Source organism: Mytilus galloprovincialis, chromosome 12 (assembly GCF_965363235.1).
Source record: "Mytilus galloprovincialis chromosome 12, xbMytGall1.hap1.1, whole genome shotgun sequence".
Taxonomy (NCBI): domain Eukaryota; kingdom Metazoa; phylum Mollusca; class Bivalvia; order Mytilida; family Mytilidae; genus Mytilus; species Mytilus galloprovincialis.
The window spans coordinates 27,756,416-27,900,594 of NC_134849.1; the positions used below are offsets into that span (position 1 = coordinate 27,756,416).

Below are 144,179 nucleotides of genomic sequence, written 5' to 3' on the forward strand. Positions count from 1 at the left end.
CGTTCGTGACGGAAACTACAAATAAAAAATGGAGGTTAACAGGGTCTAGAGATAGAAACGACAATGGTAAGTTTAAGAATAAAAGACCGTTTTTGTTTTTGTTTTGGTCAAAACTCGCATCACCCAAATGAATCTAAAATATCATCGATTTAAACGCATGCACAAAAATTGCAAAGGAAAAACGAGTTTGCTTTAACTGTTTCGGTAATCACAAGGTTTCGGAATGTAAGTCACAATATAGTTGCCGAAATTGCAGTTAGAAACATCACAGTAGCATCTGCCATAATAATTTAAAAGATGGAAATTCCACTTCTAGTAAAAATAAATAAGTCGTAACAAAACCTCTCAATGAAGATGAACTAAGTATTACAGAAACAAAGAGCGCCGCTATGCATTCTGCCGTTACAGCACATACATAAATTTTTTATTAAAAACTGCCGTAACGCCCCTATGGTACCATGATGAAAGTGTTATGATTAACATTCTACTTGATTAAGGCGCTCAAAACTCGTTTCTATCTCAAGAACTAGTAGAAAAACTCCATATCAAGCCAACTGGTATAGTAGGCATGCAAATTTCAGCATTTGGCGGGAAAGAAGCTGAGGTACGCAACCTGGAGAAAGCAACATTATCGGTTGAGACCGAAAGAAAAGAAAGAATTCCAAATTGAAGTAATTATTGTACCAAAAACTGCCGCACCGATACATATGAAGAAACGGGTAAACATCAACAGCGTGTCCTATTTACGAGGATTACAACTTGCCCAACAGTTACTTGCTTCTCGTTGGAGCAGAGTACTACTGGTCTTTAGTACAAGATGAAGTTATTCGAGGTGACGAACCAACAGCTGTTAAATCCAAAATAGGCTATTTGCTATTAGGACCACTAAACACAGGTAGTAACACTGCACAATGGAACTCTACGATGATGAATGTTTTAGTGGCGCAAAAACCTGAGGAGTGCGATTTACAGAAATTTTGGAAAATTGAGTCGAGCAGATAAGAGACGTATTCTGATGAAAATACTAAAAATGTACAAAACCTAATGTTTGAGTACCAAAACGAAAATGAATATGTCGCAAAACTACTATAGAAACCAGATCACCCAGAGTTACCCACTAATGAATATGTTGCAAAAAGAAGAACCCAGAATGTAATAGCTAGGTTAGCTAAAGATCCAGGTGTGTTAAATCTATACGATAAGATAATCAAAGAACAGGAGATGAAACTTCATAGAAAATGTACCCTCCACAGAAACAGATCGCACACATGGACGAATCCACTACATATTATAAAAGATAGATCCAAACACGACCCCTATAAGCACTCAGCTATCTAATATCACTGGACCAAAGATACACAGAATTGACAATAAAGTAACAAGTGATCCGCAGCGAATATCACAGATCATAAACATGTACTGGTATTCTGATCTAAATAAACTTTTAACTGTAACTGGATGTGTCCTGAAATTAGTTAAGAACTGTCAGAAAAAAAACCCGTCCATATCGACAAAGGAGTTCACAAGTTGACAGGAAGCTCAAGACAATTCTAACAAAAGAGGAAATTTCATTAGCTATGGATTTATGGATCAAGATATACAACAAGACAAGTACGTGAAAGAGTTAGAACATATTTCGTGAAGTCCAAAAGTTTAATCACTACTGCTAGTACAACAGTTAAGTTTATATCTGGATGAAAAGGAAATCATACGATGTAAAGGCAGGATACAAAATTCATCTCTAGAAGAAAACGCGAAGTTTCCTATATTATTACCAAAGAAACACAAACTTCAGATTTTGTTATTATGGACACACATCTAGGAAATCTGCATATAGGAGTCAGCCAGGCAATAACACATATAAGGCAATCATACTGGATACCAGCAATTTGACAATATGTGACCAGTGTCTAATACCGCAGTCGCACTAGGCCACGATCGCACTACGATCTGTGAAACAAATGCAAATTTGGATGATCGTAGTACGATCGTGTAGATTGCAGTAAGGTCGTATCACGGTCGTGGTGAGGTCTTCAAGATCGTGAAGAGCTTGGCCAACTTTGAACATGTTCAAAACAATCGTGGTGCGGTCGTGGCGAAATCAGGTCGTAGTAGAAGGGTAGTGAGAGCGCACTAACATCGTAGTAAGATCGCAAAGGTCGCTGTACTATCGTAGCGAGAGCGTAGCGATATCGTGATTTTATTCGGAGAGACTGCGCTACGATCTCACAGCGACTTTATCACGACCTCGATACGACCATCACGTTATCACCGCGACCCAACTACGCTTCCACAACGACTATACCACGCTGTTTACGACCATAGTACAATTCTAGCACGCTCTTGTCGTCCTCATCACGCTCTTCTTACGACCTGACTACGTTCACACTACGACCATTATTCTCATTGTAATTTTCACATAAAGTATATAAAAAAGCTCCCTAGATTTTGTTTGTCTGAATGTAATTAGCCATTTGCTCTAACGGCTCAACCATGCTTCTAGTTTTTACATAGATTAGACCGTTAGTTTTCCCGTTCAAATGTTTTTCCACTAGTAATATTTTGGGCCCTTTATAGCGTTCTGTTCGGTGTGAGCCAAGGCTCCGTGTTGAAGGCCGTACCTTGGCCTATAATGGTTTACTTTTATAAATTGTTACTTGGATGGAGAGTTGTCTCATTGGCACTCATACCACATCGTCCTATATCTATTGACACATCTGTGTCATCTCTATTATCGTTCACTAAACTATCGTCATTTGAGCTTTCTGGACCACCAATAGGTTGGATTGGTCGGTCCGACCTCCCTGCTTGATCAGGATTCGTTACTTTGCTCCCTCTGCCTCTACATCAACCCCTACCACCACGCCCACATGTTCTGGTAGATTTTGGAGGCATGACTGTATTTTTTCCGAGAAATCTACGTATTAATCAGAAATAAAAGATATGGAACTGTATTGATATGGAACACGATGTTGACGTTATTGCTGAGAACGTAATAAGATCGCAGTATGAACATAGTATAATCGTGGTAAGAACGTGCTATAATCGCAGTAAGATCGTGTTGCAATCGTACAAATCGTGGTATGGTCGTAGTGAGAACGTGAAGAGCGTAGAAAGATCTTGATAAGCGTAGTGAGGTCGCATTATAAACGCGGTGAGAACGTGGTCTAATCGTGGTGGGATTGTTGTAGAAGCGTAATGAGGTCGTAGTAGCATCGCGAAAGCAACGAAAATTTACATTTTCACGCCGCTCGTACCGCGACCTCACCACGATCTAAATTTATATTAGATCGCGGTGAGCGTGGTGCGATCGTGGTCTAGTGGGACTTGGGCTTAACGCAAATGCGTACAATGTCAAACAAGAATGTGTCCAAAGTACACGGATGCCCCACTCAATCATTTTCCATGTTCCATGGACCGTGAAATAGGGTAAAAATCTAATTTGGCATTAAAATTAGAAGGATTATACTATAGGGAACATGTGTAGTAAGTTTCCAGTTGATTTGACTTCAATTTCATCAAAAACTATCTTGACCAAAAACTTTAACCTGAAACTTCCCTTTTCATTTTCTATGTTAAGTGGACCGTGAAATTGGGGTCAAAAGTCTAATTTGGCTTTAAAATTAGAAAAATCATATCATAAGCAACAAGTGTACCAAGTTATAAGTTGATTGGACTTCAGCTTCATCAAAAACTACCTTGACCAAAAACTTTAACCTGAAACTCCCTCTTTCATTTTCTATGTCCAATGGACCGTGAAATTGGGGTCAAAAGTATAATTTGGCTTTAAAATTAGAAAAATCATATCATAAGCAACAAGTGTACCAAGTTATAAGTTGATTGGACTTCAGCTTCATCAAAAACTACCTTGACCAAAAACTTTAACCTGAAACTCCCTCTTTCATTTTCTATGTCCAATGGACCGTGAAATTGGGGTCAAAAGTATAATTTGGCTTTAAAATTAGAAAAATCATATCATAAGCAACAAGTGTACCAAGTTATAAGTTGATTGGACTTCAGCTTCATCAAAAACTACCTTGACCAAAAACTTTAACCTGAAACTCCCTCTTTCATTTTCTATGTCCAATGGACCGTGAAATTGGGGTCAAAAGTATAATTTGGCTTTAAAATTAGAAAAATCATATCATAAGCAACAAGTGTACCAAGTTATAAGTTGATTGGACTTCAGCTTCATCAAAAACTACCTTGACCAAAAACTTTAACCTGAAACTCCCTCTTTCATTTTCTATGTCTAATGGACCGTGAAATTGGGGTCAAAAGTATAATTTGGCTTTAAAATTAGAAAGATCATATCATAAGCAACAAGTGTACCAAGTTATAAGTTGATTGGACTTCAGCTTCATCAAAAACTACCTTGACCAAAAACTTTAACCTGAAGCAGGACGAACGAACGAACGAACGAACGGACGGACGAACGAACGAACGGAGCCACAGACCAGAAAACATAAAGGGACTTTTATTGGACCATTTCGCAAAACGTTGATCTAATGAATATCTTTCCGGATAACGTGAATATCATCGACCCTCCGGAAAACATACGTGACAAGTTAACATCGGTGATGTAGTTCAACTAGAAAGTGAATAACCACGGCCTTTATGGAGATAAGGAACAGCAGAAGACGTCACCAAAGGAGGACATAGCCTCATTCGGGCATCAAAAGTACGGACTTCTAGAGGACTAGTTATCACACTACCAATTGTGAAGTTATATCCGTTAGAACTATTGTAACTTGTAAAAGATTTTGTGATGGATAGTTAACGTAAAGTGAAATTATACCAACAAAAAACTTTCAATATGATCTATTTATAGAACTTTAATATTTTTGCTTATTTATCATTTTAATGTTTTTTCATTTGTTATGCATTTTGAGGCCCCTAGAATGTCGTGAATATAGACCAAAAGACTTTAGAACGTTATGTTATGTAATTGTTTTCCGTACTTTCGCGCACACTAATTGTAATGAAACGTAACATTATTGTTACGTATCTCTTCATCTTACAATCATTAAGTATCTCAACTAGCAAGATGTTATTTTCTTCCACAACTATTACAAAGTAAATAACTCTCAAGATACTTACGTTGCTTTTTGGAATTTTTCGTAGGTTCTGACTTTCTTACGAACATATTCTTGATTTTATCCCACAAGCAATCAATCAATTCTTCCGCCTTGCTTCGTTTGTTCATGGTATGTACTGCACTGATACTCTCACCAAGAATGGCCATAAACATCGTCATTAATGTAAATACTATCACCAGGATGAAAGTAAAGAAATAAAATTGTGCTATAATTGGATCCTTCTCATTTATTTCTGTGAATTTGCTTTTTCCCATCATGCTAATGAATAATGTTCCCATAGATTCAAATATATCACAATATGATTCAATATATTTTCCGAACAGCAAATATCCTAGAGCGGCATAACACAGAAATACGTAAAGAATAAAAATACCAAACCAGAATAAATCCTTTGCACAATTATTAAAAACTAAGAGAATATTACCAACTCGTTTGTCATAACCTAGAATACCGACCAATCTTAATGTTGAAAATGATAACAAAGTAGCATGCAGCAAATTAAACAACAAGTCCCATATTGCAATATGCTGAAAATTTATAAATTGTTTCGGATCTTCTTTGAATTTTTCCATGGTTTGTGATGCAAGAACATGACGCCCAGCATACATTGAAATACACACAAAACTCAGGGATATGCAAGAACAGTCAAGAATGTTCCAGACACTTTTAAAAAATGTTTTTCTCTTCTTCATAATACCTGACACGACCTTGACTGTTAAAGCGACTAAAAATAATAAAAATAATATTTCGCAAATTAATGTGTAGATACCATTCGTACCATGATGAAAATAAATTCGAAATGGATAAATAGAATACGAGGTAACTATACCTCCTGTCTCAGGGAATTCTGCTAAAAACATGCTGTACGCGAATAGGTTGAGATCCGGTGCATATAAGTTGAACTCTAAATAAATAGCGCGTGTATTTCTATCAATCCATAAATAGTCTGTTAATTCGTTTAAGGTTCTGTTTGAAAAATCAAAGTTTACAGCTAGTTCGGTAATATATCCGCCACCTCCGTATGTGCTATAGCGTCCAGGTATGGGAATACCCCATATATCAACGGCACTCGTGAATTTCCACCCAGCATACGAAAATGAACGTGCCTCTCTTTCTTTGTCACATATACCACTAACCCAACCAAAACAAAAATCTCTGTTTTCTTCCATCGGTAAGTAGTATTTTGGTCTTGTTCGAATTTTACCAAAAAATGGAAGCACTTCAGAAGCTGCAAATAAAAAAATTTAGCAATCTGTAAAAAAATGTTTGGAAAAAGTGTTTGTTTCAAGCCAAAATTTTTAAATACTAAATTAATGAATATAACCCAATCTCAAGTCCTAATGTTATTTTAATTTCATATGAACGTAACGAGATAAGATAAAATGATTGTCCTTACAATCTGTGACCCGAAGTTGTCTCAGTCGAGGTGGTCCAACTCTAAAACTTGTCAAATCATGGAAATTTTGTTTTAGTCTCCAATGCAAACGTTCTCCTGTATAATCAGTTTCAGGATACAACTGTGGAAACGCTGTATATCGCAGCCATTTCATATAATCCTTGACGTGTGTTATCTAAAAAAAAAATATTAGTTAATGTGTTTCTTTATTAATGCACTTTTCAAAGGATCTCCGTAATTATAATTTTAATTACACAAAATAGCAGAATCATATTTGCATCGTGCATGGCTACCACAATGAAAATGTAACTGTTTATACTAACATTCACCAATACTAATTACAAACGTTGTATAGAAACTATACATTGAGGCAGGACATAATTATAGAAAAGAACAACCCGTATTGTTAGTTCACACTTCAGTCAATATCGTCCCACTTTAAATCTGTCTCAAACTTCTTATTAAAGAGGGACGAAAGATACCAATAGGACAGTAAAACTCATAAATCGCAAATAAACTGACAACGCCATGGCTAAAATGAAAACGACAAACAGACAAACAATAGTACACATGACACAACATAGAAAACAAAAGAATAAACAACACGAACCCCACCAAAAACTAGGGGTGATCTCAGGTGCTCCGGAAGGGTAAGCAGATCCTGCTCCACATGTGGCACCCGTCGTGTTGCTTATGTGATAATAAATCCTGTAAATAGTCTAATTCGGTAGGTCACATTCATGAAAGGGAAAGGGATTGTAGTTACGACGTAATGAAATATCAGATATCATTTGTGAAACGGTTATTCCATAACGGTCAACCAACTCGTGATGGCGTCCGTAAAATTTACGAAGGGATGATTTCAACTTCACCATTTGGAACTCTTGGTTTAATAGCTTCCTTGTGAGCAGCATCCCTCTATCAAGAAAATCATCATAGGAAATGCAAGCACGGGAATATCGTATCAATTGGGAGATATATACCCCGTATGCAGGTGCTGCTGGTATGTTGCTACTTAGAAATGAAAAGTTCACAATTGGAAAGCTGAAATCATCTCTTTTGTCGTAAAGTTTTGTATGTCTTATAAACTGAATAACAATATTAAAGGTTGATATCATTATTCTCAATATAATTATATTTATTAAGAAATTACGTCATAGGTAACTTGGAGTTTATCAATGTTCAAATCTCGCAAATTCATCTGGAATATACAATTCTAGATAAAAACAATCAGAACTTGAGGAAATCGAAAAATCTACAAATATAGAGAAATCGAACCTTCAGTTTGATTCTCATAAAAAGAAGTAGGCCGAATTAGACTTTTTACCTTTATTTGTGACATTTTTACCGATTGTGTCTGTTTGTTTTGTTCACGCATCATTATCATTATTATTAAATTTGACGCGACTGTCGTACAAGTGAGAAGTTTAGCGCTGTAAAACCAAAACCAGGTGCAATCCACCATTTTCTACATTTGAAAATGTCTGTACAAAGTCAGGAATATGACAGTTGTTGTCCATTCGTTTGATGTGTTTTATCCTTTGATTTTGCCATTTGATTAGGGACTTTCTGTTTTGAATTTCCTCGGAATCCAGTATTTTTGTGAATTTATTTTTTGGTAAAGTGACAGATCAGACAAAATTCTTGATTATAAAGATCTCATTACAGGGCTCTTTTGAGTTGAAACACAGACACCACAGTTCAAGATGGTGACCATAAAACAAAATTCCAGTCTTTTTTCCTCCTGGAGTTGTTTCCGTCAGGATCAAAACATTGTTAACGAAAGGCAGTATAATGTAAACAGGCATGCGCGTTACGTGTCAATTGAGATATGTAAACGTCAAACGATAGGAAAGAGGGTAAGTCCCTTTAGAGAATGGGAAGTGGACGGGAAATGGTCACGTATGTCATAGATCCTTGTAGTATGATGTTAAAGAACGTTATGCATTTATGCTTGTTTTTTTTCTTGAAAGCATATGTTTTCTTCCAGAGCATGCCAATGTTTTTTGTCTATTTTAGTTTCCTTAGAAAAATGTATGATCTGGCTCCTGTTTTTTAATCAGAAATAATAGCGTAATGGCATTTATATTTAATAGAGATATCACATAACTTATTTCTGTTAATTACTCTAAAAAACGATAGAAATCAAGACCCTAAGTGTAGTGTTCTTACAACACTACACAGTAAATCAAATAAATTAAGAAATATCGGATTTAGTCAGATATAACACATAAAGAGACACATACATTCTTTAATTTTGAAAATGTCTAATTTGGAGTTTTTTTTTAATTTATTTATATCTAATTCAATTAATATTAATGATTTTATCAGATAGATATGGGATGAAATATAAAATGATATCTTTATTCTATATAACTATACACGGACTATAATATTTCAAGAGTTCTGCCCTAGGAGGTTCCCAATATATTTGCGGACGATAACTTTAGCAAGGGTGCATCAAATCACTTGACACTTGGAAATATACCAAGGATACCCATTATACACGTATATCTGATTTGAATGTGTCATATTTCATATTTATCCTACTAGGGTTATTGTACAAGGTATTGTGATTTGTTTTAATATTTTACCTTATTCAATAAACGTTCTAGGAGTTTTCATGTGATTTGTCTGTGAAGCATAAACTTACCTTGCCAAACTGTTGCAGTGTTTTATTTTGAGGATTCAGAAGCTTGGTGGCAATGTTTTGATGAAAATTGTAAGATCTGTCATCTTTATAACTGTAGCTTATGCTAAATATAATCCATAAAAAGAAACACGTAATGAGGACTTGTTGGATACTTTCCATCATTTGAATGCATTTCTGCCTTTCGTTTCGAGCTTTTTCGATTGACGAATGGTTAAGTGGTAACACAGGCAGTCGTTTATCTGCAAACATTGTAAATATTAAGATAAACATGTTTTTTTCCTTTCACTAGTAAACAGGTTTTAAGTATAAATAGTCATTTTAATGCTTGATAAGAGTTTAATAATTTGTTTTTTTAAGATATTTTGTCGTTTGAAATTCATTACCGTTCAGACGTGCAGTTAATACTGTACTGTTCATTGGCTGTTTATACAATTCAGAATGTTGTTATTTTGTACCTGTAATTAACAACTACTGAATGTTCTGAACATAGACTGTTTATATCATAATTGATTACAAATTTCTGAACAGTACTGAATTTACCGAAGAGAATAAGTTTGAAAGTTGACTGAAACCACTGAACTTGAATTATTAATCCATTGTTCAGTTTTTTAAAGGATGTTCAGACCAAAATGGTCGTTTCAGTTCAAGACTGGTTTATTAGTGTTTGTTATATTTTATATCTTTAAATATGGATACAAACATGTGTGTATAGTTATCAAGAAATACATTTTGTGAAATATGATAAGTATCAAATAGCTGAGACAACGTTACACTATTTAATTCAAATTTCTAAGAAATATGATGTGTTTACCGAGGCTTTAAATAGAGAAAGTGGGCATTTGTTAAAATTATTAGATCATCATGCATATCCTTAAAAACCTACTCAATAAAAGACGTAATCAAAGGTTTCATAACGAGTGAGAATTGAATATCGCTTGATATCAACTCGAGTTATTTAATTCAAATATAATAAACAAACGACCCTTCGGCCAGTTTATTATTACTATTTAAATTAAATAACTAGAGTTGATATCAAGCGATGTTCAATTCTCACAAGCTGTTTAAACTATTTCTCTTATTGTCGACACGTTTGCAGCTTAGCCGCATTTGGCACAACTTTTTGGAATTTCTGCTCCTCAATGCTCTTCGACATTGTTCTTGTTTGGCTTTATAACGTTTTTAATCTTAGCGTCACTGATGAGTCTTATGAAGACGAAACGCGCGTCTGGCGTATTAAATTATAATCCTCGTACCTTTGATAACTGTTTACACCACTGGGTCGATGCCACTGCTGGTGGACGTTTCGTATCACCAGCCCAGTAGTCAGTGTTGACATGAATATCAATTATATGGTCATTTTGTTACAAAACTTTTTTGAATTTTTCGAAAAACTAAGGATTTTCTTATCCCAGGAATAGAATACCTTAGCTGTATTTGGCAAAACGCTTTGGAATTATGGGTCCTCAATGCTGTTCAACATTATACTTGTTTGGCTTTATAATTTTTTTGATCTGAGGGTCAATGATGAGTTTTATGTAGGAGAAACGCGCCTCTGGCGTATTAAATTATAATCCTGGTACCTTTGAAAAACTGGTTTGATTGTGTTGAATTGCAAATCCCGCGAATCATTTGATCTAGTCTTTTGTACATACCAGTATGACGTCAAAAGCCCTGAACTTGAACATCAGACATTTAAAAAATAATTAAGCCTCAGAATGTAATATAATTTGAAAAAATATAATTTTCAGGTGAAAAGTGTGAGTGTTTTGTGTTTTTGAGAGACTACATCAACGATCCGCTGAATTTTTAGCTTACATGATGGAAGTGTTGACCATAAGAGAACAGGATTTAACAATTTGGATATTATTAGTGTACATAGTGTAATAGTGATCTAAACGATATATATCGGGTCAGTAAATTCCATATGGAGTTATAGCGTAGCTCGAATCCCCATATGGAATTAACTGACCCCATATATATCGTATTAAGTCACAAGCACACTGTGTAACGAATTTATCTTACCGACTATCTTACCATGCGGTATATAGACTAGTGGACTATCAAAGTGATCAAGTCTGCAATATTAAGAACCTACCGATAAATGCCAACAATAAACATTTGTAAGCTTTTAATGTGTTTTGTGGATTTTTTTCAATCGTTCATCATCAATTTCTACGATTATTGAAACCTTTCAGATTTTTTCTCAATAAAAGGACGTAACATCAGTAATTTCCGTGTATCAAAATAAACCACGCCTACTAACTCAAAATAAAATATACACGGTCTCCATGGATTGCATTTAACCAATCACATTCAAGAAATGTATAGGCGGTAAGACAAAACTTGATATCAACTCTCGCTATGTCATTAAATTAGTAATAATTAACTCGCTGAAGTTTCAATAAATACTTTACTGAAATTAAATGACTCAAGTTTATATCAACCAATATCAAATTCTCATTCGTTATGAAACCTATCAGTATCGTAGCCATGCATGCATCAAAAGTGAACTATGCAAAGCCGGAAAATGCATCATTCAGTTGTCTTTCAATTGAGATCCATGGTCAATATCGAGAATGACTATTTAAGCCAAACAGACCGGCTGCATCTGTAAATGTCTTAAAATTTTAAGTTAATTTAGGGCTTCCGTTTCCTATCACAAATGTATCTTTTATTTGTCTGATTATCTACTGGTAAAAGTGATGTTTATGTTTTCACGAGAAACCTTGCTTTATTTTTGACATTCGGCAAACACCTTGGGTTAATTAGTTAACATAAACCGAAAGTTTTTGAATTAAGTGTTGTCCTAGTGTTACATATAATACACTTATCAATCCGTTATTGTTCCTAATAACTGGATAAGACTCATCAATATTTAAACAAGAAAATGTTATGTCAGCTAGTCATTATAGAGAAAACAAAAGGAACATTTCGAGAAATTATGGCTTATTCTAAATCGACCCAAATCTAAAACGTTTTGAATAGACTATTTAACGAGCTTCATTCAAAATCCACAGTTTTAGAATCCCATTAACATATCAGTCTCAGGCAGTGGTAATGACAGACAAGTTTGCGTTTTAACTATTTATATGACGAGCAAATACATAAATATATCTCACATGCACCAATCACTTACTTTTTTGGTATCCAAAAGTGTGCCTGTAGTTCTTGAGAATGAATGACCTTGCCAGTCCTGTAGGTTTGAACTTGTTGGTTTGCTTTATTAACATTGCAAATACTGCAGACATAACTATGATCTATTTAATAAAACACAAATTATCAACTATTATCAGTAATTCTCAATAAGGTGCATTTAGACAGTAATGAATACGGGTCATAAAACATAAACGGGACAAATTTTCTGCATCAGAAACCGGACAAAGAATCAGGTTGACATGAGGGAGATTTATTCTTTAAGTTAAAATGCCTTTTAAAACAACAAATTTAAAATGAACAATATACGTACTTTAAATTCAGTACAATCTTACAATTGCTACTGGGCTTCTGCTACTCTTGGGAAATAGGAGTGTACCATTAGATATATTGAAACATTGTGTGTAACAATTATGGTAAAATCAACGTTACCAATTTTAACGAACGCATGGGCATGTTTTTTTAATGATCCCGATATATTTGACAATATTCGAAAAATATTTGAAAACACAATTTCCCCTTTCATTGACCACTAATGTGGTAATTTAAAATATACAAAATTTTGAAGAGAACAAAACACAAATTGGACTGAACTGGATTAGAAAATCTGTCTACTTTTAACTGATGATCAGTAAATTAGTTACAACAATGAAAATATATATTTTAAATTTGTTAAACTATATGTTATTTACCTTAAATGGATCCAGTAGAAAGATCGAGCTAAAGAAAGACAGGAAAAACTGTCCCAGCCATTTCTCAGACTTTTTTTCTCCCCATTCGACGCTATAAAGAGACAAGAAGACGGAACATGCTCCTATTCCTGATAGTGCCAAAATCCATGCTATATATTGAAACCAATATGGAAAAATAAAACTTTCAGTGTTGTAAAGTCCCTTTGAAACGAGAGCTTTCTCTAAATTACGACTATCTGCCATTAATCTATCCAACCAAAAATCCAATACCGGTATTCTATATTTTCGTGAAGTATCTTTAGTATCAGTGTCGTTTTTCCTGTGTTTACTTTTACTGAACATCAAAATTACTAATACGGTGGTAGGTGTTGAAATTAGAGCAGATATTAATGCAATGTAAATTGCTGTCAATGAGAATGAAAAGGGACCAACAAGAATATTTGATCCAGCATTTGAATATTCGTCTTCGTCACGAAAATATATTGCATTTCCTATCATTGTTAAAAAAACAAACAACAGGAAGCATGTAAGTCTCTGACACCTTGTATAATGGCTGCTTGTTGGCCGGAAGAATATTGAAATCCACATATGGTTATCAGCTAAGTTTTCTTTTATATTAAGGTAAAACATATTTAAGAAAGTGGTGACATTTTCTTTTCCACAAACTGGAAGGACAGCATCTACACTGCTTTCAACTGTATCTAAGCATAGCCATTTACCACATAGGAAAATAAACCTGAAATGTACATATCAAAGTTCAATTGAATTCATACAATTTATTTAATAAATTGGAATAAACAAGAATGTGTCCACAGTACACGAAAACCCAACTCGGGCGTTCATTTTCTATGTTCAGTAGACCGTGAAATGTGGGATCAACTCTAATTTGGCAGTAAAATTGGACAGATCATATCACAGGGAACATATGAATTAAGTTTCAAGTTAATTGGACTTCAACTTCATCAAACAGCTACCTCGACCAAAAACTTTAACCTTAAGCGGGACGAACGGACAAACGGACACACAGACCAGAAAACATAATGCTTATAAAAGGGGCATAATCGTATTCAAAAGGTAAAAATACATTCTAATCTATATAATGCATATCAAATGATTTATACTTGTTGAATTAGTAGGATTTGAAATAGATTTTCGCAGGTTTGTTAGACGACAAGCATTGATAGTTATTTAAGATCACGTCATGTAGACACAACTAATTTGTCCAATGTTTTCCGTGATTTGCCCTTCACAGCTATAAAATTCCCACTCTGAAAAATAAAAGAAACGGTTTAATACTGATCGTCACAACTCCAATAAATGCAGTTTATTAATATAATATTATATACCTTGATTTGAATATTACCTTTCTTTCGTTTGTATGTCTTCGACATCAACGCGGTTTAAATACCATGACGAAGACTCGCCTTCACCAGAATTGTCATGCCATATGTACACATAGCTCAAGTCTCCTAACGGATATGGTGTTGACATTAGAAAATGTACAACACTTGCAGTTGGTATTTCCTGAAACCAAAAATTAAATATTTTAATATAAACGACATATTTGTCTTTCTTTAAATTGCCACAGCGAAACCGTAAAATCATTTCAAAATGCTTATTGAGGCCATACAGGGATAACTTATTCTGTTTTGTTGTATTCTAAAATTTCATATAACTATGACATGGAAAAACAGAAAGGGATTCTTCAATTGTTAAACAGTTTGATTGCAATTTATACACAATTCATGCCCTTCACCAGGCGACATTTTTTCCAAGAACTTGGAAAGCTGATAAACGTTAATTATGTTTCTGTAAATGTTAATGTTGGCATGTTGAAAGCATCTACCCCATCGAACTTGAAATAAATAATACAACAGACACAGTTAAGTCTGCTTCATATCGAGCTTAAGAATAAAACGTTATGACAAAAGAAATGAATCCAGCTTCCCAAATTGGGAATTTTCCACTTCCATGTAGCAATATTCCAGCAGCGATATGGAAAATGTTTGGCACATAGGTCTCTGCTTACAAGTAATGTATTAAACCAAACAGTTGCAAGAGTTTCAAGTGGTAATTTTTTCCAGCTCTTCAAAAAATGTACGGACGCCATCACGAGTTGGTTGAAATCTGATAAGCTGTAAATAAACTGTATATATGTGAAGTTAAAATTGAGAAAGGAAATGGGGAATGTGTCAAAGCGACAACAACCCGACCATAGAGCAGACAACAGCCGAAGGCCACTAAAAGCTCTTCAATGTAGCGAGAAACTCCCGCACCCGTAGGCGTTCTTCAGCTGGAAAGTTGCATATAAACTGTTTATATACAGCTTTACAGCTGTACAGTTTGTGTACAGCTTTACAGATGTACATTTGATATACAGCTTTGCAGATGTACAGTTTATACACAGCTTTACAGATGTACATTTGATATGCATCTTTAGACCTGTACATCAAGATTACTTGTACTCAAGTAGCTGTGTATCTTTTAAATGATGACGGTTTGTACTTGTTTGGCTTTATAAATCTTTTCATAAGAGCGTCACTGGTGAGTCTAATGTAGACGAAATGCGCGTCTGGCGTACTTAATTATAATCCTGGTACCTTTAATAACTAATTAATTAAAGGAATAGAAGTTCCCCTATGTTCAGATCTCACAAATAGGATACGAATTTATATAACAATGAAAGAAGTCAGCTGAAGCTCGCCTCCAGGTGCTGGATTTTCTCGCTTTGTTGAGGACCCATTGGTGGCCTTTGGATGTTTTAGCTCTTTGGTCGTATTGTTATCTCTTCGGCACATTCCGTTTTCATTCTCAATTTTAAAATTTGTGTGATTCGCATCAATTCATGAAAGAGCGAGATTAGGTGCGTAAATTTGGTAATGAGATTGGATCATAATCGAATCAAAACCATGAATCATTTGGTCACTGGGTTTCTAAAATGTCGTATATGACTTTTTTGGCTAAAAATACTTCTTGACATCAATGGTCTCGGCGGGAGGAAATCTTTGGTATACCAAAATAGCATACAGTTAGACCAATCAAAATGTGTGAAATAAGACATATTACAAAATTGCCAATGTCATTTGTTTGTAAAGTTTGCTTCCAAAATGTTGTATGAAAACTTGAAAATCGTTGTAGAATGGCTTTGGGAAAAAATAATTGTACATTTCTTTATTTCTGTGAAAATAGTTTAAGTTCTTGGATAATGAAGAAATGTCAAAGTTTTTATTTTACTGCTATTTACAAAAATGTTCAAGTTCACATACAACATTTTGGAAGCATGCATTTTACCAAAATTTTCAAAGCCTGTTTGTGAGATATTTTTTTATTGAAAAATTTGTAATTTACAACATTTTAGAAGCCCAGCGACGATATATGAAAACAATGTGAAGTGTGAAAATTTCACTATTTTGAACAAAGAAAACAGGCTTACCGATCTTAAACCATCAGATAATTCCCGTATCCCTGTATCTTCATCTTGTCCATGCACTGCAAAGCCTATCCTGGACTTGGTACCTGCCCCTCTTTTCATTCCTGTATAAACAGTTACAAGGTAATAATATGTGTCGTCCACAAAGTTGTCAACTAAAGATGTAACTCCAAACTGAAAAAAAAAAAAAAATTTGGCTGAATTTATGGTTTATACATTTAAGTAACATTCCAAATAGTTTTGTTAGCATTAATTGGATTGCACCATGTGTATCACCACTGATTACTAAAGACTTAAAATTAATATTAAGTTCATACTAGATAACCGACGTAATCAAAATAGTTCTAGAATATGTCATGCACAATGATTCGTCATTGTGTTTTCACACAATTATAAAACAGAAAAAAGAAATCGTTTTCTTGTTCTTTAATGCATTTGATATTGACTCTTTTAGGTTGCACTTTGTAAATACAGCTGTTTCTCAAACCACGCCTCTATTGGGGCGATCTTGAATATTCATAGAAATTTAATTTTGTTTAAATACTGGGTCCCTGTTATGCTCTCTGTGTTCCATCTCATAGAGACATCACTTGGTAATGTTACCAGTAAATATACATGTGCATATTGTTTACATTGAAATATGGGGTAACCATTAATTCGAGTTAGGTGTAGTTAAGAAAATAAGGGGTTAGTTTAAACTCTGAAAAGTTATGGGCATATAAACGTTGAAAATATGCCACACAGCCCTATATTTTGACATTTGAAAAAAATTGTAGTGCATATGAACTTTCAATTCTAGGATATAGATTTTTTTCAAAACTTCAGAGTTAAAGTGGTACAGTTTTAGCCGTAAAAGGAGTTCCTATGGGAAATTGCATTGTCAATATTCCCAGAAATGCAACATTTAATATAACTACTGTTTTTCAAAATATAAATCAGTGAAAAGAACTTTACCCTAGAAATATCTCTCTTATCTTGATGTCTCGCCCAAATTAGTAACAGTACGTAAATCACTAATATCGTTATAATAGTCCCGATCACAGGACCTTGATTTGTTATATCAAAACGTAAGAAAACTGTGGAGAAGTCGATTGTATTTGGCGCCACATAAAAAGTGTTACCAAATGTTAAACCAAAAGCTGGACGACAGGTACATTCTATGATATCTTGCCTTGGAAACCAATCCATCTGAAAATAACCAACACAAAATTTATATCAATATCATATATTCAAATTGCATTGTTCCAATTGATCCGTTACAATTTTAAGGTAGTTCCTTGCTATTGCGCTAAAAAGACTACACACACATTTACAGTGAAAGCTTACGTAAATGATTTAAATAAAATTATTTTTCATAGATTTTTTATCTTGTTACTTTTTCTGAGAGTGTTTTTAGAATGCCAATTTAGAACGCAAATGAAAATGAAAGTTACGAACTGTCGCCTGGTTAGCTTTCCTTGTTATTTGCCTGTTTCAGGTCAAAAATTTAAAAACGATTAGTACAACCAAATGCATACAACAACAAACAAACTCGCAGTAACTTATCTTAGTCCGTGTTATACCTCAGATGGAGCTCAGTCTTTTTCATATGTTGAACAACATCTAGCCTTTATTCATAATTGCCAGTTGAGTATTTTACTTAACGAGAAATATAAGATCTCAGCGTTCCATTTGTGAACTTTCCATTGCTATATAGCATAATTCAGCACCTGGATATGGAGTATATATATCCCAGGTATTTCAAAGACACTGGTCCATATAATGATGTACGAACGCCAGAATGTTCCAATTATGGTAACCACAATCGCGTCCTCTGATTATATTTTTTCTCGATTATGACGCTCTCGGATGCGACTTAACTTTGTACTTGTTTGACTTTATAACTTTTTTGATCTGGATTTTCTTATCTTATCTAGACGAAACGCGTGTCTGGCGTACTAAATTATGATCCTGGTACCTTTGATAACTTTTAACATCACTGGGTTGATGCCACTGCTGGTGGACGTTTCGTACCCGATGGTATCACCAGCCGGTAGTCAACACTTTGGTGTTAATATCAATTATATGGTCATTTTTATAAATTTCCTGTTTACAAAACTGAAATTTTCGAAAACGTAAGGATTTTCTTATCCCAGGAATAAATTACTGGAATTGTGGTCCCCAATGCTCTTCGACTTTGTACTTCTTTGGGTTTAAACCGTTTTTGATCTAGGCGTCACTGACAAGTCTTATGCAGACGAAACGCGCGTCTGGCGTATGAAATTGTAATCCTGGTACCTTCGATTACTTTTCATCACCGACTTTTTTTTTGGTTATGGTTATACGACGTATGTTTTAGTTTATCAGTTTCATTTTACCTTTCGGAGCACGTACGATCACCCCGGTTTTTCGTAGGGTTTGTCTTTGTCTTTGGTTTCTCGTGTAGTGTTTTGTACACTGTTTGTATTTTCGTCGTTTTTTTTTGGACCATTTTCTGTTTTACTTTAACGTATGGTGTTCGATTGTTCACTTTGCATCTTCTACTTCTTTTTTCCATTAATAGAGGTGCTTACATCGAAGTTATTGAACAAAAGGTTACTAATCGGCAAGTTAAAGTCATCCCTTTACAAATATTGCAATGGTTTTCACCATAATGTCGTTCTCTTTTCCTTGACATCAATAAATACGTCTTATCATCAAATTAGACCTGTTTTGAGCAGCACGACAGGTTCTCACCTTAATATAAGTTTGTGGCGTGGTGTATTCTGTTTTTTGTCTGTTCGTTGTTTTCATTTTAGTCATGATATTGTCGACCTAAGGACCTAATTGTTCCCAAGTATATTGTGTCTATTATTGTATTCCATTGATATTAGGTCATATCTTTAATGCGTATAAGTTAGGTAAAAAAAAACACACAAAAATCAAAACGCATCCATATGTGTTAAATACAGTTTGACGTCGTATTGTAACATTAAACTGATTTGTTTCAATTATTTCATTAAATAGACACCACTTAAGTATAGAATTTTGTAAAAAAAAAAAATACACCACAAATATCCTACAACAAGGGAACGAAACAAGTAAAAACAAACTTAAGTCTAATATTTAACTGGAAAATAGAAATGATATTATTGTCGTTAGATTAATAAATACACATTCATTTGTAAACTTAGACCTTGTAAACAGACTAATTATTATGATGTACCAACATAGAACAAACCTGAGATGGACCTTAGAAGTTATATACAGTAGAGGCATAATGATGCTTGCAAATACTACATGTACAACAATATTCATGAATTTATAAAATTTCAATAAATGTGCACACACTTACTTCATTAGTATGACATGTTTTGTGTATATTTGCTTTTTGTATTCTCAAATTTTTAATGTTTTTTTATTCAAAATTCAAATCTGGACTATTCTTATTCGTTTATATTAATAAACATTTAATACTGTTTTTAAATATTTATAATTAGTTAATTTTTATTATATTTGTTTTACAGTCAAGCATGACTTATGAATATAAACTTTTCCATGGGAAGCCCTGAACAGCATTGCAAATCCTTACAATGTGTCTTTACCTTTCTTGTCGCGAGTAAATGCTAATTTCATAAATATCAGTCACAAAATCTGCCTTTTTATTCTGGAAAAAAAGACAAAAACTCAAATTTTAGTTATTTCAGTATATTTCTACATTCAAATCCTGTGGCAACAGTAAAAAAATTTGGAGATATAAGATTGATTACCTCACAGTTGATTGAATCCCACGATTGTCTTTTTGGATCCCACTCTTTACAATTTGATGTTACTATGCGCAAATTATACGGCATCAATGCTGGTGCTGATATGTTGTATGACCCATTGGCATATCTTCCGGTGATTGGTTCCCATACATAACCAAGGGATCCAAAAACTGTCAACCGAAGAAAAAAAAATCTTACTTCTCTTTTGTTATTTATCAAATCGACGTTATTACATATGACGTCATGTACTTTTACTTTCAATGTAATATTAATTAAGTAGACAATGATAACAGAACATTCAGTTAAGTAAATCAAATTACACATATCTTAGACATGTTAGACGGTGATAAGAGTAGATTGTTAACCTTAAAAAAACATTGTGTACTCGGGGCAGTTTGCTGTATAAACCTTTAAGCTATATGTGTGAGTTATTTAATATCATTTAAAGTCAATTTAATACATGTGTAGCATCACGATTAAATTTTTTCACTTATTTTAGTCTTTTACCGTTAGAGCATCTAACACAATTTCTATAGAGATTACGATTTGTGTTTGTCCTAGTCAGAGATTACTCTTACGTCCAACGGCTATTTTGCCAGACAAGCTGGGCCGTGGGACGTCAGAGCTCGTCCTACATCAAAAAGTGGATATTTGCCCATCCAAAATAGATGCGCTGCTTCGTCGCTTATGGTGCCAACTAACGGCCTTGGAATTATATAAATCGGGTATCAATTTGTTAATTTTTCATTTATCTTTTTATCTATGTAAGCTTCACCTACCTGCCACCCTTTATTTTCTCATATTTAAACAGTTTTCACAGTGACCCATCGATTTCTGCATTTTGACTTTCATTTTCAAAGATTATCACGTGACCACGAGAAAACAGTGCTACTCTATGCAAATGACCATAATTTAACACCTCGTTCATTTACGATGCAAGTAATATTAAATGTCCGAGAGCTTCTGATTGTTATCGTGGTTGGCACTAAACGCTTAATACCGATGTCCTGTAAAAAAGGTGAAAAATCGAGGTTGGCTACTAAATGTTAAACATCGATCCCCTATAAAGGAGGTAAAAAAGTATGAATATTTGCATATTTGAGTCTCCAGGTCGCAAAATACCTCGTAACTTGACTTCCTTCTGAAAATAAAGGTAAAAATGTCTGAATCGATTGGTCACTGTGAAAACTGTCTAATTATGAGAAAAAAAAAGGGTGGCAGGTAGGTGAAGCTTACATAGATAAAGAGATAAATGAAAAATTAACAATTGATACCCGATTTATATAATTCCAAGGCTGTTAGTTGGCACCAGAAGCGACGAAGCAGCGCATCTATTTTGGACGGGCAAATATCCACTTTTTGATATAGAACGAGCTCTGACGTCCCACGGCCCCAGCTTGTCTGGCAAAACAGCCGTTGGACGTCGGAGTAATCTTGGTCTATGTCTGTTCCTAATGTCTTACCCACTTTACTGTTTGCATGCAGGCCAACATGCATCTCTCCCGTTGAAGAAATCAATTGAGGAGGGAGGCATATCATTCTGTCATTGTCAGGTGATGTTCTTCCTTTGGCGTCATAATTTAAGTGAGTTGGCTGGGAATCGAACTTGACATAGACGTCATATGACGTAACATAATCTGGAACGCCCTGTACTGGAAGAACTGACACACACACGTAGTCTCCATTGTCACGATAGAAAAATGAGTGGTAAAAGAAATTAGAAGCATCCCCTTCCGTGAACACAGGTAAGTTCTGAGAAAATTGCAAAGCTCGAGTTGTTTGGTTTTTTATAACATTGCAATTGGTGGGAATGAAATTTTTATTATTTCTATTTTTTAAAAACAATTTATGGACGTCTGACGTTATTAATGCTGTGTCTGTACTACCGGCTATATACACATTTTGTGGGAATTCTGCAATCTACAATACAAAATAAAATACATTAATATTTGATACGTTAAATGCAAACAAGTGAAACTGTGAGCTACTGCTCACTGATGATACCCCCGCCGCAAGAAGATAATCTTGCAAGTGTAAAAACATGTAAGTGTTCGTTAACAGGAAGTTTTTAATTGATGAATCTGAAAACGCATCACACGGTATAACTGACTTATATAAACCCTGAAACCAAATTTCAGAAATCCTTGTATTGTAGTTTCTGAAAAAATGTGACGAAAATTTTCAACTGAATAATTATGTGTAAAATAAAACAAGTGTTCAGTAAACAGGAAATTGTTGATTGATGAATCTACAAACGCATCACACGATATAGCTGACTTATATAAACCCTGAAACTAAATTTCAGAAATCCTTGTATTCTAGTTCCTGAGAAAAATGTGACGAAAATTTTCAACTTGGCCATTATGTGTAAAATGATACAAGTGTTTAGTTAAGAGGAACTTGTTGAGTGATGAATCTGAAAACGCATCACACTGTATAACTGACTTATATAAACCATGAAACTAAATTTCAGAAATCCTTGTCAAGTAGTTCCTGAGAAAAATGTGACGAAAATATTCATTGGATGGACGGACGTACTGACGGTTGTATGGATGGATGGACAGACAGAGGTAAAATAGTATAACCCCCTTTTTTTTAAAACGGGGGTATAATTAATAAAATGCATAATTGTTTAATAGTATTAAAGCACTATAGTCAGATGGTTGGCATTTTACAAATAAATCAAAGCGTGTGCAACAAATATGATGAAAACAAATCGGATTTTTTTAAGATAAGGCATTCTTACTCCAAGTGAATTTATTTCTGTCCAATCGCATTGTGTCATAGGAACTGCTTGCAGTATAGCATTGGGTACGTCATTTAAGGCTTGAATATCCCTTTTATATCTTTTGCCTCTCTCATGAAGAGATACTTTGAATATGTAAAGATTAACATGTTTAGTTTTAAAGGTTTTCTTACAACCTTTACATGTCATATTCAGTCCTTGGTCATTCATCACTTGCAACGCTGTTTCTATTGATGAATCTGTTAATGATGCCTAAAAATATAGGCAAGAATAGTTTTTTTTGTAATATATATTTTTGTTATTTTCATATCATTCCCAAGTCTCATCTACAAGTAAAGACGTACAAACAATAATTTTGTAATGACTCATAAGTATATGGTGAACCATAATGGTTACAAATTTTAAAATACTTAGTCAATAATACAGTACAGAATACATCTTCATTGAGTTCTATTTCGTAATAATATTATCAATATTTGACCATTTTTCTTTTATTTTTTTTGCTTTATTGGCAGAGCACAAACTCATAGAGACCATGTCAATCCTATAGTAATATCTAAGCCACTCGATTGCTTCAGCAACAGATGGGACTGTGAATCTTATTCTACATATTAAGTAAACGTATCGCTTCAATATGAGAATACATGTATTAAGAATATCTTTAAATACATGATATTTTACACCCAAGATTATGCTTGATAAGTTTGGGTGAAAACTTATTTTACATCCCTCTTCCAACTTTTGAAAACAAAAAAATAAGCCAGAATGTTGGAACATATCTACATTCAAAAAAGAGATGTATATATGTTTCTTTAGTTTCTGTACAAAAAGTACACAATGCTGTTTCACTATATTTACATTTCATAAGTAAAGTATTTGTTCCTAGAATTATATGTAGTAATCTGTATTGAAATGCCCGTAATGTGGGATCTTCAGTTATCATTTAAGAAAGACTAAAAAAGAAACTCCATTCTTCACTCACGATATCAATTTCCAATTCTATTTTCCATTTCTCTTGTATACGAGATGGGGTTTCCTTTATTTTATCTTGAAACATTTTATAACCATGGTTTGATACTTTATCCACGGTTTAAATGGCGGTTACAATTTTGTGACCGACAGTATTTAGTTTGAAAAATACTTGTGAATGAATAACATTTTTCCATTCCTTTGGAAGTGCAAAGATAAGTCCATAGAACTCTAGGAAAGTTGTGTTTATACTATAATTTCTAATAAATTCCTCATAATTGTAAAATTCTCCATTTTCCTTAATGAGATCATTTATGAAAAATATATTATTCTTGATCCAACTATTATAAAAAGCTGTTCTTCCAACAATCATAATATTTTCATTTAAAAACAATGGTTGAGACAAGATGTCACTTGGGGCTGTGGTCAGAGGTTCGCACAGTGAGGCCAATGACGAAATTACATTTTGCCAGAAAGGGTTAAATTCTTTTTTTGAGTCCTGATTTTGTAAAATGCCAAAATATTTTCGCCGCCATTCATTTTAAGATTATCTGCCAATAACACCTTCCATGATGAATAATTTGTGGGGTTTAAAACTTTTTCATTCCAGGATAGCTTAATTGATTTTATAAAGGATTCAATATGTGGCATTTTTACACCACTATCCTCGTAATTTGAGATAAGTATATTTCTTTTAATTTTGTCCCCTTTACCATCCAAAACAAATTGTATAGCATAGCTTGTATCTGTTTTAATATATCTGGGGATGGATCTGGTAAAACAGTAAAACAGTGAATTAGAATTGGTAGGGCAAGAGTTTTCACAACTTCAATTTTTCCATATATAGTAATATTTCTAAATGACCAATCACTTAAGAGATTTTTAACTTTTTTATTTTTTTCTAAATTATCAACACATATATCATCTTTTGACAAACAATATTGAATGCCTAGATGTTTGAAATTTCCTGAATGATTCCATATTATTTTTTTATTTGTGTTTAGCTCCTCACCACATCCCCTTTTTGCCCCAATCCATATAACTTGGGTTTTTTTCAAAATTAGCCTTCAAATCAGAGCATGAGTAAAATACGTCTATCTTATTCAGAGCACTATTAAGAGATTCTTCACTATCTTCTAGGATCAAAATCGAACCATCAGCGTACTGGCTGAGTAAAAATTTAGAATTTTTAATCTTTATACCATTAATATTGTTGTCATATTTTATTGATGCACTATTCTTTCTTTTTAAAAGATGAATAAGATAATTTTTTACCTCGTATCATAAGTTTTAATGTTTCCCAAAACAGTTGATCCGAAATGGAAAATTCTAATTCCTCCCTATTTTCAGAATTAATTATTTTATATTGTTCAATACAATCAGCAATACAAGTTTTAATATTAGCAATAAAGTCTTTGTCGTATAATAGAGCATTGTTAAATTTCCACGTCCCTTTGACTTTTTCATTAGTATTAAATTGTAAGGACAGAGATACAGGTGAGTGATCAGACCTATATGCAACACCAATATCGCACGAGGAGATAAGAGATTGAAAATCAGATGAGACAAGGAAGAAGTCCAGTCGTGCCTGCTTCTTGCTAGGTCCTCTCCAGGAAAACCTCTTTTTCTCTGGGTGTAATTGCCTATAAACATCAACACGATCTATTTCTGCCATCATTTCATAGACCTTTTTTGTGCTTTTGGATTATTTTTATGCAAATAGTTAAGTGTATTCATATCATAATTTTGTGGTAAATTCCAATCACCCCCAACTATTCCTGAAGTGTTACCAAAATTTTCAATATCTCGTTGGAAAATTTCATAAAATAATGGTTTGTCCTCATTGGGTCCATAACCTACTGCTATTGTCATTCTATGATTGACAATTTGTATATCTAGAATTGCATAGTTACCATCTTGATCCACTTTCTTCCCAAAAATTTCAAAAGAAAAAGTGCTTCTAAACAAGATAGCCCACACCCCTACTGCTCGTGGTATGCGACCCAAATATTATTTTATATCCCTATTCTGCCCGCCAATAATTTTCAAGTCCTTTTTTACAATGCGTATCTACCAAGAAAACCATATCATAATTTTCTCTACATTTACTAAATATATCCCTTCTTTTTTTTCGAACCTTTTAACCAATAAAAACCAAAGTTCTCCCGTTTCATGGTTATACAGTTTGAATTAAGTAAGTTATTTAACTAGAATACAGTGGGTTTTCTTCTTCACCTGCCATTTGTGTAAACAAAATATAGTTTATATAACAAAAAATGAAATAAATTTTTTTTCAATTTCTTCATGCTTTTTAAAGAAATTTGTTTCCCTATGTATGGTGTAAGTAATTGTAAATCTATTTCCCAGTTCAAGTTTTGTAATGATTAATTTTGAGGGTCGCAATTTAACTTTGTTATTGTTGACCAGGGTGCCCTCCTTTTTTAATGCAGATAATTCTGCTTTTTATTTGATTAATATGACTCGTCTCTCAGGTTGGTCGTAACCTTAAAGATGAGACAATTTTGAAAGACTCTTTAGTGACATGTTACGTATATGTGGATCTCTCAAAACAGAAATAGGAATTCGAAACAATATTACTATCATAACAGGTCAAATTGACATGTGCGGTTTATGATGGACCGTGGCCACGTTCAAAGCTTATAAAAGCTATTGACACCTACAAGACGAAATTCAACAACGGTGCATATTTGGAACAACTTTTACCTAAATATTAGAAAGGCACATAATATGTGTTTCTCTAGTTTAGAATGGGTACAAACGTATTATTGTTATCTGTGTTTTTGTCTGAATAGCTTGAGTCAAAACATCCGATTTAGTTTGCGCATGTCTACCTGAGCTACCTAACATGCAAATTAGCCATGTGCGGATGAACTGGGAAACATAATAAAAAACAAGAGTGCACACGCTGAAATGTCTCGCCTTCTATACTAATCATTGATATTATGTTGATAGTCCTAAGTATAAAGCTAAGCTTTAATACAACTGTCACATAAACTTAACATTAACCAAGATAACTAAACAAAGACCAATGAACCTTGAAAATGAGGTCAAGGTCAGATGAACCATGCCAGGCAGACATGTACAGCTAACAATGCTTTTATACAACATATATAGTTGACCTATTACTTATAGTTTAAGAAAAATAGATCAAAACACAAAAACTTAACACTGTGCAATGAACCATGAAAATGAGGTCACGGTCAAATAAAACCTGCGCGACTAACATGAAGATCATAAAATATTTCCATACACCAAATATAGATGACCTATGGCATATAGTATTAGATAAAAAGACGAAAACTCAAAAGCTTAACTTTGACCACTGAACCATGAAAATGAGGTCAGGGTCACATGACATCTGCCCGCTAGATAGGTACACCTTACAATCATTCCATACAACAAATATAGTAGACCTATTGCATATACTATGAGAAAAACAGACCAAAACACAAAAATTTAACTATAACCACTGAACCATGAAAATGAGGTCAAGGTCAGATGACACCTGCTAGTTGGACATGTACACCTTACAGTCCTTCCATACACCGAATATACTAGCCCTATTGCTTGTAGTATCTGAGATATGGACTTGACCACCAAAACTTAACCTTGTTCACTGATCCATGAAATGAGGTCGAGGTCAAGTGAAAACTGTCTGACAGACATGAGGACCTAGCAAGGTTCGCACATATCAAATATAGTTATCCTATTACTTATAATAAGAGAGAATTCAACATTACAAAAAATCTGAACTTTTTTTTTAAGTGGTCACTGAACCATGAAAATGAGGTCAAGGACATTGGACATGTGAGTGACGGAAACTTCGTAACATGAGGCATCTATATACAAAGAATGAAGCATCCAGGTCTTCCACCTTCTAAAATATAAAGCTTTTAAGAAGTTAGCTAACACCGCCGCCGCCGCCGCCGGATCACTATCCCTATGTCGAGCTTTCTGCAACAAAAGTTGCAGGCTCGACAAAAACGCAAAAAAAACCAACCCAATTTAGAGAGAGTTTCAAATACACAATACCAAAAAAAAAAGCAAAAACAAGGTTATTACATACAACAACAATAAACAAAATGTTAATATGAGTGTTCTAATGAGTTTTGTTTGATTTTTTTTTTATTTCATTTAAAGTTAAATTTTTTCACGAGAAGGTCTGATATAAAGTCTATGATGATTTCTTCTTTTCAGCATGACAAAGGGGTACTCTTTAATGTAAACTAGATGGACAGTGCACGTCTTTCATTTAAAAGATTAAAACGAAGTTTTGACACAGACGGCGGCACATCGGGCACGACACTAAACCCACTTCCACGTTTTAATTTCATTCCAGCGGCCAGAACTTCATCTCGATCTATCAAGCTATTGAAGCGCACAATAATATTTTTCTTCTCTTTGTCTGCCTCTTTTCGGGTAGCCTATGCACGGCCTGGAACTTCCGGTAACATGGCGATTGCATGAAGAGGTGTTTTGCTACTCTCCGACGATTTTATTGAAAAAAAAAACAGTTAATAAGTGTATGTGAGTTATGAGTAGGTCTTAAAACAAAAACAATAGATGATCAAGAAACAACTCTCACTATTTTAATGACAGATATCTAATAAAAAAACGTGTAATTGCCAGAAACATTATTTTAGAAAGCCTGATTATTCGAGGGGACCAAAATTCATTACTCGTGTAAACATAGTTCAGTGGTCGAAGTCGGAACCGAGAATCGATACTTGAATTTCATTTTGATGGTAGTATACTGATACATCTGATAACAATGGACCCCAGGGAACAAGCAAGGTATGAGACATTAAAAAAATGTATGAATCAAAGTCTGTGTCCGCATGCTTTGCATGTTTGCACCTTACATTAGAGGGGGATGTTGAAATTCTGAAAACAGAGGTCAAGGTACTAAGGGACAATGTAGAAAACCTTGAATCTCATGCTAAACTCAAGGATGATAGTATTAAAGACATACAAAACATACTCCTCCCTGATATTGAGGAAAAATATCAACAGAAGAAAAGGAACGGTTAAAGCTTGAGTATTGGGGCCGACAATGGAACCTGGTGATACGTGGTGTGAGCGGATCCCCCTTGGCCGAGATGCCTAAAGCGACCGATGTATATGTCCAGTTTTTCTTTGAAAAAACCTTAGATATGCCCAAGGAGAGCATCGATGCTGTTCAAGGCAAGAATATTTATATTTAATGCGTTTCCCTCGGTTTTGGTTAGGGACCCGGATTTGTTTTTTTCTAGTGATTTATGAGTTTTGACATCGGTTTTTGGTCTTGCTTCTATTTTAATTCGAGCGCTTCTATGGAATATTATGTAGACTATGTATTACCAGGTTCAACCCACCATTTTTTTCCTTAAAATGCCCTGTACCAAGTCAGGAAAATGGCCACTGTTATATTATAGTTCGTTTCTGCGTGTGTTACATTTTAATGTTGTCTTTCTGTTGTGTCGTAGTTCTCTTATATTTGATACGTTTCCCACAGTTTTAGTTGGTAACCCTGATTTGTTTTTTCTCTATCGATTTATTAATTTTGAACAGCGGTATACTACTGTTGCCTTTATTTACAAGTGGTAAGTGAACATGAAAGGGTTAAAAATTGGATAATTTAAAGTTGAGTATGTTTCAGTCTCATAGGAATTTTGTAGTTAGAATTAACCCCAAACTAAAGTAGCCAGTAAACAAATTCAAAATATGTCTGATTTGCCTATTCTTGGACATCAAAAGTAAATACGACCGTTTTAATGTCAATTTCGTCTACCTCACAAAATCTTGTTAGGAACTACCACGTTAAAACCGTATAAACACTTAAAATAATTTTTTTTTTTTTCAAAATTTTAAAATCATTCTGCATCATAACTTTATATAATAGTAGAGGGTCAATAGATTAAGATTTTATACCAGTTTAATGCATGTTTAGTAGAAGACGCTTACTCTGTCAAGGCACCCGTGAACGCTTATTTTCGAGTTTATGTAATTCCTTTAGATTTTGTTTTTTAGCGTGATTTGAATCTTCTTAATCGAATTACAAGATTTGAATATTTGAATACTGCTGTCGCCTTATTTTGATCGCAAACTTAATAATTCGAAAAAGAATTCCTCATTTTGCAACCTTCGTGACAATACCACAATTTTGAAGACTAAGATTTTAGTTCAAGGTAAAATAAAACAACTTCCGAACTCGGAGGAAAATTCTAAACGGTAAGACCCTAAGCAAAAGGCAAAAATTAAAATCATGATCAAAAGCTCAAACTTGTCAAACGGTATTGTCGTACTTGTATTAGTCGCAAACAAGAATGTGTCCCAAGTACAGGGATGCCCCATCCGCACTTTCATTTTTTATGCTAAGTGGACCGTGAAAATGGGGTAAAAACTCTAATTTGGCATTAAAATTAGAAAGATCATATCATAGGGAACATGTGTACTTAGTTTCAAGTTAATTGGACTTCAACATCATAAAAAACTACCTCGACCAAAAACTTTAACCTGAAGTGGGACAGACGGACGAACAAACGGACGCACAGATCATAAAACATAATGCCCATAAATGGGCATAAAAAAATCATTATATAGACAACGATGTGTTTACGATTTTCATTAAGATTGACCTATTCTTCTCAGTTGAAAAGTTGATGTCGATTCAACGGGGCCTCATAATGATTAACTTATGAATTATAAATGTTCTCAGATAACCGGTACCATCTCAACTTGTATCAGTAATTTCATCCCCTTTTTGCTTGACTGTGAAGTCATTGACAGCGACGTATTGACGGCTGATTTTTGAATGTCATTTCGATTTTTCTCTACTTTTAATTTGTTACTAGGAATTTTCTCTTAAAAATAGAAATCTGAAAATGTTAAATACTCCTGTTAAAATTCAATGTTTGTGTGTGATATAGACTTTAAAGTTATATGACTACACATTTACCAAAATAAACATAATGTGTCTTACAAACATGTACTAGAATGGCTAAGTTTAACTATAAAAATACGTGTACGTAATTTGTCTGTCAACATAGTATTTTTTATCCAAATTTGTAGAAATAAACTGCTATTGAATTAAAGTCTTTCAGATTTCTATTCTGCCGACAACTCTTTTTCAGTATACAGTTACCATAACTACGACACTTTTAGTTGGACAGTCGACAACTACACAGTGAACTTTCAATGAAACAACAACCCATTGACAAAGGACAAAAATAATAAACTTAAAAAAAAGATTTTGACGTACAAATTTTTATACACTTAATCATCTAATAAATTGAATTTTTATATTTAATTAGCAAAAACGCGTGACATATTGAAAAAAATACATTGCTTTATCATCTCACATATTTTTTTCAACTTCCATAATTATATGTTGAATGCTTATATAGCTATAGATAAAGATCGATAACATCGGCATAAAGATCCGAAAGTGAATTAGCACCCAAAGTTTATGATTACCAATTACTAGTGTGAATTATTTAAATAACGGCTATACATTTGTAAGGGTTCATAATAAATGTAAAAACAAAACTGCACAGAGGATTAAAATTAATATCTATGTTTTTATTAGCTAATCATATCTTTAAAATCATAATAATGTGAAACTAGATTCTTATGACATTAAATAAATGTCAATGTACATTTTAGAGAGCACGATATTAAACTTTGACAGTTGCGACCGTTAACCTTAATTTGAAAATTCTTAAACTGTAATTATCTATGTTCAGGACATCAACTATTCATAAAAGCGATACTGGCCGTGATAAAAACTAGAGGCTCTAAAGAGCCTGTGTCGCTCACCTTGGTCTATGTGAATATTAAAGGAAGCAGATGGATTCATGACAAAATTGTGTTTTGGTGATGGTGATGTGTTTGTACATCTTACTTTACTGAACATTCTTGCTGCTTAAAATTATCTCTATCTATAATGAACTTGGCCCATTAGTTTCAGTGGAAAATGTTAGTAAAAATTTACAAATTTAAGAACATTGTTAAAAATTGACTATAAAGAACAATAACTCCTAAGAGGGTCAATTGACCATTTCGGTCATGTTGACTTATTTGTAAATCTTACTTTGCTGAACATTATTGTTGTTTACAGTTTATCTCTATCAATAATAATATTCAAGATAATGACCAAAAACAGCAAAATTTCCTTAAAACAAACAATTCAGGGTCAGCAACCCAACAACGGGTTGTCCGATTCATCTAAAAATTTCAGAGCAGATAAATGTTGACCTGATAAACAATTTTACCCCATTTCAAATTTGCTCTAAATGCTTTGGGTTTTGAGTTATAAGCCAAAAACTGCATTTTACCCCATGTTCTATTTTTAGCCATGGCGGCCATCTTGGTTGGATGGCCGGATCACCGGACACATTTTTTTAACTACTTACCCAAAAAATCATTGTGGTCAAGTTTGGATTAATTTGGCCAAGTAGTTTCAGAGGAGAAGATTTTTGTAAAAGATAACTAAGATTTACGAAAAATGGTTAAAAATTGATTATAAAGGGCAATAACTCCTAAAGGGGTCAACTGACCATTTCAGTCATGTTGACTTATTTGTAAATCTTACTTTGCTGAACATTATTGCTGTTTACTGTTTATCTCTATCTATATTAATATTCAAGATAATAACCAAAAACAGCAAAATTTCCTTAAAATTACTAATTCAGGGGCAGCAACCCAACAACGGGTTATCTGATTCATCTGAAAATTTCAGGGTAGATAGATTTTCACCTGTTTAACAATTCTACCCATGTCAGATTTGCTCTAAATGCTTTGGGTTTTGAGTTATAAGCCAAAAACTGCATTTTACCCCATGTTCTATTTTTAGCCATGGCGGCCATCTTGGTTTGACGGCCGGGTCACCGGACACATTTTTCAAACTACTAACCCAAAAGATAATTGTGGCCAAGTTTGGATTAATTTGGTCCTGTAGTTTCAGAGGAGAAGACTTTTTTAAAAGATTACTAAGATTTACGAAAAATGGTTAAAAATTGACTATAAAGGGCAATAACTCCTAAAGGGGTCAACTGACCATTTCAGTCATGTTGACTTAATTGTAAATCTTACTTTGCTGAACATTATTGCTGTTTACTGTTTATCTCTATCTATATTAATATTCAAGATAATAACCAAAAACAGCAAAATTTCCTTAAAATTTCCTTAAAATTACTAATTCAGGGGCAGCAACCCAACAACGGGTTATCCGATTCATCTGAAAATTTCAGGGTAGATAGATTTTCACCTGTTTAACAATTCTACCGATGTCAGATTTGCTCTAAATGCTTTGGTCTTTGAGTTATAAGCCAAAAACTGCATTTTACCCCTATGTTCTATTTTTAGCCATGGCGGCCATCTTGGATGGTTGGCCGGGTCACCGGACACATTTTTTAAACTAGATACCCCAATGATGATTGTGGCCAAGTTTGGTTAAATTTGGCCTAGTAGTTTCAGAGGAGAAGATTTTGTAAAACTTAACGACGACGACGGACGACGGATGCCGGACGACGGACGCCGGACGACGGACGCCAAGTGATGAGAAAAGCTCACTTGGCCTTTTAGGCCAGGTGAGCTAAAAAGTATTGTGTTTTTTGTGTAAATGTATTTGTATTTTTTCCCTTAAAAACGAAAAATATATGGCTTCTCAAGCAGTATATTTAAAAAAATGTATACCAATATTTGTTTTTCCTTAAACTCGGCCTGTGATATTCTCGCCCTCAATAAGTATAGTCCAGTTCGCTCCTCAGGAGTTAATTCACCATCTTCCATTGTACTGTAAGCATCATCTTTGTACATCTTTGCAAAAAAGTCTACTTGTTTTCTTGCGTCAGCAGTTGTTGCAGATATCAATGGCAAACTATTTTCTGGAAAATTTGATGTCAGTGTTGATCCAACAACAGCAGACACCAATGTCATAATAGCTGAAAATATAATTGATTCCAATTCACTTTACTACACCAAATTTGTTTTTGAAACATTCCGAAATTTACCGCATGATACGACATACATCAACCTCAACATAGACAAGACAGCAACCGAAAGTCAAAAATAAAGGAAACAGAGATAACCACAGACACAATGTCTTATAAGGGACGATAGCATGAACCTTCTTATGATTTAATTAGCTGTTTTTCAGAGCCTTTTCTCCTTTTTATATCTATCCATGGAAGTACGTTGTCAAGTCTTTCCTTTTCTCATAATATATTGCAAGATGGAAAAATACCATTTAATTAGAACTAATATAAAAGCATCAAATCTAACACAAGTAACCAGCTCCAAATATAAATTGCTTTTTTTTAATATTCATTGCATATTGTTATATTAGCTAAATATGTTATGTAAGATCAAAAAAGGTTTTGATTAGCGATCAATTGAGATCATAGGAGAAGTTTTCAAATAAAAGTTATTGGGCGAACAAGGTTGTATAACACGCAACATCCCTTTCCACCACAAAGACACACATTTATATGCTAGTCCCTGTTCAATTCATCTAAATTGTTACTCTAAGGCACAATTTTGAAAAACCATAAGCTACAAGACTTACAAAATAAGTCTTATTCTATAAAATATAAGCAAATTTGCACTGTAATAAGATTGATAAGATCGTTTTATCGTTACTAACATTGATTTTGTTATTATTATTTTTTTTAATATAACTGAAAATATATTCTAATAGAGTTATATGTATGAACGATACCAGTTCTTCATCTGGTCGATAACAATATACTGGCATTGCACAATGTCATTTCTCAAACTGTTTATTACGTCTTCTCACTAAATTCATTGGATGTGCACTGATTTAATTTTATCAGTTGTTATTAGTTTCGAACCAGTTTTTATCTCTTAGATATGTACTTTGTGTCCTAACGTTTTTGACATTGTATTTATTTGTCAATCGGAAGAGTTATGCTTTTTTCAACAGATATTAATAGTTTGTTTTATGTTGAAATGCTACACCACGGTCCTAGGTTAGGGGGATTGAACTCTCGCTAAAAGTATAAAAACAAAAAAACAAAATTAGTATGATTGCCAATGAGACACAAGAGACCAAAACGACAAAGAAATTAACAACTATAGGTCACCGTACGGCCTTCAACAATGAGCAAAGCCCATACTGCATACTCAGCTATAAAAAGGGCCCCAAAATGACAAAGTAAAACACTGTAACACTGTCAGATTTTGTATGTGCCTGTCCAAGGTCAGGAACCCAGTGGCGGATCCAGGGGGGGGGGGGTGGTTCCGGGGGTGCGCACCCCCCCTTTATTTTTGCCGATCAATGCATTTGTATCGGGACAAATGTTTTGCACCCCCCCCCCCTTTGCCCTGGGTGCCCTGGGTTAGCACCCCCCCCCCCCCCTTTCGAAAATTCCTGCATCCGCCCCTGGGAACCGGTAATTAAGTTATTGTCGTTGATCATTTATTGTTTTTTTTTACATTAACCAGGCCGTTGGTTTTCTCGTTTGAATTGTTTTACATTTAATTGCAGGACTTATTAATTACTTATTAAACTGTGTAGGATTTGTAAATTGTTAACGGCAATACAGTGAGTTATAGTTGCGGACATCTAAGTCCGTTGGTCTCTGTTGAATATGTGTCGAGTTCAGATCACTGGAAAACATTTAGAGAAATTCGTAATGAAATTATCAGTTTAGTTAGAAAGGCAAAAGAAGATTATAAACTTGTGCAAACTGACATCTCAACTTATTGACAAAAATATTCATCCTGGTATATGGTGGCGCATTGCCAAGTCTGTATCAAATTTTACTAAAAATAGAGATTCCCCTCCCTTTTTGGAACATGATGGCCAAACTTTTATTCATCCATTGGACAAATCAGAGATCCTGAACAATCATTTTGCTAATATAGCTAATATTGATACAGAACAAGAAATTCCTGATAATAATGAGCCTCCTCCATGTCATTTAAATAAATTTGTCATCACTGAGAAAGAAATTTTAGATCAGTTAAAAATCTTGAATGTTAACAAACAACTGGACCTGACGGTATCAGTCCTAGAATTGTAAAGAGGTTGCTAGCTTTATTTCTAAACAATTAACTAAGTTATTTAATATGTCTCTATTAGTTAAACAGGTTCCACTGTTATGGAAAATTGCACATGTTAATCTTATTTTTAAGGGAAAAGGTAGTCCACATTCAGCTCTATAAACTATCGTCCAATATCTGTTATTAGTATTGTTTATAAGATTATGAAAAAAGTTCTATTTAAACATTTGTAGAAATATATGAGGAGTAATAACCTTTTGTCAAAGTTTCAATCTGGATTCCAGACAGGTGACTCTACTGTTAATCAGTTGATGGAAATATATTATAAAGTTATTAGTAATATGGATAGGGGGAGGGATGTAAGGTTTGTATTTTGTGATGTATCTAGAGCTTTAGATAAAGTTTGGCATAAAGGACTTTTATTTTAACTTAAACAATCTGGCATAAATGATCAGCTCTTATCTTGGATAGAAATTTATCTTTCAGATCGTCAACAAAAGGTCGTTTCAGAAGGCTTTTCGTCAACTCTAAGAAGTATACATGCAGGTGTTCCACAGGGATCAGTTTTTGGACCATTTGAGTTTCTGTTTCTACTTTATATAAATTATAGAGTAAATGACATTGCTAATGATATTAACGGTAGACTTTTTGCAGATGACACCTCTTTATTTGTTATAGTAGATGATGATCCCGCTGTAGCAGCTGCTTCTTTTACTGATGACTTGGATGTTTTCTCAAATTGGGCAAAATCATGGGCTGTTCAATTTAACTCTAAGAAAACTAAACATATTGTATTTACTAGAAGGGAAAGGGAGCACCAACCTGTATTTATTGGGATAAATGAGGAAGAGGTTGAGAAAATAAATATTCACTGTAATCTTGGGATAACATTTCATTCATCAGCTTCATTGAACTCACATATTGATATTATTTATAAAAAAGCATGCTCTCGTCTATCTGTGCTTCGTCAAGTTAAACATTTATTAGATAGGAGTTCCTTTATACGTATTTATTATGCTTTTATTAGACCTATATTAGAGTATGGTGATGTTGTAAGGGGCAATTGCTCCCAGAGTCTGAGCTTCTTGAAAATATTCAGATAGAAGCCGCTAGAATTATTACAGGTTTACGACGTAATTCCTCCAGACAAAAACGTTATATTGAATTAGGTTAGAAATTCTGGAGAATAGACGTAATAAACATAAGCTTATACTATTCTATAAAATATTAAATGGGATGACACCTGCATACTTATATGAGTTAGTTCAGCCATATCTTCCCAGACAAACCCGTTATACCTGAGGAATGAAAATAACACTTTTCATCCGCCTCTTAAGCTTGCTAGAACTAGCTCTTATTTTAATAGGTTCATTCCTTCCAATATAAGACTTTGAAATAGTCTTCCATTGAGTTTACAAAAATCCCCAAGTTTGGGTATATTTAGAAGTGGACTTGAAAAGTTTTATCTATAGGATATATTTAAACCTTTAAACTATGGGATAAGAAAACTTAATATAAGTCATTGTCAACTCAGAAATAATGCTAGCAACCTAAAATCTCATTTGTTTAATCAGTTCTTATCCGAGAATCCCATTAACTCCATTGCTGATAATGTTGATATAGATATTGAACTATTACTTTTTGGAAACAGATTATTTTCATATGATATGAATATTGTTATTTTTAAATCTGTTCAGAAATATATCAGTGACACTCAACGTTTTGTTTGAAACTTACTAATTTTGTAACATTTTGTTTCATTTTTTCTTTTTTTCTCCTCCACTTAAACATTAATTCATTTTATCCACTAAGCAAGCTTATATAGTGTCTCTTTCAAGCCATATATATATACAAATTTACAGATCTAACATTGTTGGGTTGATGTTTAGACGAATTGTATATACATTATGTACACAGCCATGTATCACCATCATTGACGGCGATCCGATGGATACATCTGTTGTAGAGTTGTCACTGACTCAGACGTACTTATAAATATAATTATTTTCTGTGACTGTATATTACATTAATTTGTAGGATCTAACAATAACATCTTCATGCCTTATATGTCATGTACTGCAGTACGCCGCTAGATTAAAACTGACGAGGGAAGTTAACACACGGCCAGCGAAAACTCTTTTTTTTAGAGAGCCCAGGTGGTCGTGTGGTCTAGCGGGACGGCTGCAGTGCAGGCGATGTGGTGTCACGATATCACAGTAGCATGGGTTCGAATCCCGGCGAGGGAAGAACCAAAAATTTGCGAAAGCAAATTTACAGATCTAACATTATTGGGTTGATGTTTAGACGAGTTCTAATGACTTATAAAGGATATTTGCATGTTTCAAGGTTCTTGAATAAATGATGAGTAATTGCCTATATACATAAATATACTTTGCATTTAGTAAGTAGCATTTTAAATATAGTTCTCACCAGTTGATGTTGAGTCTAAATGAGGGTCTGAGCTATCGAACAAACCATTAGTTGATAATGCAGTTTCACTTGCATTTTTGAAATTTGTAGCAAGATTTGTTAGTGCATTAGATCCTGAAGTCTGCAAAACAAAGGCAATGAATTAAATTAAATTAAGCTGTTTATGCAAATATTTTTTTTAAATAATTTCGGCAAACTTTTTTGAATATGAATATTCACACTTTCATTTGGAATGAACTAATTATGTCACCCGATCGACAATGTCGGGTGACATATTGCTTTTCCTCTGTTTCTTTTTCTGTATTATTATGTCACCCGATCGACAATGTCGGGTGACATATTGCTTTTCCTCTGTTTCTTTGTTATTATGTCACCCGATCGACAATGTCGGGTGACATATTGCTTTTCCTCTGTTTCTTTTTCCGTATTATTATTATTATTATTTTTCTTCCACCTAATTTTGTCCGCCCGCTTTCTCAGAGCCAAAGGAACCAATCTGAATGATGGTGCACTATAACAAGGAACCCTGACTTTCCTGTTGCTTTTTAATATTGGCACTAAAAAAAATGGCTGCCATCACCATGGAAACTGAAAAATGGTGAAAAAATATAATTTTAGAGTTAGGTGAATTGTTTGAGAATGCTTAACCTTAAAATCTTTAGATTTTAATACAATGTAGGTGCCCACTATATACTGCTTTGGGATGATTTTGGCAATCATTGGAACTGCTATGTTGCCATGGATACTACACCAAAAATTTCGAAAATATGGAAATGCTCCATATTTTATGAAACTTCACAGTAACGATGAGCAACATTGTAAATTGTGGAATTTGGCGTTGGAATTTTGAAAATGTCTGCCGTTACCATGGAAACAATGCAAAACAGGTCAAAATGGTCCAAAAACCTTAAAGTGGCATTAACTTTCTTAATATGGTAGGTCAAATGGATCGAAACTTTGATGGTATGGTCCCTCCCATGTACCAATGTGGTATATGCCATTAGATTTTGGGAATGGTCTCTGTTGCCATAGGAACCAATCAAAATGTCAAAAATTTCAAAAGTTTCAAAATGCTCCAAAATTGATGAAACTTCATATGATTGTAGACTGGCAAGTCTGGATGAGACTTTTGAAGTTGGAATTTCTAAGATGGCTACCGTTGCCATGGAAACTGGAAAATTTGTCAAATATTTTCAAAATGCTCCAAACTTAATGAAACTTAATATTATTGTAAAATGGCATGTATAGATGGGACTTTTGACTTTGAAAATTTCAAAATGGCTGTCGTTGCCATGGAAACAGCAAAAATGTCATGTTTTTAAAAATGATCTAAATGTACTGAATATTTACAGAAAAATGCATAGCCATGCAAATATGTGCATTCACTGTTAAAAGTTTTTGAAATGGCTGCCGCTTAGTGGCAATTGGGGGGAAGGGTGACATCCGCTATTGCTTGCAATGGCAATTCTAGTTATTATTATTCTTCCAACTATTTTGTCCGCCACTTTTCTCGGAGCCAATGGAACCAATCTTAATGATAGTTAAGTATAATAGGGAACACAAAATTGCGGGTTGCAGTAGGGTCTAAGACCATAAAAAATGGCTGCCGTTTCCATGGAAACGGAACAATTGTGAAAAATTCCACTTTTTGTTTTTTTGGAATAATTTGGAGATGCTTAAACTCAGAATCATTATATTTTAATACAATGAAGGTGCCACCCATATACTGGTTTTGGATGATTTTGGCAATCATTGGAACTACTATGTTGCCATGGAAACTATACCAAAAATTTCAAAAATATGAAAATGCTCCAAATTTTTTGAAACTTTACCATAACGATGAGCAACTTTGGTGGATGTGGAATTTGGCGTTGGAATTTCCAAAATGTCTGCCGTTTCCATGGAAACAATGCAAAAAGGTCAAAATGCTCCAAAAACTTCCAGGTTTGGTGAATTACTTTGGTATGCTTGAACTTAAAATCATCAAATTTTTACACAATATAGTTGTCCACTATATACAGGTTTTGATTGATTTTGACAATCATTGGAACTACTCTGTTACCATGGATACAGGATCAAATATCTCAAAAATTTCAAAATGCTCCAAAGTTGATGAAACTTAATATGATAGTTGACTGGCAAGTCTGGATGAGACTTTTCACTTTGGAATTTCCAAAATGGCCACCGTTGCCATGGAAACTGCAAAAAAGTCAAAATTTCTCAAAATGCTTTGAACTTAATGAAACTTGATATTATTGTTAACTGGCAAGTACAGATGAGACTTTTGACTTCAAAATTTTCAAAATGGCTGCCGTTGCCATGGAAACGGCAGAAATGTGATTTTTTTAAAAATGCTCTGAATGTACTGAAAATTTACAGAAAGATGTATTGCCATAAATATATGTGCATTCACTGTTTAACCATTTTGAAATGGCTGCCGGTTAGTGGCAATAGGGGAAGGGTGACATCCGCTATTGCTTGCAATGGCAATTCTAGTTATTATTATTCTTCCAACTATTTTGTCCGCCACTTTTCTCGCAGCCAATGGAACCAATCTTAATGATAGTTAAGTATAATAGGGAACACAAAATTGCGGGTTGCAGTAGGGTCTAAGACCATAAAAAATGGCTGCCGTTTCCATGGAAACGGAACAATTGTGAAAAATTCCACTTTTTGTTTTTTTGGAATAATTTGGAGATGCTTAAACTCAGAATCATCATATTTTGATACAATGAAGGTGCCACCCATATACTGGTTTTGGATGATTTTTGGCAATCATTGGAACTACTATGTTGCCATGGAAACTACACCAAAAATTTCAAAAATATGAAAATGCTCCAAATTTTTTGAAACTTTACCATAACGATGAGCAACTTTGGTAGATGTGGAATTTGGCGTTGGAATTTCTAAAATGTCTGCCGTTACCATGGAAACAATGCATAAGTGTCAAAATGCTCTAAAAACCTCAGGGTTTGGTGAATAATTTTGGTATGCTTGAACTTGAAATCATCAAATTTTTACACAATATAGTTATCCACTATATACAGCTTTTGAATGATTTTGACAATCATTGGATTTACTCTGTTACCATGGATACAGGATCAAATATCTCAAAAATTTCAAAATGCTCCAAAATTGATCAAACTTAATATGATTGTTGACTGGCAAGTCTGGATGAGACTTTTGACTTTGGAATTTCCAAAATGGCCACCGTTGCCATGGAAACTGAAAAATAGTCAAAATTTCTCAAAATGCTTTGAACTTAATGAAACTTGATATTATTGTTAACTGCCAAGTACAGATGAGACTTTTGACTTTGGAATTTTCAAAATGGCTGCCGTTGCCATGGAAACAGCAGAATTGTGAAATGTTTAAGAATGCTCTCAATGTACTGAAAATTTACAGAAAGATGTTTTGCCATGCATATATGTGCATTCACTATTAAACAATTTTGAAATGGCTGCCGCTTAGTGGCAATAGGGGGAAGGGTGACATCCGCTATTGCTTGCAATGGCAATTCTAGTTATTATTATACTTCCACCTATTTTGTCCGGCATGTTTTTTGGAGTGAAATGGAACCAATCTTAATGATAGTTCACTATAAGGTGGAACAAAAAATTTCGGGGTGCAGGTGGGTCTAAGACCATAAAAAATGGCTGCCGTTTCCATGGAAACAGAATAATTGTGAAAAATTCCAGTTTTTGGTTTTGGTGAATAATTTGGAGATTCTTAAACTCAGAATCATCATATTTTGATACAATGTAGGTGCCAGCCATATACTGGTTTTGGATGATTTTGGCAATCATTGGAACTACTATGTTGCCATGGAAACTGCACCAAAAATTTCAAAAATATCAAAATGCTCCAATTTTTTTGAAACTTCATAGTAACGATGAGCAACATTGGTAGATGTGCAATTTGGCGTAGGAATTTCGAAAATGTCTGCTGTTACCATGGAAACAAGTCGAAAATGGTCAAAATGCTTCAAAAACCTTAAAGTGGCATTTACTTTCTTAAAATGGTAGGTCAAATCCATTGAAACTTTGATGGTATGTTCCCTCCCATGTACCAATGTGTTATCTGCCATTAGAAATTTGGAATGGTATCTGTTACCATAGAAACCAGCCAAAATGTTAAAAATTTCAAAAATTTCAAAATGCTCCAAAATTGATGAAACGTAATATATTTGTTGACTGTCAAGTCTGCATGAGACTTTTGAAGTTGGAATTTCAAAAATGGCCACCGTTGCCATGGAAACTGCAGAAATGTCAAATATTTTCAAAATGCTCCAAACTTAATGAAACTTAAGGCGCAGTGTACGTAATTGCACGCCTCTAGCGGAATACGGGATTAAAAACGTTCGTCGTTAGTTACGCAAGTTATCTCCCTTACTCCAAGAAAGGACACACGAAAGAGAAACTACTTTCTGCGGTCTATAATGAATCCAACAAGCACGCCTGTGCTGTCTTAAACCTCATAGAAATTATCTAAATAACTCCAATTAGAAATCATAGCATTCTGTACGTTGTTCTGTGTGCAGCCTGACTTAAAAACACTGTTTTGTTTTTTGTTTTAGACGCGTAGGAGAAGGCATTTCGTGTTTATGATATCAACAGAAAGAAAAAACGCCTCACAACAAAATTATAAACAAATAAACAAATAAACATGTAACAAATTTTCTTCTATTGATATCAAATTAATTAAAATGAAACCTGAATTGACCCAACAATATCGTTTTAAAAAGCCGTAGTCTTGAACGAAAAACACAGTACTCAACGTAAAGTTTTATAATAGGTTACAAAATAATTAATGAAAGACGTGTGAATTTAATTGTTTAATCAAAAAGACGTTGAAATGTTCGTATTTTGTGCAATTGAAAATTTACGACATGACTTTTATTCATATAAGAAATCAGACGATACCAAGAGAATAATTTAATCTCTAGTGCAACACTTACAAGTCGGAAGAACAAAGACGGAAAACAAACAAAAAATAAAAAAATTATGCCCTAAAAATTACTCAGTAACTTAAAATTTCTAACATTTATCTTAAAATAAGTAAAAATTATGTCATTCAATTCCCAGTTTTCAACTTTTTCTACATGTGCAGAAAATAAACAGGTGTCTTCTATTCCGTCCGAAATTTATGGGAAAACTAAATCTAAATTTAGAACCATATTGAAATTGAAAGTACACATGTAAGATAAAATATAACATGTCATTTCTTCTTTCACAAATTCCAATTTCGAAGAGATATATAGCGAATTCTGTTTTCTTTTATTGTGCCTGTGTGCATCATTCAAAATTAGAGAATGTAATTTTGAAGTATCAAGTCTCAATTCAAGATTAAGAATGAATAGAATATAGAATTACGAGGGGGGGGGGAGGGAGGGGGTAGGACCATTATCGGAACTCCGGGATCCGGGAATTCTTTTTCCGAATTTCGGGTAGTCGGGATTTGACTTTTTTTTAATTCGGGACCTCGCCGGATTTCGTGTTTTTAAGCCCGGGATTTCAGGATCTGGACCCCTCCTCCCCTCCTCCCTCTATTATGGTTAAAGAAAATAGGTCAGGGAAGTTTTGTGATACTTGTAACTGCAATTTAATATTCAGTGGAATGAGCGGTGAAATGTGTTCAGACTATTACATTTCGATGTTTTTTAAATTTAACCAAAGTTTACTGCAAGGGGTGTTTAACGACCTCGATGATTATCCATGAGGATCTCGCACTCGGTCAGCTCTAGGTTTTCACCTAGTTCATTATCATACAAGAATTTAGAAGACTGTGGTAACTAGTCTTATAATATGAGATTTTGGAGTTCATATAATTAACATTCAACGTTTTTTATCGAATATTTCAAGGCTTTTTGACTATCAATGTTGACCCCCCCCCCCTTTTCCAATTGATTGGATAAAACGAATGGATTGCCGCCCCTATTTCAAACTGAAGTCCTATAAACTGACTGGTATTCGAATTTGTTAAAAGAAATAATTGGTATCTCTATTGATTCAATACCGTAATGCCAAAAATTTGTTTCCGCGAATTCCGAACAGCTAGAAATAGAAGCCCTTTCCATGTCCGATTTTCTCCCACACGAGAAATGTAGCATTCGTACATCAGCTGAAAAATACGACTGAATTATTCGGGTTACAATTTGTGTAAATCCCGAATGCACATAAAAGTAAAGGTCCAGCCCGACTTTCGGAAATGGACTGTTGTAGATTTCAGATTGATTTCCAGAAATAAAAATCATACAAAAATGTTTCACGCAAATATTCGTCTTCAGACGTGTAAAGTTATACAACGGTTACTAGCGGTCTGGATTATGATAAAAAGCAGCGCATGCGATGCATAAAATATATAATGTCGTGGCTCAGGGATGTGTTGAATTATAGAGATGCTTATGCGACACAAAGATAAGATTAATTTACCCAAATGTACTAAGAATTACCACACAACTTAAATTTACTTAAATATTGATTTGTTATCCTGTGCCAGACAGATGGCAGATATTCTGAGAAGAGACGTTGATGAAATGAAGTTTTATGAGAACAAAGATTTTGAAAACACGTCGCAGTGTTTAGATTTTAACAAAAAATAAGGCACCGAAGTCGAAAAAAGTTCTAGTTTATAATGAAGAAAATGTCAACCGTTTTCTAGCTTGGCGATCTCCGCGCGCACCCGAATATAATAGACAAATACAATACAATAGTACACAAAACGTAACATAAAGAACTTAAGACCGAGCAACACGAACTCCAACAAAACGGTATATATTTCATACAAGTATTATGGACTATATGAAGCGTCGTAACTGTTGCGGCGACGTCAATAACGTTGTCGTTGTTTTTTGTTCTTTTTACACTCAAGATTCAACTTTAACAGGGTATAGCTTGAAAAGTAGCACGGTTGCTAAGGACTTTCTTTGCACCAATCGATTCCTCAGACATTTTAGAATCGTCTCATAAATTTAAAAAAAAATCGATTGTCTAATATAATAGAAAATCTTGGAAATGTAACAATTCCTGCCGAATTTCACGATTTTCCCTATATATCCTTTGTAATTTTGGTGTATGATGCTGTTAACTTCAACAGCTCGTATCTCAAAAACGAAAACGGTTACCCCCTTTTTTTATTTTATTTTCCGATTTATTTTTACAAGCAGAATCTACATGTAAAATTTAAAAAAAATCCATTGTGTAGTTTAATTACGTACACTTCGCCTTAATATAATTGTTAACTGTCATGTATAGATGAGACTTTTGACTTCGGAATTTTCAAAATGGCTGCCGTTGCCATGGAAACAGAAGAAATGTGAAACTTTTGACAATGCTCAAAACGTACTGAAAATTTACAGAAAGATATATCGCAATGCGTTGATCTGCATTCACTGTTAAATTGTTTTCAAATGGATGCCGCTTAGTGGCAATAGGGGAAGGGTGACATCCGCTATTGCTTGCAATGGCAATTCTAGTTTCTTTTCATATTTCTTTTTTTCCTTTAATTTTTGAGAATGCGATATCTGCTTACTTATATATAAATCTACATGTATCTCTTGATTTTAACTCATAATGTTTTTGGCAATTAAATTCATTTCATAAGACTTACCCCGGCAAAGTTATTAACTAATTTATTATCACTGAGTGCAGTGGCGAATGCACTGGTTGCCATTTCTGTCATGTAAAAAGTTGTGTCATCCGACATTAACTTAATTTCCATTTCTTTTGTCAAATTCTCAACAGCCTTGAAAAAAATGATTAAGTTTAAAATACCTAGTAATTCTTATTTGCATAAAGAACGACCCTGATTTGGATAACTGTCAGGTATTGAAAATGCAGTTTGCCTTACAACAATTTGACTCTGAGCTTCTCTTATCAAAGGGAAATGAAGCTCTTTAAAGGGGCACTAGCTGTCAAATTCATGTTCACCGATTTTAATAAAATGTTCATATTTGATTTATAACAAAGTTAGACATTTATCCAACCTATCAATAGTCAAAAATAAACAATTAACAGGACATGGGCTTGAAACAAGTAGCTTCGTTTCTTATGTATTTTAATCTATACGCCATCTAATTAACCATAGAATTGACCTCTAAAGTCAATCGATGACCATATAATCAATGTAAACATAAATATAGATATATAAAGATTAAGCAAACTCGTGCTGTTGGATTTTTCTAGGTATATTTAAATTCAACTTATAGATGAAAAATAAATGATTTTCGTTTTTACCTGTATATGAATGGTTTTTTTTTTTGTTGATCGAATCAGTCAATCAAATGAGTTACCTTTGTTTCACTTTCTTTCAATGTTGACATTCCTTTCCTTTGAATAACTTTACACATACAATTCAAGTGTTATCCATCTCAAGCTCAGGGGTTAAATTGGAGTTCACCTGGATACTGAATAAATGAGGTCAAATTATTCACTTGCAAGTGAATAATAAACAAGAGGCTGTCACAACGACAACAAACCGTATTTATTAATATTTATTTGTTTCCTGGCAATATCACAAGAGCCATTACTGATGAATGGTGAAAGTGAAAATCGTCAATATCAAATTTGACCTCCATTTTGTCATCAGTATCAACATCTTAAAATTAAAAAAAAGCTTAGATTGAATGGTTCATGAGTAAATGCAACAACGTGAATGGAAACGCCATTTCACAATCTTTCAAGAACCATCACTCCCGAACGGTAAAAGTCAAAATCGTCATTATTGAACTTGACCTCTAATTTGCCATCAGTAACAACATATAAAAATTTTAAAAGCTTTGGTTGAATGGTTAATGAGAAAATGCACGGACACGACTGGAAACACCATTTTCAATCTTTCAAGAACCATAACTCCTGAACGGTAAATGTCAACATCGTCATTATTGTACTTGACCTCTATTTTGTCATCAGTAACAAAATATTAAAATTTGGGAAGCTTAGGGTGCAATCAACAGTTTTTTTCTATGACGTCATGTTTTGAGGGACCATGCATATGTGACCCTTACTGGTGGACTGATTAATAAAGATACTTGTATAAAACTAGATATCACTGGAATCAGAATGTTCTCTAGTTTATAATGAAATAAAAATAATGTGTACTTTTAATTTATTATAAAAATTTCATTCAATGAACATGGGGGAAAAAAGGTATAATTTTAACATAAAAAACTTGAAATCATGTCATGTGCACACCCATGAAGACATGATCCATGCACATTTTTCATAATCAAAACTGTATGAATTTTGTAGGTTTTTACCTGGCCTTTCAAAAAAATCTTGTTTCAGGGTATGGTCGCCTGCTTCGAAAAGAGCTACAGTGGCTGCAAATAGGTTTTCAATTTTCACTGCTAAAAAAACAGACTGTTAACAGTGTTGTCTCCCCTCGAAACATGTATATTTAATATAATTTTTTAAATTATTTCAATCATTCAACCTGTTTTAATTGAAAGCTAATTAACTAATTTTTACAATCAAATACAAAAAAACATGATACTTTTTCACCAAGTAAGTAAATAAACAGGGGTTTCCCTCCATGGTTATTTTTAGTCGGGGAATAACCCCTAGTTTTTAGTACGAAACTGTTTATAGCACCCTTAGGTAGAACAGATCATGCGTAAATGCACGGACACGACTGGAAACTCCATTTTTCAATCTTTCAAGAACCATAACTCCTGAACGGTTAAAGTCAAAATCACCATTATTGAACTTGAACTCCATTTTGTCATCAGTAACAACATATTAAAATTTGGGAAGCTTAGGTAGAACAGTTCATGCGTAAATGCACGGACACGACTGGAAACTCCATTTTTCAATCTTTCAAGAACCATAACTCCTGAACGGTAAAAGTTAAAATCGCCATTATTAAACTTGACCTCCATTTTGTCATCAGTAACAACATATTAAAATTTTGGAAGCTCAGGTAGAACAGTTCATGCGTAAATGCACGGACACGACTGGAAACTCCATTTTCAATCTTTCAAGAACCATCTCCTGAACGGTAAAAGTTTAAATCGCCATTATTGAACTTGACCTTCATTTAGTTGTCAGTAACAACATATCAAAATTTTAAAAGCTTTGGTTGAACGGTTCATGAGTTAATGCACGGACAACATTTAATTGCCGCCCGCCCGCCGTACATCCCCTAATCATTATAACTGACATTTTTGTCACAAAAATCCGGTTAAAAATTAATCTTTTTGTAGCTTATTTTGACAAAATTCAACAATACTGGCTGCTAAAAGATAAATATTGTTTCGCTATTTCCATGTCATTAATGATTGAGCAAAAAAATAATGTATTAGATTTTTCATATATCTCGTAGCTAGTGCCCCTTTAAACGTTTACGTAGAATACTTATAGTGATTTATTTAAATTGTATAAATTAGACAATTGTTGAATCAGTATTTAACATAAACAAACTTACTCGCTCAAATCAAGTATACCTACCTGTACAATAACCACCATAACAGGATCTCGATAATATTTTAGCAGATCATTCAGTATGTCGTCATATGGTTTCGTTCCATTCTTTGTGGCTTCCAATAATCCAGAAACCCATTCTAACGGGTTGTCCGTGGTATTAAACGTCTCTGGTTGTATTGGCTAAAAAAAAACTAAATGTTAGGCATTATTTCATTGTATTGTTATCATTATTATTTCTACTGTTGTTGTTGTTTGTTTCTGTTGTCGGATTATTGAGGTTTTCTATTTCTACAATTGCACCGATATAAACATAAGGAAATGTGGTTTGATTGTCAATGCGACAACTATCCACCAAAGTTCAAAAGAAGTGGACAAACTATTAAAATCAGTTGAAAAAGACTTAGCTCATCAGATCGATACAAAGAAAAACATCAACTAAAATCACAGACAGGACGTGGCCGGGTATATGTCCATCCCTCATCGCTAACAACAAAAAAGTACAGATCCGAGAGTACTCGCAGCTTCTGACAGCTAGTTTAAAGTCAATTACAACTAATAATAACTAAAAAAATCATGTATCTTAGACTAAAATATCAATCAGTATGCATCCAACATCCAATAGATTTAGGATAGAGACGTCATTAATAGTCAGAGAAAAACATGACCTTGTGCAATGCCAAAATATAGGTATCGATAGATTGTAGTATCGTGAAAGTACATAACTGTGTTAATAATATTTAGTATCGTTTTAATTTTTATTAAACTAAATCAATATTTATACCAATAACAACAATATTCAAAGATTACATTACAGTGTTGAATAATTAACCTTTATCAATACATTTATTTAAAGGATTGATAAGTTTACCCGTATCGTATCTAAATTTCCGTGCTTGGCTAACAAAATCACCGTAAAATTAAGATACGATATTCCGCTTAAAAAAAGTTTTCTGCTGGTACAGTCAAACTTGCAAATCAATTTTTTGTATCCATTGAAGAATATAATAAAGGATTTAAGACATTTGTAGTAACTAAATCCCTGAATTGAGTTGGGATATATAAACACCGTAAGACGGTTTGGGATATTGCAGACTTCCAATTAGCGTTTCAATATTTTCCAATAAATTTCTACTAATCAAATGTCACACTTTTTAGAAAGCAATATTTTTTTCAAACATGCGTATGTGTGTTACTGATAATGCATATTATGACCTCATGGTTTTGATATATTTTTTATTGCAATAATGAAAAAGTATTAATACCCTAGGACATTTGTATAATCTGCTATTGTGTGATGCTCGAATCACGTGATATCTTTCTGATTCAATGTTACTTCTATATAAATGTGTGCGTATGGAAGCACCAATGTACCTAGTTTAAAAGTTTAATCTGAGATTAGATAATAACATGAAGAATGTTTGCTCCTTGAAAGGTGTTACTCCAGGTAATCGGATAGTTCCTAAGCCAAACGCTGATAGTTTAAGAAATCTTTTGTTTATTTTGTATCAGTGTTATGGAATTGACAACCAAAACAATACTTTAATTCTAAAACATTTTTATTGGATTTTTAAAAATTTTCTACTACAAGTACCTTTAATATTCCATATCTTTTGTTTTTCTATAGCCTTATAACTTAATTATCATGGTACTTTCTTATAAACGCAGTAACATCAGACTACTTTAATTTTTATTTGCTGCTAAAAACAAAGTCTCATATCGTAGCATAACGAAAACTTGATTAAGACAAATGCTTATGCTTCCATTTCGAACAGTTTATAGTCAAATTTAGTGTTAAAGATTTATGGGTAAATTTTAAAATGTGATTCCCCATAGAGTTCCAACAGGAACTAATTACCACAATGCCTTACATAATCTGATGAACGTGTGACTGGTCTGCCAATCATGAATAATGTAAAACGTCAAAACTATACGGCTTTCAGGTTCAATTACGTACATTTCTAAATAATAATAAATCCGATTCAAAGTTTCAAATATTAAGTGTTAATCTCTATGGTCATATATATGATTTTTTTAAGTCTACAATGCAGCCTTCTGTTAGAATTTAGATGAAATTTGCGAAGTGGTTTAAAATGAAAAACAGAAGGGTTACATTATGTCTTTTCCTGTGGAATATTATATATGAGATTTTCTACTGAAAATGATTAATTGCAACAGATTTTATTGATATTAATCTGATAAAAGGTAGTTTTAGTTCTAAAATGTAAAATGTCTGTCAATCATGAATCATGTAAAACGTCAAAACTACTAGGGCAAAAATGCCACACATGTGTCACGCATGTACCTAAAAGCGCATGTGTCACAGGTGTGTTACATGCGTAATACACATGTTTCTTGCCACGCATGTGTGGCATTTTTACCAGTGTATATACGGCTTTAAGGTTCAAGGGTACATTTGATTTTTAAATAATCAATCCGATTTAAAGTTTCCAATAAGTATTAATGTCTTGGTTCAATATTTCGGAACAAATATTGATCTTTTTTAATCTACAATGCAGCCTTCTGTGAGAATTGAGATGCAATTTGCGTAGTGGTTTAAAATGAAAACCACAGAAGGATTACATTATGTCTTTCCCTGTTGAATATTAAATATGAGATATATTACTGAAAATGATTTCATTGATATAAGTTATCAAAGGTACCAGGATTATAATTTACTACGCCAGACGCGCGTTTCGTCTACATAAGACTCACCAGTGACGCTCATATCAAAATATTTATAAAGCCAAACAAGTACAAAGTTAAAGTTATTAATCTGATCAAAGGTAGTTTTAATTCTAAAAAGTAAAATGTCTGCCTAATAAGATTTTGTGGTTAGTTAGTAAATCGAGTAGAGAAAGCATTTTTTGTGTTAAGTTAGTACATCGAGTAGAGAAATCATATTTTCAATGAAGAAAAACAAACCTTTGACGGAAACTAGTTGATCAAAAACGTTCAGATATTTTTTAACAAGATTCTAGAAATAGATATTTGACATGTTTGAGGCAATATTAGTTTACCTTTGTTACAAATCTATACCTATACTGCATAACAAGCTATAAATGCGACGACATGCAAAAGTGTAAAACAGTTTAAACTGATTTATGCACATATCAATACATAAAAACAAATTTGATACATGTTATACAGCAATAAACTACATGAACTGTATACTAGGTTCCTGACTCAGGACACGCACGTATATAATGTGTCAGGCTTAAAACATGTGTCGTTACCTTACATGAGACAGGAATGTCAGAACACAGCATCATAACGATTATAAGGATCAATTGAAAGAGATTTGACTCAACAGATCGATACAAAAAAGGCAGCAGTAGTATATACACACACGACCAGTTTTGAAAAAATTGTCAGATTTTGTACAGATTATGCATGGAAAATCAATTTGCTTTTGAAAAGAAATCTACACTACAGAATTTTAGGTTTAAATGCAAAAGGATAGGTCTAATAACATGCTTTCAGATAATAAAAAGAAAAAATTGAGTCACCAGACTTGTTTTCTTGCTACATATTAACATACATAAATGCACAACACTTTCTATTATAATGAATCACTCTATCCGAGTTATCTCCCCTTGTGTGACAATATTGAAAAAGTATGAATCAAACAAAAATAATGATGTTTTTTTCTGTATAGAAAATACACCCAAAATATGGTAAAACACACAATTTTCTATATTAACATTGAAAAGTCTTACACATAAATTACATACTTCTTTAAAACTTTGCTCATTTCATTAAAGATCTATGAATTCTTAACTTTTTACAGATAATTGAATCAATATAACAATAAACATTTTATTTCCAATATTTCCAATATAATCTATCATTAAGTATAGTATATACTGCATGTATACAATAAAAGTTACTGTCTCTAACAAAATGATTTGATTTTCCAAAAAAACTGTTAAAAATTAAGCTAATGACTCTTAACTTGTTATGGCAAACCCATTGCCTACTTGCAACATGCGCAAAAATTTATTAAATATGTGTCTAAGTACCGGTAAACAATTATTGTCAATTTTTACATGCAACCAAAAGACAATAGACAATTTTAGGGCTTCTTTTTATTAAAACAGGATACATACCAAGTTCAGCCAATACTGTTAAATTGACAAGAGGTATAGTTTAAGTCTTAAAAAGTTAATCTGGCGAAGAGTCTCTGCTAACAGTTTTGAATGACTTCCTGAAATTAATTATTTACTTAGTTATTTATTTAAATGCTTCATAAATACAGTTTTACTTAAGGGTTAAAAGATGACCACTAGTTTGACTAATGTGATTGTTTCTAAGACATTTTTCTCAATAGACTTTTATTTAAAACTTTTCTGCAGCATTTTTAAAGGGATATTACTGATTGATTAGGAGGATCATTGAAATACCCAACCTGAAAAATAGGATAAATAATTAATGTGATTAAAGGGGAAAAAAGCTTACAAATATATATGTCAGATTTTAGAAGGAGAGTTGAAACACAGTGGTTGTCTTTTGCTGATGTGTTACATTTTTAGTTTCATTCATTATTCTTTAATATCCTATTCACATAATACATTACTGTACATGAAGGTATTAACTTTGCTCATTGTTGAAGGCTGTACAGTGACCTACACATGTTAATGTCAGTCTCACTTGTTCTCTTGTGAAGAGTTGTCCTTTTGGCAGTCATACCACATCTTCTTTTTTATAATTAATTCTGATTTGGTACTGCATCATGTTCTAAATATCCAAATTTAAAAAACAAATTTATCCAAAGAATGTGTTAATCTGTATTTGTTAATGATATAAACATTATGCTGTGAAGAGTGTTTAAGGTATGTTCTTTTGACGCTTCTGTTTTCCTGTTCAATTCTTTTGGTTACAGTTCCTTCCTTCAGATGGCAATTCCCTCCTCTACAGTCATGTACAGTGTGAATTAATGACTGCAATTTTACTAGTTTTACACAATCTGTTGTCTCGGTTGTAGTAATATATTGCATTCGTGCATTACTATGATGAGCAGGAATAACCTTCTGGATAAAAACAACCTGGTGACAATTTCCTTTCCACACCAACCTAAGAAATTTTGTAACTTTTCCAATTTTGGCCTGTGAAATAAAATTAAACATTACTTATTAAAAAAACATCAATATCATCTGTCTGAATGATAACAGGCTGGTGATAAAGTGACTACAATCTGCTCTTAACAAATGTGATTATACATATATATCAATAGATTGAAAAAACATGGAATATAGTATTATTTCTGTACCAAAATATTTAGTACAAATCAAGTACTGTAAAATACCAGTACCTGAATATTACAATAATTTTAAAGTAAAGAAATAGTACTAAATATTAAAAGTAAATTTCCAGTACTACATATTTTTAGTACAGAAATAGTACCTATGCAAAAGTAGCTGTGTATGGATTATGGGCTTTGCTCATTGTTGAGGGCAGTACATGGAGCTATAGTTGTTAATTTCTGTGTCTTTTTGTCTCTTGTGAAGAGTTGTTGCATTGGCAATCATACCACAACTGTTTATCTGTGGTTATATATATTTTTTGAGGTAATTATATTACAAAAGTGCTTTTCATAGAATTATAAAATGGTGCAATACAAAATCTAATATGAGTAAATCGAGTCAAAAGAAATAACAAGTGAAACTGCGAGCTACTGCTCACTGATGGTACCCCCGCCGCAAATGGATAATTTTAATAGTGTAAAAATATGCAAGTGTTCGGTAAACAGGAAGTTGTCAAGTGATGAATCTAAAACACATCACACGGTATAGCAGACTTATATAAACCTTGAAAGCAAATTTCAGAAATCCTTGTATTGTAGTTCCTGAGAAAAATGAGACTAAAGATATTCATGGGACAGACAGACTGACAGACTGATAGAAAGACAGAGGTAAAACAGTATACCCCCCTTTTTTGAAAGCGGGGGTATAAAATAATGAAATTGACTTAATTGAAAATATATTGTCATGTATCGTTCTTACCAATGCCAGTTTTTCCAACACCAAAATGTACTTTGTACGCAATCCAGCATATTCCATATTGATAACAGCAATTTGGAGCTGCAAAACAAATTAATAAAACCAAAAATTAAAAAAAATGTATGTAAAAATAAAATAAAAAATTTAATAGTTTTTTAATCAACAGAAACGTTATGCATGTCAATGTGATGTCACCATACTATCATACTGAAATCAAATTTGAGTTTTACAAAATTGGCTTTCCACATCCTTTTTTATTTGACAACAAAAAAAATAAGTCATAAAAATATATATCACCCTGCCGTCATTTATATGGTAATCCCACTGTACATTGCATTATATATAGCCTGTATTATGAAGCACTCTGTATGCTAGCATTGTAAAATCAAGTTGTGCTGCACTATCTATTTTTTTTGTCTGTGTTATACATATACAATATATTACAAACGAAAGTGAACCAACGCTTTACTTACTTACCATTGTAACATTGTGACGTTTAAATTTTAACAACCCATTTTGTACTTCAACATGATTTTATGTATTGTTTTTGGTTATCTGATGACGGTGCCCTAGGCACGAAACATGTCGATCATTAAATTTCTGCAGCAGTCCCTAAAGTATTGTTGTTATAAGACTCTCTATATACAATATATGTACAAGGTCGGAAAATATGTTTGAGCTTTAGAAACAGGACGAAAAGCATGGCTCTGTACATATATTGTTTTTATCCTGAAATTGCTCCCAACACTTGTAACTATAGTTATGAAATCAAAATCATTGTCTCTAGTTCCTCAAAGAAATCGACATACCACAGTTGAAATGTGGACCACAAAAAGGAACCCAAAAGAACTGGTTTGGAAACAGAAATATTCATATTAGCACTCACTCAACCTGTAAGTGGGGTAACAGGAGACTTTATTTGTACAAGTACAAATATAGCAAAAATATAGTGTATACCTGTCATTTGTACAATAGTTGGCTAATTGCAGGATAAAAACTAAAACATAATCACCTATCCTTTATTTCACGCCAGATATACTGTTTAAATGTTTTACATTGTTATTTTCTGACAGAAGCATCTTTTAAATAGCAAAGGTATAGCAAGGACAGCTCAGTTCTTATAGAAAAATAAGACAAGCCTGATTATTTTAGCAATTGTTAATATGTTCTTGTTCAGGTTGTTGTCTCTTTGACACATTCTCCATTTCCATTCTCAATTTTATTGTATTGATTATTTTCATTTGTAATGAAAAGCTGTACTCACATAATGTTTGAAATCTTTGCCCTGTCTACTATCAAAGTACTTGAAGAAACTGGTGTTGATTTGATAGGCGAAGTCAGACTGGTCAATACTTTCTAGATGCTTTTCCAGTAATTTTTTTTGGTTTTCATTTAAGGTATCTAAGCAGTACTGTCAAATATATAAAAAAAAAACTGTAGATTGATTGTTAATGTATACATATTTTTGAGACAGCAGCTGTTCTTAGTTACTCTACTAAGTCGTCAACTTCTAACAAAATTACATGTAAGCGATCATAATTTGGAAATTGAATAAGAATGATATAAAAAAGTTCAAAGAGAACACAGACTGTGCAAAGTTTGTAAAATTTTAGATAAGGAACACTTTTTTTTCATTGCCAACAGTAACATTAACATTAACAGTAATGTATTACATTCCCTTATAAATTCAATTAAAACCCATTATCCTAATTTAAGAATGTATTGTTCTGATGTTTTAGTATCGTTGAAATCTCATTCTGGAATTATTTCTAAATATTTGATACAAGTGGAAAATAGCAATGAATTAAAAAAAGTTTATAATCAAACTTAACTAGTACTCTTGTGAAAAAATTAGGTATTTCCAATGAGTGGTTTTTGAGTAACGGTAATCAATTATTCAAATTTTATTATCAATCAAGTCGGTGTTTTTAGTCAAATTTTTTAGATATGTATTTTTTTAATCTCATTTATAACAAAGAAGTTAAAAAAATATGCAATTTGTACTTAACATGGGAAAAAAATCTCAAATTTACAAAATTGATAACATGGTAAATTCGATGGTCACATAAAAGCATCAAAATATGATAAAGCTTTCTTAACACCTACCCATAGTTTTTTAATTAAGAATTAATCCTTTCTATTAAGAAAACTTCGATCACAATCATCCTCTTCAATTTTACCACCCATAATAGAAAAAAACATTTACCTTAATCATATGCTTAGCTAGTCCTAAATACAGGAAATGTAAAGTTCCCACTGGTGTATCTCTGAAAAAAAAAACCTACATAAGAACACATATATATATCATTTCTAAATATAGTTAATACATCAAGTCAATATATACATGTATGCAGACAAACAGTGAAAAAACACAAAATGTGAAATGGAAAACACATGACCAAATAAACCAATGATAAAAAAGAAAAATTAAACCATAAGTGATATTGTTAGTTACACAGTGTGCCATTATCTTAATACGAGAATTAGTTGAGTCAATAAAATTCATATCGATACAAATTTTATAGACCTATCAGATTTAATGTATGTTTTTTTTTTAAATTACAAATTTATATATATATATTCAATAATAAGGACAACATCAAGCAAGAAAGTTTATATATCTTATATAAAACTGTGAAAAATGGAAAATCTGAGGACTATACATGCAGTAACTTAAAAATATTTTTTGTAGGATCAATAATTTAAGGGAGATAATTCTATCTGAGATAATAAAAAAATGGTACTTGATAATTATAACTAGGACAACATCAGCCAATCAAATTATGAGAAATTACTCTAATTCAGGTTACTTATATAAGACAATTACCATCCATCCCAACAAATTGAATATATGTCATATTGATATTCCTTAAATTATACTAAGCTTATAAAGCATGTGCTGCATACCTGTGTGGATCCATAAATTGCCATAAACAATTTTCATACAATTTCACCCCTGTCTGTCTTTGTAATGATACTTTGTCTCGCACTAATTTGAGCCTTTCCAGTGTCCTCTTTGTGGTTTCTGGTGTTCTCAAATCCCATTTCTTAAAAGGATCTGTGCCATCTGCCTACAGTTAAACAAATAAGTTTCACTAAACAAAGTAAAGTTTGGTATAAAAAAGTAATTTATAATATGATGAACAACCATCCAACTATTATGTGTTGTTTTTTTGAGGTTTCTATAAATAAAGTTATAGTTATATCAATCTGAATTAATACTATAGTATCTATTTGAATTGACTTATTGGGGGTAATTTAATTGAAATATTTCAATATTGTAAATATTTTGTTATACATAATGTCAATATAATACACATATTTGTATTGAATTGTATAGTGAAAAAACCAAGAGAAATGCTTATTTGGGCCATTTTTGGCCCCTAATTCCTTTAAAACTGTTTGGACCAAAACTCCAAATTTCAATCCTAACCTTCCTTTTGAGGTCATTAACCTTGTGTTAAAATATCATAGATTTCTATTTATTTATACTTAATTTATTGTGCAAAAACCAAGAAAAATGCTTCTTTGGGTCCTTTTATGGACCCTTACTATTGGGACCACAACCCCCAAAATCAATCCCTACCTTTCTTTAGTGGTAAGGAACCTTCTGTTAAAAATTTATAGAGATCCATTCACTAAAACTAAAGTAATTGTCCGGAAACTAAATGCATCTTCGAGCACTGACGACGACAACGATGCAGACGACAACATCATACCATTATAAGATGCAAACATTTTTTGCGGTCGTATAAAAATAGTACCTGTACTGTGAATACTTACATTTCATTTTGGGCAATATTTATTTGCAGATGGGCCTAAATGGTTGCAGGCCAAACTCATCATTTGGTAGTCCGTAACAATCAGGGATATGTCAGTTGTCAGTATAACCTTTTGGTTAAGTGAAGCATCAAATGCTTCTATCCCTGATCTGAAAGATAAAAAAATAACATACAGTATATAAAAGTTCCATTAATCACTTCATATGCTGTAAATGTATTTTTTTCATGTGCACTTATTTTTGCAAATTGTGTATTTCAAACAAGTGTACAGCTAATTTATTTTGTGATTTTATTTGTTTTATAGTTATGATTATTACCTCACATGTAAATCTGAACTGTATTGAAGGTAAAATTGAAAATAGCCATTGGAAATACTGAATTAGACTGTGGTTAGTGCCTACATTTAAAAATGTAGAAGATGTAAGTAAGTCTTGTGTGTATGTATTTGTGCTAGTCTTATTTTCAAAAAATCTAATTAAAGTTACAGTTTTGTTTGTTATAAAATGATTACAGTTTAAAGCTTTCATTGTCTACTACTATACACATATATATGTTTTTGTAAATAAATCAATAGTTAAATTAAGCTTATGACAAATCCATATATATTGTAAATCAGAAATTATTGCGTGCATTTAATATTGTGATTTTGTCATTTGAGACTAAAATGCATTTTTTATTTTTGAGATATTGAGAAAAATCCTGTTGAAATTATATAAAAAAATTTCAAATTGCGATTTTTAATTATTGCGATTATAATCCTGTCACATTTTTCGCAATAATAAAATAATTGCAATAATTTCTGTGTTTACAGTACCTGTTAGGTGGAATTGAAAGTTTTAGATTTAAGAGCATTTCAATAACCCTATCCATAACAAGTCCTGTCTTATAGACACAACGCATAGAATTAGATCACACAACATTTCAATTTCTTTAAACAATCATACATACTGTTTACAATTTTCAATGTCCTGGCAAATAGGAGACACAAGCTCAAGAATATTCATTCTATCAGCCACACCTAACAAAAACACATTCTTTCCTCTGTTCTTTTCTTCAACACTCAAGCCAGAAAGCTGACCCTGGATGGCATGCAGGGGTGACCACCTCTTGGACTGATTGGCTGACATGTCATCCATAAACAGGTTTAAAGGTACTGTTATAACAGGTAAACCGGTGTATAAAGATGACTGCTTTAAGATTGTATCTTTTCTCTGAAAAAAATAACAAGATGTACTGTAAGTAATTCCTCACTTAAATGATATCATTGTTTAAAATTGCATTTGAATAAGTTGAACATTACAGTAAATTTAATGCAACATCTTTTGAAACATTCATATATTTGTTTAGGGGCCAGCTGAAGGACGCCTCTGGGTGCGAGAATTTCTCGCTACATTGAAGACCTGTTGGTGACCCTCTGCTGTTGTTTTTAATTTGGTCGGGTTGTTGTCTCTTTGACACATTCCCCATTTCCATTCTCAATTTTATGTTGATTGGATTAAGTCACTACTCTTCATGGCATCTGTTGACAATTGGTGCTATGAAAACATACATGCACAGCCTCGCTTTCTACCTGTTTCTAAGCCTTGTACTTAATAACATTGATATTTCGAGATAATGTATGGTTAATAAGGTCTTTCCTTTTTCTATAAGGAAAGACCTTACTGTATTTCTTCTGAATATTAAGGTCTTTCCTTTTTCTATAAGGAAAGACCTTACTGTATTTCTTCTGATTATTATTATTATTATTATTATTATTATTAGGTCTTTCCACTTTTCTGTGGAAAGACCTATTGTTTTTCTTCTGATTATTTTTTTTTTTTTCTTTTTCTTCCGCCTAATTTTGTTCTTGCGATAAACATTTGTTTCGCAATATGTCGCTTTGATATTTGGTATATGATATTGAACAGTTTATGCGCTTTTGAAATTTACCCTGCGTAACCGAATACTTTTCTTTGTAGGAGTTATCTCCCCAAACACTGTTTTCCTTGTGCTCACAACTCCTCCGCAACCGTAAAAGATAACGACAAATTTATTTTACAAAATTGCTCGTTATATCCTTTGCATGATTTGTCCTATTTTGACCGAAGCAATATGACCGCTCCATATGAGAGTTATTTCCCCTTATGCATCTGATATAAGTGATATGCATTTCTATCTTATAAACCATAAGTGATAGAGACCTAGGATCTTTTGATTTGAGGTCCTTGGTCCAAAAAAATGAAAATTAGGTCAAGGTCAAAGGTCAAGGTCATATTCTAATATTTGAATTTGGCTTATTTTCACTTATATCCAAAGACCGTATAAGATATCAACAAATTATTTTTACTAAATTGTTAGTTGCGACATGTCGTAACACATAAATTTTTATTGCAAGGGCACGTTGAATGTAAAAGGGAGTTTTCTCCCCTCTTGTATTTAAAAATACGTGTTTGGTGATATAAGTCATTAACCAAATATAATTAAGACCTATGGTCTTTTGATTTGAGGTCCTTAGTTCATGACCTTGAAATTGATCTCAAGGTCATAGCTTAATTTGACGTTCTAGATTTTGACCTTTGCTTTTATTTTATATGTATACATGATAAAGCTATGAAACTTTTGGAAAAAGGTATCAAACCATTTAACCTTGAAAGAAACAACCGGAAGTGACCTTTTGTAAACCGGAAGTAGCTATTTTTTGTACTTTATTAATATAAAAGTATATAGAACCAGATATTTTTGGAATCAGTGTCAAGTAAATATTCAAATATAATGGTAAGTAACATTTTTCAAACCGGAAGTAACAAATTATCTCCCTTATTTAAAAAAAAATGTATGGAAACTAAATATTTTTGGAATCAGCGTACTAGAAGCTATCATTTGACGATTGAAATGACATTTTAAACTTAGTTTCACAACTTTCATATCAAAATACATTGTTTTGATGGAAAGACCTTCAATTGTTCTCTGAACAATTGGTTTTTAATTATTATTAAGGTCTTTCCTTTTTCAAAAGGGAAAGACCTTACTGTATTTCTTCTGTTTATCATTATTAAGGTCTTTCCTTTTACAAAAGGGAAAGACCTTACTGTATTTCTTCTGTTTATTATTATTATTCTTCCGCCAAACTTTGACGAAGTTAGCAGCCTAAACCGTAAGACGTGTCGCTTTCATGTTCACACTTTGTATCGGTGTCATGAATACCTATCTGGAACTCACCCTGTTAGTCAAAATATTTTGTCGGTTCGGAGTAATCCCTCCGAAACCAAAAAACCTTGTTATCGTTCCAACACCGTAACTGTAATAGGTAGAAAAAAAACAAAGGGTGAAATTTGTTCAGGACCAGACCCCAGTTCTTCGTTACATTTGGATCGAAAAGATTCAACGACTCATTGGTAGGGTTATGCCCCTATGAAAATTAACCGGTGTCGGTGGACCACCAAAACTCAGAAACCGTAAGTCATAGAGACCTAGGATCTTCACCATTCATCATCAATTCATGTATCTTTGAAAAATACCTCAAGGTCAAATTTTTATGTTGACCTTGACCTTTGACCTAACACCTTGTTATGGGATAATCTCAGAAACCATTATACTTACAGAAGTTTTGAATAGTGGAAAATGTTTGGGTCATTAATGCGCAACTTTGTTACATTTTGACCAAAGAGATTTGACCTTTCTGTAAGGGGCATAACCCCTGATTTAGGTTTCTGAAAAGACAAAATCAGCTTTTACTACATAACCAAAGGTCCTAGACCCATGGGGTCTTCAGCAATGACATTGGGGACTAATGACCTTGACAAAGGTTACAAGGTCAAAGGTCAAGGTCATGTCCCAGATAGCGAATTATGTGTTTTTGACCTTATTTTGATGATTTTTAGTGTGTTTTAAATGTTTTTAAGGTTGACCTTGACCTTTGACCTTTCAACTTGTTAGTCGATATCTCAAAAAACGGTTAATCTTACAGAAATAGTAAACAGTGAAAAATGTTTAGGTGACTGAGGCACAACTTTTTTACATTTTGACCAAAAGCAATTGTCATATTCTTAAGGGGCATAACCCCCGTTAACGGTTTCTGAAAAGGTAAAATTAGCTTTAACCCTTGAACGAAAAGTCCTAGACCCATGGGGTCTTTTACAATTACATTGTTGACCAATGACCTTCACAAAGGTTACAAGGTCAAAAGCCAAGGTCATGTCCAAATTATCGAATTTCTTGTTTTTGTCATTTTTTAACGGTTTTGTGTGTGTTTGAGAGCTTTTCAATGCATTCTACGCCTATTGGAACATGTACTTTACATTTCGAAAAGGAAAGACCTCTCAATTGTTCAAGAACAATTGACATTTTAATTCTATATATATTGTTTTTGCGAAAGAGGTGGAGGAAAAAAATTATTTCAACCAGTGGAAACCCTGACTGATAGTAATGTGACTTTATAAAAATGTAATTGATCTAATAAGTAGTTCCTTAACATGTCTTAAGCCAAAAAAAAATATACTATGAAAATAGCTAATTAATAGATATAGGAAGATGTGGTGTGAGTGCCAACGAGACAACTCTCCATCCAAAAAAAAATACAAAAAAATAAAAGGTAAACCATTATAGGTCAATGTACGGCCTTCAACACGGAGTCTTGGCTCACGCCGAACAACAAGCTATAAAGGGCCCCAAAATAACTAGTGTAAAACCATTCAAACGGGAAAACCAACGGTCTAATCTATATACAAAAACGAGAAACGAGAAACACGTATATATTACATAAACAAACGACAACTACTGTACATCAGATTCCTGACTTAGGACAGGTGCTGCAAACTTTTGCAGCAGGATTAAACGTTTTAATGGATCCAAACCTGCTCCCTTTTTCTGAAATAAGTCCTTTATAAAACTAATGACATTTCTAACTTGTTCAAAATATCATCTTTAAACAATGTTCAAATGTTAAACAATGAAACACATACTTCTCTGGAAATGTTTATCAACTCCCCATTTATGAGCTCCATCAATGATGTGTCACTTGGAATTGAAACCACCTTGCATTCTTCTAAAGACACCATATGCAGTTGCCCGTACTTCACTAAACATCTAAAAAACAATTAATCTTTCATTTATCATTGTTCAAAATTTTAGCACTAGATTGTACTTACTGCAAATGCACATAAGGGTAATTTTGTCACTAAAAAAATAATGTCATTTATTTCCTGTTTGGAATTTAAGGGACATCTATTATGACTGTGTGGTTTTGTATCATTATTGAAGGTCATACATTGTTTTATGGTAGTTTATTTGATTATTGTGTAGAATTGTCTCATTTAGGCACTTAAACCACACCTTTTTGTTTTTCAAGGAGATTTCAAAAAGTATGACTCTTCTCTTTAAATGGTAATTAAAAACTGTTTTCATTAAAGACATTGCACATTTATGTCTTTGTAACAATTTTGAAAAAGTAATGTGAATATTTGGTATTGTTTATATCTGTAAGGCCACACCAATTTAATTTCTTGTTCTACGGATTTTTGGACTCCAAAATTTGGGGCGAGCGAGCGATTTGAAAATTTTAATAAAGTTTAAGAAATATTTAATTTGCAAATTTTTGAGGCGAACCTTGAAAAGTAAAGGCGAGTGATTATATTTTTTTTTGTAAACATAAAATAGTTGGTTTTGACAATATTAAAACTTGATTTATCACTTGTACTTTGACATGTATTTAATTTCTGAAGTATTTTTTCCCTGTTCACCAAGAAATAATTAAATCTGGTCTATGTATGTGTGACTGACAATGAGACAATTCTCCATCCAAGTCATAATCAGTTTGGAGGCAACCCCTTAATGTTATAAATATCCCTTTTACATGCTTTATGAGAGATCAATATACATGATATAAGTTATAATATATTTGTTTGTACAAAAGGGCTAGCTTGACATGCTGAAAATTGTAGCTTGATAAAAGATATGTATTTCAACCTTTACAAATTTTTTTATGCTCTAAAGACAGCTAAAATATCAAAAATCAATACAATCTCAACGACTGTTGAACAGAAGCAGTGAAATTATTATTTTGTGTCAATTTTTTATTGACATTCTGTCTTTTTTTGCAGAGTTATCTCCCATATCAATGTAAATGTCCATAGGAATTTTAAAATCATTATTTTTTACTTTTCCTCAAGTTAGTTTTTTTTGGTTTTTTTCTGTGTATATTAGGGTTATAATGAAAAGTTTTAAACTTCTTCTGATGCAATTACTTCATTAAGGTCAGTGTCAAATTTATGCTAGATTGACTGAACTAAATACCATATGGCATAACTTATGTAAAATTATACATACTTATCTTCTATATTCATTTCAGACATGTATCTGTGTTCCTTGCCAATAAACACATCTACTTTAGCATACATCAATTTGTCTTCCTGTAACATCAAATTAAAAATTACAGCAGTTATGAAAGCATTCACACATAATAATGATATTGAAACATCTAGATTAAGTTCTATAAGGTAAAAAATAAAATATTAATACATTATTTAGTAACTATGTATAGTTTAACATAAAATTAATGAAATATAATGATTTAGAACCCAATTAGTATCTTGAAATTTATAACATCAATATTAAATGCATCTCAATACTGACAAAAGTTACAACTATCAAATTTAAACAACAGCATCATACCATTATACAACAATATTGTTTTGCATTAGTCACAGAACAACTCACAACATCCCTGATTCACAAATTTTAATAATCATAAATGCAACATTCAAAACAAAATGCATGAACATGAACTATACTGTCTTTTAAAAAAAAATGTTTATATTACATTAGCATTGTTGTAGAACTGAGTAACTAAGTTAAATTATCTAACCTTGTTGGAGACTGCAAATCAAATCTCAATTAATAAGCTTTCATTACAGTCTGGAAAAATGTAATAAATTTAATAGTTGATATTTTGATTGATTAATGTTTTTGTTTCAAATTTTACATAAGATTATAAGGGATGTAATATTCATCTATTATTTCCTTTTTAAACCTAAATCTGCTAATATCATCAATAATATTTTTTTACAAAAAATCATTTTAAACGTCCCTATATCTTATCTTATATATCAGGTTTGCCAAATGAATTACAATACCTGTACACTTTCCAGAAACTGCAAAATCTTGCCGTAGACTGCTTGACCATCAAGTTCAAAGGATATGAACTGCCCTTTTACAAATTGGTGTTTTTTACTGTTTATAGTCCAGTGAAATTCCATTTCTTTCCACTTACTGCCTGACACTTGGTAGTTTGACTGAGAAGAAGTTTCTACAGTTGGATATCTATTTATATATATATAGAGAGAGTATTTTATTATAAAATATATTCTTCAACATTATGTTATATTTTTTAGATGCAATAAAGGTTTGGGGTACTTATATAGTTGAAAAAACAAATCTCTTATTTCATTGACATGTGCTCTGAATATTTTTCAAGTACCTGGAGTGTCTTTTTCTTCAAGGTTTTCCTCTGAGAGTACATAGAAATGTATAAGTTGGTTTTTATGTAATTGGGGTACATTTGCGACAAATAATGGTAAAAACAAATGATGGTAATAAAAATAATTTCAGACCTCTGACAATTCATGATAATAATATTTTGGCAAATCCTGATAAAATTTCAATCAATTTGACGCTTTATAGCTTAAAATTGTCGTTTCACCCCTAATGGTAAAGTGATTTACAAGCCTAATATATAAAGGATGGTTGATTGATGGTAAATGTTTTTATATTATATACAAAATTACAGCAATCTTGCAAAAGACTGAATTTCACTCTTTATGAAACATTTTAATACCTGAATATCTGGTTTGAAAGCACTGGATCAGCCAGTTGCAACTTTAGCATTGAAGTTGGCTTGATCATCCAGGAAATATTACCATCTTTATCTTCATGCTAAAAGTAGATTAAAAATTGTACATGTACAAATAAGTAAGGTTAAAATCATTTCTGGTTTTCTATCAATATCAATAATGAACATACATTTAGTATGTTATGAACATTTAAGTAAGGAGCCTGTAATTCAGTGGTTGTCGTTTGTTTATGTGTTACATATTTGTTTTTCGTTCATTTTTTGTACATAAATAAGGCCGCTAGTTTTCTGGTTTGAATTGTTTTACATTGTCAGTTTGGGCCTTTTAAAGCTGAGTATGCGGTATGGGATTTGCTCGTTGTTGAAGGTCTTACGATGACCTATAGTTGTTAATTTCTGTGTCATATTGGTCTCTTGTGGAGAGTTGTCTCAACATGGCAATCATACCACATCTTCTTTTTTTTGTAATCAATGAATTTTGTAAAAGATTTAATGACTGGAGAATTTCAGAAAAGGTATCAAAAGTTCACATGAATATTTTTAGCGCTTATCTGTATATGATGAACATATCGTTATTTTACCATTGGTTGGCCCTTTATGACAAATATTTTACCCTGAGCGATAGCGAGGGGTAAAATATCGGCATAAAGGGACAACCCATGGTAAAATTTAGATATATTCAAGCCCCCATGAATTATTTCGATACTGATAAGACAAATATAGCAATTGTTTTGGTTCAAAGCGCACTAGATGGAGGCAAATATTTGCCGTTCCCATAAATTAACCCACTTTAAGATTGGCGGTAAAGAACGGAGCAAACAGATTTAGTGACATGCTCAAACTATTTACAATAATATATTTAGATAGATTTGGATGAATTTTAATGATGATTTACTTATATATCTTCTATGTATATAAAAAAGGGCTTATACCACATTTTAGTATTCAGTGTTCCAGCTAGGTTTTCAAAAGGGCAGGGTGCCAATCCTGAAAAACGGCATTTAACGCGCGATATGATAATATGAAAAGGGCATATTTTAATAAAAGATGTTAATCAATGTTTATTCGTTGAATCACAGGTTATACAAGAACAACATCTTTAGCCCATATAGAACTCTATCTTTCTACTTTTAAGGCTGAAAAACTTGTCAAGCAGCTTGTCACACAAGTTTTTTTTATCATTGCTTGGCACAGTTGAACTTTATATGCAGTATGTTTTGAAAGGAGATCTGTTTCATACTGTTTCTATGGTCTACCACATTTTACCAGTTTCACCTTTCTACCCCTGCTGTGCTTGATGGCAATACAGCACAAAACAGCTGTGCTCAGTAAATTCACAATTTTAGGATATAAAGCAACAGTGAAAAATAGCGGTCTCACTAATTAGCGACAACAAGAATTTTAGCGACAACAAGCGTCAACAAGCGACAAGAAGCGACAACAAAAATTATTTTAGCGACAACAAGCGACAAGAAACTATTTAGCGACTAGAAAACATATTTTTTTTAATTAAAATTAATTATTGCAATAAATAGTTTAGATAGGAATGTACATATTACTATATAATGACTAAAAATAATTAAAAAAAATAAAAAAAATAAAAATTATATGGACCCCCTCGTTGTGGGGTCTGGAAACACGCTTAAATAATAAAGATGGCAAAGCGTGGCTGAGAGTTCTACAAATAAAGCATCGAACTGACATAACAAGAGTACACTTAGAGCATAGTATTAAGCAAATGAATCAAAATATTATATTCCATTATGCCCGCTCCATATATATCTCCATTCGTTTATTCATACTTTGACTTTGATGAAAACAGATACATACATTATTTTATACATATTCTTCATATTTAAAAATTAAAAAAAGAAGCTCAATCTCTTTCTTCTTCACAAATGTTTAATTTCTTCTTCTACCAATATATGTCTTTGTCTATCTATATAATAAGACATATCTGCTCGTATATTTAAAAAAACAACAAATGCTATGCTCTAAGTTGCCTCCATCTAGTGCGCTTTGAACCAAAACAATTGCTATATTTGTCTTATCAGTATCGAAATAATTCATGGGGGCTTGAATATATCTAAATTTTACCATGGGTTGTCCCTTTATGCCGATATTTTACCCCTCGCTATCGCTCAGGGTAAAATATTTGTCATAAAGGGCCAACCAATGGTAAAATAACGATATATTCAAGCCCCCATGAATTATTTCTTAATTAAACATATTTATATTATTATTTAAGATAAAATAATACTAAAAACTGCAAAATTTCTTAATATCACTAAGTCAGGGACAACAACCCAACAGTTGTATCGTACATTGTAGGTGGGGCATAAATACTGCATTTTACCTCCATGTTCTATTTTAAGCCATGTCATTTATCTTTAATAGTGGGTGGATCATTGGACACATTTTTTAAATTTAGATACAAGACAAACTTATTTCTCATGTTTTCATTAAAGAAAATTACTATTGAAAATTATAGCAAACATTAAAGAGTGTGCCACCATTTTAGGGGTAATAATAGCAAACTGTTTTACTTATCTTTTAAAATTATAACAGTTTCACATGTTTTTTTATACAAATATATTTTAAATACAGACAAAACAAATATTATACAAAAAAGGTCATTATAATAAAACAAATAACTCAGATTACTTGCTTTTTTAACTACATTTTTTAATATAATTATTTAAAAAATTTATAGCAATTAAAATGAATGAATTACCTTTTGGATCATATCTTCCATTTCCATTTTTGTCTGAAGATACTTTTTTATTTTGGACAGTGGAGGCACATTACGACACCCACACTCCTTCATTATGTACAGAACGAAAGTCATTACCTCATCACTCTGAAGAACAATAAAAAAAAATGAAAAGTGAAACATGACTGTCAAATATTGATATCCATGTATATCTGCATGGCGCAACATCAACAAAAAAAGAATATGGTACATGTGGTGTAAATGAAAATTCAGAATTTTGATTGGGTGATTTTGGAGTATGGGTACAAAAAAAATGACTTGAAAGCTTAATGACTTCAAGGCCTGGCCTTAGGATCATAAAACTTGTGAGCATGATCTTTTAACTAAGATGCAAGAATCAACCAATCAAAATACTGGATTTTGTGTTGGAGCTCAAATTTTGTACTCCTTGTACAGTACTGAATAAAGTTTTATGACCCAGAGCCTAATGTTTGAATTCAGTTGCAGTCCAATTGTTTGTAAGTAAATGTAATTATCATGTTATTTGTGATTAATATGCTTTTTATTGACTGCTTTAAGGTTCTTGTGGACCATTAGGCTAAATTGACTGCATTTTGTTTGAATCTGTACTCTGAGTAAATTTTGAGGTTATAATGCAGTCAATTTATCCAAAGGGTTCACTTGACAATAAAAAAAAGTACTCCATTTTTGAGAAATATGTGTAACAAGAATGTGTCCTCAGTACACGAATGCCCCACTCGCACTATCATTTTCTATGTTCAGTGGACCGTGAAATTGGGGTAGAATCTCTAATTTGGCATTAAAATTAGAAAGATCATATCATAGGGAACATGTGTACCAAGTTTGAAGTCGATTGGACTTCAACTTCATCAAAAACTACCTTGACCAAAAACTTTAACCTGAAACGGGACAGACGGACGAACGAACGAACGGACGGACGAACGAACGAATGGACGCACAGACCAGAAAACATAATGCCCCTCTACTATCGTAGGTGGGGCATAAAAATCAGTGATTGAAATAGCATCACATGTTATACAAATGAATATTAGTATGACGCTTATAAGTCTTAAAGACCCTGGGGACACCACGAAAAATAATTACGATGTTTTGTATGACTTTTCCATATTTTTTTTGGATTCCTTCCCATTTAACTGGAAAGGGGTTACAGAAAACAAAAACCAAAAATAGCCTTAATTCTTAGTTTCTAGACATTATAAATTACAAAATTACATTGACCAGACTAAGAAAAAGAATAAGAATATTCTAGTTCTAACTGAAAGGCCCTAGCTACAGCTATTAGTCCAAATAATTATGAAGTCTGGAAAGGCTTTTTTATTTTTTTCTGGGACGCCTTCCTAAAACCGTCCCAGAAAAAAAATTAAAATAGCCTTGCCAGACGTCATAATTATTTGAACTTAATAGCTATTATAGTCAGCTACTAGATAGTATACATGTAGGTTAATTTTATAAAGAGCTTTCATCACAATACATACAGTACAGTTCAAGAGTACCAACTCTCCCACACCCTACACCGAGGAAAATGTCGGAGCCACTCCGACAAACTCCGATATTCCTCCCAAAATGTTGGGAGGAATTTGGGAGTAATCTCTCCCAAAATCAGGTAAATGTTTATTGTGATAACGAGCTCACTCTCTACACCGAGGAATTAATTGCCCTTATCCTACTTTGATCTATACCGGCACAAGACTGAATGGGTAATTGGATTACCTGACAGGTAAAGGTTGAAGTAATAAAGAGTTATATTTCCGGTCTACTGTACCAGTTTAAGTGTCAAACAGGTGTATAATTTTAAATGTATTTTATACTAATTAAATTTCATTTGTGTTCATAAAAACTAAAGTCAAAATATTTTCGTATTTTTTGTTAGCCCATCTAAAAATATCTTAACCTTAATGTACTTGCTTAAAAAAAAAAAACGATTATAAAATATAGCGGAATATGTAAAAAACAAAATATTCTACTTCAAAGTTAAAGTCTTTATTTAAAAATTATAAGTCTAAAAGTTTTATATATGCAAGTAAAAAGGAAAATTTATTCACCATTCATTAGACAAAATGATTGCCCCGTATTAATTGTGTAAATCTACGGCATTTTCTTTTTACGATTATCTAATTGCTGGAATGAATAAAAGATTTAAAAGCAAAATGTTGTTGTTAATTCTTTCAATTGTATTTAAGTTTAATAAAAAATGAAAACTACTTAATTTTGACCTCGATGTCTTCACCAGTAAATTAATATTTTATTTACGAAATGAGCATACTTGTGTAAAAATAACCGGAAACTTTCGCTAAATTAATCTGAGCAGTTAAATAAAATTACGTGTTTGAAAGTTTTGTATATTCAAGTAAAAAGGAAAATATTATTCACCATTCGTTATGCTTAACAATTACGGCATTTTCGTTTTACGATTTGTTGGCAGTACAGCAGAATAATAATACATTTCCGTTACAACAGTAATACTTCCAGCTGCATTAATTCGTCTTTGTTTAATATTAACTTTCGCACAATGAATATAAATTTGTGTATTTTCAACAAAAGATTTTAAAAACAATTCCACGATACACATCTCAGTTATCAACAGTTTGGGTTGAACTTGAACTTGACTTACTTAACAATGTTAAATGCTAAAAATAGTTAACATCAATGTTATCCACAGCACGAGTTTTTTAAAGGGCGGGAAAAAATATCGCGTACTAGTAAACTCAGGTGACCTTTCTGGCCGACCGTGGGAAAGTCCATTCAAGGTTTCTAAAGTTGCAGAACGACATTTTTGTGCAATCGTATCGAGGCTCCAGAAGGTCCTTTTACAATTGATTTATCGGGAAAATATAATTCTTATCCGAATAAACGTGAACACATTTTTAACTATTTGAATTTTAATGTTTTATCTTTCAAAAAAAGAAAGTACATTAGTTATATGTCCATGGTCAATAATATAGATTTACAGTTGGTGATGTATTAATTGAAATTATGATGGAAATTGTCCGGGGTGACTGATTGTATTCAAATGACAATAATCATGATATAAATACGATAAAGAAATGCCAATTGTAGGCGGTTGGAAAATTTTGAAAATAAAATGATGACTGATTTAACTGGAATAGAATATTTTGATGGGCAATTATGAGGTTTGATAAATTTTATTAATAATTAAAGGATTAGTGACCTATCGGATAGCGATAAGCGGATTACTTATCATCACAACTTTTAACATCTTTTGTAAACGTTAAATGATTGAGCGTCATAAACTTGTCAAACACCGGTAGAATTATAGTACATTTATAATATAATTAATGTGAAAATATTTTTCACTTTCCAAATTCAAATGACGAAATTGATATAAATACTTTCGTCAATTTGAAAACCGTTCCGTAAAATGCGAAAATGACGAGCACTATCAATATCACTTGAAATTATTTCCTTTGTCAACAGAGTTGTCATTTAACAGTTTCTGTTCGTAATTTGAATTATTCAAGTCTGTATAAATGTACCGAGGTGGTGAAACATCATATTTTACATTGCTCAATAAATTAAGTTTACTTGATGATCCGATGAATCGGGTTACCGAAAAAAAACATGATTTTATTAGCCAGTTGATTTTTTAATAATGAACAATTAATGCGCTGATATTGCTTATTGAATAAGTTATAAAAGAAACTAATTGTGGCAAAATCGTCCTTGCTGAAAGAACACAATGTATGACCTGACCGGACTGTAATAGAAACACAAAATAACAATTTTCTTCATACTTTTTCGTATGTACGTTCTATTTTAAAGATAACGGCATAAGACACAAATATAAAAGATAATAATTATCTTATTCTAAATGATATTGTCACATCTTTATCTGTCAAAGAAAGGAAAACATTTGTTCAATTTATAATACCGTGATTTTAAAGCACACCTGTGCAACCAAGATCGATTAAATGTTCAAAGGTAAATTATCTGGGTAATCCAATTATGTTGTCACGCGTCGTTAATTTGAAGTACATCCGATGGGCAATAAACCAATTAACAGCCACGCGGTGTTGGGAGAGAATCTTTGGAGGATTTTAGGAGTGAAATCCGCGGTACTCGGTGTGATTCCGAGAAACACGGAAATCGGAGAAAAAAGTTATCGAATCGATATTTTTGAACAGTACTGCAGTACAGTTCAAGAGTACCAACTCTCCCACACCCTACACCGAGGAAAATGTCGGAGCCACTCCGACAAACTCCGATATTCCTCCCAAAATGTTGGGAGGAATTTGGGAGTAATCTTGGGAGTAATAAAAGATTTAAAAGCAAAATGTTGTTGTTAATTCTTTCAATTGTATTTAAGTTTAATAAAAAATGAAAACTACTTAATTTTGACCTCGATGTCTTCACCAGTAAATTAATATTTTATTTACGAAATGAGCATACTTGTGTAAAAATAACCGGAAACTTTCGCTAAATTAATCTGAGCAGTTAAATAAAAAGTACAGCAGAATAATAATACATTTCCGTTACAACAGTAATACTTCCAGCTGCATTAATTCGTCTTTGTTTAATATTAACTTTCGCACAATGAATATAAATTTGTGTATTTTCAACAAAAGATTTTAAAAACAATTCCACGATACACATCTCAGTTATCAACAGTTTGGGTTGAACTTGAACTTGACTTACTTAACAATGTTAAATGCTAAAAATAGTTAACATCAATGTTATCCACAGCACGAGTTTTTTAAAGGGCGGGAAAAAATATCGCGTACTAGTAAACTCAGGTGACCTTTCTGGCCGACCGTGGGAAAGTCCATTCAAGGTTTCTAAAGTTGCAGAACGACATTTTTGTGCAATCGTATCGAGGCTCCAGAAGGTCCTTTTACAATTGATTTATCGGGAAAATATAATTCTTATCCGAATAAACGTGAACACATTTTTAACTATTTGAATTTTAATGTTTTATCTTTCAAAAAAAGAAAGTATTTTTTGCAATTTTAAATGTCTCCTATAGACATTCCAGTTTGTTTACTTTAAATACTAGAAAAATATCATTTTTTTCTGAATTAGAAAATCATTTTTATCGATAAAGATTAGACAGTACTTCACATATGAAGGTTCAACTCATGTTACGTAGTGGACATTTTGATGCGTTTCGTAGTGGACAAAACCGTTTCGTAGTGGACAAAAAGTTTCGTAGTTGACATCAACCCTATTATATGTTAATAAAAACATAATAAAAATTACATGAAACTAACCCTTGTTATTTGTTTTGCACGAAATTAATTGAAAAAAGATTAAAAAAAGACTCCATGGTAGTGGTAGTGTCCACTACGAAACGTTTTTCTCTCATACTTGTTTCGTAGGGGACCGTTTCGTAAGGGACGTATTCGCATGCTTTATTTTTTCCCCACACTCCCTATATTGTAATAGTAACAAGACTGATTGTATTCATCAAAGCATTTATCAAGCTGTACACTGATAATTTTAAAACCAGATACTGAAGGAGATTTGACCCGTTTCGTAGGGGACATTATCAAAAATACGGTATCACTCTGGTCCATTTGATGTGCTCAATTTTCCTTACCAACAATTTAATTGCCGTTATAAAAGCATCACTTCTTTTGTAAGACCCTACTGTTTATATCTCTTGCAAACAAAAATTACATTGATTTTAAAAAACTGTTTATTGGCAAATTTTAATGACTTCGTTTTGTAGTGGACAATTTGTGAGGGACACACCTTCTGAAATTAAAAAACCTATATTGAAAGCTGTTTATTAGAATATGTTGGCTCTGAACATACTTTTGAATTATTAAAGAACTTATGTAAAGTAAAACAAGAGTGCACACACTGAAATGTCTCGCCTTCTTTACTAATCATTGATATTATGTTGATAGTCCTAAGTATAAAGCTTTATTACAACTGTCACATAAACTTAACATTAACCAAGTAGCTAAACAAAGACCAATGAACCATGAAAATGAGGTCAAGGTCAGATGAACCATGCCAGGCAGACATGTACAGCTAACAAAGCTTCCATACAACAAATATAGTTGACCTATTACTTATTATAGTTTAAGAAAAATAGACCAAAACACAAAAACTTAACACTGTGCAATGAACCGTGCAATTGAGGTCATGGTCAAATAAATCTGCGGGACTGACATATAGATCATAATATATTTCCATACACCAAATATAGCTGACCTTTGGCATATAAAATTACATAAAAAGACCAAAACTTAAAAACTTAACTTTGACCACTGAACCATGAAAATGAGGTCAAGGTCAGATGACATCTGCCCGCTAGACATGTACACCTTACAATCATTCCATACACCAAATATACTAGCCCTATTGCTTATAGTATCTGAGATATGGACTTGACCACCAAAACTTAACCTTGTTCACTGATCCATGAAATGAGGTCGAGGTCAAGTGAAAACTGTCTGACGGGCATGAGGACCTTGCAAGGTACGCACATACCAAATATAGTTATCCTATTACTTATAATAAGAGAGAATTCAACATTACAAAAATTCTGAACTTTTTTTTCAAGTGGTCACTGAACCATGAAAATGAGGTCAAGGACATTGGACATGTGACTGACGGAAACTTCGTAACATGAGGCATCTATATACAAAGTATGAAGCATCCAGGTCTTTCACCTTCTAAAATATAAACCTTTTAAGAAGTTAGCTAACGCCGCCGCCGTAGCCGCCGCCGCCGCTGGATCACTATCCCTATGCCGAGCTTTCTGCAACAAAAGTTGCAGGCTCAACAAAAACCATTAATTTCTTCATATTTTTACGATATTTTAGAGTATGAATGTTGGATAGGCGGTCTAGGGACATGCCATTTTGGTTGTTTTGGACCATTCAGGAGTCAATATCTTATCAATCCCTCTAAAAAATAAACTGTTTCTTTGCTTAAAAATGTTAAATCTAATTCAATGTACTGACTGCACAAAAAATTACTTGCAAAGATCAAACACATTTTTTTTAAAGTGGCTATAGGACAAGAAAATACGTTTTTATTGAAAAACGCCCATATACAAGTTCATAAAATTGGACATTATATAAGAAACATATAAGAAACCAACTAGATATGCAATCAGAATGTAAACTTACAACTCTGTGGGTTTAAGAACTGTATAATGAAGTAAGGAGAAAGTGGGTTTTAGAATCGAAGGGGAACCACTCTGTTTCTGTCCTGGCGTCGCTGCTTCGTTCCTCGTAATATTCTTGTTCATCATTATCCTCTATAGCTTCATCTTCTTCTTCTTCAAGATCTTGATCGTAATTATCTGGACCGTAACTGGATTGGCAGTCTACTGTCGCACCATCTACGATCATGTCAGTGGGCTGAGCCTGAGTATCGCTAGTATCCGTGCAAAAGTCATTCTCGTTAATTTCAGTTTATCTGGTTTGAAAAATTCAGTACCCGCAGATGTCGATCTGATGCCAAATGCCGGTGATAATTTGCACTTTTTCCTGTTTCGTATCCACAACAATCACACTTAAAAATACCCGGTGCCTCAAATTTTGACGTCCGATTGCGAGACATGTCAGCGGCTTCATTGACAACCATCAACATCGATGAAACGCTTTAGTGTAATCAACGAAATAGCATCTCTTTGAAACGTATACGTAACTCGGTTTATACATGACGTCATAATACAGACGACAGTTCTGTCAAAATTATTACAGTTCTGTCAAAGACGCCAACATTAAAGGAAAGACAAGAAGATTAAAGAACGACAAAGATTAGAATTGAAAGTCATGTTTCAGGTATAAAAAAAACACACAATCTTTCAGCGTCTTAAAATTAAAACCAGAAAAAAATCAATGCCATACAATGAACTAGAAATTTTAAATACATTTAAATATTCTACTTTTGTTACGATTTTTAATTTGGTAAACATTTATTAACAAGTGCCTGAAGTGGAAAATGCAGCAAGTATAACAGGCGAAAATCTTTACAAACATTGGTTGCACTGTCTGACAAACATGTGTTGCAGTAAGTTACTAATCATTTTTGGAAAGGGAGGAGGGCTGGTCAAAATACAGGGCTGGGAGAGATCATTTTTTTCTGAATGTGGAAAAGGGGGGTTCAAATCTTTTTATAAATTCAAAGTGGGGGGATCAAGTTTTTATACACATGAAAATAAGTATTTTACATACTTCAAGAGACAAAATGTGTAGAAAATTAGGGAGCTAACATTTGATTTTTATGGGGGGGCTAGGATGAAAAATTTTGTCCTGCATATTTTTTTAACTGTAATCTCTGTCCTGCCTTTTTATTTTTCACTCTGTTTGGTCCTGTTTTTTTTTTTTTTAGTTTATCCTGACTTTTTTTTACCTAAATTGTCGTCCTGACTTTTTTTTTTTGGCAATTGTCTCATCCTGCCTTTTTTTTACTCAAAACTCCTGTCCTGCCTATTTTTTTCAAATTTCATCCTAGCCCCCCATAAAAATCAAATGGTAGCTCCCTTACAAGTTACAATAGTCAAATCAAAATATATTTTAAACAACATTTAGATACAAGTAAGACATCACAAGAGGTGATGCAGGAAGCTGCAGCTTCATCATCCAAATAATTCAGTCATTATACATGTATTTCACTCACTTTGATCTCTAAGTTATAAAGCCTTACAACCAAACTTTATCTAAATTATAATTTAGCTTATTTGTTTGAGAGAAATTAAGTATGATCAATCAAAACGAAATCTACAGCCATTTGGGCAAAATTTTGTCCAAACATACAAATCAGGCAACATTATGAAAAGAACATAGTGTACAGCAATAAATGATTAGATATTTATCTACTCTGCATTTGAATATTAATACACATTGATATACATTGATAATGATTCTGAAATGAAGAACACCACAATGTATTCTTTTGTTTTCATAACTAGATCCCTTTGGGTCAATTTTTACCTCTAACTCCCGCAACATTTTTGCTTTTTGGGCTAATATAGAATTAAAAAAAAAGGTTACTATCACGCATTTGTGAGTGAAATGTGACAATAAATGAGTTATTGAATTGTTCAAGCTGAAAGCATGAACTATCCAAATAAAAGTTTAGCGACTCAACTGAAGTTTCAATAAGGCCTTACAAAAAACTTAAGTTTAAGCAGCATTCATATGATAGATTCCTCTTAATAAATAATGTGTTGTTCCTGTTGTTACTGTTTCAAAAAGTTATTTTTTGAGTTACTTAGGATAAAGATTTCTTTTATAGCACAATTATAGGAAATTTGAAAAAAAAGTCAGAAAAAAATACTAAAAGCACTAGCTTATATTCATGGAAAAGGCCTTATGGAAGAGCCATATTACAAGACAATTTCCCCTCAAATATGTTTTCATTTTCAATATTTTCCTGGATTTACATGTGTTTTTGATGTTAAAACTTTTGTATGTAAATAGAGTGGAGGCAATTTTTTTTTTAATATTTTTACCTTGGGGGATCAAATAAAAATAGTGAAATATTATTTGGGGGTCAAATTTTATATGTTTGATTTCAAAATGATAAGTCCAAATTTTATATGTTTGATTTCAAAATGATTTCATAATGATAAGTCCCTAACAAAAAAGTATTTGGATAAAGTTTTTTTATCACCTCCCAAATAGACATTTTAATATGTCAGTGTAATTTTTGAAAACAGAATTAGATAATTAAAAAGCAGAGTTTCAGTAAGGCATTGCTGGTAATTAGTTAAAAAGCTTAAATTTACCAACACAATGTATACATAGCCTTTCAATCAAAATGGAGAGAAACAAAACTATGAGAAAAAAACATTAAAAGCAACAACAACAAAAAATGTTTGAATTTAAAAAAAAAAATTTTTTTAACAGGACAGCCAAGATAGCAATACTAATGGTATTGATGAATCCGGTTCACAGCAGGACCTCTTTGATGACTTGGTAGCAGCACCACTCCCTAACCTACCACATGCCGAGTTTTGTTGTGAAGGGTGTAAAAGCAACTCTTTGTTGTTAAAAGAAATAGGTATGTTATGTTTTTGAATCTATATATGGTGACATGTATAACTACAAGTTTTAAAATTTAATATCTTGGATTTCTCTTAGAAGTGTTTCCATCCAAACTTGCACTGTTTTATAGACCCATTGGTCCAACCTGCCTGATTTTTAAAATTATTCAAATTGATTATCATTGTATTGGAACCTACTTCTAGTGAAAAACTTGTTGGTAATTGTTGCAAATTGACAAAACAGGGGTGATTATGTGAGCCAAAATTTGTTCCTGTGAAAAAAGTTCCAGTGGAACTAATTTCACAGGAAATATGTTCTGGGAGAACTTTTTTCACAGACAATTTCTATATAATTTGTTCCATCTCTATGAAATAAGTTCCTCACTTTACTTGGTGAAATAAGTTCTGGGTTGGTGAAATTTGTTCCTTACCTAGTGAAATAAGTTCCATGTTTGTGAGATTGGTTCCTTACCTGGTGAAATAAGTTCTGGATTGGTGAAATTTGTTCCTCACCTGGTGAAATAAGTTCCTTGTCTGTGAAATATGTTCCACTGGTTAAACGATAAACGATAAAACACAGATACATTATCATCGCTTCATTTTCTTATCTTCATCCTACACATCCTTCAATTGCAAATGTACCCCATGCAAGCACAAAACTTATTTTCTGAGAAATAGGTTTCGAGCAGAACATTTTCATTGATTTCTATAAAATACCTTCGTTTAAAACTAATATCACAAGAACTTATTTCACTTTTTTTTTTAAATTTTAATATTGGAACAAAACTCATGGTGCTGTGATTTTTGTTCCGGAACTTATTTCACACTTGGTTAAAAAATTAGTTCCGGAACAAATTTTATAGTGCTGGAACATATTTTCTGTGATATAAGTTCCGGTGGAACATATTTCCTATGAAATTTGTTCCGGTGGAACAAATGTCACGCCGGAACACATTTTTTGTTACAATAACTCATAAAACTACAAAAAACTATAAAGGACTATAAGCCATGTAAATGAATTAACAAATAGATGGGCACTGTATGATACTTACTAACTAAGCCTGCACTTATTAGATTAATATAATATAAATATATTGTGTAAGTAGACATTTTCTTTTACTTTGAATTTCCTGTAGTAAAGAGACTAAAGAATAAATTATTTTACCGATTATTTTCCCATATATATGTTAAATGCTGAATATCTTTCTTTGCTTGCTTGCCTATTTAAAAAGGCATGAAATGATGAAATATAGATAATTTCTTTAGTAAAATGCATATATATGTATTTTAATTTTATACTTTACATTTAATTTTTTATTATCATTTTTTTAAAAGTACCTGAATCATTTTGTGAATGTGACATCAAGACCTTGAAATACATATTTATAGCTATTTATTTATTTTTTTTAACTTACAATTATTACAGTAAAAGAGTTAACAGATTTTTAAAAAATGTGTAAACACAACAGCAGCAGCAAAACCTGGAAGGTCTTTTACCTGCATTGAAAAGACAGATATGGAGGTAACTTATAATTGAGAAAATTTTGAAAATATGATACAATTTGTAAGAATTATAGCTGCAGTCAGTCAATGTAATCAATATTATAGATCTTTTATGTCTCATGATCAGCAAATCACTGAATTGTTTCTTTGCTCAACATACACAACAGCCCGGGTGGATTTTGCTTTTTTCACTGGCCCACCATGGGCAGCCCACCCTAGCTATAATCTCTTTTTTGTAAAAATAGTGATTACAAATGCTTATCTGCTTTTTTCAATTGACTGTACTTGCCAGTCTGTTGATTAAACAAAAGAAATTGCATGCCCACTCCTATGGGTGGGCAGAGTGGACAAGCTAGAAATTTTGCCCACCCGGTGCCCACTCCCACAGTGGACGGTTGGACAAAGCAAAATCCACCTGAGCTGTAGTGTATATACAGTTGACTCTTGAGAGCACCAATATTCCCAGTATTTAAACTATATATGCATTCTTAAATTTATGGTAAAGGAATTATAAGTCATAATCTACAATATGAGACAGAACTCTTTGATCCTGTTTTTTGTCATTATTATGAAAAAGTAATAACAGAGATCATTAAGTAATACCTATGTCGGTTTGTCCAGTCTGTCTGTCCTCACCATTAAAAAAATGGTGTCTGTTCTCTCATTTTAGTTTGCCTCAACCAAATATTGTAAAACTGAAACAAAATGCATACTACCACAAAACAAATATCATGGTTGAAATTGGGTGTCATCACTTTATTCTTTCATAAGCCCCTTTATTAGCCTAGACAATTGCTGATTTTTTTTATTTCCATTTTATATATAGCTTTAGTTTGCCTTAACCAAATGTTTTAAAACTTAAATACAATGCACATTACCACAAAATATAATCATATATCAAGTTTTAAATTGAGTGGCAAAACTTTTACCATATATAATAGTTATGCCCCTTTATATATGGAAAAATTTCTCAATCTGTTTCTGTTCTCCAACTGTAGGTTGCCGCCACCAAATGTAATGAAATTTATTCTCTTGCTGGACCCGGGAAATGACAAAAAAATGAGAATTGCTTACGTACATTGTGTAAAGGGTATACTTAAATCTGACAAAACAGTAAGCGGGATCCTGTCTTAGGATCAGAACCCCCCTCAATGAGACCCCCTATTATTGCTAAACTGTCTTGAATCTGTGAATACTGTATCTTTTTGTGGGCGCATGAACATTAACATGGGCATCTAAGGCCAAATTAGACATATTCTCCATTTTTTCACTTTCATTTATAAATGACAGACCTCTATCATTGCACTTGAATGCACCTTATAATGCTAGCTTTTGCTGGTTATAAGCAAAATCAGCAGTGACATGTGTATATCATTAAAAAGTTCAAAAGATTGATCCAGTAAAAAGAAAAAATATATGTATAAACCCGACAAAGAATGAGCTATAATTTGACTAAACATTATGATTCAAATAAAATTAAGATCTTATAATAAATATAAAGGGAGACAGAAACTTAGAAGACTGAGACTACTGATGCTTTTCCTTTTTGTAGAGACCATTGACAGATTACCTGAAAAGCCGGTTCCCAAAGAACCCCTTTTTGGCAGACCCAGACACAGAGTTAAAAGTAAGATTTATTAGCGATGAATAAATACATATGCATGTTTAAACGAAGAATTAATTGTCATCTGACTTTTAGTTTAAGAGGGAATGTTCAGTCTCTCCATTTATATGAAAATGTATGTGTTCAGCATTACTGCGCGCGATGACTTTCCCTTTATTGATTTTCATGAAAAAGCGTCTCAAATAAATCACTGCTTCATTCTATATTTTATATTTGCCAATTTGGCACCAAGTTCTATGTAGGCATGACAATTGCAAATCAATCAATTTTTTGAAAGAATGGCAATCTGAACAACAGATGTCTGTGTCAGCGGAATACTGCAAACTCACAATTTATAATTCCTGATGTTTGGTATAATACAGCATGTCATGTATAAACACGCCTCATTGGCACTTACACCACATTCTTCCTATATCTATTTATGGTTCTGATCAACTTGAAAAATAGAGAGGCTGATAATACACACTTATGATTCACTTATCGGTCGTCCCACCGTCTATATCACTCTGTTCAGCTCTTAATATTATTATTCTGTATCATGTCTTTGTGACGTCAAATACGTTGACCCGGCCTTAATAACTTTGACCCGGACATATCAGCGAGGTCATAATGTTTGAACCGACATTAATAACTTTGACCCGAACTTATCAAGTCATCTTTTGTGTGCTGGTGAAACAAAGAAAACACTACTGAAACACGCAAATATAGCTCGATAAATCGATTATCAGATTATCTGCATATTGATATTGTAAAATATCAGCTGCTTGACATTATATGAAGGCTTTTTGATCTCGTTCGCTACGCTCACTCGACAAAAAGCTTCATATTATGTCTTGCAGCTGATATTTTACGATATCAACATGTAGATAACCTGATAATCGGTACTTCTCTTGCTTGAAGGACTCAATTGAACTAGCAATATAAAATTAAAAAAAACAACATATAAATTCAATGGCATAATTATTTAACTGGACAAAAATACAAGAAATATGAAAAATCAGTGTTTATTGGAACAATTTCTACATTTGAAAATGCATGTACCAAGTCAGGAATATGTCCATTTGTTTTTGATGCGTTTAGTTATTTGATTTTGACATGCGATTATGGACTTTCCCAAATGACTTTCCTCTAAGATCAGTATTTTTGTGATTTTACTTTTTTCTGATTGCATTAATATCATATTAAATGGTTAATTTGAATAAAGGTGAAAATATAACTTATGTTTTGCATACTTGCATGTTTTTATTTCAGGCCAAATTAATGTCTTTAAAGAGGAGACTTGCTCCAGAGGCAGACTACCAAGAAGTTCTTAGAGCCGGAGTGAGGTTCAGCACCCGGAAAATGGTTGACTTTAGGTCTCAAACCAAAAACAAGGTAACAATGAAATTTATGAGAGTGTTAGAAGAATGACATACATTAGCATTGTAATTCAGGGCTTAAAATGTCTTTTTATGATGTGTTACTTATTTGTTTTTCGTTCATTTTTTGTACATGAATTATAGGCCATTAGTTTTCTAGTTTGAAATGTTTTACATTTGTAATTTGCTGGCCTTTTATATCTGACTTTGCGGTATGAGCTTTGCTTCTGTTTGAAGGCAGTATCATGTGACCTATAGTTATTAATTTCTGCGTCATTTGATCTCTTGTGGAAATTTTTGTTATTGACAATCATACCAAATGTTCGATCTGTTTTATACTAGCTAAGTGTTGTCCTATAACTATTATCTTGATTTACAGTTCTAAAGATACATAATAAATGTACATCTGTAAACTATATATAAACTGTATAGGTGTAAAGTGGTATTCAAATGTACATTTTTAAAGATTCCTGTACGAACTGTGACGCCCGTATATGACACGGAAACCAGGCGTAAAAATCATACTTTATCCTGGCGGCATTGCAGTGTTTACAAAATGCATGTCCAGGCGTCAACCAGGCGTAAACCAGGCGTAAATTAGGCGTAACCAAGGCGTAAACCAGGCGTAAAATTAGGCGTAATATTTAAATGAGTACGCCTGGTTCACAAAAAAATAGGCGTAATATGCAAATGAGTACGCCTGGTCAATAAATAAACCAGGCGTAATATCTTTACATAATACTACACTTATTTTAGTTCAGTGTATTAACCTAGCTGTGTACTTTTGTGTATTTGATACAAACTTCTGTACTGTTGCTTTTATTTCTTATTGTTTTAACAAAAAACTTGAAATATTAACCATTGAAGAAGCTAATATAGAAATAAATACATTTTATGCAGACAATGGCTCAAATAAGTTTAAGTGTAAAAAGAATTATGACAATTATTTTTTCTTGAAATAAAAGTAGCATTTTAACTAAGTTGTTTTTGAAAATTATTGTCTTTTGAACTAAAATATAAATGATAATACTGCAATTTAACTTAAAGTAAAAGATTTTAATGTAATTATCCAAGGATAAAGGTTTTGGGATTTCAAAAATTCAAATAGAACATAATATTTAATAACTTAGTTATACTCACATTATTATTATCTACCATGTATTACTACTTTCCTTTTATTTCACAATTTTCATTAATTTATTTGATTCAGTATTTCCAATTTCAGATTCTTCCAAAAAGCACAAAACAAGCAAATTATCCCTGAATATATGAAGCTGCCATGTGTACAACTCTTGCAAACTAAAACCAAAGAGCCAAATTTTGAAAAAAAATCCCATGATCCTTTAAACAAAGCATTATGGGTATTTCTATTTACGCCATACCAACAGTTTTACGCCTGTAAGCAAATTTACGCCTTGGTTATTTCAATTTACGCCCGTAAGAAAACTTACGCCTTGCTTATTTCAATTTACGCCAGGTTTACTGCTTTTTTCTACGCCCGTAAGGACTACAAATTTACGTTTCCTGCTCCCTTACGCTTGGATCTAGACACGTAACTACCACTTACGCCTGGTTTACGCCTTATTTCCAGGCGTAATACGCCTTATAATTTCGTACGGGTGTATATAAACTGCAACTCTGTAAAAATGCACATTTTTTAATTTGTATATAAGCTTTATAGATTCTACCCCTGCATACAATATCTATCCAGTTTATATATAGGTTTTAAGATGTACAGTTTATATACAGCTTTACAGAGGTACAGTTTTGATATACAGCTATTCAGATGCACATTTTTTATGCATCTTTAGAACTTTATTCCAAACGTCTTCAGTCTATTCAAATTTAAGTTAGGTTCGGTTCCACTAATTTTTTATGAAAATACAGGCTTTGGACTTCGATAAGTTGTTGAAAATCAAAGTTATTAATACAGGCTTTATTTTCAAAACGCCTTCAGACATTGGGCTGATTTATGGATTGTAAGTTAACCATGATGAGTTATTATTGATTAAGTTTAAGTTAGGTTCAGCTCCTCTGATTTTTGTCAAAATTAAGGGTTCAAGACTTTGAAAATCAGTTAATGAGTTATACTGACTTATTTTCTGTACACCTTCGAATTTTGAGTTGATTTTTTATGTGAGATGACCATCATGTTTGTGTCCACAGGTGTTATTGAAATTGCAGTTTTTCAACTCATTGAGACAGGGCCATTCATGTCATTTCTACACATCTAGTTTCGTTTTTTAATCTGTATCATTAGATTTCTTCAGGTCTGTGATAAGGATATATATAACTGTTAAGAGACCTCTTAAATACTAATTATGTACCTCTGATACTACACCATTTATATGAGGTGATTTAAAAATAATTTCCACATAAGAATTTACATGATTATATATTCTAATATGACGTACTTCTTTCGCTTTGTAAACAACACCGTGATAAAATTCTCGATATATCTATACTTAGCGCAGACTCCAAGATGTACACAAATTAATGGCTGTTTAAATATGCCTCCCACGTAAATCCACATGTATCGTAACCTATGTGTAAACGGTTGTGGATTTCGCTGTGTTAACAATTACAATTGAATAAAACCCTACAGAACATTTATTCTGATTCTGACGCATAACAAAAAGAATTTACACATTAGAGAACGGAAAAATGGACAAAAACAAAATAAATTAAAATTCCGCGAAATTCCAGTAATGATTTTGGCGCATTAACGTCATTTCAAAACATGACGTCATACGTATGCAAACGTCAAAGCTGAAGGTTTTTCTATTTCGTTTACCTTCTAAACTCGGATACAATTGCATTAAAATAAATTATTGAGGTAGGTGTTGCTTGTTTTCTGTTCTATTGCATTATTCGCACATTTACTGATTTCAGCAAGTCAACATGGCAGCTCCTTGGTTACAACATGTCAACAGTGAATTTGACGGTAGCTTACGATAAAAAATGTAAATTTAAAATTGCAAATGTTGGGTTTACTGAGAAGTAACAAAAGGAATCACATTTTTTTTCTAGCGGTTAGTTAAATCATTCATGCAGGTTTATTAAATTTGTTTTACATTTATCGAACAGTGGGTAAAATATAACAGCCACACACACGGTATACCCATCATCGCTTCAGTTTTTTAATGATCGTATTTGTCCTATTAGAATCGAAATAATTCATGGAAGCCATAGACTTGTTGTAAATTTACACATGGCCTGGGCCGTGATATTCGTTAATTTTATCCCTCGCTAACGCTCAGGATAAAATTCGAATATCACGGCCCAGGCCATGTGTAAATTTCCAACAAATCTATGGCTTCCATGAATTATTTCTTAATTATATCTGAACATTTATTGAAACACAATTTGTTCCTACTACTGAAAATGAGGACATGGACAACATTTTCTTGGAAAATAAATCAGAGAAATATTTAGACTAATACAGGACATACAAAACACTTGTATTTTCATGATTTACTCATGTTTAAACTGGAATTTAGAATTGAATTAAAGAAATAATGACTTTTAATTTATATTTTTTCTTTCTCCTACCATCAAAAATGTGGTGCACACTTTACAATAACCATGTAGATATGTGCACCACATTTTAGATGCTATTTCTTATATAGACCAAATTTTTGTTAAGTTATTCCTTAAGAAACATAAATTGCTTACATGTATGATGTAAACCTATCATGATGTTTGAATTATTTTTTAGATGCTATCAAGAAATGAATCAGCAGACTTAGGCTGTAAAAGTCTGAAGGACTTGGGAAAAGCTCTCTTTTCGAGGTTTCAATGCCAAGATGAAGAAGCTGTTGAAAATATGACAGTTGCTTTAGTAAGTACATAAATCAGTATTTAAAAAAAAAAAGATATTTATTATCATATATTAAAAATATACTCCCCACATGATGGTCATCATCACATGGATGATGGTAATCACATAAAATACTAATTATGATAATTATTTATTATGCAGCTGTAAGAATTCTCAAAATCAATCACTTAAGAGTTTAAGCAACTTTTCACATCATTTTGCAGATAAACTCAATTTGTGTCAGTAAAACATTAGTTATGAGTAGGTTACAATTATACTAGAAAACAGAAAAAAACTGAAATACAAGATAGTTTACTGCATACATAATTCATCTAATGAGCTAGCTGTTTGCTTATATAAATACAATGATGCAACCTTAATATGTATGAGATTCATTACCTGGGTGAAACAATAAGGACAATTTAATTTTTAATCATAATGTGTACACCTTGAAATATTAAGTAATTAAAGTTAAAAACTATATGCATATTGGTATCTAGTTTGTAGAAAAAGTAAAGAGACTTTGGAACCAATGAAAAATGTGTGCATTAAACACTAGATTTGTATAAACATACTGTGTTATTGATCTTTAATTATTTTTCAGAGAGCATTCAGCTATGAGAAGAAGCAGCTGAAAAAGCAGTCCGGGGAGCCCTTGGAGGATTACTGGACAGCCTTCAAGGGTTTCCTGGGCGATATATTGGACAACCAGGACCAGGACAAATGGGCCCAGCTTAAAGACCGAGAAGTCAAGAGAATTGAGAGATATAATAAGTATGTAATATAAATATATTTACACTTTTGCTAGCTTGTGACATATTATGTATACAAAGATGTCATATTATTTCAATATTCTACTTTGTCATCATCATGACCAAGCAATACATTCTCTCTTAAAAATATTAAATAAGATTAATTCCATAAGAAAATATAAGGAAAGGTTATATATGTATTCGGTTTCTGTAATTAAAAGGCACAATCATTTGGAAATAACTTTATTTGGATGTAAAGTTTTTATTGAACTAACAATTTAAGTCACGTCCCTAAGACATCTTGTATGAGATATATGTCAAGGTTTGAGTACACAATCAGAAACTTTTAAACTGTATGTTTTCAGTAAAACAAGTCTTAGGCAGGCAAATTTTGGAATAATTTATATGAAACGATCATTATATTTTTTACCATATATTATTATTTCTATAATATTAGGATCAGACCCTACATCATACTTTACTGGTTAAAAAAATGCATGAAAAGAAGAGTACGTGTATACATATAATATAATGCTTGAGCTTAATTAATACTTCATTTTACATCTTATTTTTATTGTGAAAGGAACTAAAGTCTAAATTAATCAAAATTGAGGGTTTATTCTATTTAAGTCTACTTAAAAGATAACTGTATTGTATTTGAAGCTCTATAAGGACTTCCATTCAGTAGTTTTTACTGTCGCAAATTTAGTTTACCTGAGAATGCGTAGCAGATACAGGTAAACGGGTATTTGCGACAGTAAAACTACCGATGGACGTACTCAAAGCTTTAAATAAATTTTAGTGTAAAATCTTCATTAAACGAAATTCCGCAAAAAAGATGTTATCTTCTTAATTTGGTCCCTTCACTAGGTGACGTCATATACATGCTTCCGTCCTCAAACATAAACACTAGGTGTTTTCTGGCTTCTGTGCCGCTTCAGAATGTATAAAATTTGATAAAGATAAGATTTATAGGTGCAACATGTGATTTATTTGGCTTATTATTGTAGAAATTACATGTCAATACATTCAGCAATTCTAAATGTTGGCTTCCTTAGTTACAGACAGGGAGATAGAGAATTTTACACTAACTGTCATCAAATCAAAACCATTGATACAAAATGATTGCATTAGAATTAAATATAACTCTTTGTATTCTTCATTATTAGAATAGCTATATTTAAATGTGTGCTATATAAATATGAGAATTCTTTTTTTTACATATAAAGATGGATAGACATGATAAATGGATTATGGTGGAAAAACAATATGAGAACACTTAATGTTATGATTTTCTGTTTATATATTTCTTTCTTTTATATGTAATATAAGTATATTTTTGTAATTAATTGTTGTTATTTTTTTCTTACCAATTTAGTGCTTGGCAATTTGGAAGAAAGAATTAAGCATCTAAATTGAAAAAGTATAAGACAGAAAGGGAAAGTTGTTGGTATGTTATACAGGTACACTTCTATCCAGGTTAGACGGAGGATTTGTGCATTAAAACCAGTTTAACCCCACAACATTTTGTATGTGCCTGTCTCAAGTCAAGAGCCTGTACGTAATCGTTGGGTTTTGTTGTTTGCTTTGTTACACAACTTACATATGTAATTTTTGGTTAGAAAAGTTGGACATAAATTAGGCTGTTTACCCTACTGAAAATTTAATTGGGATTCCATTGAGATTTCAGAGGAATTCAGTGGAATTCCACTGGTGCCATTGGAATTCCACTGGCATTCATTGGAATCATGAATTACAATGGAATTCCACTGTAAAAAAATATGCATCTTCTGGAATCTCAACAGAATTCCAATGAAACTCGGAAACAATGAAATTCCAATGGAAGAACAAGTAAATTTCTGCATGATCATAATTTTATTTTTCTAGTGGAATTTCCACAAAATAATTGCAACTAAAAAAAAATCATTCTGGTTATAAATTCAAATGTTCCTGGTAGTTCAAACTACCTACTGGCTACAATTTTTTATAAAAAAAACTGCTGCAAAATTGTCCTTTACATGTAATTTCATTGGTTGCATGGTTTGCTGTTAGGTTTCTGTCTTATTGATGTTAACCCATTTCCTACTTTCCTTTTTTTTTACACATAAAAAACAAATGCATTTGGTCTGTTTGTGATGCACAACAGTGCTAAGTAAGAATCATATATTAGGCTAGCTAACAAGAAATACTTCAATATTTATTGGGCAAGTAAATTATTTTCCGGACAAGTAAAATTTTAGGTTTCACTTGCCTGGGGACAAGTGCTCACAACAATTATTTCCACACCCCTGTTACTTCAATACATGTGATACACAATGTGTTTACAAATGTAGTGTAATCTTAAGTAATAAAGCAAAATTATGTCCATGAAAAAATATTTCCTTTTCATTTAACAACAGAAATTAGCTCAGATCTTTTTTTCATACTACGCCAGAAGAGTGTTACATTTTGAGAGTCATACAAAACTTGGGACTAACTTTGAAGTTTTGTAACTTACTTTGAGCTGGAGATGTTTCTCAAGTTTCGTTTTCACAATCATGATAATGGTAAACTTAATTTCTTTCTTCTAAAGATGTAATTTCTGATTGTCTCTCGGAGTTCAAACATGTGCCTTTCTTAACCATCATACGGCACATAGAGGAACTTGGAAAAAAGCACAGATTAATGACAATTCATTCATTCCCAAACATTGCAGACCGGTGTCAATAATTATCATCATTAATGAAATACGTTTACCTATTGTAAAACGCTTCAATGACTTTGACAAAAGATTGCAATGCAGACAAATGATTACAAGTGACTGGGAATAGAAATAACGTCATAATTACGTCAGCAAAATGGTGTTTTTGACGCTAATAATACAAATGAAGATGGTTGATGTGAAGTAAAATAGCTGTCAAATAAAGCAGATTTGTTATCAGATAAGTAAATTATATATATTTTGATTATTTTTTTTGGCTGAATAACTATTTGTTGAAGCATTATAATAATTATTGATAATTATAATAAATATGAAACACCAGAAAGTAGCCTTTACATTTTACAGTGTTGGTTTAATGGTGGTTTAATGATTTCCATTCAGGAATAACTGATAGATTTGTACAATATATTTTATTTCAAGGTTAACATAATTCATGCTTCAGCCATTCTTATGATTGTGTGTGAGTAAATTAAAAGGGGGAAAGGGGAGGGGGGGTACATTATTTGAAATGTCATGAAAAGGCTGAATTAATATTCGTGTTATTAATCTTTATACTCTATTCATTGTATTGATATTTTAATAAAAACAACATTTATCAAATTAAATTATTACATTGTATTATACATGTTAGAAACTGTTTAATCTTGAGTGTTTATTTAAAACAAATATCAAGGACTTTTGATTCTTTGTGGTGTGATTTTTTATTTTGCAGGGGGAAACTCAGATGCATTTATTGATTAAAAGATCTGTTCAACTGTGAAGAATTTCAAGCAGAACAACTTCACCAAGATGTTATTTAGCATTTCTAGTTGGAAGTCCTGATACAGCAATTTTAATTACAGACAGGAAGAGAAGTTTACTTATGATAATAACACAAAAATAAAAAATGGAAATTCAAGAAAATCCTTTTTAATAATTTCATGAACTTTAGATGAACAGTTCATGAACTTCAAGTGGACAAACAATGTTCATGAATTAAATTACTGATGAACAGTTCATGAACACAGTAGTTCATGTGTTCATGAATGATTCATGAACTGGTATGGTTCATGGACAAATTCATGAATCATTCATAAAAAAATCATGAACTAAACATGAACAGGACATTCGTTTGAGGTGAATCTCACATGAAAAATTTTATGTGATATTCACGTGAACAAAATTTGCCTGTGTATCAACGATATAAGGATGAGGCTTAGAAACGGAAAAATGCGAGGCTGTGCCGAGCCTGTGCCGAGCATTTTCCCCGTTTCGGGCCGAATCCTTATATCGTTGATATGTCAAGTCAATCCACTATTATTGTCTTTATACTGCAATCTAAAAAAACATTTTCAATTGTTGTTTATTGTGTTAATGTTATTTATTTGATTTAAATATTGGGAAAAATCCCCCTTTAAAAAGGCCTCATATCACACAAACGGAGAAATATAAAACACGATGAAATGTACATCATTACCGCAATCAATGATGAACGAATTCGTTGCAGACTAAAATATCAACAATAAACATAAAACATAATGATTTATAGGTTGCAAACAAACAAATATAAATAAGTGAAATATATGTTTTCCCAAAAATTGCAAAAGAAACAAGTTTGAGTCGTTAAACACATCGTTGTTTACATTGGAAACAAGAACAGGTTGAAGAGGTCGTATGAATAATTAAATATAATTTCGACAATTTCTATTTAAATATTCATGAAGAAAAGTGATATCAGGTCAGTGACTGTATATGGCATAGAAATATACAGTCAACGCATTTTGACTGTTCAAATAGAACGAGTGCAGTATAAATGATCTTTTGCAATGCCGAAATATAAGAATCGACGACATGCAGGATCGTGATAGCTTTACATCAACATGAGCAATAATATTTAGTTATTTTTTAATTATTTGAAAACGAAAACAACCAATAATATTTAGATTGTGACTTGTATAATTATTTAATTCTAAAAAAAAAATACAGAATTTGAAATGATTCGGTACAATTTTGTTAACATGGTTAATAAGATTAAAAATTAAATGTCTTATCGCCGAAAACTATAATGTGTTTAAACTCGTATCTTTAGATACCAGAAAACCAATTCTTACCACGATCAGCAATTTTTTCTATCGATTACAATTAAGTTATTTGGTACTATTTGTCTATGTCATAAACAATGATAAATACATAAAATCATTATTTAAACCGATTTACGAAATATGAATTTTGGTAATCACAGTAAGTTTTTATATGTTTATGGATATGGTGACTGTGAGTGTGTCTTTTACTTACTATTAATGCAATAGAAGCCACGATAATTGAAGCCTGGTAAATGACCTGCTTAGGATCATTCCTGATTCGTGCATCAACCATGCCGTCATTTACTAGTTCGGTAATAGTGTTGATCAGTTCTGTATCTGATTGTATAGATCTATCGGTATTAATGGCATTATTAACCTAAAAATGATAAGATACAGAGTATTTTCATTTTTTTCTCCACAAATAGAAACAAGAAAAGAACTGTAGATTGGTGAACATCATTTTCCGATTTAAGTCATTATTTCACAGAAAATTTTCAAATACTATTTAGATTATATAGTTAGTCTTAAACATGTTGCTTATGTATTGGGCAATACAGTTTTAAAAAGGTGAGAATTACCGTTACTTGTAAATCCACTGTAGTGTATCCGTTGTAGAAATCTATGATATTAACCCTTATGATGCTATAAAAATTATTTTTTGGATCTCCTACTGCTAACATTGTAACAATACTGCTTTCTTCTAAAATGAAAAATATGTTATTACTAAAAACAGTTCGACCGAGATATTGTTTTTGTGTCTAGTTATTTCAAGATCCAGCAAAATTACAAGAATAATATGGTAAAATACAAAATGTCTTACTTAACTGCAAGGAATTTACAAGTTAAACTGTTATTTTCGATTTTGATAAAGTTCATCTAGACATGGGTTTAGTATTTAAGTGTATTTTGCTGTTTTTGTTGTTGTTTTTTGTTGTTTTGTTTTGGTTTTCTCCTTTTTTAGTTATGTAGTTACTCATCTATTCCTGTTCCATATCATTGTAACATTGCAGGCTATATTTATGTAATCATTAATAGGAGTTGGTATATGAAGGAAACATATTTATTTAAGCTTTGAACAGCTTGTTTCCGAATCCTATTATTATTGTGTATTTTTGTACGATGATTTGTTTGTAAATTAATAACGCATAAATATGTTTAACCTAACATATAGTTGATCAGAGATTCCTGAATTGATATTTTTTTTTAATTATTCAAGGAATATATATTCTTAGTACGTGTAAACTTGTACAAACCTGTCGTTGACAACAAAGATTCAAGTATACCAGTAGTGGTTTTTCTCACATGATAGACAGCATATGTTAATAATTCAGTTCCATCATCTGCTCTTGTTTGTATATATCTGTCTCCTTCATCAAACCAGTTTTTACAAGCTATAGTAAACATAGTCTTAACTGTAATACCTAAAAAAGAAACATTTGATATGTATATTATCAAGAGAGCAGTATTATCTTTTATTTTACAATGGGTGATCAATGGTTCGACTTGGAGTACCAAATTTCAAATTTCTCAGGTAGAACTATCATATTCTTTTATCTGAATTGTTTTAAATCTTAATTAAAACAACTTTAAATTATACAAATATATTCATACCTGTATTAGGAGTTATAGAACATGAACCACCATATGGTGGAGCATTCACAGACACGATATAATCTGCCTCCGAATGATATATCCCGGTTGTTCTGATCAATAGATGAAATCTTATTCTATCCATTTCTCGAAAGGCGTCGGGTCTGATACCTATCTCATCAGCAGTTAGACCTAAAAGGTGAAAAATTACAAGTATGAGATCTTGACCATAGTTAAATGCGCTGATTTAGATACTGGAGTAGGGGACAAGCGATTGCAAATTGTGCCCTATCTCATTTCTATTATGCACACTTCAACAATAGATCATTAAATAACATTTAAAACAAAATTACTAATATACAAAAAACAATAATTACTATAGTATGTGATTGGGTTTCTAATAGAATTCGATGTTTGCTGTACCACGGTTCACTTTTACGATTTTATGACAATATCAATGAACCAACTACAAGGAGATTTGTTTACAGTTTTTTTAATATACCTAGTATTTCGCACATTTGATGTTTAAAATCAATGCAATCTGTGGACTTCTAAAATTCACACTTTCTTTTGCTTAAAATTATCCAATGAGAGAAAAAATATAACCATTACAGACATGTATTTAGCCTGCTAAACGGTATGGATTTTGCTCATTGTTTAAGGGGGTACCAAACACTTTGACTAAAATAGATTTTGCTCGTTTAATTCTCATAAAGTTTTGACAAAAGATTTACTTTGACCTGTCTACAAAAATATCTAGAAATTTAAACCGCTCAATTTACAGGAAAAAGTTGGTTGGCTATAAAGCAGTTTAACAAACACTAGTTTTGATCGTTAAAAAGCTTGATTGCTCCGAACTAACAGTATGTTATTAAAACACTCAGCTGATTTTTAAGAGTGAATTCTCTTAGGTGTTATGTACCCCGTGATCCATAGGTTCCTCGTCATTAGGTTTCTGTTGATTGGTGGTAAATAAATACAGTGTTATCTTTAAATTTCATTTCAATTTGTACTATGAATTAGTACAAAGAATATATTTTGCAGGTCTGTAATGCAACTAGTTTTTATCAATGAAAAAAAGGACACTTACTGGTTACTACAAGTCGTGACTGGTTGATACTTGGTACAGAATTCAAACTGTCGAATACTTCTGTTGTGTGATTGTACACGAGTATTGACCACTCGTAAATGGTGTCTGATAAGCTACATTCTGGACAATCTGCATTAAGGATCAATAAAGAATTGAGGGACAACTTTGGTAGACAGTTCTTTCTGCACCTGAAATAAAAATTCAGAATTTACTCAATTTTATAGATATTCCCGATTTCCCTAATTATCCGTTTTCTTAGGGTCCGGTCGTGTGCTGCCCAGGATGTATCAAATCATAGCTATGTCCGCTTGGAATTCGGTTAAATATATCGTGTAGGAAAAGTGTTACGCTTTCGTTTACATTGTTCCTTTTAACTCGCTCGTTTTGCCTGTTACTAAAAGGGGGACGAAAGACACCAAAGGGACAGTCAAACTCATAAATCTAAAACAAGCTGACAACGCCATGGCTAAAAATGAAAAAGACAAACAGACAAACAATAGTACACATGACACAACATAGAAAACTGAAGAATAAACAACACGAACCCCACCAAACACTAGGGGTGATCTCAGGTACTAAAGTGACATATATGACTTCAATGAAACTAATGTAGGTATAACTGACAATATAATTATGTCATGGGTTTCATTGCAATACAATATTTAAAATCCTTTAAAAAAAAATCCTTTAAAAGTTTTGATTTGATTTGATTTTTAATTTGAAGTTTGGTTAAACTTTCAAAACAACGGGATAACAATTTCTGTTTTATACGAGGATTTCGTTTATAGAGCCCGTAAATCTAGATTCTCTCCATACTAACTTGTGCATCCTATTGAATAAAAAGTAAAATCACAAAAATGCTGAAATGGAAAGTCCCTAATCAAATGGCAAAATCAAAGGATAAATCACATCAAACGAATGGACAACAACTGTCATATTCCTGGCTTGGTGCATGCATAAACCTCTCACTTATACGACAGTCGCAGCAATTTCTATTAAATTGACAATAGTGAAATGAATGATGCGTGAAACATTATTATGTCACCAAAAGGGGTACAAAACAACACGGACCCCCACCAAAGGGGTTATATCAGGTACTCAGGAAGGGGAAGCAGATCATGCTCCACATCTGGCACCTGTCGTATAGCTCATGTTAATACAAAACCGGAAAATAGTCTAATTCGGTAGTCACTTTCGTTAAAAGGGAAGGGGTATTGTAGCTACGACATAAGAAACGTATCCGATATCATCTGTATAACGAATAGTCCAGGAAGGTCAACCAACTCATGATGCCTTCCGTAATATTAACGGAATGATGATTACATTTTCAGTATTTGGATCTCTAGGTTTAGAATTGAACATGACACAATTGGGAAATTGAAGTCGTTTCTTATGTCATAAATTTTTTTTTTCAACCTACCCTCATAGTCAATTTCTAGATATAACATGTATAAGTCCTTATCAAATGTCAAAATCAAAAGCTCAAACACCTCAAACGAATGGATAACAACTGTCATATTCCTGACTGGTACAGGCATTTTCTTACGTAGAAATTGGTGGATTGAACCTGGTGTTATAGCGCTAAACCTCTCACTTATATGACAGTCGTATCAAATTCCACTATATTAACAATGATGTGGGAATAAAACAGACATGATAGCTAAATAGCCAAATATAGGTACAGCAGTCATCACTGTGTCACAATCTCAAAACAAACACATATTTAACAAAAAAGCACAAAAAGCATCTATCAAATTTATAAACCACATTTATTGCTTCGCAAGTATGACGACAGAAATTGTAAACGTCACATAGGAAGAAATATAAAATAATTAAGTCTTTCAAAGTATTTAAAAACATTATAATTTTACATGGGGAATGGTGGTATACAGGGTAAACAATTCGACAGTTATGTTAGAACAAATGTGAAGTTGATACGGAATATTTATCAATAAGGTCTTGGTACCTTCCGATGAAGGAAGAGACGTTCTTTGACATACCCTGGTTAATCAACTTTCTGCTCAGACACTGGTGTCGTTTTACAAAGTCTAAGTAGGAGCTGCAAGCTCTTGAATATATATCGAACAAGTTAGGAAATGTATATATCCCATATGCAGTTAAAGTTGGTATATTGCTACTAATGTGGGGAAATTGATAATTTCAAAATTAGAATCGTCTCGTTTGTCATAGATTCTGGTACTGGGATGACTGTTTATGTCGAATTCGGGGTATAAGTCTAAAATGAAGCGGAGGAAGCCTTGTCTGTTGTTTCTTTAATTTCTAGTTCTGGGGGATGTATTGATGGAACCCAATCAGAAAAGTTTGGATTGTTAATGGAAAAAACATCATCAATATATATGAAAGTGAAATTAAATAATCTGGGTTCTTTGATCTTCTTGTTTTTGACAAGTGTCTGAAGGAACTCCGATTCATATGAAAATAAGAAGAGGTCGGCAAGTAGACGCGCACAGTTCGTTCCCATAGGAATAAGTTATCATTTACAGTTAACAATTTAACACTGAAGTAAAATTTTGGAATATATTCTTTATTGGTACCAACATTTATGTTGTCTTTGATAAATTAAATAATAACTATGCATTACTAAATAATTATGTGAACGTAAGTTCGGTCCAATATTCTTTTAAAACATTGGACTTACACGTGTATATGGAATTGTACAATATTCTGATTGTCTCAGACTGTTTATGACGTCTGTACATTAAATCCGTTGGTTGTGTACAGTAACTGATTGATATATAATTCTGGGTAAACATGATTTTTGTTATTGTAATTGGCCTAAACATAGATCCAGTAACTGCATATAATCTAATATTGGTACTGTGTGTCTTTTTTGTGTTGTCTTGTTGTTGATTGTTATTTTTTTTATTGTACTTCGTACCGATCTGATGAGTCAAGCCCTCATAACAGTTTGGTCTGATGTTGCGCTGTTACACTATTGTCCAAATTAAAGGTTGAGCGCTGAGACACATATTCAAATCTGCCACATTCTTTATGTGTCTGTTTAGTATCAATTAAGATCATGTAATTCAGTGTTGTTGGTTGTTGTCTGTCGTATTTGTTTTAGTTTTTTTTTAACGTAAATGAGGTTGTTGGTTAACTAATTTGATTTTTTTCAGATTTCGTCATGTCGGGCCTTCCATAGTTTACTACGTGTATATGTTATGGGTTTTGCTCATTGTCGAAGAGCAAACGGTGACATAAAATTGCTAAAATACACGTTCTTTGGTCTCTGTTGGATGATTGTCGAAATGGTAATCATACCTCATCTTTTTCTTTTTTTATGTATAAAATTATTTTCATAACAATCCATTACAAATTACGAAGACATGTGTACCTGAAGACAACATAACAACTGAAAGCGAAATTGAATAGTCAATTGCAAAGTTCATATGTATCGAACAGTAAAATAACAAAAAATACCAAACTCCAAAGGAAAATTCGATACGGAAATCGACTAAGTCCCTTATAAGATGTCGAAATCAAAAGCTCAAGCATATCAAACGAACGGAAAGACGGCGTGCACAAGTTGACGGCAATTGTTAACTCGCTTGTAAAAGTAGCTGCATGCAACCGTGTTAAACTCATGGATTTTAACTGGGCAGTTCTTTTTATACGAAAATGATTAATGTTAGCCATTAAAATCCACATAATTAAAAAGGTTATCAAAATTAAATCTATAAAGTATGAAACGAACATGGAGAAAACGGCAAACATATGTGAAACTTGTAACAATAAATAAGCATAAAATAGATTTTTTTACCTGAAATTTATACAAATTAAACGTTTTTTCTGCATTTTCGTACAATACAATTTTTCGAATTCGGATTATGACGTCATACGAACTTTAAAAAAACCCAACCAAAAACGGGCCTTGGTTGACGCGTTTGGAATGTAGTTCGTTATTTGTAAGAAGTACTAATTTGGAAGGATTAATATTAGAAAATGGAAGAATAGATAAAAAAAATATGTACTTGTTATTGTTCATATTTTGAAATCTGCAAATTATGAATGATTCGATAGTCCAGACTGAACATCTGTTTTTTTAAATGTCCAGCTATTATGTTACAATTAAATTTTTTTAATAGGGTCCATTGCATAGTCGCTTGTTATTTCCGTTACACTGCTCTAAGTATTTTTTTTTAGATTTCCAGAATGTGCATTTGCTGTGCTTTGTTGTTTGAAAGAAAAGAAACATGTTGAACGTTTATGTTTAAAATTATGATATAAACTAAGTGTCCAGTATTTTTGTCACGCTTACGTTTTCTGGGGGGTAATGCGGACGTCGTAAATGATTTTTAGTAATTTTAACACGTTACGTTTGTGGACTCAGCTTTATACACGCCGTCAAAACAACTGTCATATTCGAATTCGTGACTTTGTACAGACATTACTTATAAAGACAACGGTGGCTTAAACCAGGTTTTATAGCAAGCTAAACCTCTCACTTGTATGACATTCGCATAGAATTCTATTATTTGACAAAATGTGTAAGCAAAACAAACAGACATAATAGGTAAAAATATTAAACTTAGAGTAAACAGTCAACCCTGTGTTATAATCTTAATCACTATTTGAAGAAAAATGGCATATAGACCTTCTTATATAACCTTTAACGTTTATTACTTACAGTATGTTAATCATCGGGGCATCCCCAGTTCTCACTTTTAATGCTTGAAGAGCAGTTGCTGATCTAATAGTATCTGCACTTCCTAATAATTCTTCATCCATTATGTTTGTTACTTTTTTGGTTTTTACATGTAATAAATACCACGTATCTATACTAAGGTTTTCAGATGGGATTGTCCACTTTGCACCCCATGAAGATTCATTGCAATTTGTTCCAAGATTTATGATGTCTGTAGCTCCCGGTAAACCAAATTTCCCAAGAACTGCGTCCACTTGTGACTGGTTAAGACCTTTGCGACACAACCATTCATAGTTAAAAGGTACAATTTTGTATTTTTGTACTTTATCATATGTTACAGAACCAGCATCTATAACCACATCGTTATCTTTGCTAATATATCTAACTGAGCCTCCTTGAATACTTGTAATAATTGGCGGTAATCTATATTCAACGTAAATTTCGTCTTCCAAAAATTGGCCAGAATCATTCAGATAAACACCCATTCGAAGCAAATAGTTTCCCTCTGGTATTGACTCTTTTGCAAAGATGATTGCCGCAGATTTTGGTTGATTTGCTGGATTAACAAGATATTTGTCTTTAACATATGTACCATTTTGGAGTTTTCGCCATAAATGCCAGTTGTAGTCTCTATGACTGTTTCGACAGATCAGTGCTACAACACCTTTGCTTGTTATCTAAAAGCACAAGCCAAACTATTTAAAATATTCAATACGGTGTGTCATATAATAATAATATGCTTCAAATTTATCAAAAACAGCGATTTTTTTTCGAAAATTACCACCTTGTGTTTCTTCGAAAATGCAATAGTCGGATAGGAGGGTTGTTTGTTTATTTGTTATTTAACCATCCATCCATTGAGTTAACGATTTCAACTTTATTTGCAGTCATCCTCTAACAGGGAAATCTTTAAATCAAACACACTCTCTGTGATACCTTCATCGTGTAAATATGATACCAGAGATGATATAATTCACAATGATTTGAGTTTTTTAAGGCACGTGCATTGTATGAAGTCGATTTCAACAAATTGAGCCCAAGAGCTACATGATTTGTTTTTATTATATTGCCTTATGTAAGATAACATACAATACTTTAAAACAAGCATATTTAAAGGATTCTCATCGGGGTTACACTTAATTGCTATGTTATTTCATTATAATAACATTATATGTATGTTTCAGAAGAATCCGTTATTTTCATTGAATAACAACGCTTGTGTGTCTTACTAAAGTTCACTTTCGTATTCAAATGAAATTTAGCATTTTTGATGACAAATGCTATAAAAAAAAATGGGCACAGGTTATTTAAAGAAATAAATGATTAAAATCGATTTTGCATGATCATAGCGAAAAATTGCAATTATAAGTATTGAATGCTTCTTTGAGTAATTTCATAGGGTTGTAAAAGCGTTGACCATGCGAACATTTTTAAAATGAAGCGCGGAAAATGTACTTCGGTTGAAAGATTGCATCTCTATATGTGTATAGCTTTGCTGATATGTCATTTCAATAAAATTTACAAAACAAAATTATGTGTCCATAGGAAACCAATGTCATGTTCTGCTTGCACAACATTTATATCACATTTCAATATTCGATGAACCATGAAATCTGGGTCGAAACTCTATTTTCGCATATATGTTAAACAGTTCACTTCATAAGTGAACATGAATTGAGGTATCAAGTTGATGTGACCACAAGCTATCCTCAACAAAAACTTTAACTTACCGTAAACCAAAGATTTAACCTAATACGGGACGATAGGGTTAAAGGGCTACAAACAGACGGACGGGTGTACAGACTGGAAAATATAAGGCCCCTTCAGTATCAAAAGCGGACAATATTATAGTGTCACATGCAATCAATAAAATTTCTAATGTAATGCATAAACGTACATATTGGGAAATTACTTCGTAATTCTGTAAGCAAAATTCAATAAGGTTTAAAAAACTTTCGGAATTTAAGCCCTTGACTGCGTGAAATAATTCATGGGTGAACAGTCACACCTTTTGTTTAATAATAGTCAAAAACTATAATGCGTTCATTAATTCTAGTTTGTACGGTGGGCAGGTCAGTGGGTGGATGGTGTATCGGTTGATACCAGCTGTTTCAATAACTTGGTATTGGACGCAATGGATTAACGAGGTCAAGTCTGATTTTAATGGCTTGATAACAATTGAGAGATGATTAATGATCATTGATTATTTAAACATTAGAGAAAATGTTTTCAACGATAAATCATGTATTATATATGAATGAAAAATTTAAATTTGAAAAATTGTATTATTTGCAGGTTATCGCTTTTTGAGACAGATATTACATTCAAATAATTTATACATGTGGCATGTCTTTTTTCACTTGCACTCCCTTTTTTGGTGGTGGTTTGGGGGGGGGGGACTAATAACTTTAAAATATTTTTTCTCTTCCAACAATCAAAGGACAAATTGAAATCCAAACAGGTAGTACCTTTCTGCAGACCCGGACTTTATTTGGTTGGTAAGTCATAGCGTATAGTTTAGACGAACAATATATTAACCTTTATCTGATCTTAACTAAATGCGAATAAAGGTAATTTATACTTACCGTATTATCATTAGTTATCAGCATGCGTAATGGACTGTTTTCATCTTTATAACTAGTACTGAATAATGTTTTGATTTTAAAACAGTCAGGTTCCATATAAACGGACGTTGCAGTATATCCTAAATCGGTACCTACAACATAGTTTGATGCAACAAAGTTGATTAAAAGAAGAATATGCTACAATCATATTGTTTCAAAGAAGAAAATATTTTAAAAATAAATTAAAAACCAATTGTTCAGGGAACAATTGAAGGTCATTCCATTTCAATTTTCTAAATAATTGGTAAGAAGCAACTTCTGGTTTACTTAAAGTTACTTTTGGCGTCAAATAATATGTTCTTCATAATGATTCAATAAATATATGGTTTCTATATACTTTTCTCTGAATTAAGGGAGATAATTGCCAACATCCGGTTTAGAAAATGTCACTTCTGGTCTCAAATGATAGTTGTTTTTACAATGATTCCACACATATATAGTTTGTATATAACAGTCTCCGGGACAAGTTTGCAATTCCGCTGAGTGCAAAAGTTGTCACCTTAATTTTTGCAGTTATGTCAAAATGAAGTTCATAACTTGGTTGGTATTGGTTCCCTGATATTTGTCCTAAAATTTTTTGGCTCTAGCACCACTGTTGAAAAAGTTATGCCCCTTTTTTCAACAATTTCCTCAGATGAAAATTAGTTTTTCTCAAGGGAAATCAAATTTCCCTAAAGGAAAAAGAGTTTTCCTCAAGGGAAATTGTTTTTTCCTCAAGGGAAAAAGATTTCCCTTAGGGAATTTACTGCATAAATATTTCCTTTGAGGAAATTCTTTTTCCTTTGAGGAAATTTGCGGCTTCAAATTTTCCTTTGAGGAAATTCTATTTCCTGTGAGGAAATTTGCGGCTTCAAATTTTCCTTTGATGAAATACTTTTTCCTGTGAGGAAATTTGTAGCTTCAAATTTTCCTTGAACAACTGTTGAAGGAAATACTTTTTCCTGTGAGGAAATTTTTGACAAACACTTTTCCTTGAGGGAAAATTCAAGACAACTTATTTCCTCTAAGGAAATCATTGTTCTTCAATTTTTACTCTAAGGAAATTTCTGAACATCAAATTTCCCTTAAGGAAATGTTTTACCTTATTTTTACTCATTTAACATTTCTTCACTATACCATGTATACAAACAGTATGAATATAATTTTTACAAGACTGAATAATTGATACAAATGATATTTAAAACTTTAATAAATGTTTGACTCAACATTTTAATGGCATTGAAAATTAATACAGTCTGACTGTTTAGGTCTAGGTATTGTTCATACTTTTTATATAACTTTAACTTTGATTGATAAAAAAAATTTGTAGCAAAGGATTCTGTTTTCTTTGTAATTGTTTCAATGCAATACATTAATTAATAAGCAACCAATTTGAATGTCATACCATTTGTGGTGTTCTTAAGAATTTGTTTATATTTGCAGATTAAATAATAAAATAGACACTTTTCCTGTTATTTTAAATTAAAATTTTCTACTGTTTCAGCTTGTGTACAGTTATTCAATCCACTACGTAAGAATTCAATGAATACATTATTCCATTCACTACACATTTTCCTTCAATTCTAAGACATTGTAAGAGAAAAGATTTTTGCAAATTGTTCTTCAATGATCTTCTGTCGTATATATGATATGAGGGAGCGATGTAAATGAGTGAATAAAACTGGTGTTCCTTTTTTCAACAACAAAATAGTATTTTTTCTGCATTTCTCCTTTCTTTCGACTAATATATATGTTGTTGCTTTTATACAATAGTGTGTTTGTGTATCTATGATAGAACTCCATTTTGTTTATGGCCATCATCATGTGATTATGATGAAATTTCCTATTTCTTCTTTGCAGGAAAGCACACATTCCAGTTCAGATTAATCCAATTGCGAACTATGTAGATAAATTTCAACTTTAAGTTTCCTCTTCAGTAATGACCTATTGATCATGAAAACCAAGATGTCTGATCACCTATAAATACACAAAATAAACAAATAAAATGTTATAAATGGAGAGAGAAACAGCAATATAAGTTTATTTTGTCATGTTTATTAACATTTTAAATATATTTCCTTTCTTACTTAAATTGCCAATGCTTTTGTCTATAGTTCTTATATTAGTTGATTTTGTGCATTTATCAATCTTTCAAGTTGAGGCAGTTTGTTCTTTATATATACTAGAACACACCCGCGAAATCGCGGGCATTCAGAGCGTAGTTTAAAGTATGTAAAGTGTTGTTGGAAGAATTTTGTAAAATATTGAATGACTGGAGAATTTCAGCAAAAGTATCATATTAAAGTCATATATAGGTTATTTGGGACAGGAAAATGCTTTTTTTTTTTATCCCTCCTCCTTTAAATTATTTCCAAAATTCCCAATTTTTGGTTTTCTATCAATTTCAATATGAACATAGTTTTCATTTAGTATGCTATGAACATTTAAGTAAAGAGCCTGTAATTCAGTGGTTGTCGTTTGTTTATGTGTTACATATTTGTTTTTCGTTCACTTTTTGTACATAAATAAGGCTGCTAGTTTTCTGGTTTGAATTGTTTTACATTGTCAGTTCGGGGCCTTTTGAAGCTGAGTATGCGGTATGGGCTTTGCTCGTTGTTGAAGGTGGTACGGTGACCTATAGTTGTTAATTTCTGTGTCATATTGGTCTCTTGTGGAGAGTTGTCTCAACATGGCAATCATACCACATCTTCTTTTTTTTGTAATTTTGTAAAAGATTTAATGACTGGAGAATTTCAGAAAAGGTATCAAAAGTTCACATGAATATTTTTAGCGCTTATCTGTATATTATGAACATTCATTACTATATAAATATAGTGTATTTACTTTCAATTCTAAGTTTACTAATCGATCCATGGTGGTCATTGAAAATACACTTTATTCTTTGTATATATGTATGTTCAAAGTATACAGCCGAAAAACGCAAACCGGAAGTCTTATCTGACTTAAAATTTTGTCCAATGACGGGACAATCATGACAATATCCGGATGCCTTTTTTCTCGTTTTTCTCCCAAAATAACTCAATCTGAATAATCATATGAATGGATGACAAATGCGACTATGCACTGTAACTATAAGACACAGAGGCGTGTTGATTAATTTATTGTGGAAAGGAGAGAAGCGACACCAAAAATGAGGTCTTCTCGTTTAATAGTATAGATGTGTTGAGCTGTTAAACCACTGTCTAAAGTTAGGGTAGGGTTGAGTCCTATAAACCCGTTTTTTATTACATGCATTAGTTTTTATGGATTTTTAACTTAAGCTGTCAGTTACTGTGAGTACTTAACTTTGTGTCTTTTCAATTAAGGGAAATGTATAAATTTCTTGCTTACTGTAAACCAACTTATTTTGCGAGCGATTTATTTTCACAAGCAATTTATTTTCGCATTTAGAAATATAACGCGCACATAAATCGTCCCAAATGTTTTTTATATGTATAATCTTTCCTTATTAAAATACATTAAGTAAACTTGTAAATTGCAAAAAATAAATAGCTGCGATGTAGACTAGAAATTATAAAACGCAAAATAAAGTATTCACGAAAAATTATTTGGTTAACAGTAGTCCAGTCTGTGTTTGCAGGAAATTTACATCATTGGTTGTCTGGTGGAGAGTTGTCTTATTGGCAATCATGCCACATCGTATTTTTATATAGCCTTGCCATATTCCTATTGTGCCTGTCCAAAGTTCAGAGCCTGTAGTTTTTGTCAGTTTAGTCTGACACTAAAATTTAGTGGTTGTTGTTTTTGTTTCATACCGGTCATATTTATTTTTTGTAATTTGTTTTGTTATAAACTAGGCAATTAGTTTTACAGTTTGGATTGTTTCAATTTTTCATTTGAGGGTCTTTTATAGCTGCCTACTTTGACTATAGGGTATGGATTTTCTCATTATTGAAGGTCGTCACAGGCCTACAATTGCTTTCTCAAAGCCATGATCAATAGTTTTGATATTTAACAAAATACCACATCTTTTAATTTTTTTAGTAATCATGATAATCATCTTTCAAGTTCAATAACTTTTTTAAAAATAAAAGTGGTCTTACCATTTATGTTAAGTTAAATTGCTTCTGCAAATTTTAAATTGCCTATCATTACTGCTGTTTATAATTTCTCTGTATCTTCTATAGTTCTTGTCCTATACATAAAAGAGTAAAAGTTATTATGGAATGACATCTTGCATCAATATTTTTTTTGCTGTTTAATGTACATGATGTATATTAATGCGTGTTTAATAAAAATCTGTACCATGAGTGCTTGATAAGCTTGTTGCCCTTTTAGCTGGTCTTTATGCTTTAAATGAATTTTAATGATCAACTAGAAAAACTATGAGCACTGCGCAGATAAGACCCCCCAACCCCCTCCAAAAAAAAAGGGACATGCACACACAGTGGTATTCATTGACATAAAACATGAAGATAATTTGGCTCCATTTAGAGATATCTCAAGTGACTATAAGTTTAAAGCTGTGATTTTTTAACAAATACATTTCTAAAACCTTCCAAAGTTTGAAAATGGACAGATTTTAAATAACTTTCCAACAACTAAAGTTCCTTAACTCTGCATCTTATACAAAAATATACATGATAAATAGGGGATGATACTCCAGCTTGCATATTATTCGAAGTTTTAAAGGAACATAACTGAAGAACGGTAAAAGTTTTACTACCAAAATTTGAAATTGATCTGATTTTGTGGTAAAAAGTATTGTTTTAAAGTTTAATAAACTCAAGTTAGAGGCCGGAAACGAAAAATTTATCATTTTTCCATTTAAAAAAAAACATAAATCTAGAATAGCATGAATAGTAAAAGAGACACTACCAAAATTCAAAGTTAATCTGTATTTTGTGGTGATTGTGTACAAGTTTCATAACATTTGGTTGAGACAAACTAAAGTTTAGAGAACGGGAAACCAAAAATTCAGCATTTGTTTTCCCATTTGTAAGGGGCATAACTCTAGTACAGTAACACTGACATCACCAAAATTCAAACTTGATCTGAGTATTGTGATAACAAGCTTTTGTAAAAGTTTAATTAAATTTGGTTGAGACAAACTAAAGTACTGTAAGAGAACAAACAAGAGGCTCTCAAGAGCCTGAATCGCTCACCTGGTAAACAATGTCTTCGGCCATGTATTTTGACAAAATAGAAAATAAAACACAAACTTTATTTTATACACCCTACTGATCATTCAGTTGAAGTTTGGTTGAATTTGGTTGAGTAGTTTTAGAGGAGAAGATTTTTTAAAGTTAGCAAATATGATGAACAGATTGTGAAAAATTGTCATTAAAGGACAATAACCCCTTAAGGGGTCAATTGACAATTTTGGTCATATTAACTTATTTGTAGATCTTACTTTGCTGATCATTTTTGCTGTTTACAGTTTATCTTTATCTATAATAATATTCAAGATAATGACCAAAAACTGCAAAATTTCCTTAAAATTACCAATTAAGTGGCAGCAACCCAACAATGGGTTGTTCACTTTGATTCATCTGAAAATTTCAGGGCTGATAGATCTTGACCTAATGAACATTTTACCCCAGTCAGATTTGCTTTAAATGCTTTAACTTTTGAGATATAAGCCAAAAATTGCATTTGCCCCCTATGTTCTATTTTAAGTAACGGCGGCCATGTTTTTTGACAGATCAAAAATCAAAGCACAAACTTTGTGCAGGATAATCTAAGGAACAATCATGCTAAGTTTCATCCAAATCCATTCAGTAGTTTCAGAGGAGAAGATGTTTGAAAAATTGTTAACGACAACAGACGACGACGACGGACGCCAAGTGATGAGAAAAGCTCACATTTCCTTTTAGGAAAGGTGAGCTAAAAACTGCAAAATTTCCTTAAAATTACCAATTCAGGGGCAGCAACCTAGCAACGTGTCGTTCGATCCATCTGAATATTTCAGGGCAGATAGATTTTAACCTGATAAACAATTCAACCACATGTACAGTCAGATTTGATCTTAATGCTTTGGTTTTTGACATTTTACCCCTATGTTCTACTTTTAGCCGTGGCAGCCATCTTGTTTGGATGGCCAGGTCACAGGACACATTTTTCAAACTACATACCCAAAAGATGATTGTGGCCAAGTTTGGATTAATTTGGCCCAGTAGTTTCAGAGAAGATTTTTGTAAAAGATTACTAAGATTTACGAACTAGAGGCTCTAAAGAGCCTGTGTCGCTCACCTTGGTCTATGTGCATATTAAACAAAGGACACAGATGGATTCATGACAAAATTGTGTTTTGCTGATAGTGATGTGTTTGTAGATCTTACTTTACTGAACATTCTTGGTACTTAGAATTTTCTCTATCTATAATAAACTTGGACCTTTAGATACAGTGAAAAATATTTTGTAAAAATTTACAAAAATTTACCAAATTAGTGAAAATTGTTAAAAAATGAATAAAATGGGCAACAACTCCTTAAGGGGTCAACTGACGATTTTGGTCATGTTGACTTATTTTTAGATCTTACTTAGCTGAACATTATTGCTGTTTACAAGTTATCTATCTATAACAATATTCAAGATAATAACCAAAAACAGCAAAATTTCCTTAAAATTACTAATTCAGGGGCAGCAACCCAACAACAGGTTATCCTATTTATCTGAAAATTTCAGGTCAGATAGATCTTGACCTGTTACACAATTTTACCCCTTGTCAGATTTGCTCTAAATGCTTTGGTTTTTGAGTTATAAGCCCAAAACTGCATTTTACCCCTATGTTCTATTTTTAGCCATGGGGGCCATCTTGGATGGTTGGCCGGGTCACCAGACACATTTTTTAAACAAGATACCCCAATGATGATTTTGGCCAAGTTTGGTGTAATTTGGCCAAGTAGTTTCAGAGGAGAAGATGTAAAAGATTACTAAGATTTACTGATAATCAATTTTACCCCCATGTCAGATTTGCTCTAAATGCTTCGGTTTTTGAGTTATAAGCCGAAAACTGCATTTGACCCCTATGTTCTATTTTTAGCAATGGCGACCATGTTTGTTGATAGATCAAAACTTCGGATACAATTTATAAACTAAATACCCTAAGGAACATTCAGTTAAAGTTTGGAAGTATTTGGCCTAGTAGTTTCAGAGGAGAAGATTCGGGCCATGTGAGCTAAATACAAATTTGGGACAGATGGACAGACGATCAAGTGTTAAACTTAATGACCCCTCCACTATGGGTCATGAAAATGAAAAGGGAGTTTATGCAAGATATAAAAACGATTCACCAAAGTTTCATAAAAATTGGTGAGAGCATTCTTGAGACTATCAAAATCCCAATAGTACAATGACATATATATATATCAGAATTTTGAAAATTGAAAGGAAAATTATCATGATTATGTTATACAAAAATAATTCACCAAGTTTCATGAAAATTGCTCAAAGAATTATTAATAGTATACTGGAAAAATCACCCCTTTTATGAATAAAATCCCTTACTTTAAATTGCAAATTTAAAATCTTTAAAAATTAAAAAGGAGCTTAATTATATCAATAGATAATTCATCAAAGGTTTATGAAAATTTTATGATTAATGTATTCTAATTCCAAGACTATCTAAGACATGGTTTGTTGAATTAAAAAAGTTGGAATAAAGTACCTGCTAGAATTCAGGAGAATTAGCAAATCAGGCTATCTTCTAGATTATCAGACAATTGACTAGAAAAGGAATTTTCTTTTTCTTATTTAGCTATTTGTTATCTCTGTCCTTAATATCTACTGAACTAAGCCAATTTGTTCACGTATTTTTTTTTGTCTTTTCTCTCTTGTTATTTAACATAACAAAAAAAAAAAAAGAGAAACTGACAATGCCAACACACAATGGCCAAGGCAAAACATAAGATGCAGAAAAGAAAAACAAAACAAAACACTAAGTAACACCAACACCACCCAAAAACTAGTGTTGAATTCATGTGCTCAGTCAGTCAGTGAGAGTAGGCAAACATGACCCACTATATTTATGCTTAAAAACCTAAAAATCATAGTCATGAGAGTAGTAAACATATTTTGTAAATACTTGATTAAAATGTTGTCATAAATAGCATAGACACCTCTTAGTTTTGAGAACCACATGTGTTAATTGTGCGAGTATAATCATGATAATCATGCACCAGATTGACTTTTAAAAGCCTATATATTGAAATTTTCTGAAAATATTGCATGCATTTATTAATATGACCAATTTTAAGAAATGCACAAACATGACAAAGATGCAAGATGATTTATATAATTGTAATTTCAGGAATTTAAAGTAAAGGCATTTAACCCCACTGCATTTTGCACTTTTCCCAAGTCAGGAGCCAGAAGTTATGGCCTTTGTGACCGTTGTATGATTTTTATTTTAGTTTCTTTTTTTTATATTGAGGAGTTTAGTATGACGTCCATTATCACTCAACTAGTATACATTTTTGTTTAATGGCAAGCTAAAGCATGCCTCACAGGCACGGATCCAGGGGGGTCAGAGGGTTGGAACCCCCCTTTTTTTTTTGGACGATCAATGCATTTGAATGGGGACACGTAGTTGGAACCCCCCCCCCCATTTGTCCTGGGTTAGGAACCCCTCCTTTAAATGGCTGAATCCACCCCAGCCTCAGGTTGTGGGATTTTCTCATTGCATTGAAGACCCATTGGTGACCTTTGGCTGTTATCTGCTCTTTGGTCAGGTTGTTATCTCTTTGACACATTCCCCATTTCCATTTTCAGTTCTATCATAAAAGTTAGACTTCTTGTTGATTTGGTTTCACATTTCGGCTTCGTCGGAGGAAAGCGTGCCGTCCAAGAAATAAAATAGCCTTGCAAGACGTCATAATTGTTTTCACCAACATCAACATTGTAAAGATTGTCGCACTGTGGAAGAAATGAGTTTGGCGCGTTAACAAAAATATAATTGTCTGTGCTGACAGGTTAGTATGTGTGCATACCAATATTTAAATTTTCTAAGCCTTCTTTTTGAATATTTTGTCCATTTCTTGGTAAAAACTGTCAGACCTCGAGTGCTGTTGTTTTACAAAAATGATCTCAAGTAATGTAGGGGAAAGAAACTAACTTAAAAGACCAAAATAAGCCACAACTAATGGGGGTCTCAATGGGGGTTCTGTTCACGGATCCCGATTAGTTATTAATTTTTTTTAAGTTTTTAGATTCCCACATCCCGCTTAGTTACATTATGTAAGTAAGCAATTCTGATATTTTTGTAATTTTCCGTGTCCCGCTAAACTTCATTTCCCGTTTTCACGGCACAATAATTTGACTTGAACATGTGTCACGCTTACAAAATATCCGCCTCGACAATCCCGCGTCCCGCTCAGACCCCCCGAATAGGTACATAAATAGTTTACTATGCAGTCAGTAGCCAAATACACATGAATATACTTTTAGACGACCTTAGACTCATATACAGAAAAATCGAAAATACTCATCAGTAATGAACATTTTGGATCACTTCAATCTAATTAAAATATTGATCTCTGATTACGTTATACTATATATGAGATCTAACAACAGTTTCTATCAATTGAGATTTCGCTTTTGTGACCTTTTTTTGACCCGAGAAAGTATTTATATTGACCAATCAAAATCGTCCTAATGAAAAGGGCTTCACAAGAATGTTTGAAGATGGCGACGAAGGATGAAAGACGATTTGGAAAACGAATTAACAGATATTTTGCCTCAGAACAAAGTTTAAGGGCGAAATTATGAGCAAAGTCAAAGTTTGCAGGTATTTTGAAGCACAGAGATTGTATAGTCATGCTTCCTACGGGCAACGGAAAGAGTTTTTAAAGAACTATTAAAGCTGAGACTACTATGAATTCTAGTCAAATCGGCACTAGTCCAGTCAATCTAGCATAAATTTAACCCTAACCTGAAAGTAATTGCAACAGAAGATTTTTAAGTTTTAATCTTTAGCATTATACCCAAAATATACACAGAAAAAAGTCCCATAAAATCTAACTTGAGGAAGACTAAAAAAATCACCATTTTAAATTCCTATGGAGATTTGCATTGAAAAGGGAGATAACTCTTGCTTAAAAGGCAGAAATATCGATAAGAATTGATACAAAATTATAACTTTACCGTTACTATTAATCAGAATGTATTAATTCTTGGTTTTTCAGCGGTCTTCAGAGTATAACAAACAACTCCAAAGGTGTTTTCATATATTTTATCAAGCTATAATCTAGATTTCGTAATTCATTAGATGACCGTTTATTGAATTTTTCAACATGTCAAGGTGATGAATCTCAAATTTAATAAAAATAATTAAGCATGTATTCTTCTTTTTGTGGTTTAAAGTTTCTTTAGATAAGTAAGTTGCTGAAAAAAATATCATATACAGATATAAACAATACCAAATCTTCATATTATTTTTTCAAAATGGTTACAAAGCTTTAAATTTGCAATTTCTTTAATGAAAAATGCTCGAAAAAAAGAAAACTACCCATAACACTTCGGGTTTGTACATTTCATGAGCAGAAGATCATATAATTTAGTCAAAAACAAACTTATAACCCCATCAAAGTATCATACATTACATAAATTTCAAGAAAAACAACCAAAAACTGACCAAAAAAGACTCATTTTTGCAAGAGTTATCTCCCCTTCCAATGTTAATTTCCATAGGAAAATAAAAATGCTGATTTTGAGTTTTCCTCAAGTTAGATTTAATGGGACTTTTTTCTGTGTATAAAAAGGGCATAATGCTATAGATTAGAACTAAAACATTTTCTGTTGCAATTAGTTTGAGGTTAAATCTTAGTTTGACTGGACTAACCTGGTTAAATCGGCACTTGGTCAAATCGGCACCTAGTCAAATTGGCACCTGGTTAAATCGGCACCCATGTTAAATTTGTTAAATATATGATGTGTACAAAATATAACTTTGTACAATTTATAATTTGTACAGGGTTTTTGTACAAGTTATAAGTTTTTTGACACACATTTTCTTACACCAGCTGGTGAATGAGGGGATACAAGTTTATCTTTAGAAATGTTCTAGTTCAATCTTTAAATTCAAATTTATATACTTTAACCTAAGATTTCGTGCTATTATCCTTGTCCTCACAATGGAAATGAGGATACCTGAATAGTTTACATTCGAATTTTAATTTCTCCTGATACCACATATATCCATAAAAAGTCTTTTTGTGGTCTAATCATGTTTGTGTATTAATTCTCGCTATTAGATTATATCATATAGTTGTGAAAATATGACAGAAATATGCGAAACAAAAGCTGGTGTTACATTGTGTTTTCACTATGTACTTGATTAAAGTTATTTATTAATTGAAAAGAAAATTTATCAAAACCATGAAAACATCAGTCACATAATGTTGAGAAAACTTTAAATGATCAACTTTTGTATTTTTACAGCTTGATGCTTTTTAACAAAATAAATCATGATCGAATTTATACATTTTTAGAAATATCTATATATATTTGGGACTATTATGCTAGTATACTTAAATTACTAACTTAGCATAATAGTCCCAATCCCATATATTATAATATACAAATATTATTGGATGCCTAATTGACTTTAAATAGGTGCCGATTTGACTAGATGCCAATTTAACCAGGTGCCGATTGGCTTTTTCTATGGGTGCCGATTTGACCAGGTGCCGATTTGACTTGTACCCGACTATTATAACACATGTGTTATAGTAGTCTCAGATTAAAGGAACAAAATTATCTCACATTAACATTTTAAAAGTCACTTGAAACTGGAGAAACACCTATTACAGGAGTGGACACATGCTAATGTAGCCCCAGACTTCAAAAAGGTGGAAAAATACAACCCCGTAAACTACAGGCCAATATCTTTAGGCACTGGCTACGGTTACATGGAAATGTAGCAATAATAAACATATTATTGTTACATTGGAGACTTATTGCCAGAATGCAAAGTTGAATTTAAAAAAAAAGTGGTAAGTTTTTGTCTTCCGCAAAAGTGACTAAAGGTTTCAAAATCCTAGCTGAAACCCTGCATACAGACACATCCAAATGGTCATACTTCCCGTGAACAATTATTCAATGGAATTTACTACCACAAACTGTAATTAAAACCACCACTGGCGGATAGAGAACTTTTCATTAGGAGGGGGGGGGGTGCGAATTATTCCAATGCCAATGTGCCAGTTTTCTCTTTGTTGAGTTTTCTTCTCATATCTCACAGGCACTTGTCTCAAAAAAATTTTCCTATATACCTTAATGTGTTATATTAAGGTATAAAGGAATTTTTTTTTGAGACAAGTGCCTGTGTCATATCTCCTTCTCTGTGCTTTAAATTAGTATATACTGGCATGACTGGTTAAGATTTGGATTGAGGAACAGCAGTTTCAAATATGCCTGTTCTGTCAATGCATTTTTGTAGTTTGACTATTGTCTCTTTTTGTTTTCACTGTCTAGTCACAATAGCTAGTAACTAAATTGAGGTTTGTGTGCAGGTCCTGCTGACTTACAGTGTTCCAGCTAGGTTTTCAAAAGGGCAGGGTGCCAATCCTGAAAAAGGGCATTTAACGCGCGATATGATAATATGAAAAGGGCATATTTTAATAAAAGATGTTAATCAAACATTTGTGTTTATTCGTTGAATCACAGGTTATACAAGAACAACATCTTTAGCCCATATAGAACTCTATCTTTCTACTTTTAAGGCTGAAAAACTTGTCAAGCAGCTTGTCACACAAGTTTTTTTATCATTGCTTGGCACAGTTGAACTTTATATGCAGTATGTTTTGAAAGGAGATCTTTTTCATACTGTTTCTATGGTCTACCACATTTTACCAGTTTCACCTTTCTACCCCTGCTGTGCTTGATGGCAATACAGCACAAAACAGCTGTGCTCAGTAAATTCACAATTTTAGGATATAAAGCAACAGTGAAAAATAGTATCAAAAATAAAGAATACAGAAAAAGATGACCAAGGCACCCTACCAACACTGCTACTAAGACCCTATTATTTAACTTTTCCCATAACTCAAAATAAATACCTAAACATATATATTCTTAAGCAAGAAGTATGGAGACACATTTTAGAATATGTAAATGGGTTACTCAATGCTAGGAAAAAAATCAGATTGAGTTATCTTTCTTTATTCGGGTGTGCTCCTTCTTTGGAGGATTATAAACAGTACGTAAATATGATGTAAATATGATCACAATATGGCCGCCGATTTTGTTATTTTCGTATCAAAAATGAAGGCAGTCAATGACAAATACGTCTGAATTTTCTGTTTATTTTACAGAAAACAAGTAAAACAATGTCTTCAACGAGTTTATAATGGTTTTCCAACTTTCTGTCATTACGTTTCTTCCATGAAACTACGGTAAACATCGCAAATTGTGCCCAAGTTGTTGTATGCACATTTCTTCAAAGATAATTGCCGACTGACCGATTCTATTTGAACGAATTAATGTTGATGATCATTAATGACCCATCCGATAAACGGATTACCTATAACAACAGATTATGACACCAGTTGTAACCATTGATTAGCTTGGGGTGGTAAACAAAGTCATAATCTTTTCCCCAGGTAAAATTTAGTAATTAGCGTATCATATCAATACGCAAATTAATATGCAATCGATCTTCAAAAAAGGCAGGGCGCCCTGGAAACTGTAAAAAGGGCACAGGGCGCCACTCGGAAAAGGGCGGGCGCCGCGCCCTCTGAAAACGGCCTAGCTGGAACACTGACTTAACTATGGGGGAGGGGGCTCCAGACATGCTTCAGTGATTCGCTATAAAAATATGATTGCCAATGAGACAACTCTCCACAAGAGCTAAAATTACATAGAAGTTAAAATCTCTCTCTATATATATGTGTACATCGTAACTATATATATATACGCCATTCTGAAAACTCAAATCAAGACTAAGGTTGGTAAATTTAACAAAGGTGGATGCAGAGAAGATAAACAAAGGGAATGATAAACACTGTTGTGTCAGTGTGCCATTAATGGCTTGTTATTGCACATATACTTGTACATCATGAACATGTAAACTTACAAATTTTATTTATTTTGTAAAAGGTTGAGGTGTCGTGTTCCCATTAATATACCGTAGTTTTATCTTATGAAGAGGGACGAAAGATACAAGATGCATCATGGACCTTCAAACTCCTATATGGAAAAAAAACAACACAATGACTAAAAAAGAAAAAGACCAATATAAAAATCAGCAATTCACAAACACAACATGGAAAAACTAAATACCGAGCAATACAAACCCCATCAAAAGCAGGGTTGTAGTTAGGACAGAACAAACATTTCGGTGATCATCTGTGAAAAGGTTATTGCAAAACGGTCAACTAACTGATGATGTCAGATAGCATCAGTAAAACTTATAAAGGGATGTTTATGTATCTCAACTTGTACAATTCGCTCGTGTATGTAACAATGTTTTAGATTTTAACGAGAGAAATTTATGTATTACTGAAAAATTATAACACCAGGTTTTTGATATCACAAACTAGTCAAAACATTTACTAAATTTTATCATCGGTATAAAGACATCATTCGTAAATATAGCTCAACATGCAGACCTCTTATACATTCAGGTATTTCACATCCAATTTTTTATGGAAATATTCTTTATAAAGCACAAAGGTGTCAGTATTCACCTCAGAAACTTACAAAACCTTTAAATAGACTTATCATGAAGGAATATAATTACGATACTGTTGTCAAGTCATTAAAGATTGCATATTTTGGCGTTAATATTGAGTCACTGATAAGGTCTTTGCATCGGAATTAAACACATTTATTCTAAAACAGTTGTTGGCATGACACGGGTTATGTTCTTCTCATATATGTTATGATGGTATGATACTAAACTCCTAACGGAAAGGATTGTACCTGATGTTCATATGATGAAATCATAATTTTTCAGTCAGTTTAATTGAAGTCTGGAGCTGGCATGTCAGTTAACTGCTAATAGTCTGTTGTTATTTATGTATTAGGCCAACTAAAATTAATTAGTAGATTTTCATCCAAATTTTTGAAAAACATGGTGGGAGGATTTTATTTTTTAAATTTTATTTCATATGAAACCCTTGTCACAAGTTCTTCATACCGCGGGGTATATGCTAGTGGAAAACAAGCTTGTATAATGTATATACATGTTGTATAAGAAATCTGACACTATTTTTTAAACTCTTAAATAAAAATCCCTGATTGGCAACCACTGTTATACATGTAATTGCCGCTTTAGAAACCTATTTATAGTATACATCAAAGGTAAGAGAAATGCTCTCTTCAGTTGGACTAGACCTACACCAAATTTATTTTGCTTTCTAATCAATGGTTTGTTGTCCACATCAATTAAATGTATTGGTACAATTGTATGCAACACATGCAAGTATTATGAGTACAAAATAAAATGTAAACTCAGTGTGGAAAGTAATTATGTGATGTAAAACATGAACTTAACCAAAAAGTAGTTTTTTAATGACTAAATTGAGGGTATTGGGACAGTTTCAGAGAGTGTTTGCTGTTTGTCAACAAAAACAACAGCCATGGGTAAATATAAGGGAATTAAAATGCGTGTTTGTCGACTTTTTTTTCTCAATATACGGTCATAAATCAAACAAATTCGTGCTTGTGTCAATTTCTTTAATGCAGTCATGTTTTTTGTCCCAATTTATTCTGCGGTTCTTGCGCTTTGGATATCATTTACAGTCCAAATTTCCTGACACAAAGTCATCGTATAAACACAGGGGCTTGTTACAATTGCCGGGTTTACTATCCATACGAACCCCTAAAAAACTTTTAGGGGTTCGTATGGATAGTAAACCCGGCAATTGTAACTTTTAGGGGTTCGTATGGATAGTAAACCCGGCAATTGTAACAAGCCCCTGTGGTATAAATAAAGAAAAAAACACGGTTTTCGATTCACTTGTGACTACCGCAATTTGCGTTAAATGACAAGGCGTTTTACTCGTTACTCGAATATTTCATGCCCTTCTCGTTATCAATCTCTATTCTCGGTAGATGTTGTCATACATGTCATAATAGAGCAGCAGAATATGTCGACTCAATCATATCGTTATAAGATTACTCGGAGAAATAGGGTTACACTAATGTCCTGACAGTGTCCTGACAGAAATGAAAATGCTTAATACTTTTATTATTGGAAGGATTTACTTGAAACTTGGAATCAAGCAAGATGAGAACTTATATTTAATAAATAAAATAAAACAAAAATAAAAAAATATTTATAAGAGTTAGAAAACTTGACCTGACAAAATTGACTTTGAAACTTAGTACTAATATCCTGACCGATATGAAACAGTTTAAAAATGTTTTATTATTAACAGGATAGACTTCAAATTCGATACCAAGGAAGATTCAAACATTAAATACAAAAATATTAGAAAAAAAAAGAAAAAAAATTAAACTGTCAATTGTTCTTGAACAATTGAGAGGTCTTTCCTTTTTTAATGTAAAATACATGTTCCAACAGACGTAGAATGTATTGAAAAGGTGAAGGTCAACCTTAAAAAGCTCGAAAACACACTAAAAATCCTTTAAATAAGGTTAAAAACACTAAATTCGCTATATGGGACATGACCTTGACCTTTGACCTTTTGACCTTTGTCAAGGTCATTGGTCCCCGATGCCATTACTGAAGACCCCAAGGGTCTAGGACCTTTGGTTATATAGTAAAAGCTGATTTTGTCTTTTCAAAAACCTAAAACAGGGGTTATGCCCCTTATAGAAAGGTCAAATCTCTTTGGTCAAAATGTAACAAAGTTGCGCCATAATGACCCAAACATTTTCCACTATTTAAAACTTCTGTAAGTATAATGGTTTCTGAGATTATCCCATAACAAGGTGTTAGGTCAAAGGTCAAGGTCAACATACAAATTTGACCTTGAGGTATTTTTCAAAGATACATGAATTGATGATGAATGGTGAAGATCCTAGGTGTCTACGACTTACGGTTTCTGAGTTTTGGTGGCCAACCGACACCGGTTAATTTTCAGAGGGGCATAACCCTACCAATGAGTCGTTGAATCTTTTCGATCCAAATGTAACGAAGAACCGGGGTCTGGTCCTGAACAAATTTCACCCTTCGGTTTTTTTCTACCTATTACGGTTACGGTGTTGGAACGATAACAAGGTTTTTGGGTTTCGGAGGAATAACTCCGAACCGACAAAATATTTCGACTAACAGGGTGAGTTCCAGATAGATATTCATGACACCGATACAAAGTGTGAACATGAAAGCGACACGTCTTACGGTTAAGGCTGCTAACTTCGTCAAAGTTTGGCGGAAGAATAATAATAATAATTAAACTGTCAATTGTTCTTGAACAATTGAGAGGTCTTTCCTTTTTTAATGTAAAATACATGTTCCAACAGAGGTAGAATGTATTGAAAAGGTCAATGTCAACCTTAAAAAGCTCGAAAACACACTGAAAATCCTTCAAATAAGGTCAAAAACACATAATTCGCTATATTGGACATGACCTTGACCTTTGACCTTTTGACCTTTGTCAAGGTCATTAGTCCCCAATGTCATTGCTGAAGACCCCATGGGTCTAGGACCTTTGATTATATAGCAAAAGCTGAATTTGTCTTTTCAGAAACCTAAAACAGGCTTTATGCCCCTTAAAAAAAGGTCAAATCTCTTCGGTCAAAATGTAACACAGTTGCGCCGTAATGACCCAATCATTTTCCACTATTTGAATCCTCTGTAAGTATTAAGGTTGCTTAGATTATACCATAACAAGGTGTTAGGTCAAAGGTCAAGGTCAACATACACATTTGACCTTGAGGTATTTTTCAAAGTCACATGAATTGATGATGAATGGTGAAGATCCTAGGTGTCTACGACTTACGGTTTCTGAGTTTTGGTGGCCAACCGACACCGGTTAATTTTGATAGGGGCATAACCCTACCAATGAGTCGTTGAATCTTTTCGATCCAAATGTAACGAAGAACCGGGGTCTGTTCCTGAACAAATTCCACCCTTTGGTTTTTTTCTACCTATTATGGTTATGGAATTTGAATGATAACAAGGTTTTTGGGTTTCGGAGGGATTACTCCGAACCGACAAAATATTTCGACTCACAGGGTGAGTTCCGGATAGGTATTCATGACACCGATACAAAGTGTGAACATGAAAGCGACACGTCTTACGGTTACGGAGGCTAACTTCGTCAAAGTTTGGCGGAACAAAAAGAATAATAATAATAATAATAATAATAATAATAATAATAATAATAATAATAATAATAATAATAATAATAATAATAATCAGAAGAAATACAGTAAGGTCTTTCCCTTTAGTAAAAGGAAAGACCTTAATTAAAATGTCAATTGTTCTTGAACAATTGAGAGGTCTTTCCTTTTGTAATGTAAAATACATGTTCCAATAGACGTAGAATGTATTGAAAAGCTTTAAAACACACTGAATATCTTTTAAATAAGGTAAAAAAAACATAATTTGCTATATGGGACATGACCTTGACCTTTGACCTTTTGACCTTTGTCAAGGTCATTAGTCCCCAATGTCATTGCTGAAGACCCCATGGGTCTAGGACCTTTGGTTATACAGTAAAAGCTGATTTTGCCTTTTCAGAAATCTAAAACAAGGGTTATGCCCCTTATAGAAAGGTCAAATCTCTTCGGTCAAATGTCAAAAAGTTGCGCCTCATCCACCTCAACGCGTTTTTCACTATTTACTATTTCTGTAAGTACAATCGTTTTTGAGATATCGACTTAAAAGTTTTAAGGTCAAAGGTCAAGGTCAACCTTAAACAGCTTTAAAACACTGAAAATCTTAAAAACACATTGAAAATCCCTTAAATAAGGTTAAAATCACTAAATTCGCTATCTGGTACATGACCTTGACCTTTGACCTTTTGACCTTTGTCAAGGTCATTGGTCCCCAATGTCATTGCTGAAGACCCCATGGGTCTAGGACCTTTGGTTATATAGTAAATGCTGATTTTGTCTTTTCAGACACCTAAAACAGGGGTTATGCCCCTTACAAAAAGGTCAAATCTCTTCGGTCAAAATGTAACAAAGTTGCCCCGTAATGACCCAAACATTTTCCACTATTTAAAACTTCTGTAAGTATAATGGTTTCTGAGTTGTTCTGATAACAAGGTGTTAGGTCAAAGGTCAAGGTCAACATACACATTTGACCTTGAGGTATTTTTCAAAGTCACATGAATTGATGATGAATGGTGAAGATCCTAGGTCTCTACGACTTACGGTTTTTGAGTTTTGGTTGTCCACCGACACCGGTTAATTTTCATAGGGGCATAACCCTACCAATGAGTCGTTGAATCTTTTCGATCCAAATGTAACGAAGAACCGGGGTCTGGTCCTGAACAAATTTCACCCTTCGTATATTTTCTACCTATTACGGTTACGGTGTTGGAACGATAACAAGGTTTTTTGGTTTCGGAGGAATTACTCTGAACCGACAAAATATTTCGACTAACAGGGTGAGTTCTAGATAGGTATATATGACACCGATACAAAGTGTGAACATGAAAGCGACACGTCTTACGGTTAAGGCTGCTAACTTCGTCAAAGTTTGGCGGAAAAAGAATAATAATAAACAGAAGAAATACAGTAAGGTCTTTCCCTTTTGTAAAAGGAAAGACCTTAATAATCAGAAGAAATACAGTAAGGTCTTTCCCTTTAGTAAAAGGAAAGACCTTAATTAAAACATTTTTTAACCGTTACATATCGGTCAGGACATTAGTAGTTTCAAAGTCAAGTTGGTCAGGTCAAGTTTTCTAACTCTTAAATATATTTTTTTATTTTTTTTTAAATTTCATTTATTAAAAATAAGTTCTCATCTTGCTTAATTCCAAATTTTAAGTAAATCCATCCAATAATAAAAAAGTATTTAGCATTTTCATTTCTGTCAGGACACTGTCAGGACATTAGTGTAACCCGGAGAATACAAAAACGAAATTTGAAACAGGAAGTGTTGAATGAAACGAAATTATCGATGGTTCCCGGTAACGGACACGATAAAATCTGGAAATCGTATTTTTGTTAAATAAAAAAAACCGGGCGGAACGATTTCAGAGGGGCGGGCGGGGATGAAAATCTAGCAATTAATTTTGATTGGCCTTATTGTCATTTTGTTTATTTTCTTTGGTTATATCTTCTGACATCAGACTCGGACTTCTCTTGAACTGAATTTTAATGCACGTATTGTTATGCGTTTACTTTTCTACATTGGTTAGAGGTATAGGGGGAGGGTTGAGATCTCACAAACATGTTTAACCCCGCCGCATTTTTGCGCCTGTCCCAAGTCAGGAGCCTCTGGCCTTTGTCAGTCTTGTATTATTTTACTTTTAGTTTCTTGTGTACAATTTGGAAATTAGTATGGCGTTCATTATCACTGAACTAGTATATATTTGTTTAGGGGCCAGCTGAAGGACACCTCCGGGTGCGGGAATTTCCCGCTACATTGAAGACCTGTTGGTGACCTTCTGCTGTTGTTTTTTTCATTGGTCGGGTTGTTGTCTCTTTGACACATTCCCCATTTCCATTCTCAATTTTATGACTTCTAACTTCGCCATTTGTAGCACTTTGTTTAAAAGCTTACACACTTCATTCCAAAGCCTAGGAAATTATAAACTGCTTTTTAATCTATATAAATGCAAAGGATACATATATATTCCATGATTCCTCATGACATTTTGTCAGATCTACATGTATATATTTATTTGAGAAAACAATATCATAGGTAAAAACCATAAACAGCTTATTGTACAACTTGTTATGGCCAGAAATTTTTGTCTGTCATACAAAGTCAACAATATAAATTACAAATTTTGGGATGATTATCAGCTTTTCAACAAATTATTTTTGGGACATTTACATATATAAATGTAACACAAATATGGGATTAATGAAGACCAATTATAAAACTCTTTAATTTCAGGTTAGTGTCTGATCAAACAGTAATTTGGACTCCAGTCTGAAAAACCCTAGATTCTGACAATGTTTCTTTCAATTTGTGACTGGGCCAAACAAATAACACGGTAGAGGGAACTCTTAAAACACACAGACAGTGACACAGAAAAAGCCACTACAAGCATCTGAAGATGAATCTGAGAATGGCACTACAGATCTAGGTTGTGAAGATCGAACCAGATCCAGAGTTTTAACATGCAGATCTTAGCCTATGGTACATGTACATGTAATTATTATATTGTATGTATAATGTATGATGTAATACTTTGAATTTATGATCATGATGATAAAGACAAAAAAAGTATCTGGATAGACTTTCAGTTTATTGTCTATTTATTTCATTTATATCTTAAGTTTGTTCTCAAATACATTTTTGATATATATACCAAAAATTATGTATCACAATATCAACTGTCAATTTCATTAATCATGTTAATGATTGAATGAATTAAATTTTCTGTATTTTTTTGTTTTACAGAATTCTGTCATAAATTATTATTAGTTTGATGTGCTGAAAACATGGAAAATAAACGTGACCATAAATCATTCTCAAGATGGTTATTCAGTTTTCAAACTGCTTCTAAATAAACAGTTTGCAATTGTAATTAATTATTTTGAATGAGTTAATTTACATCATGTACTGCTGCTGAAAGTTGCTGGATCGTCATAGTCCTGAGGTATGGAATGGAATAAAAATGTTATATTGCTGCTGGTCTGTTTTAGTCTTCAATAGGATCAAGGTATGTTATATAAAAAAGAATGTGGTATGATTGCCAATGAGACAACTCTCCACAAGAGACCAAAATGACACAGAAATTAACAACTTATGACTATAGGAATAAGGTCACAGTACTGCCTTCAACAATGAGCAAAGCCCATGTATACATGTTATATATATAACTTTCCAATATTATGATATCTAAAGAATGTTCCCAAACATGTAATTATTAATTTTTTTTAAGTCATTTGTAATTACACAAAGTTACATGGCCTTACATAACAAAATTTCCAATCATACATGAGTATTTACTACATTGAAGAATAGGTCCATCCAATGAAATGATCTAAAAATAATTATTGTTATACTTTCATACATCATTACAAGAAGATGAAAGTACCTATGTTTATATATTCCAGACCATATAAGTATTTGGATTGTACGTGTACGGTCCAGTAAGAGTATACTCATATGGTCTAGTACGAGCTTGACCATACATGTATTTGGAAACATATGGGTTTATTTTAGACACATATTTATCAAAATACTTTTATTGAGTATAACTTATTAATATTAGACAGTTAAGGGAATAAAGTGGAAAACATTACATCAATTGAAATTGAATAATTCTGTATTTAATTGTCTGTTTCAATCTTATTTTAGCATTCTCCTCCCTGGTGACACTTGCTGGCGGAAGGAACATCAGATTTCTTACATTTACATGTTTTGTTCATGCCTGTTCCTTTGCATTTGCATCCCATGCTTGTTTTGCAGCAGGATGCAATGAAATTTCTTTTGTTTTACAAATTGCATTTTCAATTTTGTATGTCAAAAGTTCTATTGCACTCATAACCTAACAATATGCCAAATAATAGTTTGTATAAAATTGCATCCATACCAATAATATCAGCAACCCTACATCCAGAGTTACTTTTCTCACAGTAACAAAGCTACCTTTTTCATTCTTTGCTTACTTTTCAACACTTTTTTATTATAATATTTTTTAGTTTTTTTGGGAACAGATTTTTGTATAATTTATGTCTATTTTCTTCCGTGATATACATGTATACTGTACAGGAGATTAACTTTCAAATAGTTAAAAGTTAAAACATTAATTTTTTATTTCAATTTCAATTGAACTTTTTATATTAATTTAAGATTTCGGTTATGTTGAACTGTGATGTTTATACTTTTAATGATATACATGTATAGGTATAGAATAAACTTGACCAACGTCTTATAATCTGACAGACCGTACGTGTACATTCAGACCATATGCATATTTTGAAAAAGTATGCATATATGGGTCGGACCTAATTCTTTATTATTATTTAAATGATATATGTTTATATGTAAGAGTGGGAAATTTAGATATTTGTGCAACAGATTAGTGGATAAGGTACATCCTACATTTGATTTGCCAGAATTTGGATTGATCGTTTGTCAACAACAATTCATAGTATAAATGAGGGAAATTTTGTTAATTTTATTTGACTTTTTAATATTTTTTGTTGTTGTTATTTGTTTGAATCCTATTGAAGTGTCCTGAATTTTGGTCATTGCTATATGGTATAAAGGCGTGTACCGCATGCACATCTAGGTTGCCCAAATTTCAAAAGTGTCATAGGTTTGATATATTGGTTTCAAGACGGAAATATTTGCAGGTAGCTATATATAGGGGTGTGTGTCACCGGATATATGTATCTATTTTGTTTCATTATTGAACATATTGTGTTATTTGTGTTTTCATTGTTATATGTTTCACATTCATATCATATTCATGTTTCTTGACGATTGATGACAAATAGTTTTGCGCTGCATATTTTGAAACAATTTATTTGTTTTGTACTCTATGTTTGGTTTTACGTACTGAAAATTTAAATTAGTACAATAGAAAATTAAAGCAATTCTTTATTATTATTTAAATTTCATTCATATATATTCAAATGGCATGAGTTGTGCATGAAGTCAAAGCGCGTCAATATTAACCATATATATACATGTACACTAATATAAGCACTTTTCGAGATAGTCACTGGTCAATATTACACTCAGGAAGGTGGAAGACGAAAGTCACCGCTTCAGGTACTTGTAACTTTATATATATCTTTTAGCCTTGTTTAAAATGTTTCAATTAAAGTAAAGTTACTTTAGGTTTTTCAAATATATAGAATTCAGTATGGCTTGAAAGCCGCATTCTGGTATGCAAGTTAATGACAGAAATCAGCTCTGTTGCATGCAAATATTTCAGTCAAATATATTAATAGGGTATCTTAAAATTGGACAACTCGGTTAATGCAGAAAATGGCCCACACTTATTACCACGCCTAAAGTCTTTGTGGTTTATGGCGTCTTAATCTTCACGCTAGTCTGCGATATTGCCAATTTGGTGTCCCATTTTTCCTGCGACAATAATTTGCCCTTAAGAAACTCCATTCTCCACCACAAAACATATGCATCAATTGAACTGTCCATCTTACATTCTATACTATAATAAAATGCCGCACTGAGCAAACCCTGAACAGTTGATACTGTCTGATTTTGGATTCAAACAAATGTTGTCATAGTTCTTGAGAAAAAACAAATATAAACTCTTAAAGAAATTGGAGAGAAAAAACGCCACCCCCTTGGAATAATTTCCTCCACACTCAATGTCTGCCTTTCATTTGTAGTATGGAACCTTGTTGTTTTTTTCGGGGTTCGTAAACTCGGTAAATTGTAACAAAACCCTGCGATTGAAAGTTGGCCACTGTTCGTTTTATCGAGAGAAAAAAGGGGGGGACTGAGCGGAACAAATTAAGATTATTCATGTCTGTTTAAGCTTCCTACTTAGAGAAACATCTCAATTGAATGTTATTTTGTAATGTTAATTCGATTTCAATGTCTACAAAAATGATTTATTTATCGACATTGTTTTTGAAGCGAGTAACAAACTGTTTTATCGGGTTTTATCTTTCGATGTTCTCAGGACATATCCTCATGATATAGATAAGCCATATTATACATTTATGTATCGAATGGACTGCAAAGATTTGTTAAGGTTGATTCTAATTGGTTTAAAAAGTCACGTGTGAAATAGTCAGAAGTGAAACTACATATTGATAGTTGTTAGATCTCATATGTAGTATAACGTAATCAGAGATCAATATTTTAATTAGATTGTCGAGGTACGTACAAATGTTCTTTTAAAAACTGCAGTAGCACCCGTATGGTCAGACCACTCATGTAGAGACACCAATATACTTTTTGACGAGGGAGCACAGCAATCATTTGTGACCGAAGATTTAGCAAGAAAACTTAATTTACATTCAGAGGGAACTGAAATTCTACAGTTATCATCATTTGGAGATAGAAACAAAAACGTAAGACATTTAGATAAATCGACAGTGTTCGTAGAAACAGATGCAGGACAGAAAATACCGATACACGTTCTAATTGTACCAATGATTGCCGTACCTTTGCAGAACAATATTCGCCACATCAACAGAGGACTGAATTATTTACGGGGACTTAAGTTAGCACATCCGGTAACACAGGAAGAGTCTTTCGAAATATCGTTATTGATCGGAGCTGACTACTACTGGGACTTAGTCGAGGATGAAGTCATACGGGGAAATGGTCCAACCGCCGTGAGGTCAAAGTTAGGTTTCTTACTTTCCGGTCCAGTAAGCGAAAAGAGGGATAACTCGTTGATGGGTACCAACATTTTTAATATTCTTGTTTCTCATAAAACGGAGGAGCATGATATAGAAGCATTTTGGAGATTGGAATCGATTGGTATTAACTCGAAGGAAACAGACGAAGACGATACGGATTTTTTGGAAACATATCAAGACACTTCGATTGAACTCAGAGGTAATAAATACTTTGCAAAATTGCCATGGAAACAGGAACATGGCGAACTACCATCAAACTATACAGTCACAAGAAGAAGAACAGAGAACGTTATTAAGAAACTTAGTCAAGATCCTAAACTACTAAAGAAGTATGGAGATATAATCGCCGAACAGGAACGCAGAGGATTTGTTGAGACAGTAGATGAAAAAGAACAAAAAGGCGGGAAAATTCATTACATTCCACACCACCCTATACACAAGGAATCTAGCACAACTCCTATACGAATAGTATACGACTGCAGTTGTCGTCAATCACCAAGTCATCCAAGTCTAAATGATTGTCTGATGGACACACCACCAAAATTAAATGATTTGACAAAACTCCTAGTACAGTTTAGAGCCAACCAGTTTGCTACATGTACTGATATTGAGAAAGCTTTCTTACATGTTGGATTGAGCGAAAAAGATAGAGACGTTACCCGATTTTTATGGCTTAGTGACCCTACAAACCAAGGAAGTCAGCTGAAAACTTATAGGTTCAAAGCAGTGTTATTTGGAGCGACGTCTTCGCCCTTTATACTCAACGCCACAATACAGAAACATTTGAAACAATTCGGAAACAGTGAAACAGCTAAAATTCTAGAAAGAGATATTTACGTTGATAACATATTGTCTAGTGTGAACAAAGAGGAAGATTTACTTACGTATTTCAAAGAAGCAAGGAGCTTGATGGCTGGAGCTGGATTCAACTTGAGATCATGGAGTTCAAACAGTGCTAAATTACTAAAATTAGCTAAAGAGGAAAATGTCCTTGATACGGATAAGTATACAAAAATACTTGGAATGTTGTGGAACAGTCGAAGCGACGAGATTTTTTACCCTAAGCGTGAAATTCCTACACCGGAACTACTTCAACATGTTACTAAACGAGAAGTTTTGAAATATTCTTCAAAGATTTATAATCCACTCGGCTTACTTAGTCCGGTTACAATTAGAGCGAAAATCCTGATACAAGAGTTATGGAAATGTGGATTAGATTGGGACGAACTTATACCAGATAATTTAAAGACTACGTGGATAGATTTGACCAAAGATTTGGAAAAGGCAATACAATTCACTAATCCTCGATATTATTTTAGCAAGCCATCAGCATCAACAGAATTAGTACTTCATGTATTTACAGACGCAAGTCCAAAGGCGTACGGCGCAGCAGCTTATTTGTGTAACGAAAACGAAACAACTTTAGTAATGGCGAAAACCAGAGTAGCACCAGTCAAATGTTTAACCCTCCCACAACTTGAACTTATGGCAGCAATCATCGGCGCACGACTAGCTGCACATCTTCATTCAACACTTAATTATCCAAAAATTGTATTTTGGTCAGATAGCAGCATTGTTCTTCATTGGCTAACATCTACGAAGACTTTGAAACGTTTTATAGCTAATCGAGTGAAGGAAATAACAGAATTGACGCATCCATACAAATGGCGGTATTGCCCTACTGATAACAACCCGGCAGATTTTCTTACAAGAGGACTTACAATTGAACAATTTGACCACAGTATACTTTGGAGGAAAGGACCAAATTGGTTAACAGATAGTACAAAATGGCCAGAACTAAACAGCGCAAAAAACACTGTTTTGACGTCACTGGTAGATGACAGAGAAAAGGAAGAGGAATTGGGCAACTTGGATATGACACACCAAAAAAGTCTAGGCAGTATAACAAATATATTGGATATTTCGAACCATGGATCTTACATGAAATTACTACGTATTACCGCCTATGTCATCCGTTTTATCCGCAACTGTAGACGGGATAGGATTTCCAGAAAAAGCGGACCACTGGAGGTCAATGAAATTCAAACAGCAGTAAATACTTGGATTCTAGATTGTCAAGAGTCGACGTATACAGATGAAATGTCATATTTGAGAGGAGCACAACACAGACACACAAAAGTACCCAGAGTCCGACAATTGGGACTTTTCTTAGACGAATCCGGTCTTATCAGATGTAACGGGAGAATACACAACGCACCAATACCAGAATCAGCAAAATTTCCGTACCTTATACCGTCAAATCATCCGTTAACTAGACTAATTGTATTGGACGCACACGAAAAATTACTTCATAGTGGAATGAATGCTACAGTCACCTATATTAGACAAACGTTTTGGATACCAACTATTCGACAGTATGCAAAGAAATTACTCCGCAAATGCGTTATTTGCCGCAAAGTGAATGGAAAATCGTACGTTGCACCAGACCCACCACCTTTACCAAAAATCAGATTACAGGAAGCACCCCCCTTTACAGTCACTGGAGTGGACTTTACAGGAGCATTACTTGTAAGAGACGAAAATAGAATTTTAACAAAAGCATATATATGCCTGTTTACCTGCGCTTCTACCAGAGCCGTTCATCTAGAGGTGGTACCGAACCTAACCGAACATTCGTTTGTTCAAGCTTTTAGGCGTTTCGTAAGCCGCAAATCAATACCTAAGACACTTATATCAGATAATGCAACTACTTTCATTGCAGGAGCAGAGGAACTAAAAAGATTATGTGAATCGGCAACACTAAAAGAAACGTTGTCTATACGAGGAATAGAATGGAAGTTCATACCAAAACGCGCACCTTGGTATGGTGGATTCTGGGAGAGACTTATTGCGCTAACCAAAACAAGCTTAAAAAAGACACTTGGACGAACTCAAGTTAGTAAGGAAACTCTACAGACTGTCGTGACAGAAATAGAAAGAATTTTAAATGACAGGCCACTTACATATTTTTCATCAGATATCAGAGATTGCGAGACGTTAACCCCCGCTCATCTCTTGTATGGTAGAAGAATATCAGTGCTGCCATATCCGCAAATAGACATAGAGGAATTCAACGATCCAACCTATATGAATCATAAAGAACTCAACAAATGTGCACACAGACAAACTTTATTAATACAACACTTCTGGACCAGATGGAAGTCCGAATACTTAACTTCATTGCGCGAATTTCACAAAACTTTAGGAAAAAACGAACATTCTATTCAAATTGGGGACATAGTTCAAATACACAATGAATCACCTAGAGTTAATTGGAAACTAGGTATAGTAAATGAACTTATTAGAGGCAATGATGGACATGTACGAGCAGCACGGATACAGACAAGCAATGGTGAGACATCCCGACCTATCGTTAAACTATTTCCGTTGGAAGTATCGGGGACACGTTCGAATGCTTCAAGCGATCACACTGACGAGCAACATGAAGACACAACGCACAGAAGTACTAGACCAAAACGAAATGCGAGCATCAAGGCCCGGGAGAAAATACGAAAGTGGATAACCAATGTAGACGAAAATGATGAAGAAGACTAGAACTTTAACAATTTTAAAAAGGACTTTCGAAGTTAATTCAATTTTTTATTTATGTGAACAAGAACTTAGTTAATTCAATTTAGTTCATTCATGGAGATAGAGACTTTTTTAATTTGATTTATTTACAAACATGGACAGTTAATGTGAAATTTAAGATAATTTGCACTTTTTGCGGCCCCCAGTATGTCGAGATTACCGCGGGATTACGACGTTCCTAAGTTTGTACATTACCATTGGCGACGTTGGCGACTTCAGTGACGTCGCCGTGGGCTCTTTGAGTTGTTATTAAAAGTTATGGCTGAACAGACGTGTTTGTTTATATTAGCGAAAATATCATACTTTTAACCTCCACATTGCTCTATATTCCTATAGATCTCATAACTTTACGATTAAAAGGCAGATTATGTGTCACAGGCACTTGTCTCAGAAATTTTTTTTCCTATATATACCTTAATATTAAGGTATATAGGAATTTGCCTGTGTTATGTGTGTGTAAGTTTATCAGAAAATTTCAGAGAGACACGTCCTAATCAGGTGATATCAAAATACCGTGCAATTTACAAATTCAGATCTTCTGCCTGTTGTATATTGCTTTATTATTATGATTGTATATTGCCAAACTCCAACATTTAACAAATTACATCATTAATATACATGTTTGGTGCGGATGGAAGAAATTCAATATTGATTCTTCAAGTAAATGTTGGAGATACTCATTTCCTATTGTAATATACTGATTAATGTCGGGTGCGCCTAAACAGTGCTAAAAAAATAATGTATGTTCAGGAAGAAAACAAATTAACAAAATAAACAATAAAAACGAGAGGTAGGTCTTGTAATTGAGACCGCCCGTAATACGGTCGGAATATTTTCGACTGCCACTGAAAAAGGAGGGACAGAAAATTGGCCTTATACCAGGCTACTAATACAGACCCATTAGCGGTGTGTAGAAATACCGCAAAGGACTTCTTAGTGCACTAGGAAGTAAGTTTTTACACTAAGGACATTAAAACGATGTTATAAGACCCCAAAGAACATGGATGTAAGAGGATATGAGTATATACCTCACATTTATAAAGTTTGGTGTCAATAGATGTTGTAATTTTGAAGTTAAATAACTTTTTAATCAGCGCGTGCCACTCGGCACGTGACCAACGGCTTATTGCAAATTCGGAATTTCCCAATCATCATGTTCAATCAACCTTATCCAAAAGCAATTGTCTCTTGATCGTTACTAATTGATTAATTGTCTTTCGTTATTTTTTTTTAAAAAGGCGATCTCTTTGATCAGATGTTTTTTGTAAGCCAGCATTGATACAACAATTAGTGGCGCTTAAAGTATCCAAACAGCAGGTAATTGCCTTGGCTGTACAGTGCGAGTCTTAAGTCGGCAAACTCCAGCTTGACTAGGAGACGACCATCATGTGATTTTCAATTTATATTTAATGGCAAAAAACTTGATATTGTTGATGAATTTAACTACTTAGGAATAGTTCTAACAAGAACAGGCAATTTTAATAAAACAAAACAGTTTAATGTAGAAAAAGCTACCAAGGCTCTGTACGAAGTGTTAAGAAGACTAGGTCGACTACATAATCTTTCTATATGTAGTCAGCTGGATTTATTTGATAAAATGGTAAAGCCAATACTACTGTACGGTTGTGAAGTATGGGGTATTGGCAATAACGACATGATTGAAAGGGTACATCTAAAATTTTGTAAATTGTTAAGTCTGAAAACATCTACACCCTCTTGTATGATTTATGGGGAGCTTGGGAGATATCCTATAGACTTGGACATAAAAACTAGATTGATTTCATTTTGGGGGAAATTAAAACTCTGGTAAAGAGACAAAACTATCATATATTTTATATAAATTGTGTTATCACATGTCTATTAATGACAATGTGAATTTTTCATGGTTAAACAGAATAAAGACTTTTCTGAACGAATGTGGTATCCCAAATGTATGGGAAACGCAATCTTTTATAAATTGTAAGTGGTTAGTTCCATTCATCAAACTTAGACTTAAAGATCAGTATGTACAAGTCTGGCATTCTTTACTTGAAAACTCGCCAAAAGCAATAAATTACAAACTTTTAAAAGATTTTTTTGGAAAAGAAGGTTATTTTGAAATTCTTGGGAACAAATTGTCTATTGATTTGTGTAGATTTAGGACCACAAATCACAAGCTCCCTATTGAACAGGGTAGATGGAACAATATAGCTAGAAACAATAGAATTTGTCTTCTATGTAATAAAAATGATATTGGTGATGAAATGCATTATATATTAGAATGTAAATACTTTGAAGAAAACAGGAAACATTGTCTGTCAAATTATTATTTAAAAAATGCAAATATTGTCAAATACAATCAGATTATGTCTTCAAAAAACAAATCAGAATTGATTAAACTATGTAAATTCATAAAGATTATTAACACAGGTGTATGTGCTCCTGGCTGAAATGGACTTCATATATTGTATTAGCAACTATTTTGTTTGTTCTGTCTTCTTGTAAATATTGTACATAATTCATTTGTCTTCTCTATACCTATGTAATATGGTTTATTGAGAATAAAGATATATATTTCACTAGTTCGTGGAGCGTTTTCACAAATTCTGGTATACTTTGTGGGTCCCAGTTCCTCGCCTGTTTGCACAGAGATTATCTTATGCGGTTGTTTTTTTGGTTCATTTTCAAAAATTATATCATATGAAGAAAATTTTTTACCTATATATTTCAGGACAAATACGAATTCCATATGATAGAAAATATTTATAACGTGTAATTAAACTTATTTTCTGCAAGCTGCATGTAAACAGACGTATTTGGACATCTTTTGCGTTAGCTATGGTTCATTTTCTAAATTTAATATCACACGAAGAACACGTTTTAGCAATATATTTCAGGACAAAAACGAGTTCAATACGATAATAAATTTTTACTAAATGCAACCAATATAAATAAGAAGATGTGGTATGATTGGAGATATGAGACAACTCTTCACAAGAGACAAAATGACACAGAAATAAATAACCATAAGTCACACTACGGCCTTCAACAGTGAGTAAAGCACATACCACATAGTTATTATTTCATAAATTATTTCATACAATATTTTTTTTTATGTTAAACAGACAATTCGATTAAAAAAAACCATTTGAGTCTTTTATTTATTTGAAAATGAAACTTCATCTGACTAAAGTTCGTTAGATAATTTTTAACCTTCTTTTCCTTTTAGAAAAAAAAATGTCGAACAATTACAAACAATATGATTTTTGTTTTCTCAATTCAATCGCAATTCGTATACTATGTATATTGTAATCAAATTAAATATTTATTTTATTTATTTATTTATTTATTTATTATATATAGCATTAATTAAAAAGTGGAAAAGCAATCATCATGATTTATATGTTTTTTTCGGAATTTACTCATAATTTTAGTTGAAACCATTTGTATATACACGCATCTTTGTCTGAATTAAAATAAAAACAAAACACTTATAAATATATCTATTCCTTTTTTGTCTTATTGACTCTTACATAAACATTTTAACAAGCTGACCACACTCTAACTTCTTAGTTGGTCACATCAAAGTCGTGCACCTATGGCAAATAGCTTTGTCGGGAAATAAAACAAAAGCAGACTTATTTGGCCTTTTAATCATTTTAATTAAGAACAAGACGTTTAATTATAAATATTTAAAAGCATAAATCTTTTCGATACAATTGTTAATTTCTTAAAATAAAAAGGTCAGGATTGTTTAATAAGTAACTGTTGTTATGTTATTTGGTTTATTGATTTTCGGCATATCAAAGAAAAACAGGCACGTGTCTAAATAATGTTAAATATTTTTTTTATTTATGATTATTTTTCTATAAAATTTTAAATCTATGCATTAAATATCTATCTCTACCATAATATTTAAAAATAATACATATAACAGCTCTCCTTCTAGTCCTTAGTGGTATTGTATAGTCCTTAGTGCACTAAGGAGTCCTTAGCAAATGATCAAATACCTATGAATAGAGAAATATTGAAATCTCTTGTCAAACAAAAACTTGTTGATCAGTTTATATATACAACAATGGTTTTCTGTAATTAATAATTCTTCTAGAGGAGAATTCTATGGTAAATTCAAAAGTATATTTGAATTAGAACCCTATCTACTTCGATTGGGAAATACTCATAGATTGTATATGGCTAAATTTAGATGCTCAAATCTTAAATTCCCAATTGAAACGGGAAGATGGAAAAATATTTTAAAAGAAAATAGGATATGTCATCTATGTAATCAAAATATTGGCGACGAATATCACTATTTGTGTATTTGTTCACATCCTAGTGTATCACTTCTTAGACAAAATCTTGTACCTAATTATTACCTACAATATCCTTCAAGGCAAAAATTAATCGGTTTACTTTCATTTTGCAACATAAAAGTGTATAGGAAAGTATGTACTTTCCTTAGAAAGATTACTTATTTTTTGTAGATGCAATTTTTATACATTTGTATATATTAATGTACTCACAATCACTGAACAATAAGAAAGAATTCTGTATATATATATATGTAATCCTCTAAACTCAATAGGTAATATATATAATGTATATGTCTCAATGTCATGAAAATCACGTGCTATTATCGTACACTACTCTGCTGTCGATTTATATGTATACTTTATTATGTTTTGACCTCTTGTACACGTTTGTGTCTGAGGAAATAAAATATGTTGTTGTTGTTAGCAGTGTTTAGACGTACCGATTAATGGTTGTTGTTGAATAAACTAACGGTTTAGCGTGATATAATTTCAAGTTGGTGAAAAAGAGAATATAAATCATAACTGTCTCTATGAGAGATAACTTTATTACTGATGTCAAGCAAGGACGTATGTTAGTTATAGGTCCTTGTGTCAAGGTCCTTAGTGCACTTTTTTGTTCTTAGTGCACTAAAGAGGTCCTTTGCGGTATTTCTACAGTCCACTCGAAGGGTTGTTGCAAGGGTCCCCATTCGGATGTGGCTGAGCACAGGCCAATGGACGTTCCACTATCCTTCTACTAAGGTTGTATTGCCGGTCAGAAGAAGACCTGTAACGACGTTATTTGGTTCCCATGTGCAAATAAATTGATGAATTTAATAATAAATCCTTGTTAATATAGAAAAGCAAGTTAATCTTCTCATCTGGACTTTAGTCTGTATACCGTACCCCTTCTCTATTTTGGGATTGAAAAAAAAATATCCTTAAAAAATGCGGTTTGAGCCTATTTCTTCATTTTAATTTGGTAGCACGTTAAGCAATAAGTGACACTAATATGGTATATTACCAATAATAAGGCCATATATATGAAGCTGTTCAAAATTCTGTACATTAATGGTACGTGTATCAGATCGGACAATTTTTTGTCGTGTATATAAAAAAGAATTACTATAAGTTATCTAGTATGAAATATGTCCACTGGTCGGACCGACCGTGCAAAAACTTCTTGCAATATATACTTGAAGTATTACACGTGGACAGGATGTTCCCCAGAAAATAAGTTATACACCCCAGGGTACACGCTACTGTCATATGGAAAATTACTGGGTCACCTGTAGGATGGTAATCAGCCATGCAGCTAATCAGGTGACTGACCATTTCACTACAATCTAATTAAAAACCGATCTCTCATCGCTTCTGTTTCTGATATGTCGCGTGGGAGATCTAACGAAACCCGCTTTGAGGTCACATGTGAGTGACCTCGTAGGTGTGTCTTTTTCGACCAATGAAATTGAGTCTTCCACGATCTTCGAAGTTTAACGTAAGGCAAAGGGATGTAACTCAAAGCGGGTTTCGTTAGATCTCCCACGCGACATATCAGAAACAGGAGCGATGAGAGATCGGTTTTTAATTAGATTGATTTCACTACAAATTAAAAAGTTTATCGTCAGATCAAAATGACATATTCATTTTAATTTAGAATTTAAGAACTAAAAGATTTATCATTATTATCAGAGACATATATACACATGTGTATATATGTCTCTGTTATTATGAAGTGAAATAATTCAACCAAATCGTTCTATTTCCCAAATGATTATATACATATTTTTTTTTTATCTATATCGGGGAAAAAATTTAAAACTGTATTTATAATTTAAATTTCTTAAAGGTCTCATCAAATGTAACTAACGCATGCCTAATTAAGATTTATAAAATTATTGAAAAATATAACAAATATTTAGTTTTGATATTAAATTAAAGTTACCTTTCCGCGCTATAATTTATTTGATATGACATGAATTCAACAATTTTTTTTTAGGGAATAAAGGGTTTGTCCATACAACGTGTATGTTATTAGTATTACATATGACTTGTTTTCGCCTTGAAGCTTATTATTCAGAGTGTTTCAGACAAGGTGATGAAAATAACGTACTTGCAAGAAGATACTTTTTTCCGATCATCGTGATGTGACAATTTTAATTCCCATTCCTCCATGCACTCTACCCCTGTTCAATTGTATATTTATAATTTCTCGTGCTTTTAATTACCCCCTCTTCGTGATTACCGTTATGCCAACAGAAACCCGGGACTTGATTTACATGTAAAATCAGGGGCGGATCCAGCCACGATAATGGAGGGTTTGGATGGGGTTAAATGATTAAAGAATAATGCCCTTAAAAAATGAAGATTAGAGAATAACGGGCCAAAAAAATGAAGATTATAGAAATGCGTGGTCTAATTTTTTGAAGATTAGGGGAAAAAGGTTTTTTTTTGAAGATTAGAGAAAAAAGGGGTGAAAATTAAATGTTTACAGAATAACAGACCCCCCATCAAGACCCTCATTAAGGGGTTCCAACTACATGTCTCCATTAAATAAGGGGTGTCGTTGTCGCTGGGTTTCTGTTACCCCACCCTTTTCATATAATTTAGATTTCAAAAGTGTATACCTTTTCATATATTGTGTAGGTTAAAATGTTATCTTTTCCCATATTGTTTGCGTTTTGTTTGGTGTATAATGTAACAGAGTTTTCCCCGATCTATTCACATAATTTTAAGCCTGAAAAGGTAACCCTATTACAACGGCATGTCCTATCACCTTGTATATAGGAACTTGATTTCAGAGGATTCCCAAAAGGCAGTTGCTATTTGTCCGGCTAGCCGGACGAATAGTACCAGGACTATTTGTCCGGCCAATACAATGCGCATGTCATTATTTGTGTGTGCGTGTTATATTATCTTCAGCAGCACCAGGGGGTAGCACATGTTTGTAATCTTTATTGTTAGGGCCTAATCTTGTTACTAGTAATTGAAATTGTTGTTTTCTGCATACCAGAATACATTGTCCAATCAATGACGAATAATGATAAAAAAAAATCATGTATATTCCATATTTTTTAAATAAGTAGAGAGAAAAAAATACTAGTAAAACAAACTTAAGTATTGTTTGACTCAGTAGAGTATTTTAAGTTAACGTAAAGGATTTTGTGTAGCTCAAAAAGGTACAAAATTATTATGTCTGTAGCTGTCAAATAGAATTATAGACCCCTTGACATAAATTTAAGTTATCCATATTTTGAGTGAGAGATGGGAAATTTTTCTATAATGCCCCCCCCCCCCAAAAAAAAATAAGAAAAAAAAAGTGAACAACACTGTTAAAATCGTGTTTAGACATTCTAGGTTGGATTTTATTTTATTTACGTCAGGTGACACGGTGTGCTTCTTTTCCCAAATTACTCTTTTCTTTTTTCTCCTAATCCCATCTTTGTTGTCCCCTGTATTTCATTGTCCCACTATTTATAATCCTATATCCAACATCCCCACTTCAAGGTTGTAACCTCCCCCCCTTTCTTTAGTCCCTTTCATAAGATAATATCATTTTTTGAAGTTCATACTATCGTTTTTCATTGTCAAATTCCGAAAACTGCAAGATTTATCACAAATATTGCTATCGCCGTTTTCAGCCATGATTTTAAAATTGAAAAAATCAGTGATCGGATTACACGCGCCCCTTCGGTGCTACTGAAGATAATATTACACACTTCCAAAAGCACATTATATGACATGCGCATTGCAATGGCCGGACAAATAGCCCTGGCACTATTCGTCCGGCTAGCCGGACAAATAGCCACTCCGTTCCCAAAATTATCATTAATGCAATGATTGCTCACAAAAAGGGGAGTCCAACCCCCGGATTCCATCCCCTTCGACCCGCCACAGAATATAAATATAATTGTTATTTAAAAGTCATATACTAGTACTAGATCCGAGCACCTGTTTTTGGATATATATACATATAGCTATAAATTTACCGTATAAAATAACTGCGAGAAAATGAATAATACACAAGTTGATAATTGTCTCTTCTCTGCTAATTAATGTGCATGCAATATTCACTCTGATTTACTTGTGAGTCCACCGACACTAATAATTACCTCAAAGTTAATAGGTGCTCCGTTACTGGGAAGATCATATCGGATCCGATCAATTTATATTGGTTTCATTCCCCAAATTATAAGTCAACACTTCTCCTTAGAAAAATGCGCCATAATTATCTGGACTACAAGTCGTCAATGGTATTTGGGAGGGCCCTCATGGGGTTTTTGATTATGTGATTACTAGGCCGTTTTTTTAATGATTATTTGATTATTAAGCCAAATATTTCATGATTATTTGATTACCTAGGACTGTATTTTTAGTTTATGATTATTTGATTACTAAAGATAAGCAAATATTTAATGATTATGTGATTATATTGGCAAAAAAATGGTGATTATGTGATTACTAGGACCCCCCCATGAGGGGCCTCATTTGGTATGCAGTTGTATAAGCATTGTAACATTTCATTTACATGGAGATTGTTGAAAGTACTTCCATATAACTTCGAAAACAGACAACAATTTATTTCACTGGATGAGATTGGGCTGACGGATTTTTTTTATGGATTAGTAATTTTTATGTATAGCACAAGTTTACATGGCAAGATTATTCACCTTTTTCACGCTACAAATAAAATGGTTGCCTCCTTACACCTACACGACCTAAAACATATTCATATGAACAATTGGTATCATTCATTTTGTGTGACAACTCTTCATGCAGGGACCTGAGTGTAAGGTTGACAGGGGCGGATCCAGAACTTTTCATATTTTTTTTTTTTGGGGGGGAGGGGATGCTTGCTCCAGTGATACTTCAGTGATTCCCTATATAATCAACAAAATTTTTCATACGAAGAAAAGGGGGGGGGGCTTTCCCCTTAATTAGAAATCTCTATCTGCTATTGCCATGAATTTAACTTGGTCATTGTGGGTAAACTGTCATCTATTCCCTTAAGTCTTAGTTCACGCCAAGTTTGATTAAAATTATTGGAGTATATCTACTCTATTAGGTCTCTAGTTTGAATATAGTGTATAACTTGCAAATTAAAATCATACTTCTTCCAAATTTATTTCTTTAAATATTATGGATGAAATAGCAAGTAAGGGATGAAATTAAATTGGATGAAATGTGGCAATATTTTTTAGGTAAGTAGTGATTTGGTATAGTTTGAAAAGGTAAAATATTAGTATGTCTGAAGTTGTCAAACTTAATTATAGACCCTTTAAAAATAAAATTATACTTATTTTGAGTTATAGCTTATAGATTTTTTAGTTGATCAGAGGTGGATCCAGCCATTTCAAAAGGGGGTGTTCCAACTATATGCTCCCATTCAAATGCATTGCTCGGCAAAAGAAAAGGGGTGAATTCAAACCCCGCCCCCCCTTGGATCCGCCAAAGTTGATGTGGTCTCAAAAGTTGTACACTGCACTGTTCTAGTAGACCAGTAAGATTTTGCCATCACTTGGTGTCTGTCGTTGTTTGTCGTCGTCTGTCTGGTGTTCTCCTCTAAAACTACTGAACCAATTTCTACCAAACTTAAGCTGAATGATTTTTCATGTCATATTTATTGGTATCTAAAACACTTTTTGTTTTGTTTTCTGTTTCGTCAAAAAACATTGTGATCATGGCTAAATAAAAACATAGGAGTAAAGGTAGTTTTGGCTTTTATCTCAAAACCCAAATTAAAACATTTAGAGCAAATCTGACACGGAGTTAATATTATGTAAGTGAAGTTCTATCAACCATAAATTTTCAGACAAATGTAACAACCCATTGTTGGGTTGCTGCCACTATATTTTTAGGACATATTGCAGTTTTTATACGACTGCAAAACGTTTTTTGCGATCCATATATTGGTATCATGTAGTCGTCGTCGTCCGAAGACATTTGGTTTTGGGTTTTCGCATAATTACTTTAGTATAAGTTAATAGAAATCTATGAAATTCAAACACAAGGTTTGTGACCACAAAAAGGAAGGTTGGGATTTATTTTGGGAGTTTTTGTCCCGAGTTTAGGAATTAGGGTCTAAAAGGGTCCAAAATTAAACTTTGTTTGATTTTATAGAAAATTGAATTATTGGGGTTCTTTGATATGGCAAATCTAACTGTGTATTTAGATTCTTAATTTTTTGGTCCTGTTTAAATTGGTCTACCTTCATGACCTTAAGGTCCAAAGGGTCCAAAATTAAACTTATTTTGATTTTAACAATATTTAAATTCTTGGTGTTCTTTAATATGCTGAATCTGAATATTTACTTATTTTTTTTTTATTATGGGCCCAGTTTTCAAGTTGTTCCAAATCTGGGTCCAAAATTTTACTTTGTTTGATTTTAACAAAAATTGAATATATATGGGGTTCTTTGATATGCTGATTAATCTTACCATTCATTTAGATTTTTGATATTTTGGCCCATTATCAATTTGGTCCACATTGAGGTCTAAAATGTCCAAAATTGAACTTTATTTGATTTCATAAAAAAATGAATTATTGGGGTTCTTTGATCATGTTGATATGCTGCATCTAACCATGTATTAAGATTTTGAATATTGGACCATATTATAGGTTAATTGTCAATTTAAAATTTTTAAGAACTTGGACCACATTCATTCTGTGTCAGAAACCTAGTATGCTGTGTCAACTATTGAATCACAATCCAAATTTAAAATTCAGAGCTGTATCAAGCTTGAATGTTGTGTCCATACTTGCCCCAACTGTTCAGGGTTTAACCTGTACGGTCTTATCAAGCTGAGCCATGCGTAGCATTTTTATTGGTTATTATCTTGAATCTTATTTCTGATAATGATATACTGTAAACAGCAAATATAATTAGCAAAGTAAGGTCTACAAACATGACAAATATGATATTAATACAACCAAAATTGTCAATTGACCCCATAAGGAGTAGTATTGCCTTTTAAAGACAATTTTTCACAATTTGTTCATTTAGTTTGCTTAATACTCTAAAGAATCTTCTCCTTTGACATTGCGGAATCTATTACAGCCAAACTTGGACTGAATGAGTTTCAGAGTAACTAGTATAAAGGTTGTATTTTATTTCCTTTTACGTCAAGAAACATAGTCACTTTATAGTTACATGAGGGTCTGGATGGGGGGGGGGGGGGGTCTGTTATTCTGTAAACATTTAATTTTCACCCTGTTTTTCTCTAATCTTTAAAAAAATAACCCCTTTTTTTCTCTAATCTTCAAAAAATTAACCCCTTTTTTCTCTAATCTTCATTTTTTTGGCCAGTTATTCTCTAATCTACATTTTTTAAGGGCATTATATTTTAATCATTTAACCCCATCCAAACCCTCTTACATGGCTAAAATGGAACATAGGGGTAAAATGATAACAATTGGAAGATTGATGCAAAAAATTTCAGGTGAGCACTTCAGGCTCTTGAGAGCCTCTTGTATAATTGCTCCTGTAAGTAATATATATTGATTTGAAATTTTGACAAGTGAGACACATACAGATTTTACTGTAAACAATATTTCAGAGTTTAACATAGTCAAGCGAACAAATCATAGAAGAATAGTTGAATCATGTCTTTGTTGTCCAATGAAAAATTAGTACGAACACGAAGAAAAAGTATGGGAATTTTTGTTTTTTTAAACTATTGACCAGGAAGAAAGTCTGAAAGTGATGACTGGCAAAAAGTCTGTGAAATGAAATAGCACAAATATTCCATTCTTTTTAAATATTATTGTATATAAAGAAAAACACATACTGATGTTTAATAATAGTTTTTACCCTTTTTATGTTTAGGACATGAAAAATATAAACAGTTACAATAGAAATGAGCGGCAAAACAAGATAAACAGAATACAACAAGGCCTAAACGGTAAGACCACTTCTATATACTGTAAATTCAGAAATTATTGCTTGCATTTATTATTGTGCTTTTTCACGAATGGACAACTTATTGTGATTAAAAAAAAAGTCTGCATAAAGATCTATATATATATATGTTTCTGTTATCAAAAGATGAGGTTTTTTTGTGCGATACTCACCCAGTCACATTATTCGCATTACTAAAAACCTTAATTTCTGAATTACCGTAATAAAAGT

General features: G+C 32.8%; 3 protein-coding genes, 1 long non-coding RNA gene and 1 pseudogene across 4 annotated transcripts; all 5 read right to left on the bottom strand.

The window, feature by feature from the left end:
* Nucleotides 1-6,343: 6,343 nt before the first annotated feature.
* LOC143055285 (polycystin-1-like protein 2) lies at nucleotides 6,344-13,725 on the bottom strand. The gene is made up of 5 exons (XM_076228419.1): nucleotides 12,994-13,725; nucleotides 12,285-12,405; nucleotides 9,149-9,387; nucleotides 6,496-6,670; nucleotides 6,344-6,351 (listed from the first exon to the last, which is right to left on the bottom strand). The coding sequence occupies exons 1-5, from the start codon at nucleotides 13,621-13,623 to the stop codon at nucleotides 6,344-6,346; spliced, it is 1,173 nt and encodes a 390-aa protein (XP_076084534.1). The 5' UTR covers nucleotides 13,624-13,725.
* Nucleotides 13,726-14,352: 627 nt separating this feature from the next.
* LOC143055286 (polycystin-1-like protein 2) lies at nucleotides 14,353-20,301 on the bottom strand. Its single transcript, XM_076228421.1, has 4 exons — nucleotides 20,152-20,301; nucleotides 17,378-17,611; nucleotides 16,427-16,597; nucleotides 14,353-14,517 (listed from the first exon to the last, which is right to left on the bottom strand). The coding sequence occupies exons 1-4, from the start codon at nucleotides 20,233-20,235 to the stop codon at nucleotides 14,353-14,355; spliced, it is 654 nt and encodes a 217-aa protein (XP_076084536.1). The 5' UTR covers nucleotides 20,236-20,301.
* A 13,497-nt stretch (nucleotides 20,302-33,798) lies between these two features.
* On the bottom strand, nucleotides 33,799-94,291 carry LOC143055287 (uncharacterized). Its single transcript, XM_076228422.1, has 6 exons — nucleotides 94,141-94,291; nucleotides 93,466-93,587; nucleotides 93,099-93,263; nucleotides 48,766-48,921; nucleotides 45,929-46,063; nucleotides 33,799-33,807 (listed from the first exon to the last, which is right to left on the bottom strand). Exons 1-6 carry the CDS (start codon nucleotides 94,289-94,291, stop codon nucleotides 33,799-33,801), a joined length of 738 nt encoding a protein of 245 aa, XP_076084537.1.
* On the bottom strand, nucleotides 53,099-69,198 carry LOC143055123 (uncharacterized; annotated as a pseudogene).
* Nucleotides 94,292-104,028: 9,737 nt separating the features above from the next.
* Nucleotides 104,029-111,871, bottom strand: LOC143055218 (uncharacterized). The gene is made up of 3 exons (XR_012971969.1): nucleotides 111,788-111,871; nucleotides 106,901-106,992; nucleotides 104,029-104,813 (listed from the first exon to the last, which is right to left on the bottom strand). It is a non-coding gene; the product is annotated as an uncharacterized LOC143055218 (long non-coding RNA).
* Between the last annotated feature and the right edge of the window lie 32,308 nt (nucleotides 111,872-144,179).

What these genes read in the sequence shown, in the direction of transcription:
- LOC143055285 (XM_076228419.1), bottom strand. Translation starts at nt 13,623, where the DNA reads ATGTTTTACCTTAATATAAAAGAAAACTTAGCTGATAACCATATGTGG. An exon ending in CACTTTTGGATACCAAAAAA is followed by an intron (nt 9,388 to 12,284) that starts GTAAGTGATTGG and finishes CAATGTTTGCAG; the next exon opens with ATAAACGACTGCCTGTGTTA. An exon ending in CACTGCAACAGTTTGGCAAG is followed by an intron (nt 6,671 to 9,148) that starts GTAAGTTTATGC and finishes TTTTTTTTTTAG; the next exon opens with ATAACACACGTCAAGGATTA.
- LOC143055286 (XM_076228421.1), bottom strand. Translation starts at nt 20,235, where the DNA reads ATGCCGTATAATTTGCGCATAGTAACATCAAATTGTAAAGAGTGGGAT. An exon ending in GGGATTCAATCAACTGTGAG is followed by an intron (nt 17,612 to 20,151) that starts GTAATCAATCTT and finishes GGTTATTTTCAG; the next exon opens with ATGGATTGGTTTCCAAGGCA. An exon ending in ATAAGAGAGATATTTCTAGG is followed by an intron (nt 16,598 to 17,377) that starts GTAAAGTTCTTT and finishes TTTTTTTTTCAG; the next exon opens with TTTGGAGTTACATCTTTAGT.
- LOC143055287 (XM_076228422.1), bottom strand. Translation starts at nt 94,291, where the DNA reads ATGTTTACTATAGCTTGTAAAAACTGGTTTGATGAAGGAGACAGATAT. An exon ending in CAGTGGATTTACAAGTAACG is followed by an intron (nt 93,264 to 93,465) that starts GTAATTCTCACC and finishes TATCATTTTTAG; the next exon opens with GTTAATAATGCCATTAATAC. An exon ending in TGGCTTCTATTGCATTAATA is followed by an intron (nt 48,922 to 93,098) that starts GTAAGTAAAAGA and finishes GTTTTTTTTTAG; the next exon opens with CCAATACAACCAGAGACGTT.